We start from the raw sequence: 128,712 nt of genomic DNA, 5'->3' as shown, positions 1-128,712 counted from the left end.
AATAACAAAAGAGTCAGTTTTAGTTATACAAGTTGTTGTTGTTTTTGACTGATGGTACTGAGAGACCTCTGTAGCTCGAACTATCAGCCGCAAAGCCACCCAATTTTGCACGGGGACTATTGACGACATAGGAAAAAAGAATCCGCGAAAGAAAATTTTAGTTCGGAAAGTTGCCGATAGGGAGAATGTGACGCTTTTGATTTAAATTTTAACTGCACGATAAATTTTTAAAAATCTACAGTAAAGAGATAAATGAATAATAAAGAATTAATTTTTCCACAAATGTGCTTTATTCGAAAAAATAACTTTTGTAAATGGTTACAAATAAAATTTTAAAAAAAAGAGGAAATTCTATTCTACTTCCTTTTTATTCTTTGTTCTTTTGTTTCTATTGAGTAGAATCGCTTTCCCAGTGAAGACATCGGCTATTTTCAATATGACATCCATTTTCTTGGACTAAGTATTGCATTCTGTACACCGTACTCTCTGCAGTTGAATGCAACATTTCAGCAGGCATGTTCATAGCAATTCGTGTTATGTTTTCCTTTAAAACTGATAAGTTCGAGACTCCACCAAGATACATCTTCGATTTTAAATAACCCCCAGAAAAAGTCACATGGGGTTAGATCCGGGGAGGAAGGTGGCCATGCAACACGAAAAAGTGACAAATGACTTTTTCTTCTGCAAAGTGATGGCGCAACAGTTACTGTACGGATGTACCAATATGTAGTGGTGTTCCATCCTACATAAAGACAATTTTTCTAAAAATTGCCTTTGCTGAAGTTGTGGGATAACAAAACTACTCAGCATATCATGATATCGTTGAGCGTTTACGGAACAAGTCTGGAGTCCTGCTTGGGCAATAGTCTCAAAAAAGTATGGTCCGATGATAAAATCTGCTGTAAAACCACATCAAACAGTTACTTTTTGAGAATGGAGTGGGATTTCTTGAAATGCGTGGGATTGTTCAGATGCCCAAATTCTAGAATTCTGAGTGTTAACAGTCCCATTCAAATAAAAATTTGCCTCATCACTTCAGAGAACTGTCCAAAGCCAAGCCTCGTCGACCTCCATCCTGGCAAGAAATGTCAAAGCAAAAGTTAACGAAGATCTGTAGGTTTTAATTCATGAAAAGGCTAATTTTATATGGATAAAATTGAAGAATTTTTCTTAAAACTTTCCATACAGTTGAAGCACTAACATCCAGTTGTCGGGCAACTCCACGTGTGCTGCAATTACCAGCAGTACTCGTTTGATTTCTTCCAACGATTGCAGTCGCAACATCTGTGATCGTATCCTCCAATACCGGTTTCCGTCCTCTACCAGGCCGAGTCGCAAGAGAACCTTTTTTCTTTTTTTTTTTTTTTTTTTTCAAATTTTTTTAATCATTGCTTTTACTGCATTCATTGATAGAGGTCCTTTACGTAAATTGTTTCGTCTTCTAAATTCAAGAAGAGCGGCTGCTGCATTAGATTGATTAAAATAAAAGAGCTTCACAAGCAATGCACGCGGTGCTAAAGTGAGACGCATTTTACAAATCAACTGATACTTGAAATGATTTTTAATATCCCATTTCTTTTTTATAACTCAAAATACTGACTCTGGTGTCGACTACGTAATCGGGATTTTTCTTTTTGCAATTTTTCCCCGTGTTTTATACAAAATTTTAGCTGTCTTAATACATAAAGCGCCACATTTTTCCCTAACGGCAATCTTTGAAACTAATTTTTTCCCCGGATTCTTTTTTCCCATGTCGTCAATAGTCCTCGTACAAAATTTTGTGGCTTTGCGGCTGATAGTTCAAGCTACAGGAGGTATCTGAGTGCCATCAGTTAAAAAAAAAAAAAAAAAAAAAAAAACCCTGTACTTTTTCAAATAAAAAGCTTGGCAAATAAACAAGAAAAAAATCAAAAAGATATTAATAAAGAGCAAAACATAATATGTGCACTGAAACAAGAGCTAAAAGAGTAAAATGTGACAATGTTGTGACAAGAAGTCATCCAATTGTTTAATTAAATTAATTAAAATTAATTGAATTTGTATTAATCGTAGATTTAGGATCGCTCTGAAGAGAATATTTTATTGTGATATGTGCAGATCTATACTTTCCAGAATTGAAACTGCAGAAGTGTTCGTTATTTATTTGATTAATTGTAACGAATTAATCAAGTAGCTCATTAGAATAACTAATATTTTAATGAAAAAAAAAACAATATTGTATAACATCATTTTCCAAATTTTGAAACAATTTAAAATATAAAATTTATTATATCTCTTTTTGGAATAAAGATAAATATGCACATTCTTGCGCTAATTTGTCAATCATGCGCTCATTTGTGTGTGTGTGTTGGCACTCTATAAGCCAAATCGTTTGATCTAGAGTTATTAAATTTAGCCCATATATATTGATGGTAAAAACGTGCAATTCAGAGAGATTTAAAAATTTTTTAATTAGAATTTTATTTAATTAAAAAGTAAGCTGGATTTTGATGCTTTTTCGCAATAAGTTCCAAAAGTATTAACACACAAAAAATTTATTTTTATGCCGCTTTAAAGTCCGTGAAATCATCTTTTCCCTGATTTAATTTCTGCAAAAGTTTTACATTAGATTGAATTAACTTTTAAAGATATTTTTAAGTATATTTTACAACAATGTTTTCATTGTTTTAAATGGGGAACCGAAATAGTTGATCGGTTGATTTTTTTTCACAACAATATTTTCATTGTTGTAAATGAAACAGATATTGTTTCCATTGTTTCATCAAATATTTGATTGGGTGATTTTTTAATATATTTCTCAACAATGTTTTCATTGTTTTAAATGGAACCGAAATTGTTTCCATTGTTTCATCAAATAGTTGATAGGTTGAATTTTTTCGCAACAATATTTTCATTGTTGTAAATGAAATCGAAATCGTTTCCATTGTTTCATCAAATATTTGATTGGCTGATATTTTAGTATATTTCGCAACAATATTTTCATTGTTGTAAAATGAAACAGATATCGCTTTCATTGTTTCATCAAATATTTGATCGGCTGATTTTTAAGCATATTTTGCCACAATGTTTTCATTGTTTTAAATAAAATCAAAATCGTTTTCATTGTTTCATCAAATATTTGATCGTCTGATTTTTATCCGTTGTTGAAATTTAAAGAAGGATTCTGTTTAATATCTATGTAGTTTACAATATGAATAAAAAACTGAAGTTACAGTAAACCTAAATTTAGAAAAGGATTGAACTGGACATAATAGCGCTATGATATCATAGAATTGGTCCCATTAGAAAAGTTCATATATATAATAAACAAAACATAAGTAAAACTATTAACATTACAAGTTTTAATGTCTGACAATTTGAGAGAATCATGGATATAAAGTTTTATTAAAACATTTAAAAGAAATATAACCAATATCTCCGGTGAACTATATGGTCTCCAAAGGTGACTAGCTGTTCATTATTGAGCTGCAATATAAATGCCAATATTAAACAACATAGATTTTTTTTTTGATAATTTAAACGTAGTTCTAAATGATATAAATATTCGTAAAATAAGCCTAATTATTTATTACAGCGTGGAAAGAATAATTTTTTTATATATTCGCACAGCATCTCTTTATTATTCTTTAAGAATATGTGTTAGAATATTAAGAATATTGTTACTGCTCATTTATCGTCATGTTCTTCTATCCCATTTTTAGCTAATCATTTGATTGACAATATCTTATACATTCGACTAATTGGATCATAAATAAGGAGGGTAGATAATGGTTAGGACTATCTTTTGTGGATATTTTTCTTTCATGCACTTCCAGAACAAATTTTGAATAGACTTTTAAATAAATTAATTTAACCGGGTATGGCGCTAATAAAAAAATTGGCAGATATTTGATTTTGCCTTCAAGGTCTGAGTGGATGACAAAGTTTATGACCTGCCAAAAAGAATTAATTACTGTTCTTAATATTCTATTTCTGATGAAGCGATTTATTTCTTTACTTGTTCGTTGAACAAATGTGTCTACAAAATTGAAGGTGCTTATATTAGAATGGATAAGATAAGTAGCTTATTAAAGGGTAAAAAATGTTATTATTTGCCTGTTATAAGAAAGAGCATTTTAATTTTTATTCCTTAATTTTTATTTAATTTTTCTTGTTCATTTTCAGAAAATTAGTTTACTATTTATAAGGGAAAATGTTTACTTATCTTCTGTCACCAGCATAATAAATTCTTTTAGAATTCAAGATATTTTTGGCAATATTTTAATAATTTTTTGATGAAATGTCAAATTATTGTCAATTCATTGCAAAAATTTATTGGCATGCCCAACATTTAACAAAAAAATTAATTTCACTACAATTTCTATTCATTTACTGGCGGGGGTTTGGCGTGGTTAAGTAACATGTGCAGATTTTTTTTTTTTATCCCTTCTCGTTCGTCATATTTTGTTTAGAAAACGAAATAAACACTCTATTATTTTGCCAACATGCCATCTTGAAAACCCTAGAATTCTATAATTTTTTTTATGCCCGAATAACCATTCTGCTCTTTACAGACAAAAAATATGATGATAATCTCAATGCAAATAATTAGCTACACATTCTTGGGTTATTTTTTCAGAGTAAATATAGTATTATCATTAATTACGTTTGTTCGTTCTCTTAGATTTTCAGAGCATTTTTAAAAATTTAAATGGCTCCCCACAATTTGCCCTTCTTCCCCGGTTTATATTGCCATCTCTCCGGCCCCTTGAAAAATGTAAAAGATGGGTAAAATTATAGAATATGTGAAACGTTATTTATTACGAATTAACTGATTATTATTTCATTAAAAGAAATGCCTTTTGAAATTTTAAAATATTTCATTTTTGAGCCTTTTTTTTTTTTTTTTTTTGGCCATTGTGTCGATTGCAAGTTATTCAGAAATTTCCTACAAGGATCGATTGATTAAATTTAATGTAGATTTCTGAAAGACAAATATAAAATCTATTTAATTTATTACAATTTTTCAAATAATTTTATGAGATATTTTCATGCTATTCGTAGACAAAACTAAATTAAAAGCATTAAGTTTATAAGAAATTATTTTAATTTTACGTTGGTTTCAAAAGGGGAAAAATATTTCATCGTGAAAAAAACTACTGTGAATTCTTTATTTCGATATGAAAGATAACAAAATTGAAGGAACAATTTCAGTATTCAAATGTTTTAAGGAGTAACTGTATTAAAGATAAGAGAAATTTAGGATTCCTCACCAAAGGTAGACAGCCACAGTGAATATTTCAAAATAGCCATTAAGCAAATACCTAAAGACAGTCATAACAGGTTTATTTGATACAGGAAACGTCTCAAGCGTTTTCTATGATAAATAATAATAAAAGTCCAAGAACATATTGAAAAAAGAAAATATCCTTTCAGCACTAATCCATGTTACCAAAAATCACTCAACATTCAGCATTTTGAAAGTAGGTGGCTTTTTAAATTAACAGTTTAACTGATTTTATTTTTGAAAATAAGATTATTGTAACAAAAAGAGCAAAAATCATAATTCAGAAATAATTCAAGAAAATGGAAAGATTGTGAAATTACCTTCTTCAATTCGTTCACTTGGATGAAGAAACTTCGTACAATTCTTTGATTCTATTTGCCTGCTAACTGAATAATTGAAATAAAACTACTTTTGAAATTCATATTAATTGTAGAAAAATAGGCAGTAAAGGTCTGCAAAGGCATTTCTTAAAAACACTACGAAAAAAAATCCCACAAACCTAGTTATAATATTTATTACATTTTCATCTTTGCAAATATTGTCACTAACACTTTATCCCGATATTAATGCATAGCGGATTACAGCGGTTGTTGTGCCTGTATCTGATCAGATTATGAGGTAATGCGATTAAAAACAGTATAAATATTTTGTAAAAAGAATACTTTATGGACACAGAGGTGGCATAACATACAAATATATGACTTTTGAACATGTAGAGTCATAAGGTTTCGATGACTTTTTTTTTTTCCCTCCAAGTATTAAATAAAAGAGAAAATGAAGCGAGATGTCTCAATCGTTAGCAGCATTGTTTTCAACAATAATGCAGAAGTGCCTGGGGGTAAATAATGGAAATGAATATTAAAAATTTGGAGGAGGAACATATTGGAGGAAGTCGAACTGTCACAAACCCTGATGATACACTATGTATAGGCAAAAAAATATTTCTAAGATACTGACCTTTAATTAAAATTCCATGCAGTTACATCTAGGTAATAAAGAAACCATCTTCACAGGTGCCGAGGAAAAAGTGATTTATCTTCCAAATTAATAGTGGTCACAGACGAATCCCGTTTCTTTCTCGAGGCTAATGATCATCACGCGTTCATAACAATGAGCTCTTACAAAAATCTTTTGTCTTTTGCCAGTTATTTTCCGAGTAGACATAGCGGGTTAATTTCGAGCATTATAATACTCTTATGGCAATATAATTCCCCTCTTAATTATGTTTCAACTAGGAAAACAAAAAAGTACATCAAAATGATACTTATATGCACCTAGATGGTGTTCATGAAAAAGATTTCTTGAAAGTTCTTTTACAATGACAATACCTTATGGTGCTATACCTGAGAGATGCCGAAGCACTGTTGGTCATCGAGTCTATACTTTATTACGCACTTGGCAGAAATAATTAGTTGGCAATTTCGTTCTTATTTCCATCACACAATGGTTATTACTGATCTGATTGAATAAGTCTAACAATTGACACACAGTATTTCAAGTCACATGGATGTAGCTTGAAAAAAAATTTGAATAATGATATGTTTTGTCAGGTAGACTTAAGAAGAGAAGACTTAAGAGATTCTCTCTTTCTCTCTTTAAAGACTTAAGTAGAGAAAATATTTTATTATGAGAACTCATACAGAATAGTTACATACTAAAAATAAAATAAACTAATATTCTCGAGAAAAAAATGTGTTTTTCCAAATAATGTTTATTGCTACCACTATGTATTATTAAATATTTTAAATTTACTTTTCTAGACAATTTAGACTGTTTTGAAATTTAGAATTATAAAGGCTGCCAAACATTTTACATTTGCATTTATTACACTTGCATGGTCTCTTGAAAATTCATATATCCGCCTACCTTGATATCCCGCCTTCCAGAAGCAGATGATTTTATAACACATTCTCTAAATGATATTGTTAGATATGTCTGGAATATCACAGAACAAAATAAATTGTTCTTTGAAGATTGTGAACTGATTTCTGTTATTCAAGTGTGAAAATTTCTCTTGTTTTGTTCCGAACTGATGAAATTCTTCATTTTGGACTTCGAATACTACCGCTTATAAATTTCTTGCCTTATCAACGTCTGATACTCGCGTAAGAAAAAAAGAGTGTGCATTCGACTTCGACAAAGAACGCAAATAATGAATAGTAACGGATTTTTATCACATTCACCATAACGAGTTAAGAATTATATATCCTCGCTGGTTAATTTGATAAATATTCCAGAATTCGTCATATTTACCGAAGTTAGTGATGATTATGAATATTAATCGGCAATTATATGTAATCATCGTATTAATCACATTTACAGCAACATATGCATGCTAATATTTTGTTTTTCCCTAAGTTCCCTATTAGTATAAAATGCCCAACTACATTGTTGGGATATCTTGTGCTAATAGGATAATTCTAAATGTGTAGAAAATTTTAGCAAATTTTGTATTTGTGGGAATATAAGACATTTTTTTCCCAAGAAATAAAATGTATAATTAGCAATCGATTTACATTCAAACTTTTTACACATGATTTCTTTTTTCGTATTTTTTTCCCCCCTTCCTGTGTTTTTTTCTGAAATTAAGGAAATTTCAGAATTTTTCAAATTTAAATATTACCACTTAAATAACGGGTAAAAGTATTATAGGGTGAGGGTACGACTGAAACTAAATGGTATTATAGGATTTTGATACTAAAACGGATCCTGTTTTCTAAATTGGAATGATAATTTCATCCAAAACTTTTGGAACAGTGCATCTGAATTCCACAAGGAAATAATGTACATTTTTTCAGGCAAAATATATACCCAGAAATAAATTCAATAGTTTTGAAAATAATTAAAAAGTACGAAACAGAACGGTCCTGAGATCATTGATCAAACTAAATTTCAGTTATATTTATGTCATGTGCAATGGCTTTAAAAAATACAAGATTTTGTTCTCTATATTGTGAATGCTTATAAATTAAAATTATTCTTTCATTTTTTTTCTCTGATTTTCTGAGAAATAGCATTAATCTTTATGATAAATTCTAAACGGTACAGAAATTGATTGCAATGATTATTAGTATACAGTGGCGCCATCTTTTATTAGAGAAAAATAACAAACATATTTAACAAAACTCATAAAATGGTATTGTTTCTTAAGCAAACCTGTATGATGATCGTTGCTTTGACCGCAATATTATTTCCGTAACATCAATAGCAGATAAATGTATGATTTTTTAAAATGATATACTACTAATTTCCTTCTACTTTTCGAAAAAATATGATTGATGCACAGAGAAACATAAATTCATGAAAATTTTGAAATATTATTTAAAAATATAAATAAAAAAAATTCATTTGAAAAGTAGAATTTCTAACATTTGAACATATAAAATAAAAGTGTTCATATTAAAATGTCAATTTGTATATTCTTTTCGTCTAAATACCAACTCTTCATTTGTTTATCATATCAATAGATTATGTTGCAAAGCCTCAAATTTATTTTTTTGGTCAGTGTAAAAGTTGTTATCTTAATAAGTTAATATATTAACTGAATTTTCGTGAAATAAATACTTTACCCACCCACCCTGCCTTCATTTTAGTGCTATCCATTGCAATATTACTAAAAATTATTTCATATTTGCATTTTGTCTGAGTGGCAACATCATATCTATGCGTTTGTTTACTAGTAGCACATGGTCAGGAAATTTTCGAACAAAGTTTAAAATTATATCTGTGCAATGGAAGTTGGAAAAGTGGTGATGCCTGGCGATGTTCTGCTCGACATTTCAACTTTGCAGGATTCAAATGAAAAGATCATTTTTGGTCCTGGCATGAGAAGAGAAGACAATAAAATTATTGCTATAAAATGTGGTGTTTTGAAAAAGAATTCATCAAAAGTTTATTACATTGATAATCATCAAATGAGGGTATTTGAATTTCAATTTTAGGTGTAAATATTATATAATTTCGTCTACCTTGGTTTTTATTTCTAGTTTACTTTCATAATTTTTCATCTTTGTAATTCTAGTTGTTTCTAATGTTCTCAGAAAAAAATTTTACGAAAAAATAGAAAAAAATACCAAAAAGAAATTGCGGTTTTTTTTTTTTTTCTGATTTCTTTATTTCAAGTTAATTAAATTTAGAATTTTTTTAATAAAATTATTTTACCTGGAAATTTAAATAAGTTATTTTATATTTTGCATAAGAAGTAACTGCTAAACTGTAATTTTTTACAAGCGATAAGGTGCCAAATATCATAACAACTATATCATTTAGTGGATATATGGTACTTACTAGAAAGTTGGATACATGACGACGGATTGTATATTTGGATAGTTGTATAGTTGGATACTTTTTAAGAACGGTAATTCGTCTAATGAACTTTTTTTCTTAACTTAATAAAAAAAATTATTTTTAATAGTTTTGATTAATTTATTTATTAATTATATATTATTAATTATTATTAGTTGTAATATTTTTTGATTAAATTTTTTATTATATTTATTTGGATAAGCTTAACTAGAATATTTTTCATCTTGGCGAGGACCTGGCACAAAATCCTTCTATTCTACCATGCTTTCTATTGTTTAGCAGAGATTGATAAGAAATCTGTGTTATGTTTTTAGCAGTACCATAGTCTGCATATATCTTGTATATTCTGTATTTCAGATGCCCTTCTTTCTTTCTTTCTTTCTTTTTTTTTAGCTTTAAAATTTTATGATTTATTTTGTGTGTATCTTTTAATTAAAGTTACATATTTTATCATTTTAATGTTTTTATTAAATCTTTGTAAATATATCTTCTTTTTTTTTTCCATGCATTCTGCTTGACAAAAGTGATATTTGTCTCATAAATCTCTAATAAAATAATAAGAAATTACAGCATTCATTTCAATCAAACATCCATTATTTTTTTATATTTGCAACAAGATATGAGTTACATTAATTTTCTACAAATTCTTTTATATTCTAACTTTTTTTAACAATTTTAAATGCAAAATTAAAAAATAAGACAAAAGTAGGGAATTAAATATTAATTATTAGTAGGGAAAAAATTTATATAAAAAATCAAGTAATTTTGTAAATCAAGATGATTTTCTATTAGTAATATTATGTTATAAATTAATAATATTAATTAAATTAATAATATAAATGCAACAGAAATATTTATTGTTAATGATTCTGAATAACAAGGAATAGACAGAGAACCACCATAGTTAAAGCAGGTGAAGTTGGGGATTTAATTTAAAAATACTGTTATTGAATGTTTTAATTTCTAGTATATTAATGATAATGAAATATTATATGGTATAAAGATTTCCATATTTCATTCTACTTAGGTAGCCAGTATTCTGTATAGAAATCAAAGTCTATTAAAATTTTTAACTAAATGAAATTCTAGCAGTTTTTTTTAAATTGATGGTGTAAAAGTCTCAGCATTTTCTTGGGGGAAAAAATCTTACTGGAGGAAGTGCTATTAATATTGCTCTTAATTAGTTACTGAAATCTGAAGAATTTAAATTGTAGAAATGGTCATTCAATTATAGATAAATAATACTTGCCTCATGACAAAATAATCAATATATACATTTTCATGATCAAATTTATTGGAAGATGGATGTACATTTATTGCTTTTATGTACTATAATAGAAACTTCTGTTCTTTAATATATGATTCATTTTATGAAAATTGGGTTTTATAAGTTTGATTAATTTAACTACAATTATTGCCAAATTTTTATTTTAGAATTAAAGAGCAATTTTTGTTTGCATGTCAGTTATCAGATATATGCAAAAGTGTCAATTACAGCAAAGTTAGCGATGAATGGTAAATTTTGCATTATTTGGCATATGTTCTAACTCAATCAAGACAATAGAAAATTAATTTGTATTTAAATATGAATTTGTTTTTCAAGCTCATTCATGTAGGAGACTTGAGTTTTTATACAATACTTTTATAAAATTTATTTTAATTAAGTATTTTTATATGGTTAGATAATTATTTTGAGTTTATTCTTTATTTACTTAATCTATTAAAATGTAATCTGTTTCAAATATTCAAAAATTTTGCATTCATTGATTAAATATTTTATATAAAGAAATTATTTTGTTAATTTTCAATATTTTGTTCAATATTTCAGTATGTACCAAATCGGGGAGAAAATGTAATTGGAATTGTCTTAAAGAAAGGGGCCGATGAAGCAGTTGTTGACATTGGAAGCAGTGAACCAGCTATTGTAGACCTCCTCAGCTTTGAAGGTTCCACAAAAAGAAATAAACCAGCACTGAAGGTCTGAAATAGTTTTTTTTTTTCTTTATTTTTTATCTTTATTCTCTAAGATTGTTATTCTTTTTCTTTAATTTTACTGTATTTTTTTTAAAATGTGTTACTGAATTAGAATTTTATAGCATTAATGCATTAGCTCTTCCATTCTTGAAATTTTTTACCTAAAATAAATAATTTTTTTGAAGCTATATTGGCAGAAATAATCCTAATAGTACAAAGAGGTGATTAATATCTATAAATTTATTCATTCCAAAAGCTATAAATTTAATGCTTGATCAAAATAGCTGGTTGCTTGAAGGGTTGATTATTTTGTTGGCATATATTCTTCTATTGTTGTTAAACTTATTTATCATTATATTAGTATCATTTATATGCATACACAATTGTACTTAAATTATTATTTATTATGAAATTTGGATTAATGTATTATTCTTTAAAAATATATACTTAGTGAAATTAGTAAAAAAATAAAGATGAGTTTATTGCATTTATTCACTTAACTCTAGAAGAGACATACTTCAGTAATTTGTCATTACATTATTTCTGAATTTACCAAATAAAATTTAATATTATTATATTTATATCATTTGTTCATAATATTTTTGGCCAATCATGTGTCATATAAAAATATTTAAATAATTGTTCAAATATTTCAGAATCAATTTTCTACTGTGCAAATTAATGTTCATGTTAGTGACAGTATTTGAATATATGATTTGTTTTTGCTTTTTATATCTAGATATGATATTCAGGGAGTCAAAAAAATTTCAATGTCTCAAACTTTTTAAAAATTTATTTCCTTTTTTGTACCAACATATCTACTGAAACATATATTTTATCTTTGCTCAAAATAAATAAATTATGCAGCAGTTTGAATAAAACTATTAATTCTATGCTATCCTATCAACTACAATTTTTATCTTTTGAAATATTCTTATATCTGAACTGTTTAATTCTTCATTCTTTGTATAAATACTCATAAATCTTCCATGGTCATAATCATCCTTGGTTGCTATACCAACTGAGCATTCTAAAATATCACAATTTATTAGCATTATTTTTTGTTTTTAATCTAGTCATTGTAATGTCATTGCTTGCTTATACTTATTATAACTTTCAGGTTAGTTTGTAATCTAATAAATTTTAATATTTTTGTGGAAGTTTTTTGTCTCTTTATAAAAAATTTGGTTGAATTATTTCTAATACTAAAGCATTAATACACAACACAGCTGTTGACATTTTTGTCTATTTGGTATCTGTGCTAATACTGCTTTGTTTTAACTAACAGTTCTAAAATAATGTTAAATATGTATATCCTAATTCATTAAAATTTTTATTGTGCTTCTGCACAATCATACACACAAGTACGTATGATCTTGAAGTGGTGTAGTTTGAACCAAAATATTTGGCTATTGACATAATGAAAGTAAAACTAATTTTCATATAAATATTTTATGTTTTGAATCTATCAGTATACGTTCAAAATACAGATGGTATTGTTTAATATCATAAAATTATTATATTTATAATAAAGATAAATTATTTGTATGTCAAAATTCTATGGACCAGACTATTTGACTTAGGTCAACCAATCATGGTACATATATACTTTGGAGGGTGTAAATGTGCATTTCAGTGCAACTGGAAAAAAAGAAAAAATAGTTACATTTTTAATGAATTAAAAATTAAGCTAAATTTTGCCATTTATCTGCAATAACTTCAAAAAATATTATTGCACAAGAATGAATGTTATGCCATTTCAAAATTTAAAAAATTTTCTTTTTAATGATACTAATAATATAGATATGCAAATTTTTGCTGAATTTTGGCAATTAAAAAAAAAATCCCACTTTCTAACAATAGATCATGATGCTGCTGTGAGATTCAAACTATTTTCAATTTTTCATCAAATATTTAACTGCTGGATTTTCTTTGATTGCTGGAAGTTAAAGAATAAAGATTTTATTTAATATCTGTGTACTTTACAAAAAAAATGAAGTTACAATATTGTAACATTTAGTAGATAAATGAATTCATATAGATAAATAGCATTCAGAAGCAGATATTTACATTTTTAATAGCACTATAATGTTATAGGACAGTCTCCATTTGAGAGGTTCGTGCATACTGTAAATAAAACTTAAGTAAGACATTTAAAATAATATGATGTTAATGTCAGACAATTTGGTAGAGTCATGGGCATGAATTATATCTGAATAATATTTTCTGGTATATGAATATATAGGTTGATTGAGTGTTAATAACTGCTATTACTCTGTACTGAATAAATAACTAAATTAGATAAAGCTCTTAAAAATTTTTAAAAAATTTCTTTTATTTAAGCATTATGATATTTTTGTCTTTTACATTTAAAGTACTTACATTACATTAAGTTAATTGATTATATTCCCCTATACATGTCATTTGATGGGATATGATGCCACTGATCATTAATTTGTACAAGCATCAATTTGTTAAATATCATGTTTATACCAAAGTATCAGAAGCAGTGGTAGACCACTCCACAGATCATAAAATGGAACATCATAGCATAATCCACTCTATAGTACATACAGACATCAGTGTATTATAATACAAATGGGAGGGGTATCTTATTAAAACAAATAATGAAAAAATTTAGAATTATTTGGCATCATTTTAAATAAAGTATAATAATATAAAAGTAGACACAGTTTGTTAAAAAAAATTCTGTGCAATTATGATTCCTTTTAATAAGTGAACATTTGATTCATTTATTCTTAGATAGATTTTATATAAGTAGCAATTTATTTTTGTGTGATTGAATCAAATAGAGACAAATCTTGTTGAATGAGAAGTGAATCATGACAGTTTGTGTACAACATTTAAAAAATATAATGTAAAATTGCTTTTACAGATTGGGGATGTTCTATATGCAAAGATTTTGACCGCCTGTAAAGACATGGAGCCTGAACTTGTCTGTGTCAATAGTTATGGAAAGAGTGTTGGCTTTGGAGTTGTTCCAGAAGGTGGTTATGTATTAAATGTTTCTTTGGAATATTGTAGAAGGTAAGAATTCAATGTATTAGTTTTTTTATCCTGATATAAAATACTTGAATCTATAATTTTGAAATCCTTTAAATTATTTGGCTAATAATGTGGCAAGAAAAAATATAATTAATAATAAATATTATATTTTAGTTTTTTAAAACTCAAACTTTCAGTTATTTTTTGAATTTCTGATATTTTATTTGTTGAAATGCATTTGATGTTTTTGTGCTGCTAATGATAAATCTATAGTTTCACTTTCAAATGTATTGATCTATAAACTTAGAAAAAAATATTAAATTTGTTGTTAGTTTTTATTACCTATAATCTTATTTTACCTGATATTATACCTGATTTTCCTCTCACTCTCTACATTATTGCATCCTTCTGTTAGTACAAGAAAAAAATATTCTTTATCTTATTTTATATCTACACATCAGATACATATTATGAACACACAAACTTTAACCATGAAAAGTCTGTTTCAGAATTTTTATTCCTCCTGGAAAAAATTGTTATAGAACCTTTGATCACTTATATGTCATCAATTTCTAATCACACATTATAAACCTAACAATTAGAAAATTAAGTAAAAGATATGGGGAAAGAAAATCCCCCCCCCCCAAAAAAGGAAAAATTTTAGATGTGAAACATTTTAATGGAAATGCAGATTTCAGCTTTTTCAGAATTGAATTTTATCATTCTTGAGATTGATTAATCTCATTAAATGTGTCTCAATAAAATGTATATATTTTTTGTTTTAATTAATTATGCTTATTTTTTCGTTCCAGTATTTATATTTGGCACAGATCATTATTTTATGAAGTTCGGCTTCTATGATAATTCCTATAAGTTCAGTTGGAAAGAAACAAATATAAATTCTCAAAAAATCGAGAATGCAGAATTCCTATTCTATAATTTATTTATCTTTTAAATGATTTGTCATTTTCACATACAGCAAAAATAATTCTCTTTTAGTAATTTTTCAACTAATTCTGGTTGCTTCACTAATATATAATTAATTAATGTAATCTTTTTTTCCAAAGATTTTATTTTATGGTATATTCTAAAAATAAAGAATTGCTTTGAAAGAATCTCTTAAAATAGTTGGTTCTGTATATCAATCTGTTATAGACTCATTTCTAATAAATGGACAAAAAAAATTATTTGTGAGCTTTTGATGCATTCTATCATGAAACTATGTCATTCATACATGTATAAACAGTATTCTTAAATGAATGTTTAAAAAGCATTCATTTCATAATACTTTGAATAAATTAGGAAAGAATTATTTTTGTAATCAATTTGTGTTTGAAATATCTCTCCCAAATTATTTACTAAAGTAGCCTTTAAGAATTTTTGCATTAAACTTTTAAGATTGGATTGCAAATATAAATAACGAAATTAGCATGTTTTTCAACTTGAACCAGTGATGGCAATGATAAGTTGTTTTATTTTCCTAATTAAAAAAAAGGGAAATTCATTTAAAAGGTATTAATTTTGGTGTCATTTTTCTTGGTATCTCAAAACGTTTTAAGGAAATAGTTTATAATATGCATCCAATTTTCACATGTCAATTAAAGTCAAATTTAATTTTATTTAAGTCTTTTACATCTGAAGCAACTCCCATTTATATATATATATATATATATATATATATATATATATATATATATATATATATATATATATATATATATATATAATATTGGATGCATTATTGGAAATTATAACTAAGTGCATGCAATTTGTCTTTTAATAGACTTATTATAATGCTATTATTAATTGTTTGGAAAAGCAGCATTAGAATTTTTTCATTTCAAGAGTTTTATGGGAAAAATTCTTTTTTAAATTGTTATATTGAAATTGGTTGTGAAATTGATTAGTGGCTAATTGTAAACTTAACATATAGCTTTATTTTGACTTGTCCAAATATAAATATATATATAGAGATTTAGATATGCCTTCATTTGACCGCAGTTCTCAATTACGATGTCCGTCCCAAAATAGCCCTAGTATTGCTTTACAATGGAACGTTAATATAACTAAACTAACTAACTAACTAAGATTTAGATATCTATTCATATTTGTGGATATCTAATGATTAACATATCTAGCCTTATAATAAAGTTAGTCGTTTAACTGCTCTGCCATTAACTATTATATAATTAATAACTGATAAGCTATATTAGATGGACAGTGAATTTATGAATTTTATTTCCCACTGCATGCCAGCTCCACTTTTTGTATTATTGCTTTAAATTTAAATGAATTTCATACAACCTTTTATATGCAAATTTGAATTTACTCTAAAAATTTATCATTCTTGAATATATATTTTTCAACAATTTTTCAACCAAAAATCTGTATCACTTTTCTAAAAGTAAGTGTTCTTTTTCCTCATGCAATCCATCCCTAAAAAGCTCTTTATGGTATTAATCTAACTAAACCAAATTAATTTATATCTGCTATTCAGAACAAAAGATATACCTATCTATTGATAGAATGGAATGAGGATCCAGTAACTATTGAGTCAATAATTAAGTTTGAAATTAATTATTAATTTGTTCCAAATTAAATTATCATGTGTATGTTTCAAAATATTTAATGTTGCATGATGATAACGAATGCCAATATATACTATAATAAATTATTAATCTTGATTTTTAAAAATTAACAGGTTACTTTTGCCTGATTCCCTAATACTAAAAAGACTAGGGAATACCATACCATATGAAATTGCCATTGGTGTAAATGGAAGAATATGGGTTAGATCTACAACAGTTGACAAGACACTACTTGTGGTTCAAGCTTTATCAGTACTGGAATATGCAACTGCTAATGAAATAGATATGATGTGTGATCAGATATCATCTGCTCCTGTTACATAATATTATTTATTTCTGTCCTACTTTGTAAATATAAATAAAACTTTTTTTTTCTTTTAAAAATTTTATTTAATGTTTTCTATGAATCTGTGTTATCATATTAGGTCTGTTTAATATGTAACAATTTAAGCTGCTTATGTTTTAGCAATGACTAGGTATCATCTTATATTTTTGTATCATTATAATATCATATAACATTATAAATCTAAGATGTATTTGAAATTGTTGTTTAGAAAAATATTAAACTATCATCAATTAATCTGTCTTACATAAATTATTAACTTGCATTTTGAATTTGTAAAGAACTCTATTGTCAGTAGTACTCAAGTCAGACAGTATATAGGATACAATTTGGATTTTATGGTGCAAGATCTGTTAAGATGAATATATAGTACCAAACAAAGGTTGTGAAAAATTAAGCAGAATTATGAAATGGTTTTAAAATAGATATAAAAAGGCAATCACTAAATCCAGAACCTCATTTAAATAAAAGAATAAAATTTTAAATAAAGATTATAGTGGTGTGTTGTGGTTTTCTAAGGAACTGCCCGATTTTAAATACACTATTTTTAATCTTCAAAACCACTTATTATTACAGACACACATAGAGAATTAGGTTAAAGAACAGTATGGTGGAGAGATTCCATGATTTCCAGCCGAAAGCATTCGGCGTTAGCGCGAGGGTTGTGCATCTGGCATGGGAAAAAATCGACCTCATGGTGCAGGTATGCCATTCATCTGGTTGTCTTCTGCAAAACGCCACAAGGGGGGAAAAGAGATGCTACAAGATCTAAATATTTGAATTGAGGAATTTTATTAAGTAAATGAAATTAAAATAGTTTTCAATGGATTTTAAGTTTGGATCTTCTGAGCCAAAATCTTATGAGCTAAGCATTTTTTTTTTTTTTTCATTGCAAGTTTAACTACAGTTGAATATGATTAGTGCAAATCTAAATTTAAATAAAAAAAAAAATCAGAGTAAAAATATTTTTTTAAAGATTTTAATTTTATTTTCAATTTCTTCCTATGAAACCAAATAAATTCCAAAATTGTTGATTATTAACTTTAAAGAACAGAGCACTATTTTAACTAATAAGAGAATACCAATTTGATTTATTAAATAATTTTAATTAAAGTACTTGAAATGTCCAATCTTCCGAAAAATGGAATTATATGTAAAACCCTACCTTATCTTAAAAATTCGAATATTCAAAGGATTCTGGCTTTTTTTTTTCATAGATTTATTTGTTTAATCTTTTTTATGATGCAATATATGATTGAATAAACCATCTTCTTGATTAGTAATGCATATGAGCTAAATAATACAATATGAATTAAAAGCAAACAAATAAATTTATGAATTTTTATTGTTGGTAGCATGCAACTAATTAAAACTGACTTTAAAAAAAATTTCCTGGTCCAATGCTGTCAAAAAAAAAAAAAATGAAATGTAAATGCTTTTGCTAAAAATGATGGCCTAAACCATTAGGAAGACTACAAATTTTTGATATTTTTAAACATAAAAGATTTTTTATGTATATCTTACGAAAATTTTTTTATTTATATTATATCTTCATAAAATTTTGCACAATATATTTTGCATTTTCTTAATACAATACAAAGTATAGCATAGTGCAATACTGCACATTTTGAATTCTTTGAAAATGCCATCATATATAGAAAATAATAAAATAATTTCAATCTGATATATTTGATTAAATTCAGATTTTATGAAATTGCCAGTAATGAATTTTTTATTCAGACTTGTACTTCTGAAATTATTCTTCAAGTTAATTAGAAATTAATTATACATCAAGTGAAGCTTTCAAAATAATAACATGTCAACAAAAAACAATGTTTGCTTCGTACAAGACTTACAAACACTCTGTACTACTTTAAATATAAGAAGTAAAAAATACATGTAGGACTCTTAAAATAATTTGGAATTGTTGAATTTTTGGTATATCTTATGGTTTATTTCTCAAAAAAATATATATCGCATATTTGTATTTAATTAAAGGAAAATTTAATTTTCTGTCTTCCCAATGCAACTTTGCAATCCTAAAAAAGAAGGGAAAAAAATCTTTTGAGTATTGTGATACCAGTTGGAAAGTGATGTCTATTCACGTTCGCATGATACACATTATTCATCTGATTTAATTTTCTAATTAATTACCATTTTTATTTCTCTTGTACAAAGTAAAAGTATTATAATTATCAAAAAATTTCAGGCCTAAATTTTGACGATTTCTCTAGATTTCAGATCTCCCTGCTTAAACAAGCAAACCAAAAACATTTTTTGAATGATATTTATTTGTGAATATGATAAATCAAAAACTTTTTGAGTTAGCCAGAGGAAATTTGATATTTGATCCTAAAGCCAAATTTATAGATTTTAATCCAACTGTTAAAGAAATCCATTCACAGGAAATTTCTCTATCTAAATGAATATGATGATTACAAAACGTGAAGACATAAACAGATAAAATTTGGCATCTAAAGTGTAGATCTATATCAAATTTCGAATCAAATGGTTCATAGAACTGACCTGTCTGCCTGTACATTTGGCTCTCTACCTACTTTTGAACCACAAAAACACAATAATTTGGATAGTTAGAATTTGTTAGGTATCTTATCTTGCTAAGATTTTACTGCTGTGCCAATTTTAGTTTCAGTCAATCGACAAAAAGTCATCCCCAAAACACTTGGTTTTCTCCTTTATGCTATGAACCAAAAAAATTCTAAAGTGAAATGAATATTTTGTGCTTTGTAATGTAGTTAAGCACAAATGCATGCATTCATAAAAATAATATATTTGCTATAAGGGTCATTTTTTTTAATGATTGGAATGCCATAGGAATTAAACTGTGAAATACAATCTTATGAGAGTTAAATTGTGAATGCAAAATTTCTCATTTGGCATTTTTTTTTTCTTTCCACTTCACTATTTGTAAGCAAATATGTTAAGGACGTTTTATAAGGTTGCATTATAATTTTCTGAATAGTTAATTATGTGAAAAACTAATTAAATTTTGTTCTTTTTTTATCTCAATTGTTAAAAATTACTCAACTCTAAATTTTCTAATAAAAGTTTAGTCCCAAAATCGTTTTTTTTTTTTTTTTTTTTTTATCATTTATAAAGAATTTGTAAGTTTCAGAAGAGATAGACAACTTATTGAGACTGTAAAAAAAACTTAATCTTTTATCAGTTGATTATTAAGGCTCTGCAGGCGATTTGCTTAGATAATGAGCATAAGATTTTCCTCAAAGGTGGCCCTAAAAGGTACAGGATCACAGAAACTATTTTAGTCGTCAATTTAGGTTTTAGGAATCGAAATTTTTGGAGTTAAGCATACTTGGCCATCTCGATTTACTCGAAAACAAGCGTTAAATTATATGATCGGAACGCCGCGACAACAATGGGCGAGTAACTATGTTTGAATTCTAATATCCATTACGACCATGGGGCTATCTCTTTCAAAGGAGGTACGTTTTATCATTAGAAGAAGATGCTTCGAACCTACAACATTATTATGTCCATTAAGAGGCGGGAACCAACCACCATATTAGAAGCTCCTCATACCCATTTTCGAGATGCCTCCCGAAATATGTATTAAGATTCAAAAAAATGCCCAATCGAAATGTTCTTTCGAATTTCTCGTATGCCAGCTCAGTATGACGCATTTTGTGGGGGGGGGCGAGTATGAATTTTCGTCGCCTTCCTTCCGACTGATTAGTCCAAAATTGAAGCAATAAAAACCACGTATATTTCGTTTTATTTTTATTTTGGCATTTTTCGCATTATATTATTTTATAGCTATGAATAGGCAGATGAATTTTGTATAAATTTTCATATAGATATATAATTTTAATGATAAAGATGATTTTAATCTTTCGAGCATTTTGAATTATTGAGTAATTGTGTCCACATGTGCACAGATGGCAGATAGACCTTATTAATGGAATTCGCGAAGGGATTTTGGTGCAATGACAGCTATTAAATGCTATCCATCTAGTTTGTTAAATTTTTTGAAATGTCACATTCACAGACTCCATAATTTAAAAATATTTCTTTTAAACTCAAGAAGAACTATTTAGATTAATTAAAATTTCTCTCATTCTATATATATATTGTTACGAATCCTTGATGCGGCTTCCCAGCATAGTGGGTTCCATGGGAGGTCCCAGAGCTTGGCGACGACTTTGGCGCCAAAATGGATTGTACCCTAAACATCGAGAATTTTCCCGACCCGTCCAGTAGGAACGGAGATACGCCTCGAACGTTCCTGATCGGTTGAGAGGCTTCTAGCCCCGCCTCCTGAGACCTATAAAAGGAAGGAGCTGCAGCTGCCGGGGGTCGACGGTGAATTGAGTCGTGGACCAGCGGAGTCGAAGAGTAGTCGGAATCGACAGTATAAAAAAACTGGCCTTCCAGAGATAAGCGGAGCAGCGACGGAGTGAAGCTAGTGCTGAACTAAGCTGTGCGCTACTGTCTGTCTGTCTTGTTATATGCTGTTGTTGCTGCACGTCTCGGCTGAAGATAATCGTCTTCTGTGCTGTATATAGTTGTCTTCTTTGTGCTGTCCTGTGTGTCTTCATGTAAATAAACGTCGTTGTTTTATTTCCTACTGCCGCCTGGTGATTGAGCGTTCTCCACACCATATAACCCCCACTATCCAAACGAACCCGGAAATTCCGTAACAATATATATACGTACATTTCATATTCAAGACAGTTTTAAAGAACGAGGTATTTCTCTTTTAAATTCTTAAACTCATTTTAGCACCCTCTGATTGTAGAAGACGAGGCATATGGCCCCTCCCATCTGATACAAACGAACTGAACCGAGAATAGATAGCATTCTAGCGAGGGACAAAATCGGTGCAATCGACGAAAAGCAATCAAACAAGTACTGGCATCCAGGATAGTATTACTACACCAATTTTTCTCTGTCAAGAGTTACATATTCTTCTGCACTGTTACATATGGACGAGATTTGCTAAAAATCAACATAAAATATGAAATTATTGCTTCAAGTATAATCGTTTTTATATGTGGAATTATTGTTTCAAATATTGCCTAATAAAGAGTTTACTGCAAATAAACTTGAATTTTTATTATTTAGTGTGAATGCATGGAAATTTTTTTTCTTCTATGTTTATAGCTGTGTTATAAGATTGTTTGCCTGTTGGTTAGCTCAAAAGTATGTTTCAAAACTTTTTCTCTTTTTCTTAAAAAAGTAAAATTCAAATATCCAAAAATAGTAGCTTTTATCATGTAGAAGATTCTTAATTTCAATGGAAAATATTTTTCATTTCAATTGATTTAAATATGCAACATATGGAACTTAATTTCGTTATTTTAAAAAACGAGGAACAACTATATTTCAACATTTATTCTCTGAGCAAATGAATCTTGCCCTCAAAATAAGAATTTATAAATAAATTAATAATTAAAAATAATGTAAATAGCTCCCCTCAGCCAATTGTTATTGTTTTCCCTAAAATATACTCTGTAGATTTTTTTATGCAAATTGAATGCAAAAATTTTCAGAATTCCGATTCGAAATACATAAAAAGTTTCAAAAGTATGCCTGTACATCTGAACAAAGAATGTGCTCAATCAGATATTATTTCCCTGCGCTTCTCCACGCCCATATTGATAGGCAAAGCAAAAGAAGGTCCTTGGCCTGCCATTGGTCGAAAATTCGAAGGGTAAAAGCTGAAAAGACATCCCACAATTTAGCGGCCAAAGCAAATTAACAATCCTTTATTTTCTCCATTCCGGCGTGGATGTCTAATTAAAAGGTTGGCCGTCATGGGCTGTGTTCTATATTACCTGAATTGGCAGAAAGAGGAAATTTTCGTTTTCATTCGCAATGGAGGGGAAAAAAGAGAACAGTTGTTTGACCTTCGATGCAGTGTCCATTACAGTGGTTACGTCGGCATCGCCCGTCCTATTCGAGAACACCCCTTCCTGTTCAGATCTGATACGAACAATGTCTTTTATGTTTGACGTCGAAGATTTTGAACTATAGGCCATGTAAATGAAATGAGACATATTTGCTTTGTTTGAAAGTTTCTTCAGGTAGGTAGATTACATAGGTGATTTGTCAATACTGAGACGAGCAACGCTGCAAAAGATGATTTTAAAAAAAAGCATCTTATGTTTTATTAAATAAAAACTGTTGTGTTTAGTATCAGGTATAAAAATGTTTTTATTTTGATGTTTCTAAATGAGCAGCGTTGTTATCTGTTTTATCTTTCATTTCAAATTAATGCATGAATGCTAGTCTAAAAATATATACCAAGTTATATATTATTATCTTCTATTTATTTATTATCTTGGAAAATCATGTTAAGTTGAGCAATTAATTAATACAAATAGCGAAAATTTTAAATAACGTATATAGACAATAGGAAGTGTTTTCTTTTAGCGAGCATTACGAGTGATTAAAATACAAAATCATAGTAAACAGTCAGACAAATGGGTTAAATAAAAGAAAAAAGAATCTGAGGCATGAAGAAACTGAAATCGCAACGATTTTCGATATTTTCTATGCTCAGGAAGTGGTTTCTATGCTTTAATTTTTGCCTCAGAGGTTTACAGACCCTACTTTCTCTTCCTTAGAAGCCATTTTGCCACGCACTATGTGTATCTTTAAATGCCAGAGAAATAATATTTCCAAATACTTTTTCGACTTCAATTCAGATTTTATGGTAATACGATTTGATTCCGCAATCAACTCCCTTTTTGCCCGAATGATTGGATCACTGGTATAATAAGCTTTAAAATGGCCTTCGCAAGGGCCGTTGGTCAATCTCTGACTCAAAGACCATTATTAACCAATCGCTGTTTTAGAAGGTCTGTCCCATCATCGAAAATGTTGCCTACACAACGATCTGTACTATACTATCATGAGAAATATAAAACTGAATACTTTATCTACCTACTTCACTCGCACTCGGTAACCCCCGGGGGGCACCTCGAAATGAGGATGAGATGCTTCCGGCATGGTGGTTGGATCTCGCCACCTTGGAGGGTACACTAATAGGTGGGGGATCTGGCTCCTCCCATCGATGACGGGACGTACTTCCTTCGGGGAGGGTTGTATCGTGGCCGGTGACGGCCCTTAGGACTCAACCACAGTTTCCACCAATGTTGCTGTTGCGGCGGTCCTGTCTTTCAGTTTTTATGGTTTAAATCCGTGTGCCTTCGTGGCGGGTCGAAGAGTTAGATGGTTGATACTCGCACTCGGTAGGGCGGGAGATTTTAAATTACATAAGATCATTGCAATTTATATTAGGAACATCCACCAAAATTACAATAATGTTATAAAAATAAAATGCAGCTTTTGTATTTAACTTACTTTAGCTTAGCTTTTAATATTTCAAATTTTTTCGCAATTCAATTTTTTTGTCACTAAACCATCATTTTCAGTTATAAGCAAATGATTAAAGCCCTTCTCCCTGAGTCTGAGTGCTCCCCATGAATCAATCTTTCAAAAGGAAAAATAAATTGTGGAAATAATTAAGTGAGCTCTTCAATTTTGCTACCCCAATGAGCCACTTGTCATTTTAATATACCTGTCAGTTTAAGTTTGTTACGTTTCATCGAGTAATGCCCAGATTATGTTGCAGAAATTACGAGGGGAAAATGGGAACCGTAGATTTCTCGTTGGAAACTTAATATTATTTGATACTAGCTTTTACCCGCGACTTCATACGTGTGGAAATAGATTGGAATTTATAGCATCAATGGCTTTATCTTTTGTTACTCCTGCGCATGCGTAAATTTTCAACGCCAATTGGGCAACAAAATGTCTGAATTTTCTACGCCAGCTGGGGTAACGCAATATAGATTATAAATTTTTAATTTCCTTTATTCTGTTTCATTTAAATTCAAAAGTACTTCAGAATGAATCCGAAAGATCGATTCATTAACAATGTTTAATTTTAAATGCATCGAACACTAAGAAAATAAACAGAATCGTTTGAAATAATAGTCAAAATCATGTTAAGCCTAATCTCATTGGCGTGAGGGAAAAAACCCCTGAAGCTTTACTCATTTAGCGATTTTTGGTGGGAAAGTTAGTTTTTAATTAATAAACAATTAAGTACTCAATTAAACGGAATAAATAGTAGCCTATGTCCTATTCCAGACTATAATCTATCTCTCAGCTAAATTTCATCCAATTCTGTTCAGCCGTTCTGGCGTGATTGACTAACAAACATCCATCCATCCATCCAAACTTTCACATTTATAATAGTTGTATAGATAATGATATCAATTTTATCATCGTGAAAAATTTTCCTGAATTAAAGAAAACAGTATTCGACATTTGAAAGATTAAATAGTCGATTCAAGATAATCACACAAAAAACAGCTAGCAGATATTATTGTATATTTCAATAACAATTAACTTTTTCGTTAAATAGAGAAGAGAATCGAGTAAGCATTTGAAATATCTGATCTAATGGTACCAATTTAATTAATGTAAAATTTTTTATGGATTGTTATTACTTCCCTGCTACAATAAAGACAAGACAGCTTTCAGTTTTTCATTAAATATTTAATCATGTAATTTTCTTCTATAGTTGAAAGCCAATGAAGAAATATTTAGCTTATTATTTTTTGACTTGACCGTTTACATGAGAAATCAGGAAGAGAAATTACATTTTCGCAAAAAGCAGCTCGCAATTTGAAACAGATAAGACTGATACTTAATTTTTTATTGATTTTATGATGTCATGGAACTGGACTCTATCAAGAATGTTCGTGTACACAGTAAGTTGGGCCGGTGAAAATTTATTAGAATAAGAAGTATTTAATGCTTAAAAATATTTCATCGAGTGAATCATGAAATTCAAATTTTGTGTAAGAGATTTAATTAATACCAAACATAACTAGTATTCAAAGTGTACCACCTGGTCACTAAAGGCGACTAGAAATTAAATAATATAATGATTTGATAACAATCTATTAAATAAATACTAGTGTTATTAATTAATTATTATTTTTATATAATGATTCGTTTTCAATTGTACATAAGTTGTATTACCATCTAGAAACTTGTCAAGATAATAGAGAAAACAAAATTGCGATATTCTAAGTAATTAAAAAGAGAATACTTCGGTGATGTGAAACGGTCTGAAATCTCGAACTTTTTTGCTTCTACAATTGTTAACGAAAAATGTGATTGCTTTAGTCTCTTCAACATTATCTTTTTCGGACGCTCAAGAGACTGCTACCAACAATCTTAGAAATCTTGGCTTAGAAAAACTGTAGTATCCAGATTTCATTATGAGCAAATTTAACAGCAATAATATAATAAAAAGATAAATTCATTTCCTTTTTTTTACCATAAATTTGTTTGAAATATTGAATAGTTAAAAATGTAGTAAAAATAAAAAGTCGTCGTAGAAAATTGATTGAATAGAAGTAACAGAACACAAAATATAACCTGCTGGAATACTTTCTCTCAACTTTTTCATAAAATTCTAATAGTTAGAAGATATATTCCTGTATACGAGCTGTTATCGTATTAACAATATCTCAGATTTGGTTGTCATAGGTTAAGTAATTATATACATCAAATGTCAACTTAAATCATTTAGGATCAAGATTAATGAAAGAATGAAAAAAAAATCAGTGGCAGTATTAATAAGCTTTTATATATATGTATCATCAAATTACTGATGTAAAAAATATTTTCCATGCCTTTTCATCAATCAAGATGCATTGATTATTGTTTATTTTCCGTCAATTACCATTTGAAGAAATGCATGATATGGGTTTTCGGCCACGTTAAATAATGAACCTTTTGTAATAAAGCAATTCGAGATTTATTTTTATATATTTTATAATAATTGAAACAAAAAAAAGCTTAGAAATAGAGCGTTCTCCTCATTCGTGATTGTTTTGCAAGTTGCGAAACAGCTGGGCGGAATGTCCGGTAACGAAAATTGTTTTTCATTCATGTACTAAGTAAACAACTCATAAATATGAAATTATCGTTTGGATAAATCAGTATATCTTTCATATTTTATATTTCTCCTTTTCTGAATGGCAGCAGCAAAAATGTTTCTTGACCAATTTAGAATTCTATTAGACGCGCAAGAAATAACGTGCAAATTTTTCTTCTTTTAAAATTAATAAGTTCTAGTTTGAAATGATGAATGAAATTATGATTTTAGGTATATAAATTTGTCTTTTGTTTTTCTTTTCTTCTGTTCTGAACGGTAAAAGAAAAAGTTGTTCTTGTTTTCCTGCAAAAGCTATTTTGAATTCAGTTTGAATAGTGAAAATATGTCGAATTAATTATCTAAATATGATATAATTCAGAAAATATTCTAAAGGATTTAAATTAAAACTAGTTCAATAATTTTCATACTTTTTGAAAGTTGGAATGCGTAATTTATCTTTATCAAGGACAGGTAAATGATTTCAAAGATGCTAATTAAAAGGTAAAATTTGAATTCCGATTTTCAGATTTTTTTAATTTGAAAACTTCATAATGTGACGAAACCATTTTTCAAAACAACCAACTAACGAATTATAACTTATTCGAAAACCTGGTATTTGGGGTATTCGCTACATTAAGTTTAAAATAAATTTATATTCAATTTTCTATTAAAAATCACGATTGTTATTTTATGATACCTTTTCGTGCTATTATAATAATTTTTGTTGTTATTATAACAAAATTTATTACATAATAGTTATAATATCATTGTATTTTGTAATAGAAATGATAGTGCTAATAATTTTTCTCTTTAAAAAATAAATAAAATTTTTTACTTTATTTGCATTTAAATCAAATCCAGCAAGTCAGCGCAGCCTTACTTTACAAAAATTAGAATAATGAAAAGATGAAGTTAGTTATGTGAAAACTGAAAAAGATTAGGGGGGAGGGGACCTTCCATACATCCTGTTACATTATCCGCGTCCATAATTAATTTTAAAAGCGTAAATAAATTTCTAAACAGAAAATGAAAAATAAATTAACAAATTTTGAAATATTTTGAAATAAATCGAAGATTTTATAAATTGTTCTGTAATAACCATAAGTGAGTGATCAGAAATAGTAATCTGTAATAAACAAAATAGTAACTCTGCTCCAAATCATTTCTGAAATATGAAAATAATTTTATCTGAGAATTTTTTTATTGTTTTCAAACCAGGTTGAAAAATATTTTTAGAATTCTCACATCGATTTTATTGAAATTTTTTTCCTTGTCGAAACAAAGTAGGTTCGATTTTTTTTTTTTTCATTTTGTTAATAGACTTGTTGTAATTTCGGGGAATAATTCTCTTTAAAAGATTTCAAATTTACAAGCCTTCATTAAATTCAGATACGAGACTAATAACTTTTCCATTTTATTTTTGACGTAATAGTTTGTAATAAATATTGATCACTATGACCCATTAAAATTATTCTGCTTAGTCTATTATTGCCTGACATTTTTTGTTTTCAAAAATATATATGGTTGCAGATGGGGCCTAATTAACTAGAAAAATATTTAAAAAATATATTCTTCTTTTTTTATTTAATTAAAAAATATAAGCATCCCTAATAAATGCAATCTTAAAATATAAAAAAAATCTATAAAAATGTAAAAATACATAAAATTACAAACATATATAAATTAAAGAATCGTTCAGAGCAGTACACATATCAAATACGAATAAAATCACAGATTAAATTCATAATTTGAAATATTTACTTCCCCACTCTCGATATCCGAACGGAAAAATTCTTGAATAATATATAGACAAAATGGTTGTAAAGCGAATTTTATATCATTTATGGACTGTCATCTGTTGATAACATATTAAAGCAAGAGCATAGAAACAGAATAGTCAGTTTTAATTTGAATGTTTATTTATATAAAATTGAGATTCATTTTTCAAACCGTTTCTAAAAAAGCGATGTTAGGCATTGACAGTTAATGTTAGGAAAATATTGTTAAAATTGTTGTTTCTGGATTCGTTGTTCCATAAGTCCATCTTATCGAATTATTGATTCAACTAGTTGATTTGCAACTAGGAGAGTAGGTAACTGACTAACAAGAGGAGGGCACGAGGTTGAAATCTGAGATCGGGATGAGTTTAGTACAATGATGGTATACATTTAGAAAGTTCATTCATGAAAACAGTAAAACGCAATGGCCAGTCAATTTCGAGAAAATGGTCCTCAAACTTTTGGTAAAGCTTATATACTGATAACTTGACATCCGTCCCGGTTATCCCGATGGCATGGTTGTCTGGGTAACCGACTCGTATGCGAAAGGTCAAGGTTCGAACCTGTCTAGGATTTTTTGTTCTTTTTTAATAACTTTTATTCATTTAAAATTTACAAATATATTTTTAATTTTTTTCATCCAAAATAAATATTTATTATTAAAATACATAATAATAAAATTAAAATTTTAAAAGAAAAAAATTATAAATACAGATGTATTTTATAAACAAAATAAAATTATTTACATTTAATTAACTATTTACAGATAGTTTTAATTAATATTATACTTATTTTTATGCAGGATAAATGTTTATTATTTTAATACTTAAACTATAATTTAGTATTTAAAAAATAGTAATAAAAATAACATAAATGGTGATAATTATTATTTATAAATACTCACATCGTAAAAAAAATTATTCAATATTTCTAAAGAATTATCCTATATACATTTACTTTCGATTATATACAAGAACCAGAAAGGTAACTATAGTAAAAACATTGGAAACAAAATATATTTCGACATCTTGCACAACTGATAAATGATGATTGTCCAAAGAGCAAGGTTTATTTAAGAGGTCTATGGAAAAACTAACTTCATTTGCATTTAAAAATATCTCTCTTTCGTCAGAAAGTTGAGCAGCGTACCATGCATACCTTATCATCTTATAAAAAATTGGTGATGACAATTGATGGTGTACAATTGATGAATTTTTACACTATCTTCGCAAGAATTTATTTCTTTATCATGTTCGATTAAATAAGAATTTTGTATACGCTTGATACGCTTAGAACCACCTGCCTATGCATTCAATAAATTAACACCTGCTCTCTACTATTTCTTTTGATTACTGCAGATGGAAATGTTTGCTTACATATTTAACAAATATCAGCTGCTTCCTTCAATTTTTGATATAAATGCAGCTTCGCTGAGTTATAATTGATAATTTATTATTATTAAAATCGAAGAATTTGAAAAATAATTGTTTGAGAATGATGCAAGCAAGTTAAATTATCTGTATCCATTAATGTTACGTTTTTAATTATTTTTCGTTTAACATTAAATTATAATTTAAGTATTAAAATAATAAACATTTATCCTTGCATAAAAATAAGTAGTATATTAATTAAAATTATCTGTAAATAGTTAATTAAATTTAAATAATTTTATTTTGTTTAAAAATTGCATCTGGGTTTATAATTTTTTCTTTTAAAATTTTAAATTTTTTCTTATGTATTTCAATAATAAATATTTATTTTGGTTGAAAAAATTTAAAAACATATTAATTAAAAGTATTTGTAAATTTTTAACTGGATAAAAGTTATTAAAAAAGAAAAAAAAATCCTAGCCAGGTTGGAACCCTGACCTTCCACATACGAGTCGGTTACCTAGACAACCATGCCAACGGGATCATCGGTACGGGAGTCAGGTTATCAGTATATAAGCTTTACCAAAAGTTTGAGGACCATTTCCTCGAAATTGACTGGCTATTGCGTTTTAATATTTTCATGAATGAACATTCTAAATGTATACTATCATTATACTAAATCTCATCCCGATCTCAGATTTTAACCCCGTTCCCTCCCTTTGTAAGACCGCTAAACTACTGGAAGGCGCAGGCAGATTTATTAATAAACTTGTTATTAGTCTTGCTGTCAAGTAAATAAATTTGTAAAAAATACAAATATAAGGCTCTAAAAATACAAAAGATAAAGTATAAGAATAGTATCAGCACTTTATCAAGTACAATTTGTCAGATACCATTCTGTTTCATTTTGTTCATGTAGTACAGCATTTCACATACAAAATCATGCGGTTAAATAAAACTGGATACAAACGTTATGCCACTTTTTCAAGAATTATAATAAATAAATAAAAACATATATATTTACTGAAATAAAAAAATAATCTAAAATGAATAATAACTGTAGTAATTAAGTTAACCCAATCTGATTCGACATTCTGAAATATGTATTTTTTTTATATTCTTATTAGATAATTATTATTAATGAAGCCGTATATCAAAATTCTTACATTAATTTTTATGAATATTATTAATAATTATTAGAAATAATTATAACAAACATATAACTATATCTTTGAGCTTTCTAAGCACTAAAGAAATCCTTACAGTCACATATGTACACTTTTGCATCTTTTTAACTTTTGGACAGTAAAGCGTGAAGAATAAGTTGAAATATGAAGCTAAATTGTTCAAAAAGAATAGCCTCATAATTTACACTGCCTAGGCCCGTTAAATGTCTAAATCCTTCTCTGATCTTATTTCATTTAGTCCAACATATCTAATAACACCATGAAATCAATTAAGTAAAATAAAGTAGAATTGTGGCTTGAAACTTTACAAAAAATAATTATAAATGCTTTCAGGATTTAAGTTTGGTTTAGTTACATTAACGTCCCGTTTTAAAGCAACACTAGAGCTGGCATCCCCCCCCCTCTCCACACCACACGAGCGAGAGGACGTTTGGTCATGACGGATTTAACGTGCAACAGACCCCCTTACACGACGGTTCTTCAATGGAATCGGGTCACGATCCTGAAAACCTCCGGTTCCGAAGCCTTACCACCAGGCCACCGCGGCCCCTTTCAGGATTTAAGAAAAAAATGATTATGTTTGTTTCATGAAACTCCAAATTACCGTCAATTTTTAGATGATTTTATCCAACAGAAGGGTGATCGTAATGAGTAGAATGAGCGTGTTTTTTGAATAGTTTGTTGAGTCCTGATATTCACTCTGTAATATGCTTTTCATTTCAGCTTTTTTCACCTCGCTTGCCTCTTTGAACCATACTATTTTATTCTAATTCCAAATTTGTGTATTTATTGTTCATAGTTTGTTAAATTTGCTCGTTATCCACGATTGTTAAGCCATCTAATCCCACTTTGGGTTTAGTGTAAGTTAAGAATTATAAACATATCTTTTTAACTATCTTCTATATCACTCTTATATTAGTGAAATCCTTTGCTTCCTACCGCATGTGCAAACGTGCGTAGAGTTTCCATATCTGAGAATAGAGAGCATTTTTAAATCTGTATTTCCATTCCTTCTATCGAATGCATTTGATAAAAAAAACAATAAATGAATTAAAACTAATATTAATCTTGGAAGAGATAAAATTGGGAAGCTTGGAAATTGCAGGTGGCTTGTAGATGGGAGATTTAACTCCATTATATGAGGGTATTTTGCCTTCCTCTAGGATTTTAAGAAAGAACTAATCCTTCTTTGCCTATCTTTTGAAAGGAAACAAGAATTTCAGTAACCAAACATATCATAATCAGCCATTCATTTCTAAAAAGAATATTGGTCTTGCTGGATTATTAGAATTTTTATCATATACCTTTTATGTGCTGAACTGAAGTTATTTGTTCTGAGTCACAACCATTTAATTCGCCAAAAGATTGACATGCTTGCAGTTGGCGGTAATTCATGCTTAGGGTAACTAAATTTCTCAAGCCTGAATTCGGGACAAATAATTTGATTTATTGATTAAAAACCATTCAGATACAGCTTGGCAGTCGACAAGAATTACCAATTGGTTTCATTATTGAAATTTTTACCAATGTATGAGCCAAATTGAGTTAACTCCAATTCGTTGTACAGCAGATTTTATTGATGCTGTATAGATTAAATTTTGGAAAAAAAATGTCATCATTAAAGTTATTCTGCAATGTTTCATGAAAGCAATCACAAGTCAATCTGGTGTCTGTGAAAAACAGCATAAACTATGTCTAATTGTGAAAGAACTTTAAATCTAACAGAGAATTTATTTTATAATTTTGAACCATATTATCATGATGCGAACAATATCTGGGTCAACAGGACTTCTCCGAAAATCCTCACCATTTCAAGTGATTATATGTTTAATTCATTGAATTTAATATATGCCACCTCAATTCTATTTGCAGCGGATATCGGATAATGTATTCTCTGTCTCATGATCGTCCATTTCCGAAGGACTGCTTCATCAGCGTATGTAATGGTTTATTCTACCTGTTGCAACACATTCACGGATGAGTATCATAATTGAAAAATCTTTCTGCAGGATAAATTTGAGATCGAGAAATGAACATTAGTTTTTCTTAGTATTTAAATGACTTATTTTATATAATACACATTTTTTTTATCAAGTGAATAATCAAATCATGCTCCCCCCACCCCCTTATTATCTGTTCTTAAAGATACTAGCTGCGTGCAAACACTTTAAAGCAATGTTTGTGAATTTGTAATATTACTTGAATTAAATTAGGACTACCTAATTTAATTCTAATGAAAAGTAAGAATTCTTAATATTTTCTCTACATCAATTTATGAAATTTCGGGTTATTATCACCATGTCTATACTGCTATTAATTTAACGCTTTTATATTTAAAAGTTTTTATTCTTAAATAGTTGAGTACTTTTTTCCAAGCCGGGAAGAATTTGTTAATTCATTTGAAGTAACTTATTTTTTTCATTTTGAAAACATGTTATACCGAAATGCAATAAACTTGAAAAACTTTGTACTTCTTTGAATATTTTAAACAGAAACAGAATTGTGTCTGTTTAGTCAACATGATAACTGAAAAAGAGGCAAGTGGAATTTGATGTAAGATTTTCGCATTAATGTAAATTTCTATAAAAATTTTGATCGAAATCCGTTGAAAATCTGTATGTCTTTCCTTTCTTTATCATATAAAGATAACTAAAAAATGTAGATTGTTAAATAGATGAAATATGGCATATACTTATAAATACAACTATCTATCTGTTTCAAAATCGGATCAATTCATTGAAACAATTGTCTATCGAACCCTAATTTTGTTCATATGTAAAAGCAATAATTCAAAAGGCGCTGTAAGCGAGGTGAATACATTGTAATATAAAAGCTCTACTCCTTCTGATAAATTTGAATTAAATTTATCAGGCGGTAGGCTTGTTGGCTTTCTCATGTGTATGTCAGCACTATAACTCAAAATACAATAAGCAAAAATGATGATTTTTAGCAGATCAGTATATAAATTTGGATACAATCCATCAAGAAGTACACTTTTCCATCTGCTCATGTATAGGTGAATATTATAAATAACCAATGGAGCTAGACTCTTGGGCACTTTTTCGTATTTTCTGTTATAAATGTATTTGTGCATTATTAACCGCATCCATAGATGAACACTATTTACAAAAGAGCTTATTAAATGCGAGTTTTGGCTATTAATAGCTGGAATGCTGCTAATACAAAATCAATGCAAAACCAAAGGTGTATTTTATATGTCTTTTCCCCAGCCGATCGAAACCAAATTTGGTAAATAATTGCATTCACAAAAACACATCCCAAATTCTACATTTTTGAATTATTGCGTTTACATATTTCTGTTGTTGTTTCTTATGGCACTTAGACAAGCCCGCTGTTACGAAGACAGCGATTTAAGCCGATAAGGGGTGCGTCTCTTGTTTCAGTAGCGCCAACAATGGCCAAAAATACGACTTAACTACTTCATACGTCACATTTGCTTACACAACCCCTTTTTACAGGAGGGCACACTCACACCACTCATAGATGGAACAGAGGAAGAATAACCCTGCCCGAACCGGGACTCGAATCCAGGTTGCCCAGATCAGGGTGAAGGCATGCTACCCCTATGCCAGGACGCCGGCGCATATTTCAGAAAGTATAGACTTATTGGCAGTCACCACCTTAACGAATTTGGTTTCAAATTTGACACATATGTATAGTTTAAATCTATGTACCAATTTTATTCTAGCTCTCTTCGTTTTATAAATATCGTGCTTCATTTGTTCAGACACCGAACTTATATTTTTGTAACCGGGCAAATATATTTACTCTGAATGAAATTTCGTTCAAAATTTGATATAAATTTTAAAATTTGATCTAAAGACCATATTTCAAATTTCATCCCCTTAGCTCAATGCATTATTAAGCTATCGTGTTCGCATACAGACAGACATAATTTCAAAAATGTGTTTTTCGAACTCCGGATCGGTTCTCAAACTGAGAGCCCTCTAAGTCCGAAGACGAGACTTTAGTATCGAGTTACTGCGGCTTTTTCATTTAGTTGGGATATTATTGTATATCAGAATGTGTAATTTTAAAAAGTACGTATAAGGACTTTAATATTCATAACTAACCACAGCAAATTGTTTGGATTATATTTGAACTGGTTCTCTACTCTAAATTTTCACATCACATCAATATAATATAATGAGTTTTATAAATACAGAAAATTGAAAACGACAAGTGAAATATATCTCATTGTGGCCGAATATTATGAACATTTTTGTATTATACTTAATTCATTCGTCAAAATCTTTAGTTAAATTTTTTTTTGACTCTTACAATACTTTTTCTTTGATATATTAGAAAGCAAAAAGCGCACTAAGCTATATAAATTAAATTTGATATTGACTGTAGACTATAGACCGTCATGATATTTTGACTCAAACGACCAAAGAGAAAGCTAAATACAAAAGCCGCCGTATTGTATAAAAATATGAGAAAATCAAGAGGAGAATCTTTTCACTTAAGTTAACTTTACCAATGATTACTGTAGTACTTCAAGAGGACAGATGTCACGGAGGAATAAGGAAAATTATGTAATATGTATTTAGTAAAAAAAACTGAAAAAAGATCAATATAATTTATATGTATTAGTAATTTATATAGCTAGAAGCCCCTATTAATAATATTTTTAGAATCAGGTGTCTTAGCCATAGAGGTGCCGACCTTGAATTTGGTTATCTGTCCCACCATGAGGGCTCTACGATCGCCGGCTTCTGTTAATAGATGCTATTCTTTTTATAATGTTTCCATTTCGCTTTGTCTTTTGTCGCCAATGGTTTAGCAGGTGGAAATATTAAACTATTTGCCATGCTTCTTGGCTAGTTTTTAATTTGCTTTAGTTTCTGTTTGAGATGCAATTGTTTACTTCCTTTTCTGCCTTTGTAGCATTTTGAAATATTTCCAAAAATTACTATTTTCATTCATGATTATTCTTATTATTATTTCTAAGAATATTTCTTTTTCTTCAATTTATAAAATGTTTATTTTCTTAAAAATTTTTGAAATTAATTCAAAAATTATATTAATTTCAACGGATTTAAATTGTCTTTTTATTATGATTACTATTGCTTTTCCTGTTCAGTTTGCTTTGTTCGATGTCTTTTTTTAAAACTAATTTTATCTTACAAGTTAACAGCATAAATTTTTTTTAATTCATTCTTAAAACTGTGAAATAGAATGAGCAACTATTTTTTGTAGTATGCTTTAATGAAATTTTGACCATTTCAGGTTTTTGCTTCAAGTATTCTGAATTATTCTTTATCTAATTCAATTTTTTACTTACATCAATTGCTTGATTTTTTACAATTTTTTTGGCTTTTTTTAAATATCCACACATTAATATTTGTAAATTATAGATAATAATTATGAAAAAGAATAGATTTATCACGTGTGCATCTCCAAGCGATTGCAATTCTCCATTGTTACTACTTTATTGCTATTTTCATAAATTTTGTACTTTTTGGGAATGTTATACGTTTTCTTGCGTAAAGTTTTGTAACATACAAGAATATGTCAAGGCATTAATAATCAAATGGATATTTTAATAGCTCAGTAAAAATAAGAATCAAGATTTTTGGTTTATTGTCATCGTATTCATCGTTTTTCGTGATGATGATTTGTATTTCAACATTTGTCATTTAATCACAGTAAATTGTTATGTTATATGTCAATATTTATTTTATTGACTTGCATCACTATCTTTTCTCAATGACTCTTAAAAATACATTTAATATTTTATTGTAAAACTTCTAAAAATAAAATATGCTTAAAATGAAATTTGAAATATTATAATGTTCGAAATTTCTATTATCGTCTGCAAATTTATTTGTCATTAAAATGAAAATATCAGTGGTGCAAATAATTTTTAATTTTCAAAATTATTCGAAATATTACTGATTGACCAAAGATTTTTAAAACCTGCAAAAGATATATATTCTTTTCATAGGTTATGAATATCTTTTGAGGTATAAATCAATTTTTTTTTAAACATTGCCAATTTCAAGCCGAAAGTAAATAAAATTATATAATGTTGAATCCTATTGAATGTAAATATTTACAGTATTCTCAATCAACAGGAATGATTACATTTCAAATGAAGTAATCTTTTCCAAGTATGGAGACATGATTTTTAATTTATAAAAAAATTAACTAGTCAATTAATTCTTTCTTAATTGATCTTTTTAGTGTTTGTAAACCAAATTTGAGGAAAGTGTATTTGTGTATTCCTCATGCAATATATATATATATATATATATATATATATATATATATATATATATATATATATATATATATATATATATATATATATTAGCCTTTGTATCGTGAATTAATCTCATTTCTTGTTATTACAAAAAAAGTATTGCTAAAGAAATAATAGAATTCCTCTAAACAGCTGAGTTCCAATTACCTTCGATTTTGCAATTTTTCCTCTAAGAACAATAAATACACTCCGTTCCGTCAATGATACTTTTTATCATAATAACACGTCAAAAAAAAATCAAGAAAAGTTATCATTGCGATATTATTAGTAATACTTCCTCGCCATCAGCTTATCTACCACAGCTTATCTCTCCCATCTTGGCGATCAGAAGTAAGCAAACCAGCATCCCTATCCGAAAGTCCCACGCTTGGCTAAGCATGCATTCTGGTCCAATCCGACATTCGCGTGAATTGAGAGGTAGAGAGGAGGGGAGAGGAGAGAGGGGGGATCACAAAGCGATGGTCGGAAAGCCTCGGTTTTGTGTTGGTGTTCTTTTTTTCTTCTTTTTTTTAAATTCATAAAAATCGTCTACCATCGTTCTCCTCGTTGCAGAAGCATGTGGTGCATCCCCGCGCTCGTTGGTCAGTTCCTCGGTGGGGACAGACCACCACTACTGTCCACTTTACTCTACCTCATCATTGGATATTTCACCTGCGCGCAGGTTGGTTTTGTTTACAAATTTTATTTTATATGAATCATATTAGTTTTTTTTTTTTTGAAAAAAAAAACTGTTATTAAAATTTTATAATTGTTACTTTGGGGGGGGGGGAGAAATAGGTTTTAGTTAAAAATGAATATCTTTTTAATTTATTTCATATTACACTTTATATATATAGCATTGGTTATTCTCAAATTTATTATTTTTATTTTTAAAAAAAGTAGTATGTTCTTTTTCAAAACATTAAAATTTTTTATTGTATATTAAAATATTTAATTAAGATTCAATATTTAAGTATATATTTGAAAGTTCAGATTCCCGAATTTTTCAAAAAAATATTTAATCGATTTTGTTTGAAAACTCATTATATTACAAATCATTTAAATAAATCGAATTACTTATTTGACATTTGATTACTGAAACTGGATCAACAATCAATCAATCAAATATTATTCATTAGATTGAACTGCGAAAAAATACTCTGTAATAAGACGTTTTCAATTTCCATTACTACTACTAAAGCTATAATTATATGACAGAAAATTCCTAATAGAAACATAAAATAATATGGTGGAAAATTATTTAGAGCTAAGGATTTTTAAGGTTCTGTATAATTAATTGAATGAAAATAATAAAATGAAAGTAATGTTTCTTAAATACTGCAGTCTTAAATAAATATAAAATTAAAAAAAAAATCTTTTATGTTATTAAAAGAATAGATTTTTATGTTGTTGATAGAATTTTAGGAAAGATTCAAATTCCTTGAAATACCAAACAAAATATTAAAACTCGCTTAGTGGAAGATTTGTAGCTAAGTGATTATATGTTTTAATAGAATTTTATTTCTCCGGAGGAGGAAAAATGTTAAATACTTATCAATATTTGTACAGCCTTATATTTTAATTATTACATCTTTTCATTTTTTGGAAGGAGACTTATGAAATCGAATCTTAATTTTCAATCAAGAATAATTACATATTAAAAAACATAGAAAATTAACATATTATGCAATGTGGATAACCTTATGATGAAGGCTCAAAGGTTGTCTCAGGTTTCTTGAAAAATGCTCTATTATCACAATGTCATGTTATTAATTTGCCAATGTTATTCTGAAATTTTTTTTTAGTCATAAAAAGATTAAAAAAAAGATTTATTATTAATAAAGACTATAATAAAAAGATTATAATAACAATATTGTTTTAGTTAGCTTATCTTCATTTTTAGTTAACAATTAATGTCTTTTAAGAGACAACAAATCTGCTATTTTTTCTCCTCGTGAATTGTTGTTGTTGTCCGTGATGTACAGGGGGGGGGGGAGTACTCTAAAAAGCAGCCTTATATCATTTTAAGAGTTCGCGTTTTTTTTCCCAAGCGATTTAAATATCATTACATTATCGAACATTCCTTCTCCATGTATTATGGTTACTTCAATATTTTTCTATCAAATCGTGAAAAGAAATTTTTAAGGCTTTTTTCTAATAAAAAAAGATATTTCATCAAATGAAAAAAAAAATCCTTTTTATTTTTATAGCTTATGGGTAAAACACTATTTATTTTACTGAAAGGTTTTTCAATAATATTAAATTTTAAGCTGAATTCCAGATATTGAAAAATTAATAATCGCAAAAATACTTTTTGTTACTTCTCAAAATGTAATTTATGATAACAATATAAATTTTTTTCAGTATTAATAGCGTTTTTATTTCTTATGCTTGTACGTCATGTTAATATAAATTCAACATGAGGAAAAACAAAACCATTTTTAAATTATACTGTTGATATTATTATTTTCAACCGTAAAAGGTAAACTTTTTTTTCATCTTTTACCTGTTTAAAATCGTTATGTATAGAATTAAAATTTTTGATGAAAAATAGTCACATTTAATACTTTTGATAATAATTAATACTTTTGATAATAATTAAAATGTAAATTTTCATTTCTCGACATTTTTGTTCGTTTTGAAATATTTCGGCTTTTATTGAAATTGCTTCGATAGGCTAAATAGTATCCTTCTTAATTTAACTGTTCTTAACATTTTAGTATTAAAGCGCCACCTTTCTGCATCAGTTTTTATAACACCGGCTTTTCCAATTAGTTTAAAAATTTTAATGAATTATATCAAAATATCTATCATGTAATTAAAATACTTATCAGATAAAAGTTAGTATGAGCGATATTTATTGCTTGTCGCAGCTGAAAAGTGTGGCTAATTCAGGCGCTTTCCAAAAGGTGAAAAAATTATTATTTTGAGCTTAATAGGAAAATAAAACACATTTTTATTGCAAGACGAATATATCTGGTCTCAAAAATAATTAGAAAATAAGGTGTGAGCTGATGGGTAATAGATAAATAGAATTACTACATTTTAGTGAAAACATTTTATGACTCTTTAATGTGGATTTTCATTTATTTATTTATTTTTGCCTAACTGGTACCAGCAATATATGCTTTCGCACATTTTACTTTTTATATTTTCATTTTTTTGCTCATATTTACTAAATTAATTTTAAACTAACGACTCGAACTAATTTAAAATATCTTGTGACGTCACTACCATTGTAGCACCCATTATCTTGTAGTGAAGTTATATCTTTTCCTCTTGTAAGAAATGTAAAATTAAATTGATATGATTATTTAAAGAAATTACGTGAGCACACAAAGCATATCGTGGAATCACGTAATACCAAAAATAGCCAAAAATAGTCATGCATCAGTTAAAATTAGAATTTAAAAACTATTTAAATAAAATAAATGTCTGCAAATTATTTTTTCTGAAAGATATCTACAGATATCTTAAAACGATACTTGCTATTTAAAACCACTGTGGTTATATACCTTAATTATCATTTTCTCAATGTTACAACTCAACCTGATCGCAATGCATTTGCAAATTCATAAACGAATTCATAAAATGAATTGAAATATGAAATCTCTGACATAAAACATTTACTGATTTTTTAAAGATATCCATTCAATCAGGCGTTAAGTTATGTAATTCCTTCGTTCTTTCAATCAATTTTTTCTGATAATTCGGAATTGACAATTGACTAGACTTAAAATTCCATATTCCCAATGTCGGAGATCTTAATCATTGGTATATTTATACATACTAGCTGCTTCGCATAGTTTTATTATGATAAAATATACTGACCATTTATTTGGAATGTTGTTTATTCAAATTTTAAAAGAATGGTGCTTTTATCTCAGTATTGTTATTGATATGTTTGGGGATCTCTCTGTTACTGTTGGCTTGTTTTTTTGTTTTTTCTTCAAATATTACTCGGAATATCATTCTCAAGAACATCATCCATACAAATTTGATTAACCTTAATTTTGGGTATTCATCCCTACGTTGTTACTTAATCTATGATCGTGATCATGCAAGAGAATTAATAGCAGAAATTTGAGGACATAAATGGATAGCAGTTATTGCTGTTTTAAGTAAAAGTAATTTGATTTTTCAGTAAAAGTAAGCAAAAAAATGGTAATAACCAATTTATAGTAATTTAAAACTTGTAAAAGAAAATGTACGAGACAAATGTTATGAATTGAGTCCTTTTGCATTTATTTTTTTATGAAGTTTGACGAAGAAGACTGGATGAAGTTTTTCCCAAGTTATAATTGACATAAAAGATTAATCTAAAACTTCAGTCTACAAATGGTATTTGTTGCTGAGAACTGAATTTATGAAAAAGACCCAGTATTGCAAGAATTCCCAATAAAATTTTTCTTAAAAAAATTTCTATTCAATAAAGAAATCAAATAGGAAAATCACATGTGCCAACTTTTTTTACTAAAATGACTACTTAAGCGAGTTATAAATAATAAACTGTTTAATAAAATATGAACTTTAAAATATGAACATTTAATTGTAACTTATATAAAAAGCTTTTTATTAAATAAATATTCATCTTATTTTCTTTCAAGACGTATAAATACGCAAATACTATTTCAAAATTGATTTATCTTAGCAGAACTGAGATAAATCTGGTAAATCTTTTTCTTTTATCATTACCAAAATTTAATTCTAAAATTTATAAACGATTCTTTTAAATACATTGTTATATTTAATTATGCATCTTTATTTGTAAATCTTTCATTTGTAGGTTCAATTTTTCATCAATTCCTTAGTTTCGTTCAAACATCCACTAAGAAGTTTTTTATTTGACTTTAAAAACACTTGTAATTAAAATTACCAATTTATTATAGAAGAAAAGACAACATGAGCTATTTGAAGTTTGCCATCTTTCTATTGAATTTATCAAATGTATTTAGATATGCAATTAATCCTGTTCCCTACTTAGAAAAAGTAAAGTTTTGATTATAGCTAAAATTATAAATTGAAGCTAAAAATTTTAATATTCTGGCGTTCAAACGCAAATTATATGCGGGTCAGTTTAAGTGCATTTACTGTTTTCTCACGGCATTCGTGTAAACATCATTGCTAAATCAGGACACTTTGCATTCTTTATTGATTTGGTAGAAATATTCAGTTGAATATATTTATGAAAATCAGTTTGAGTCTATAATAAGTTTCTAATGTTTGAATGACAATAAACATTTCATAATGGAACTTAAATTCTCCAATAGAAAAGAATAGAATTCGTTCAATCTTTTAAAAAAATTTTATGTAATGTCTAAAGTAACTTTCTTTAAACTAAAAAATCATTGGCATCTAATTTTAATTAAACTTGATGAAAGACCAAATTTTTCTCATACATTTTATATCTAAATCTTTGTAAAAATGATTAAATTTATTGATAGCTACAACTTTTTAAAAAAAATGTTTTTACAAATCCGTAAGCTTTGATACGTCGCTTTTTTTCAAAACGATTTTCAAATTTTTTTTCTCATATTATTGATTTAATAGAAGTCATTTTCTAATATTATGAATCATTACAACATAATTGCCTACTAAAGAAATGAAATGAATGAAAATGAAGTGAGTGAATGAAAGGTTCATTTTGTGAGTAGCATTGTATTCAACAAATTAGTATGCAATGCAAGCAAATTGAGACATCTGATTTTAGCTTTGATAAAAGAGTTATCGCAAATTGGATCATAATAATTTCCTTTTTTTGTAGAGTTACAGGAAAGACATTAGTTCACAGAAAAAGAATATATATTTTTATATATATAACTAGTTTTTATAAAGTATTGGCTTCTCTTAATGGGATATTCTTAACTATAATTAAACTGATGATTTCATGAACTTTCATATGTAATTTTATATTAAATTGGTAAAAAATTGCAATAAAATGAGAGATGGTAAATAAAAATAATAACATACAGGAAAGGCTTTTGCTTAATGTTTTTTGCAATATTTCTTGTCTTTTTATTTTCTTTATTTATAAAGTGTTACGATTAAAGATAAAGTAAATTTAGATTTTTTTTTTTTCAGTATCAGTTTTCTCATTTTTTGAAAATCAATCCTTTTTGCTTCTCCATAAATTTCTAAATGAGTCTGTCCAATATGTTCTTGAATATGATGGTTTGAAGTTCTTAAAAAACATGGTTGTAAAAAAATTGTACTTCTTAAAGTGGCTAAATGTTCCGGATTAACTTCTATTAAAATCAATTTAATGAAATTTAATATTTTTTAGTTAGAATAGAAATAAGCGGATTCTATTTCTAAGAATCAAATAAATTATTATTATTTAAAATGATGAGAAGTCGCTAATTATAAGATAAGCTCGGATTAAGATTATTAATCTCTGTACAGTACCTAAGACAATTTAAGCTTTCTCCTCCATTTTCCTTCTTTCAAAGTTCCAAAATCAGTTATTTTTAAATTACTTTTATCTGAATAGTTATGTAAGCAGTATTTAACTTTTAATGTTAGACAAACTAAAATAGCAAACATTTATTATCGAGTCACTTTCAAGACTAATAGTTTCAGCATTTCGTTTATAAAAAAATGAATTTAAATGTTTTTTTACAAAAAATTCCAAGATAAATGAATAAAAAGTTTTCCAATGCATTCTAAATACTCAAAAAAAATGTGTTTCTATAACTGTTGATTGGATCACCCTGATCCGTAAGCAAATTTTAAAAAAAACGAAAGAGGCGGATAAAAAAATCTGAGAATAATGTTCTGAAATTTAAACGATATTTGATTCTAATTTTAATATTTTTCCGAATACATAATCTTTGATATCATATGGACGAACAAATTTAAGTTACTCTGAAAACGTCTCAAAAAGAAATAAAATCCAAAAGGTCCGCTTGGTGTCAACTTTTTTACTTGATGATTCGGCCTCAAGGCATTCCATATTTTCAACTCTTTCCCCAGAATGAAAGTCCTGGCGTAAACTTCAATGTTCCTGACTGACTATTCTTTCTACTTATCATTTGTGGTTTTGTATTGGTCAAGATAAAATTGAATTAAACTTTTTAAAAATTAACTCCCAAAGAATTCTGCTTCGCAACCTACATTAAGCCTTAAAATAAAGTCATCTATTTACTATCAGTGCAAGTAAATTAATTTGAAAGAAAGATAATAAAAATTTTAGTGAAGCATTAATCATAATTTGTTTTTACTTTTATATTGTTGTTATCTTTTGTTGATTGCTTAATATTTTTAATAATAAACTTCTCATTGTTTTCGAAGTATTATTATTATTTTGCCCAGTATTCCTTAGATGCATTCCTAAACTACATTAACCACGTTTTATTAGTTAACTTATTATTAGCAGCTAACTTTTTTTCAGTATAACTACTGGAACGAATTATCTAAACCTTAGATTGCATTGATCGGATTAGCATACTGGTAGGATCAATAGTAATGAGAAAACATGATAATCCGAATATTATAAATATTTTTTAAACAGTATTTCATAAGAATGAAATCAGATTACGAACTTGATGCATAAATCGTACTGTATATATATATATATATATTTAATTTTATGTATATCAGATACAGATACGATTATTGTTTTTAATACTTTATAGGAATTAGTAAACAATATCACCATTTATATCCTCATAAATAATTTCATCTATATTGTTAAACTATATTACCTTCAATTTTAGATTTTAAGTTTTTATCTAAGAATCTTTGAATCTTTAGAATGAATATGAATGTAACGCTCTAAAGACTCTAATCTGTCTTTAGAATATTATATTTGTATTCCTTCATTTGTGCCATTGAATAAATAATTTTTATGTTTTATTTAATTTTTGAGATGTTTTTTCTTTCAAATTTTTGAAATGCATTTTTTGGGTTTCAGACGGTATTCTTTTTTTGTGTCAATATCTAGTGATAATATGGGATTATTCTCTTACACTAAATTAGGTTTACTTTGTATGTTTATTTTATGATTTTTTTATTAAAGCTTGGATATAATTAGAATTTGATTATTTTATCGAATATTATATTTTTCTTCTTCCTTATTGAAAGTTAGTGCTTCATAAAATTCTAATAAATGTTGAGATTTTCGTAAATTTTTGCACAGCATTAGAAACTGTTTATTTATTAACCATATCTAGTTCGCCATGTTAAGTATGTAGCTTTTTATATGATCTACAATAATAAAAAAATTTTTATGATGTCTTAAACATTTTCATTCTAATGTTATTTCCTGTCATTATGAGCTCAAAAGTAATTCAAATATAAATAAAAATTAAGTTGGAATTTTGTCCATCAAGTACGTAAGTGAAAGTTAATCATCCAGAATCATAAGGATGTTCCATGCATGAAAGGGAAGAAATGTTTAGTGCTTTTAGCCAAGCATTTGCTACTAATTTTAAGTAAACATTCCACGAAATTCCTTAAAGCTCCTTCACCTCTTCATTTGACCTTCCTCCCTCATTAAATGCTCCAGAGTGAACCTATGGGCTCTGTTTGAAAAATTGATACTATGTGGTTGATTTGATGGAATTGATTCAATGGAAGTTTTCTATGTTTCAATGTCTTCGCATCTCATTGGGTTCTGTAATTTTCTCGATATAATATCAATTCTGCTTTTGTAAAACACTGCAAAAAATAGATTTGTTTAGTTTTTCATGAGCAATACTGCTAAAAAAAAATTCGCCATTCTTTCTCTACTTATATAAGTTTGACTATAGAAGCAGAGTTGACATTGAAAGGATAATTAAACTCGATTATGCATTTAAGAAACAATTCTGAAATACAAATCTTAGAATATTGTTGTTTTTGAAAAACGTTTTTTTAAAAATGCCGTTGAGTATTATTAAAATTATCTAATACTTGGGGAAGTATGCATCTCACCAAATTTATCAATATTTGTATGAATTTCTGTAGGTTGGCGCAAGTTCTGACATTTTTTTTTTTTTGAAATACAGAAACTTAGATGCTTTAGTTCTTTATTTTGTACAAAATGATGTGTTCTGGTTTTGTCACTTAATTATTAATGAACCAAATTAATTAATGAATCAAATTAAATTTATCTAATAAGCTAAATGAATCCCTTTTCTAATTCTAATTTCAAGCCTAAAAATATTTTAACATAATATGACTAGAATAAAGCGGCCCTTTAAAGGGTTAAAGTAGTCTGTTAAGTGACGGATTGCGTTTGATTCCCTTTTGCATTATAAACTATATATATACTCTGTATAGTTTTAAATACTAAACCCAAATTCCATGAAAGGAAAGTTTGTTTCTGTTTACATAACTGTGGGGAATTTCTGATAAATAATATTACATAAACACTAAAGGAAATGAAAGTTACACAATACGAATTAGTAAATACAAATTTTAAACTTGATCAGCTATTGGAATTTATTATTCTAATTAATTAACACAATAATTATTCATCTTTATGTTTTTAATCTTATCTTTTTTTATAATTAATATTTCAATTTATAATTAATTTTTCAATTAATATTTCAATTATAATTATTATTGTCATAAATTTATGAAATCTTCGTTTGAGAGTAGAGGATTAGTAGGTATTAATTCTTCCTTGTAATATGTAATGAAATCGGTTCACTTCTTTATTTCAATAATAAATCTTTAATATGTGGGAAATTAACATGTTTCTTTTACTTCCATTTTTAGTATGGGTATCCATTTACATCACTGTAAACTAAACTGAAAGCATTATTTATGTACAAACCCATTTTTTTAATGTTTGATAATTTATTAAAAAAATAAGACTTTATTTGAATTTTCTAAAATATTATTATGCTATTTATAAACACGATGTTGTTGCAAACCAATTATTTTTCTATTGTTATAGCAACTGATATTCGAGATAGTTTTAATTTTAAAAGTCACATTTCTTTATTCAATTGCTGCTTTAAACAATATGTTAAATATTTTTTCCTTATCCAGAAAGGTTTTTTTTTCTTTCTTTATTTATTTGAAATAAACCCATGACAATAAGCAATTGTTAAGGAAAGGAACAATAAAAAGCACACAATAAAAGCTGTTTTGATTAAAAATACTAGCCAATCAAATTTATGCATAGAGCTTTAATGATAGCTTTACACCGCAGCTTCCCAGTTTTCTTAGCAAAACATAAATCTCAAAAATTAAAAGAATAAAATCATGTATAAAAGTAAAGAATACTGTAAAAAAATTTTAATGAAAGTACGTAATTGTACAAAAATGTTTTACTTTTGAATACTATCTCCATCATAAAAATACAAAAGATATTTTTTAATGTTTTAATGCGAAACAATTATTAAATTCTTTTTCACCGTATTTCTTAAAGCACCAACATCATTACTAAATCCAATTGGATTTATTCATACATAGTTTTTTTACTTTGTTTTTTGTTTAAATTTTTTTCACATGCATTTTAAAACTATTTTATTTCATAATGATGTTCCTTGTTAGACTCCACTTCCGTAAACACGATCTGCCTGTCAAGCTTTCATCACGCTCATTTACAAATCATCTTACACTTTCAAGGCACTTGACTCCGCCCTAGACATTACACTCTCCGCTGATCTCCGTAACATTCTCTCTTTCAGAATTATGACTTGTAACTAATAATCTTAATATCTGTCCTAAACAAAAGTTTAGATAATTACACGTTTTCGGATGGACATGGTATAATTTGACAGCCTTGGTTTTCTATGCTAACTGAAGACCATAAGATATCTTTCCACCAAGTCATGCATGGTGGAACACGAAGTTCTGCTGAAAGCTTTGAGATTAGTCTTGTTGTTATGTCTTTATCAAAATGACAGTTATGGTGTTATTTTAAGCTGGCGAATTTACCATAACGTTGCATGTGGTTTGTGTGGCAGAGATGCCGTGTTTACACCGGAACTTCTGATCTTCCTTCTAAGGTCGTTTCGCACCAACGGGTTTGGCATTATGATTTATATTTTAATGGACGTTTTAATCAGCGACTTTTGGTATATATATAAACATATTTTAGAAGTTGCGTGGTCGAATAGAAGAAACTTTTGAAATTTCGAAACTTCTATTTATTCCATCTCGGGAGGCATAATTTACGTGGAAAGAATAAGTGGTAAGAAATACTTCAACTTCATCGCAATACAAGAGCAGAAGAGACCGAAAGTTTTTTCCTTTAGTGGTTTTACTTGTGAGATTTTTATAGGGATTTCTTGGAGGCATGTAGATTTAGAATAGGGAATCTTAGGTATTTTTAAAAGAATATTGTAAGTATTAAGGATTTTTATTTCTTCATTCGGAGCGTGAGAACCTGCCGAGACCAACAATTTTATAGAGAAAGTGTAGAATTAATTAAATAAAAAGTGGGAATTGGATCAGGAAATAAGAGAACATTTTGGAATGAAGTTAATATGGGCTAAAATAAGATAAAAGTTAGGAAATTAACTAGGATTTAAATTAGATTAAAATATATCATTACACACACACACACACATATACATACATACATACATACATACATACATACATACATACATATATGTGTGTGTGTGTGTGTGTGTGTGTGTGTGTGTGTGTGTGTGTGTGTGTGTGTGTGTGTGTGTGTGTGTGTGTGTGTGTGTGTGTGAAAATAAACAAGACCTAGAAGTACAGGTACAATATTAGACGAAACAAAATAAGCTGAATATATAGATTATCCACTTTTATTGAGGACAATAGCTAATTTCTAAATATTTAGAGAAAGTCATATAATTGCAATTAGAAACAAGCTTTGAATGACATAAAAAATTATATTTCATGCGTTTCAGCCAATAAATGAGGCAAATTTCGAAATCTAAATTTTATATACCCCCCTTTTATTATAATTACAACAGTAAAATGTTTTTTAACGCACTAATATTTTTAACGAAAAAAAGTACTCTTTTACGATCAAAACGGTTCGATCTATGAAAATTTATATTTTATATTTGACCAATCAATTTCTTCCCCGAAGAAGCAGAGTCTGTTGAATGAATGATCATCCTTAAAAGCAGTAATTTAAATGTTTGAAATAGACTAAATGAGTAATGTATTCATAGCATGCGTGAATAAAAATAACTGAAAGTAGATACAATTTCGTAATATTTTTACTTAATAATTTTAAAACGCGATAAATTTTTTATCATCATCATATTAAAACTCTCAAAAGAACGAGAGGGCACACATATGAGTGTGGTTTAAAACAACTGCATTGTAAATCATTTCATAACGATTTAACATAAATTTTGGTATATTTATATGACGAGTTTAGCATTATTTTGAAGCAGACCTCGTAATTTTGAACGAAGAGCATAGTACGAAGATGATACCTGTGTCGGGATTCATATCTTCAAATTTTCTTACCACAGCAGCTATTGAATTACGTCTGAATGATTGATATTGGCTGACTTTTGGTCTTGGAAATCTGATTTAACATGCGTCAACTCCATACATACAGAGGATGATTATAAAGAGTTTTTAACTTCCCGAAACTTTATTACTAACCCCACAAATTGAATTATTATTACATGCATATATATAGTGTAAGAGTAAGTTGCAAAGTTATAATCATATAATAAAAAAAAATGAAAGATTGATTATTTTTATTCTGTTGTTGTTTCTTATGGCACTTGCCATGGACAAGCCCGCTGTTACAAAGACGGCGATTTTCAGCCGGTGGGGGAGCGTCTCTTGTTCTTTTAGTAGCGCCAACTTGGGCCAAGAGTACGACTTAGCTACTCACGCATCGCTCATTCAACCCTTTTTTACAAGAGGGTACATTCACACATAGAACAATCATGCCAAAACCGGGATTCGAACCCAGGACGCCCAGATCACGGGGAAGACGCGCTACCCCTATGCCAGGACGCCGCCTTATTTAAGTTCTATTTTATCTTCTCGTAATTTTGCGTTTTATTTCTCTATTATAGTTAATTTGATAAACAAACATTCTACATTTTTTTTTTTCATTTTCTGTTTTCAATTGCTTTAACTCATTGGGACTATTTAAGAATTTGCGCTACTGCATTCTGAAATACTAAAACACGCAGAAAAGGTTATAAAGAAAACTCGTCTCCATTTTCATTTTCATTTATTTATTTATTCTCTGATTGTTGTTTGACTTAAAAACGTTGAAATGAAATGAACGTGCCGAATGGATAGAAATTCTTTCGCATTTTTTAAAAGTAAATTTAAACTAAGGAAACCGTATATCTCGAATCTTCTTTGCTTATCCTAGACAGAAAGACTGCTTCCAATTTCAATTAAAACTGCTGCATTTACTATGTTTAAGAAATTAAAGAATATATATTTGCATTAATTTTTAAGATGAAATTTAAAAAGTTAACTTTAAATGAAAATTTGAAAATTTAAATTTGAATTTTTATAATTGTAAAGTGATTAAATGTAATGGATAATCCTATTTTTTTTATTTATCAATAAACAGTCCTTATTAAAAATTAGAATATGTTTCCTTTTTTAAATCCTATGAGATAAAAAAAATAAAAGAGAAATTTTATGACGAAAAATTATTCTTTTCAACTTTACAACCTTATAAATATAATCATCCTCAAGTGACCAATACAGATGAATCAGTTGAAACAAACAAATAAACAAACAAATCCGCTAAAAGTAATATTAAAATATGTTTTTAATAACTTTTTTTTAAATTTTAGTTTATTTATTTATGCACAGTTTTTTTTTTTTTTTTTTTTTTTGAATTTTGCTAATACCTCCATTGAAATTCAGATTAAAGGAAATCTCAAATTAAAAGACTGAAAATTTGGTGCCTTAAGTCAAATCAAAATGCGGTTTGCAAATTTTGTTTAAGTCAAAATTTAATTTACTACATTCAATGTCGAATTGAAGCATTTTGCGGTCCTAGGCATTCTATATCATGAGATCTTTCTTTTAATAAATTAATCATTTTAGTTTCACATTTCAACCACATAATCAATATGATAATTGCTTATTTAAATTAATTCTCTTTATTTTAGTAACTTTTTTGAAAATGTTATTTTTTATGTACTAAGATTCATAACTGCACGGCTACTTTTGTGCACAATTTTATATATAAGGAGATGCACGGTGTTTATAAATGCTGTAATAATTAAGTGAATATAATGAAATAGATTTTTTTAAAAATGAACAATTACATTTGATAAAATATTATTACCTTAATATTTTACAATTCATAGAATTTATATACTTTTTCAAATTCATTTATTTAGTAACTTGATTAATAATAATTTTTAAATGAACGTCTTGCGATCCTTTCTCAACCTTAGGTAGCTGCCTAGCCAGCCATGGATTTCTGCCTGATCAGAAGTCCATCGCTGACTATTTTGACTCTACTTGCCGATAATATCCAACATAGATTTTAAAACATATTAGACGCGAAATTCTTATCTGAGGTTTTAAGGAGTATAGAAAATGCTCCAAAACTATTTTTGGCAAAGAGTTAGAATTTGTGAAGCCCCATCCAGAACTGAATGGCTCTGAATGCATTTAAAAAGAAATGTAAATTAAAATAAAGGAAGTTTTATATTCGTGGAAGCCCACTATACCATTTAACAAAGTAAATTACCTTTACAAGTAAACAAAAAGGTTATCTGAGGTGAATCGCCATATCTAAAGAAATACTGAACTTCCAAAGTATTATATAATGACATTTTTTTTAAATTTTTAACTAAGGGTGTGTCTTTTTTTCTCTTAAGTAACAAAATACAGAAACTTTGGGTTGTGGTTATTAATTATAAAAAGCTAAATATTCTACTAAGATTTTGATATAAAAGAAATTTTCATTTTGTTTTCTTTTGAGTTGAAATTATTACGAGAAAATATATTTCAGAATAAACATTGTTACCGATATGCTTGAGGATATAATGCTGAATGTTTCTACTATTATTATTGTTATGTTTCGACAACAGTTACAAGAAAACTTTTCCTTCTAGACGAGACAGATTTATTTATTTGGTTATAAAAAGGAAATCGTCCCCTCTATAAAAATTAAAAGAGTACGAGGCTCAGATTAAGATATTTCGCCCATCACACGAATATTCCCATGGAAATTACGGAAAGACGCAATAACAAGAACTACCTTTGATAACTAACTATAAATTAATTAAAAATGAAGATAGTTGTACTCTATAGCTATTTCGCCCAAAATCTATTCCAAACGAGACAGACAAAATCTCTCAAAAAGAGCGGAATGTTCGCATAAATATGTCGGCGGAAAAGAGGCACCACTTCCTGATGCAAAATTGGGATTCAGCGCGTATCATTGACTTTTCACCCATATACGTGACTCACAGGAATAGAACAGGTACCCGAAATAAAATACAAACTTAACACAACGTGCCAAACACACAAAAAACGCTTTATTTGGTTATTTATTTCGTAACGCGTTTGTTTCCTATCAGATGCTAAACTATTGATAACCCCATTGTCAAAGTTTAACTCTTGTGAATTTTGATCTGTGATTGTTATTTCCGAAATTTGATTTTTTGAAATTTAAAGAGCAGCAATATATTCATGGTCAATATTAAGACTTTAATTTTTAAAATTTTAGTTTTTTTTACAAGCAAAATAATATAACAGAATGAATATAAAGTATTTTTTAAAAGTAAATCTATATCAGTGGTAAAGCTTTAGAATGATAGGTAAAAGTCACAAACTAGCAGGGACTCGGTAATTGCTGTTGTAGCTGTTAGATTGAAATAGAAATATCTTTATATATTATGAAATTTGCAGATCTGCTACTTATAAAGATAAATATTTTAATCCTTCAACTACCCGGAAGTGTGTACAGTTTAATATTTTTTTCCATTTCTCTTACCATGCTTGTACGTTTTCAGTTTGAAGTCAATAGAATTATATTTGAGATAGTCCATGAGACCGGATATGCTGCATAATCAATCATTACTCTTAATAGAACATCCTTTGTCTTTACCATTCTATTTTGAAGAGCTATTAGATATTTTTAATGAAATCAAAAAAATTTTTTTGGGGGAAAGCAAATTAAAAGCAATTGTAACAAATTTAAATCACAAAAAAATGGAAAAGTTGTTTTACACTTGGAATTTTATATAAATATTGAATTATCTTTTTAGTTCAACTAAAAAGTTAATTAGTTTTAGTTCAACTTAAAACTAATTGTGTTATAAAGAGGGATAGTTAAATTTCTAAAAATGAGCTTGTTTTACAATCATGGACATAGTGATGAGTTTCCCTTCCTAAAAGCCCTCACACTATTCAATCATTCCATTGAAGAACTATATCAAGATATTTTACTTCTGAAATTAGAAGTATTTGTATTTTAAACCAAGTCTCGTTACTATATCGGTCTTGTTAGTAATCTGAACGTTTTGAAGCGGTCTTTTGAAAGACATTTATGTTCCATTTTTAACTGACGGGTCTCGTGATCAGGAACCCTCAGCTGTCACAGATGACATTCGCCTTCTAATTTCACGTGTTCTTCATTAACCTAAAGACATTGAACTCGATTCCCTCCAAAAACGACCTCCGCAAACTTTTTAAAACTCTTCAGACACTGGACGCACGGAATGACTACCAGATGGAAGAAGAAGACAGAACCACGTGGTAAATGGGGTGAAAATTATGTCCCAACCTTGAGTGACATCTCAACACTACTCGAATCAATCCGGTGTTGCACGATATTCAGGAAATGTTCTTGACATCTTTAAGGTTCTCAGAATTTCATGACATATCAGGCCAATATCCTCGAGTTCGTAAAGAATAAAAGCCTTTTTTTTTGTGTGTGTGTGCATATATAGTAAGCAAGACATTCGAACCTTGCTTTTAAACTGAAATCTGTTCACCATCTGGCTTTTTACAAGAACTGGTTGGTTAAACTGCATTTGCGTTCCGTCTTGAAGATACACGGAAGCTGTCTTGGTAGTACATTTTTGGTAAACTTTTATCATAGTCTATACCTGAGGTGTACTCCTGCAACAGGAGTACACCTTGGGAGTTCCGTGGTGGATCAGATAGGAGATCGCTAAAGAGATATTGACAAAGATAGAAGTCAGCAAACATCAATTAAAAAATAAGTTATAGAAATTTATTTCGGACTATTAAGCTAGCTTAAGCCATTAATATTATTAATAAAAATGTCTTTAGAAGAAAATAAGTTTTGGGGGGGAGGCAAGGGGGGAGGCAAAATATGAAAATAGTGCATAAAACAAAAATGAAAAGGTAAACCAAAATAAAATAATCTTCATTAAATCTTTTGTTATTATTATTTTTTTTAACTGAGTCTTTCTTTTTTACTACTATGCATTAGATACATAAAATTCTGCTTATTTTCATTCTTTCCAATGACGGATTGAGATATTTTGGTGTACTAGGTTATGGATATTGTAAAGTCTTTCTTTTAATAATCTTTAAGTTTTAGTTTCGAATTTCAACTCATTTTTGATTTAAAAAACATGTTAAGAATTTATATTAAGTTATTTTGTTATCATGTGAGAACATGATGTTTTTTTCGTTACGGGGTTTTGAATAATTGAAGCTCGAAATCACGTAGGCAATGAATAAAGCATAAATTACAATATTCATCTTCATCTGCTTCACCTGCTTTTACCAGTATTGCATAATTATTATGTATACTTCTTTGAAAGCAGACGCGTTTTTAAAAGGTTGACCTGCTGTTAGAGACATGAAGTTTTCACTATACTAATCCTAAGGGGCTGTAGAAGACTCCCCATGGAGTCATCTACTGCACATGCGCAGAAGGTTTTCATTATATCTCGTAAACTACATATGTTAGAGACATGTGGTTTTCCATATAGTAATCCTACGGAGCTATAGAAGTCCCTCCATGGAGTCATCTACTGCGTACGCGCAGAAGGTTTTCATTATATCTTGTAAACTACATATGTTAGAGACATGGGGTTTTCACCATAGTAATCCTACGGGGCTATAGAAGGCCCTCCATGGAGTCATCTACTGCGCATGCGCCGATGATTTTCGTTATATCTCGTAAACTACATATGTTAGAGACATAGGGTTTTCACTTAGAAGTACCCCCAGGGGTCATCTAAGCTCCCCAAAATTTTGGATCCATTGCGCATGTGCAGTACTGATTTTTCTTAATAGTGGTCAAATCAATGTCGGATCGAAATCATACAGTTCCTATAGGTCTCGGGATGTCGATGGCATCAATTTTCGGTCAGACCGGAAGTTGTTATATCTCGGATTCCATGCAACATAGGACGAGTGCCACCCATATAAACACTTCTCTAAATAGAGTTGAATGACATTTTTACCGGAACTCTGGTCTCGATAGGATGCAGGATCGGGTCTCGAAATTTACAAATTCAAGTTACATTGCATTTGCTCATAATAGTTGGATAGTACTCGCCGAAATGCGTGTAATGATACAAATTTCACGTTGATACTCAGAAAGATTCGTGAATTACGGGCTCTCTAAACCTTCCGGAACAAAACCGGGCCGGGATAAAACCTTTAATCAAACCTTCAGAGACAAAACCTTCAATCAACAAAAACGAATGATGAAAATTTAAAATTAGAAGCTCATCGAATTAAACATGAACGTAAAATAGCTTTACAATGGGAATGAAGAAAGAATAAACGTGTGCAGTGTGTTTGTAGATGTTTGTAGCTTTGCAAATGTTTTTCACAAATTAAACTGTTCAAATGTATATCTTCGGGGAAATGAGCGAACAAGGGAGCTCTCTGATATGAAAAATATATAGTAGTTATTAAGAGTTCTTTATTAAATCCATGATCAGGGAACGAGACCCTCCCATCTCGGCAGAAGTAGGAAGTAGGAAAAGAGACTACATGGGCGCATTCTAGGTTAAGATTTTAGTAGCACATTTTCCGTAAATCTAGAGGAGTAAGTTTTTATTTTAGGTGTGTGTTTTTTACGCGATATCGCAGCTAATATTGAAGAGCTAGGTTACAGAAATTAGACCCTGTGAAAAGTTGGGAAACCGAAAAAACTCACTTAATTCAGAAATTAAAAATGGTTGGAAGTTTGTAATTAACTTTAAGAATGCTGAAAAATCGAATTTATTACTTACATTTGTTTCTCATTGCATAGGAAAAAAATTATCCCCTTTTTCTCAATATAATCCCTTATTTAATTTAGTATTCATTTCTTTGCTTTACTTCTGTAATTAAATCTATAAGAAAAATTTTAATTTAAATTTATTTGTGATGTTAATTATGATACGAAATGGAAAATTAATAATTTATTTTCGCAGTCTTCAAACCTTTGCTTTCACAAGTGATTCTGTTCATCATTAATCATCGTGAAATGAAAAAAAGGGAAACGAAAACAAAGTGGACGGAGATTGACACTGAAATAACTTTTAAGAGAAACATTGTTTTAGATTCACAGCCGGTAACCTTGAAACAGATTTTTTCTTTTCTTTCCTCTACCTCATTATTTCTTTCATCGTGCATAATGTTCTCAATAAATCATATCAAAGTCCATTTTTAATGTCGTGTTTTTTTTATCTAATACGCTTACATCTAAATTTATATATATTAAAATTTTGTATGATAATTAATGATGCATAAAAACCTTCTAGAAAAGAGACATGTTATTTATTAAGAAATAAATTTAAAAATAATTCTTTTATCGATAGGCTGAAGTTATCAGTATTTTCTCCTTGCATGCTCTGAATACGAGAAAGTAAAAATATGCAATAATTTTTATAAAAAAATTCTACCACTATTTTTAACTTAATTTCTTTATTTAGGAATTAACAACAAAAATTAAATAAATTTTCTTTTCTAAACGTTTGTATCTAATATATAAAATGAAATAAAAATTTGTCCTTCTCAATTCATTTTCATTTGATGTGCTACTCAAGTTAAATTTTAACTAATTTTAAGTAAACTATTAAGTTACTAGCTAACTATTTTTAAATATAAATGAAGATTCACATATATGTAATATTATTTGTTGTGAAGCATGATGCAGTTTGAAGACAGTGAAGATACTTTTAATTTCGTGACGTCGTTTTATTTCATTTTGAAGAAGCAGGCATATGTACAAGCGATGCGCACACAGAACGACACAGAAAAGGAATGAGTAAAAAAGCTCTTGGACATTTTATCCCTGGTCTTATATAACCTATGATTTTGATAGGGAAAATATTTCTTTACAGTGCTAATGTATTATGAGATTTCGATAGGGATTTTCGTTACACGCTTGGACAAGGTAGGGGAAACACAGGGAGATTTTAAAAAAGAATTTGCCTGATCAGCGGTATTTTATCTCTTCACGCGCGGTGTAGGAAAGTTAGATTTTAACTGTTTCAACAATTTAACAAAGCTTCTCTTGAATTAATTAAGTATAGACAGTGGAATTGGATCACGAAATAAGAGAATATTTTAGAATGAAATTACTGTGGGCTAAATTAAGATAAAATCTTGAAAATTAATTAAATTGAAATTAGAGTTAAAATATCATTACATTAGAGTTAAAATATCATTATCAAATCCAAACAATAGAATATCGTTTTTTCAAATTTCTGTCACAAGTACTTTGAAGCATAAGGAAGGAGTTAGTGAAGGTTTTGAAACAATTAAAAAAAAGTTATTTAATGTTTAATTCAAAGCTATGTTTCTGTGCTTAGAAAGAAATATTTTATATTTAATATTGTCAATAATACTGAATGAAAATAATGGAGGTATTTTTCAAATTATTACTCGCAATGTTTAATTAAATTCCAATTCATTTTCATAAAACTTATTTATAAACTTCAAGATTTCAATTATTTTTGAAAACTGTTTGATACTATCTATAATTTTTCAAGATATACAAGCTATTAAATATAGTTTACTGCATCCAATATTCATATTTTTATTAAAAATAAAGTTAAAAGCAATAAGAATGTCTTATATATATATATATATATATATATATATATATATATATATATATATATATATATATATATATATATATATATATTGGCGTTTCTCGTGTAGTGCTAATTTAAATTTAAAAAATTCGATCTTCAATGTAGTAAATTTTATTTCTGTTCATCTATTTCTAATGTTTATTAATTTTTCAAACTTTTTGTGTAATGAACTGTTAAAATTAAGTTTGAGAGTTCTAAAACTTCTTAAGAAGTTGAGTATAAGGAAATCTTTAATTAAAATCTATGATAATAAAGTTTCTCATCAATAAAAATTTATTTGAAGATTTAATTTGATATTTTACTTTTTCACTTGCAAATTGATTAATTCTCTGAGTACTAGCACAATTTTATTAGTATAAATGATAATTCCAAAGATAAGTTATATTTTAAAATCCATTAATTGAATGTTTCAGCCACAATAATAATTCATTCCACAATATTTATTTGAATTTATATTTTAAATGGAATATTAAAAAATAAAGCATATTATTTTATAATTTTCTACACTTTTTGTTTTTTGGTAGGCGAGCGGCACATATAGTCGTGCATACTTCCTACGTTACTGTTTCGGTGTTGCATTCAAATTATGCAGAAATAGCCCTTATTGTACAGTGTACATAACTTTACCAATATTCTCTAAAATGCTTTAAAAAAATCCTTAAGTTCTTTTTGATTTGAATGTATTATTTAATAATTTCTTTTTATAACATAATAGATCGTAAAAGCGAAATGAACGCATAATATGCTGAAAGAACATTTTTAGCGTTTTATTAGTCTCGTGAACCCAAATCACAGACTGGGACGAAATTTATTCTCGTTTCAGAACGAGTCGAGGAAAAAGGTTAAATGAGTTCAAAACCCTTCTACAGTTATCCACCAGTACACAAATCACACGCGAGCAAAACCTTACGGATGATCGTGGCGATTTTACACCATTTCTACTTACCTCTCACAAGATTATCTAATTGATTATCAGTTTCACGATTTAGCTAGTAACTTAATTATAATTTTGTTTCGAAGCTTTCCTTTTATCTGTTTTGTTCCGAAGAAAATTTCCTTGATTTGCTTTGCATAAAGTTAAATAAGTTGAAATAGAACCGCAGAAAAAAATAACATCTGTTTATAACAAAGGAAATAATGAACTTCGTTATAAATCAAGATGTATGTAATATTTTTTTGGATCACACTAAACGATCTATGCAAATTAAGTATTGACCCTTAGCTTTAGAATGGTGGGGTTGTGCCACTAGAGTGACGTTGAATTGCAAGCATAATTTCGGCTCCAAATATTTATTCATTGTCACAATGCTATTACTTAGCTTCTATAATTATGCAATTTGATTAGCTTCCATAATTAACAGATGAGATCCCAGTGAAGAGCTCTCTAAATTGATCAAATAAAAAAATTGAATTTTATGAGTTTTAAGTCTCAAGTATGCATGGAACCAAAAATCGCAGTAGCGGAGTGCTAAAGGTTAACTAATAATGATATCTACTGAAATTATAAACTATTAAAATTATATCATGGTGGTTTTCCCATCCTTTTACTTGAAAAGAAGATTATTTATTTCACAATAGATTTGTTTATTTTATTTAAAACTATTATAATATAAACTATATAAGAAACTTTAACTATAAAACTTTAATTAATAACTATATAAAAAAACTTTTTACTGCTCTTTATTATTTTAACAATTTGTTTTTGGTTCTCATTTTCAACCTCTTTCATTAATGTTTTTGGTTTTTAAATGTGAGATATCCTAACGAAACTGACTTCTTGTCTATTTAACTTCATTTACAAAATTTAGGATTAGTATTAGGGATATGTATATTCTTCGTTTGACGTACAATAAACGGATAGAAAAATTAAGAGGTATAGAATTTTTTATTAATTATTTACAATTCATTAAAAAGTTGTTTTTATTTACATGAGAGTAATTGCATTTCATATCCTTGCTCAACAGTTATCTAGCCAACTTAGTGAAATAAAAATAGAAAGCTCTTGTTTTACAAAGAGATGCTATTTCAAAATATCAAAAACAACTAGACAACGATATTTCTTTTGTTTCGATGTATTTGACCTATTGTCTGAGATTTAAAATAGGTAAAGTAACTTTATTTTCATGATTTATTTATGAATAGCTTCATCTCTTCAAGCAATATCCTTTGGGGAATCATAAATTTAATATGCATTATTGATGCTTTTTTTTGTGCCAAAATATTCGAATTTCCAATACAAGGTTATTACACTTGCCACGATAATCCACTCTAGCGTGTAAAAGAAAATTATATATGGACTGTCTCAAGCAACTGTTTGAATGAAATTTGATTTCGCCTTTTTTTGTGACAATAAAAGGGGAGCGGCTTTGAAATATCATATGCGAAAAAGCAAATATCGATGAGAATACTTCTATGATGGGAAGAAACAAAGCTGCACGAAAGTTTATTTCCTGATGTTGCCATTTTTTTATTTCATATTCTATCGTTTGCGAATTGTCTGCCTGCCATTCATTTCCGATGCCACGTGAGTATCAACAATAATTCGTGTTTAAAAGCATTTATAGTAACAAAAACGTAACATCCTTGTTGTTTACATGTCTTTTTAGTATGATGATAGGAATATACATTTTTTATGCCTTTTTATAAATATTTTTATTATTTATTTCCAATGCTGTGTGTAGGTGTGTGCTTCTACTGGTCATTGATTATTTAAACACGAAAGGTCATTCAAATTGTAATATAAAATACTGCGAATGTAATATAAAATTTATTTTATTGTTGGAAGAATTTTTGACCTGTCGATCAAAAATAACTTTGTGCTGTATGTTGCTTTTTTTAAATGTGTTAACCTAAAAATATAACGATAAAAACTTTGAGTTTCATTTCGATTACAATTTATTCGATAGCCGAACGGATTTTTTTAACATCTGATTATGCCTTATCTAAATATTTATTCGATTGGTTCTAACTTTAAAAAATAATTGCACTAAAGATATGTACATATTCTAAATAGATACAAAATCCCCTATTGTTTCAAGTTTTTAATGATTTTATCGATTTTACATATCGTGAGTGAAAAATATGACAGGTGATTTGGTAATTTCAGGCGTTTTTACTTTACAAAGAATACAAAGAGCTTAACACTATAATTAGCAAAGTATTGTACTCATTATAAAATTCCAATTCGAGATTTTGACGAATCCCCACGTTTCAGAAAAACACATTTTTGGAGCTAAGCCTGTCTATCAGTGAACACTATAACTTAAAATCTCTTAGTGATAGTCGAATGAAATTTGGTATATAGCTACTTCAAAATTGTAGATTTCTATCAATTTGGATTTAATTCATACGGAAGATGTTTGGCTGACTGTTTTAATATAAGCTTACATGAAATTACAAAACAAAGGAAATTTAATAGATAAAATTTATTTAAAAATATTTAGCATCTAAAATGTAGATTGTATCAAATTTGGAACCAAATCCATCAAGGGGTTGACCATCCGTTGGCCTGTACTTTCACAAGTGTGTAAACACGATCACTCAAACACGCAATGAGCAAAATGTATGAAATTTGGTATGTAATTATATATTTAGTCCTTTATCAAATTTCAGTTTTAATGGACAGGGAAAAAGATCTAAATACGCATTCAGTTTTCTGATAATTTTTTTTTTGTATTAATCGCATTACCATCATTGATACTTTCATAACTACCGTTCGCCAGTCATAAGTGATTAATGATGCGTCAGTACACTTATTAGAAAGTATGCGAGAAAACTTCAGCGAAAAACAATTCTAGTTATTTCTTACAGTTGCGTATTTCAACTCCTTTGTATACAATGACGTGTCGATTCAAGTCGAGGTTTTAATGTAATTGCCTGTAATTTAATGTAATGTCTGTGATTAAATAAATGTAGCAGTTAATATAAAAAAAACGCGAATTCTTTTGCTTATGTATGTGAAATGTCCTTTGCATTTTTATCTGAATTGCAATCTCAATAAATGTTTCAAACAGAATGTGGTATATAATAAGGAGATTAAATAAATTGGCACATAAAGGAAATTAAAATTAAAATTTGATAAATTCTATCCTTTTTTGTAGTAAAATTACTGTATAATAAATTATGCTTGTTTTCTTTCATAAATATACATTATGACAACAGCAAAGTTTGGCAACTGTTTTATATTAAACTAATTCCAAAAGCCAAAAAGCATCAAAAAAGGAATTCTTGTTTCTTGTGCATGGAAAAAAGTTATATCATACACTAATGTGATAGTTATGTTAGAAAAACCTCGAGAAATCTATATTGAATAAATTTAACATGAAAGGTTTTTTTCAACCCTCTTTAATTAACGTTTAATTAACGTAATTAACATAACTATATTTTTTATTATTTTAATTGATTTCTACTTTTAATATATTTTACAATTACTTCCTGCTTATCAGTTTTTCCCAAATTCATAATCATGGCATTGAAACAAAATTTAATATTATTATTCGATTAACCAATTATTCTGAAAATATTAAAATGGAAAGTATAAGAATTTTAAAAAATGGTAATAGATAATTCAAAAATAATTAAATCGCTAATATTTCTGAAAGTGAATGAAAAATTGCTTTCAAAATGTTATCTTTATAAATTTGAAAATTGTAGTGATAAACAAAAGCAAGTAAAAATAATATGGAATTCAATGAAAAAGGGATATTATACTGACATTGGACGAAGAAGGTTTAAGCCGGTTTTATTGAATGTGCAATAATAATGTTTCATATGTTGTATAGATTGATGAAATTCAGAGTTATTATATTTTTTATACCAGTAAAGGACAAAAATTGCCTTGAATTGGCCAGTACACCAACGTCCTTTTTTTTAGTTTTTAGTCTCTTTGTCTTTCGCCCAGAGACGCAATCGCCAGACATGAAGATTAACCTTAGGGAAACTTGATTTTGATTTTTGTCCTGCAATTGGCCAAATAACACTAACTTCAAAGAATGCAAGACAGAAGTCTTTTAGGTAATCACTGGCAAGGGTCAACAAATTTACAGATACTTCGTGCTCAAGGCACAACCATGTACAACCACCCCGCTGTCGATGCACAAGGTCTTCAACTTTCGTTCCAAGTGCTTGACCACGAACACTTATTTATCCGTTCTTTTTTATTTCTCTTTCATTAAATCATTTCTTTCTTTCACTTTTTGAATGACCGCTCAAGAGTTGCTTCCGTAATAAAGATCATTGTTTAAGTCCGGGGGCGAGGCTGCTGTCGTGGTTACGGGTACAGTTAGCACATTTTATCGAGTTATATCATTATGATAAAGTAGGGAGCGAAAGAACATTTAAAAGTTGAAGTAATGGTTCGTTGAAAAAGTTTCCTATGCATGAACTAATCCATAAAGTGGAAATAAGAAAAGGTTTTTTTTCCTGGCTTCACATTCTTTAAGTTATTATTGTGGTCCATCGGAATGATAGTTTTGTTGGAATTGTATGACGGTTTATAACAGAAAGGGAGGATTTTTTTTTAATAAAGAAAACTTTTCTTTATCCATGTGTTTTCCTAGAGTTTTTTTGTTTACTGATTTAGAGACTTCGAACTCTGCAGTATTTTAATTACAAAAGAATGCACTAAGAAAGTGCAAATTGTTTTATTGATGGTATAACAAAAATCATAAGAATTATATAGAAAATAATCCCTTCATAATTTTTTAAGTTAAAGAATTTTTTTATTTTTAAATTTAAAAATGAAATGAAGGGTCATATAGAAATTACTTCTTAACTATAAGTTTATCTGATTACAAATAAAAATCTTATTTCTCTCAATAATAGTGTATTTTTATCGTAATTGATTTAAAAACAACAGATAAAATTTCACTAAATAATAAGTCGGTCAACTTGTTAACTTGATTATACTTTTTTGAATTGAAATATTATGCTCCCTACTATTTTTATTGCTTGTTTCCAGAAGCGGAAACTCTCTAGCACATGCTCCAACAACTTTGATTTCGCAAATATAATAAAAAATAGAGAATGGAGAAGATGTTCATTTTTATATACTATTTATTTATTACAAGAAACATTACACATTTCGAATAGAGCGATACAATATGAAAATGAATATAAACATCAAAAAATGATGATGGAAAAGAGAGCGTGCGTAACAAAAAACTTTAATAAAGAGATCCTACTGCGTATCTTCCCTCCGTAGAGTAAAATCATTTAATGGTGATAAGCGTCTTTTCTGAAATGAAGAATACGAAGTTAAATAAAAAGTATATCATTTCATTAACCATTTTGCTCCAACTCAATTTTTTTAACAAATATAGATTCATCTATTTACTTAAACATTTAGACGGTATAAATTTAAATTTACTTATTTTATTTCTTTATAAAATATCACAGGATATGAAATCAATCGACTATTTTTTTTTCCTTCTTTTTTTAGGATGATTTTGTATGGTTCATAAATATTATGTTATTTCAAAGGAATGTTTGAGCAAGAATATAAAATTTGAATTTTAACATATCGGAAAGGGAATGAAAAATCGATTACAAATAGGAAATAAACCAATTTAAATAAAAGCATTGAAATAATTTTGGATGAACTGAATTAAAATTTTCTTTAGAGCTTTTTAGAATATATTTATGGTGCCATTATGACGATTAAACACAAAAGTAAAATCATATAGGGAAACGCTTTATAAGAGTTATTTTATGCGGAAACGTTATTAGTTTTCCGGAAATATTATTAAAAAAATATTGTAATCGTCAAAAATTTCAAACTCTATATTTTGACGAATCTCCACATTTCCGCTTTTCCAATATTAAAACATATTGGAATTATGTTCATCTGTCTGTGAACATGAGAATTTAAAAACGCCTTCAACTAGATACATGAAATTTGATTTATAGAGCTTGCACCAAATTTGTCGACTTCCATTAAAATTTGAACAAAATTCGTTCAGAGGAAATGTGTCTGTCAAAGTACAAGAGATAACGATAATTATATAATGTAAAGAGCTAGATAAATAATATTTAATACACAAATTTGACATTCTGATCAAATTTTGAGCTAAATCTGTCAAAGGGTTGACCGTCTGCATCGCTACTTTCGCATGCATGTTGAAGCAATATCTCAGAAACACAATAATATAAATAAATGAAATGTGATATGTGATCTTCAAACTGCGCACCGATAATTCTATATAAAATTTTGTTTTTCATCGGCCGAAAAAAGGTGTTCAAAATACAAATTTTATTATCTTGTACTTGTGTATTAGCCGTATACTGGCGATTAATCGTGGAAAATCATGTAATAAAATGCAATGCAGTGCCTTTTGATCGAAGGTCCACAATTTAATGCTGAGGGTGGGGGACAACATTTTTATTATAACGTACATTGGTATTATAGCTTGTGTAACAAAGAAAACTTTCTTCTTTTCAATGGTTATATTTACTTATCAAAATCGACTTAAAATTTAATGATGTCCTGGGAAGCAAGAAATATGAATTACTGAGACGTTATTTATCATTTGATTTTGACTTGGTCTGTTTGAAAGATAAAAGAACAGAACATTTTACACTCTTTAGAGCTAAAACCCCCTTCCAAGATTTACTATACATATTCATAGTAAGTATAATTAGTATTCAATATTTGATAATTTATTTTTGATATTAAAATCAGAAAATTCTCTTATTCTTGTTTATATTTGAAGTAAAAGCAAGACGGCATATGCATGTCTCTAAAAATGCTTTTCATCATCTAAAAAATGCAAAATTCGCTTACTAATGCAGAGGATATGCAAAATGTATATGCAATATGCAATGTATAGTGCCTATATGTATGCAATGTATACTAAATATGCAAAATGTATAGTGCCAAACAGTGATATCCTTTCAAAATCTAAATCTGTTTTGTTGTTATTATTATTTTTCTAATTTTTTATTTCATTTCAAGGAACTTCACTTGAATTTAAATTGGATTAATGTAACATATATCTCAATTTTTTTCGAAAGTTATTGGCTTTTATATTTTTGAAAAATCTAATAATTTTCATTATTTTAATATCCTTACATGTTTGAAGATTTCTTATCTTCAAATATTAGCGGAAAATAATTATTTCTTAAACAATTCTTGCGTATATTAAACTCTAAAAAAACACAATTTTAATGGATTTTCAAAGATTTTCGATACTATTAATAGTGCCTTTTAGTTTATTCTTGGAGAAAACGTGTGTATTTAATATTTCAATTTATCTCTACATTTCAAATATGTATTAATTTGACAATACCTAAAGTATACTAGGATTTGATGAGATTACTACAAATATTTTCTTCTATAATTACATCTTTTTCGTTACGTAAATTCCCTCAGTAAATCCCTTCATTTTTTACCAACAGACAAAATTTAATATACAGTTTTTGAAACTGTAATAAACTGGGAAATAAAAATGCTACGGATTATGATATTGTTTTATTAAACTTTCTATTTTTTAAATGTTATTTTTTGCCATAATTTGCGTATTTCCGTATATATAAGCAATGTTAAGTTTTCAATGCATTAACAATGATCTAATATCTAAAGTATAAAAGCTCTTTTCATTATATTTAAATAAAAGGTGAATAAATTTCTGCTCATTCTGAGATTGAAAATACAGAATATTTTTAAAGAAAGATTGTATTTCTTTAACGGAAATATGAATTCTAATATACTGAAAATTAATCTGTATTCTTTAAAATAGTGTTTATGGATGTTAAATAATATATTCCTTTTTCTGTTACAGAGCTTAGCCCTTTCATCTCTTCATAATATTTTCACAGAATCAGAAAAACTGGTTCTCTTAGGATCAAATAAATCAGGTGAGTATCTTACATTTTAGTGTCCAAGATAAAATAGCCATTTATAAAGCAGATTACTTTGCCAAATAAAAACATTTTCATTTTTTTTTTTATGTTGCTTCTTGCAGTAATTGTTTCGCATAATTTAGTACTAGTTTAAAATATATATAAAAAATAAACCAACTAAGGAAATGGTTCTCATCTTAATTATTAAATGAAATAAAATTTCAACAACTTGTTGATGAGAGAATTAAGATTTTAATGTATCAAAGAGAATTAAAAGAGATTTATGCATTATTTTACAACAATTAAAAAAACCAAGATTTAAATATATTTACAAACATAAAATTAATTTAATGATTATAATCAGCAAGTAGCTTAAACTGATATAAACTTTCTTCTTTCTTCTGTAGTAATTGAAAAATATTTAATTACTTTTCTTTGAGTAACTCCCAGTAAAAATCACAGAGCAAATTACTCAACAATATGATTATCTATGTACATCAGCTTTCATTAATTTAATTTTTAAATTATTAAACATTTCAGTAGTTTATCTATCAGAATTTTCTTCAAGTTTCATGAGTTCAGAAAATGTTGTTGTCTTTTGTAAAAATTATAAACTTTACAAACAATCGTTATGATTTTTGCTTCCCTTCTTATTAATTTAGAAACATTTTATTTCACTTAATGTGTTTATTTATTTCTGATATAGATTGAATAGCTAAATAACGCAAACATTTACAATTCCTTTGCTGGCGTCCTGGCATAGGGGTAGCGCGTCTTCCCCGTGATCTGGGCGTCCCGGGTTCGAGTCCCGGTTTGGGCATTGTTGTTCTATCTGTGAGATGTGTGAATGTGCCCTCCTGTAAAAAGGGGTTGTGCAAGCGAATGAGTGGTGCGTGAGTGGCAAAGTCGTACTCTTGGCCCTAGTTGGCGCTGCTATAAAAAATAAGAGACGTTCCCCCTCAGGCTTAAATCGCTGTCTTCGTAACAGTGGGCTTGTCAGTGGCAAGTGCCATAAGAAACAAACAAACAACAAACAGTTCCTTTTAAGGACTTTTATAGATTATTATTACGTAATCTTACTTACATCTTTTACCCAAAATGATATTTCTACATTATCGAAGATGGTGTTCAATAGTAGCCCGTTTTCATTGGCGAAGAGAAATTGCATTTGTTAAAGAATTCGAAGCCAAGACTTAAAGAATCTCTACTTTTTTTAAAAATTTTTGCACCATTTTTGGAACTATTTTTCTTTACCTATTAGTGAAAATAAAAATTCTCCATGAAACTAGGATGGGAATAAGATTTATGATATAGAAGAAAATTATCAGACAATTTTTGTTATATTTTCGAAAGTATTACATCACATTGTTAAAGTAAACGAGAGTTCAAACTGCCTGTGACTAAAATTTTATTTATTAAGCATTTTTGTTAAAAATGCCGTAACAAATCAGCGGGAGGGATATCTCCACAATTTTCTCACATATTTTCTCACAAAAGTGTTATACTTCTCTCCCCACATAAAATTGTAGGCTTTGGATAAAATCAGGAATCCCTTACATGATATTAGTGGACAAATTACGGAATATTGGCGCGAATCTTACGGCTCTATTCAATTGTGGGATTTTTGGTGATATTTTTTGGCGATTGATCTTTGACATGCTTTTCGAAAATCGAATATGTATTTTGGATGCTTTTTTCGATCGACTGAAGCAAAAATTTGTCATAGAACTACAACTGTCGTCACAAGATTACATACAGAATTTTATTTATTTAAGTCATTCCGTCTTTCAGCTATCGCATTTACACGCATGAAAAAATAGAGAGAAACAGAGAGTCAATTCTTCGACAAATTTGGTTCAAAATTTGAAGCGGGTCTACATTACACAGTTTTATTTTTTTCCAGTTGTTAATGTTTTGTACTAATCGAGCTCACTTATACTCGGACAGTTGGACAGAATAAGTTCCTTAGAAGGGTTTTCGTTCAAAATTTGATACAAATATACATATATGGTGTTAAGACCACACAAGAAATTTCAGCCATCTAGTTCAAAACATTTTTTAGATATCGTGTTCGTTGGTAGACAGACATAATTTCCAAAAATATATTTGTTTGTTATTTTCGTCAAAACCTCGAGTTAAAATTTTGTGACTATTGCAATATTTTCTCTAAAGTAAAAATTAACCTATGCAGAATTAGGACTGTGATATCTGTAGAAAGTCTCGTGGATAACAGTTTCAATATCTGGTATTTAGAACCCAACATTACATTGCATATATGTTTTCAACCATTCTTCTAAGACTTTTTCATGAAAAAAAAATCAATTTTTCGTCATGTAAATACACATGAAATGCGTACCTCCAGTTAAATTTTAGAACCCATTTTAAATAATGAATTGAAGGAAACGACATGAAAGAACGGCAAAGCTCAACAAAGCATGCGCTCTTGGATGTCTATCACATGACAGCTTCGTTCCATTAATTGTTCAAAATTTCTTTCTGATTTCGAAAATTTAGGAATTTCACACATTAAAAATAACTAGACACAAACAAAGTGATGATCACATAATGCAGATCTGAACAAATAATTTTTTACAACCAATCTTTACTTAACTACTTAATTGTTTTTTAATCTGATTATTGAACTCCTCCCCTTTCGTGAATGTGTTGTCTTATTGCTTCGTTTAAGAATTCGTGCAATTCTTCAGCTGTCTGTGGATTGCGTTTAATTTTCGTATCAAATTATAGCATCTTTGAATGATTTAATTTCGGTTTATAAGTTTGAAAAATGATAATTCCATACTAGTAAGAAGTACGGGAATATATGAAAAAGTTAACCAGACCAAATTCTTCTTTAAACAAGTTTATACGTTATTCACTCTATAAATTTATAATATGTAGAAATTATTTCTACAGATGGAACCGAACAAATGTCAAAAGCGCTAACATTCATTGGTAATGTTATAAATACCACCTTCTACCAAAACTTCTACTTAATGACTTCACTATGCTAGTAAAAAACGTGAGATGAGCTGAAAGCGTGCATTACATGTTCAAAAAGAATCGCCTGCTTTGTCGAGACACCGATGACCTTTATAATACTGACATGCAAACGAGATCGGTTCAGTGTTTTCGTCCAAAACAATCATGCAAATGATGTGAACGATCAGTAGGTCTCCACCCATGTCCATTTTCCCTCAGAAATACCCATCAGTGAAACCATTGCAACAGCCGGTTGGAACACCCATTGCTCTATCCGCCCAAGTTGTATTTTCATGCTCGTGTGCAAAGGGGTGCTGAGTTGTATATTTCCTGCGGATGGCCATTCAAAAGACTGTCCTACTTGAATGCGAATCGACAATGGGAAACCGAAGCTCAACACTTGTAACATATTTTTTTTTCTTTTTGCAAAGGGATGCATTGCAGAAAATTGTCTGTCCCATGGCCGTCCATTTTTGATTAGGGGAGGAGACTGAAAGGACACTTGACATTTACCAATGGAATCGGATGGAACCTGAGGTCAACATATCACGCAAAGTCACGGAAAACTGTCTCTTTCAATCAGCACTTTTTTTCTGTTTGAACATGGGAAATTCATATAATTGCTTAACTTTCGATTTCTATTTTTATTTTGTCTCTTTCTGAAACCATATGTAAAATTGAAGCTGCTCCGATAGCAGGCAATAGAGAAACAAATTACAACATGGAAAAAAGCTCATTAGAGACTTCATTTTATTCTTGATCTTTGCTATTGAGGTGATAATTACTTTTAGAAATATATAAAATGCGGGATATTGAAACAAAGCTCATACATTTCATTTACAATATTATTGTTTCTGATAAATTAATACATATTTTATTTATTCTATTGCCTCCAATTTTAAGACTTCTAGTAGTTAATTTATTGCTGCATGGGGAGAATAATTTTAAATATAAATATATTTTTTCCGTTATCTTTTAAAGCTTCAAAGATTCGATATCGACCTTTAATATATTAAAGGTCGATTTTATTTTCAAAAGTAAATTATCTAAATTCCTCCTCGCTGTATAAGATATGGATATGTGGTCTGTATAAATTATTTAAAATTGCTTTTGCTTTCTCATACAAAAAGAGAAAGTACTACAATAATCAAAGAATTTCATCTTTAATTTTTGATGTATGTTTAAATTTTATTCCTTCTCCCTCAGAGTTAAAAACATTTTAAGAATTATGTCTATCTGTCTGCAAATACACTTTCAGAATACATTTCAGAACTGGAATACATTTTGGTCGGAAGAAATTTTTTGGTGATATATTGCTTTTTATTATCATAATTCTAGTTCTGTATCTTATTTTCAGTCAAATCCATAAACTGGTTGACTGTCTATTGATATTTATGTTCGTCGACACGTAAATGTGATAAGTGAAAAAAAAAAAGTTACATTAATGGAATTTGGTATGTTGCCTTAATATTTGTACTATATCCATTTGGACTTTCGGACTAAGTATGTTTTAAGGGGGTCCGGGACACATTTTGAAAATTTTTTTATTAATTAATTTAAAATTTTGAAATTTTTTGTACTGATCAACCATTTTATTAATAAGCAAAATCACAACACAAAAGTTTTCAAAATTTCTTTTAAACTTAAAATTTAATTTTTTTTTTTTTTTTAAAGTGACGTTGTTTTAAATCGATATAACTCAAACTATTTTTGATCAATTTTCAAAATTTTTTCATTAAATCAAACACAAATATATATTCTTTCATTTTGATTCGGCAATTTAAAAAATATTAGTTAAAAAAAATTTTAAAAATTTGAATGAAAATTTTGAAAAAATCTTGGGTACTTTTTTAAAAAAAATTTATATCTTGAAAAGTAATTTTTTTTAAAATTTGCTGAATAAAAATTAAAGTAAACAGTTTGAAAAGTATGTGTTTCAAATTTCAGACCTCTATCTTTATATGATCTGGACTTATATCAATTTGATCACAACAAATAATGAAAAAACGCAACATGGTTAAAAATGCGTTTAAAGTTTAAAAATAAAATTTATAAGAATTAAAACTATTTAAATACCTTTAAAAGCTTCCAGATGCATAAGAGACACCTCCCTTCCGCACAAGTGTTTGGTTTAATTAAAAATTTATTTCCAAAAAATCAAAAATTACGCTAAAACAATGCCAGGAAATGTCTATTTACATTTAAAGAGATGAAGTTGCCATGGCAACGCCTTTGTGACAGTTGGAATTTCAAAGCAGTGGTCAACAAAAATTATATCTCTCGTTCTAATTAAGATAGAAACATGATTTGCATGTTATTTTAAGCAGAAAAGCATACAGGAGTTTTTCAGCTAAAAAAAAATTCGAAAATTTGACGATTTATGTGTCCCGGACCCCCTTAATGAATATAGACTTTTCGAAATCGATTTCCTTTGCTAAAAAATTACACATAAAATATGACATATTTAATAAAATTGGGAGGAAAGCACTCCAAATGGTTATTTCCAAAATTTGTTCTGTTTCTTTTATCATTATTATTATTAAAATCATCATAAATAAATTTTTAACAAAGCTTACATCATAAATTTCAAAGCATGCAACACAAGTTTAAAACACGTATCACAAATTTATAATCACTGTTCGATACTATCCACCAGATTTCCGTTTGTTCCAGATTTCCACCGTCCTTATAAATAAGCCTCGCCCTGCCGCGCGCCGTTCCAAAATTTATTTGAAACTTTCCGCGTAATCTGGACAGTTGTGAAAACGCTGCGGAATCCCACCCACGCGCGCACAATAGTGCGGCGAGCGTCTAATCCTTGCGTCACAACACAAAGGGGTGATTTCTCTAACAAAGGGACAGTTCCAAATGCGATTAGTGGGTCTCAGATGAAAGGGATCAAAGTTGGTCAATGGACAGCGGCTCGCGGTTTAGAGGGTGAATGCACCGATCGTAATCCGATTTCAGGGAATTAAAAGGCGTGATTTTTACTGTTTTTGAAGAGGCAGTGCGGGAGAGGAATTATGCCGAACAAGGGGCTTTAGTAAAATTAATTTTATTATTAGTGTTTCCGTTACTGTACAGGGACACTCATATTTATCGCTAAATTATTGAAGACCATAAGTAAAAAAGTATTAGAATAAAGTTTGTTACAGATTATAAGATTCTACTTCTATTTCTTATAAAGCATAATAATCGTTAAATATTTCGATCTTGAAATTTTGAAGAATATCCTATTCTAGATATACTCAATTATTGATGATATTTACTATTCGGTTACTTTACATGGCCTACCTTAACCCTTTAAAGGGCCAATTTTTTTCTAGTCATATTATGTTAAAATATTTTTAGGCTTGTAATTAGAATAAGAAAAGGGATTCATTTAGCTTATTAGATAAATTTAATTTGATTGATTAATTAATTTGGTTAATTAATAATTAAGTGACAAACCAAGACACATCATTTTGTGTGAGATAAAGAACTGAAGCATCTAAGTTTCTGACTTACTAAAAAAAATTGTCAGAACTTAGATACTTTAGATGATAAAACTATATGCCAAATTTTATTCGCCCAGCCTTTAACCATTTTCAAATAACATTTTCCCTTGTATTCAGACAGACAGACAAATTTACGATGCATGAATTTCGCCTATAATTTGCCTGAACTTTACGTTTAAGATACGGAAAACATGCATCAATTTGCATTCTATTAGATTAAAACGTTTTTGAATCCTTGTCTTCTCATATCAGTAAACAGACATAATTTTAAAATAATGATTGGTGGACTGAGAAATCTGAAAAGGAGAAATTCTTTAAAATCTCAATTACGGATTTTTTTTTTTTTTTTTTTTTGCTATTGCAATATTTTTGCTTTCTTTACTTCGTATATGGGAACGTAGGAAAGAAAGTAATACTATTTTTTTTATTCTCTTCAGTAATTTAATTTCTCTAAATTAATTTTTGGGAACTAAATGAATGTTTGCACGGAATAACATTATTTCATTTTTTTTTTAAATAAAAGCTTGCTTTAAGAAGTCGTTACAGAGTTTTCAAATGAATTCTATAATAAAAAAAAGAGAAAAGACGAATATTACGAAATCCAGTACCAATTTGAAGACATCAAAAGTAATCTCGCCATTTCTGCTCTGATTCTAGCATTCAACTGGGTTTTTCTATTCCTCCTTCTTAGATATTGCCTTTTTGCCCATTAACTCACAATAGGAGAGAAACGCGCCTATGATCTTCGCATTGAAAAAGTTGTAAGCAATTTCCATCGTTTCTTTGACATTGTTTTCTCTTTTTCTTGTTCCATTTTCTTTACTTCTTTCAATTGCTTTAATCAGAACTAAAGCAATCGTTTCAAAATTTAATGCGGAAGAAGTATACTATCCTTGTATTTGTGTTTCTGTTCTTACGTTTTTGTAAAAAGAATTGGTAAGTTTTAGCATGGAATTGGATTTAGCTCAGTATATATATATATATATATATATATATATATATATTAACTGGTGGAAAATAATAATTCTATGAGTGACAAAATTTTTATTTCTTCACCTAAATTTTGAATACATCACTTATTCTTTACAAATCTAAATATTTTTACATGCAAATGTTTTATAAAATTTCTGAAAGTTCTTTTAATGTTTTTTTCAACGTTTACTTATATCAAAGGCGTTACAAAACACTTTGAGATTTTTTCAAGTTGTTATTTCTTACGGCACTTGCCTTAGGCAATCCCGCTGTTACGAAGACAGCGATTTTAAACCGGTGGGGGAGCGTCTCTTGCTTTTATAGTAGTGCCAACTAGGGCCAAGAGTACGACTTTGCTACTCACGCATCACTCATTCGCTTGCACAATCGCTTTTTACAGGAAGGCACATTCACACATCTCACATATAGAACAACGGAAGAACAATCATACCCAAACCGGGACTCGAACCCAGGACGCCCAGATCACGGGAAAGACGCGCTACCTCTATGCCAGGACACTGGCAGATTTTTTTCATTTATATCATAAACTTTATTTACATTTTGAATAATGCGTACATTTATCATACATTTTATAACCATTTTATTTTTTGATTAATGTCATATATTCATTAATATTATTATATTTTATTTATATTCGAATAACATTTTACTTGAGTCGCACTTGATAAATTATTTTTTAGCTTTGCATGTTTTATAAATTTTTTGAATGTCAAAGGCTTTTTTCCTGTACAACGTGAAGATTTTATGTCACTATTAGTTATTTAGAATTGCCGAAAAAACGATAATTAATATTTTTTATCAAATGGTTGTATAATGATATTTTTTTATGGTCACGTATCATATTAATTGGAAAATTCAAAAAATTGCATTAAACTTCTATGCTCTGTTAATTTTCTTTTCATCTATAAAAAACAATATATTGCATAATTATCTCATATTTTTCATGCTTTTTTCTCTTCCAAGATTAAATTGAATTCATTTTTTAAAGGATTCTATTATTTAAATAAGACTAATTGCTAGCCACACAAGGTCTATATTGTGTCGGGTCTTATAATTTTCAACAATCATAAAATTACATGATAAAAATATTAAATCTTGTAATTTTAACAGCTCTTCTTCATTCACATGTTTGACTCCGACGTTTAATAACACACTTGGCGTAAATGCAGTTTGAATGATTTGATGTAATCAAGTCTCGAAATATAATCTGCTACTGGGTCCAGATGGCTTGATTCCTTACTTTTGAGAAATTTGGAAAATCTACATTGAAAAAAAAAACTCTTTTACAATTGATATAGTGAATTCTAGTTTACAATAAATTGTCCAAAGTTTTAAAAATAGTTTTATATTCCTACAAACATTAAAACTACTAGATTTCTCCCAGTACTGTTATATTACTAGCCTCCTTCGTTAAACAGTTTTTCGCCAAAATATTGATTTTATTTAATTTTAATTGAATATTTTATGTATAATTTGATATTCGTGGTTAATTTTAAAAAGAAATTTTTAAATTTCAAATTGTGATAGACAATTATCCTACGTTTTTTAGTTGTCTGAACTTGTCCAAACTGTTAATTACATAAATTCTCCTGATGAAAAAATAATAAAATTAAGCTGCCGCTGAACATTTTAAGCAAAAATTCAGACGAACGGAATTAAAGTACAAAAGGTTTAAAGATAGGCAACTATAATATTTGAGCTTAATGGCTGTATTTTTTAATATCTTTACTATCATAGAAAACTTGTTTTGCATATTACCTGAAAAAAGATGAAATGCTAAAAGGAAAAATTTTCAAGGATATTTATTTTTCTTCCAACAGTGGAAGAGAAACACACAATGAAATGTTTGTATTAAAAATGGGAACGTTTTGAATTCAATTGCAACAATGAAAAATATTATTGTAAATAATGCATAAAGCATTTTTGAAAATTTATTAAAATTAGATAAAATACTGGACGAAATTTAAATAAATTATTTAAAAGATAATTTTTTGAACTTTAAAGAAATGGGAAAATATTTTTGTTTAAAGTTATTTCAGAAATCATTCAATGTAAAATACCAACATTTTACTTAATTTTTAATTTATTAAAATTCTAATTAAACTACAAGTAATCATTCTCAAGTGCATAACCCCACCTTCCAAATTATACGGCCACTAAATTTAGTAACTTTGAATCCAACGGTTTGAGCTTCTTGAGTGCTAACCGATGTGCATGCGCATATTCGTTTTTATTATTAGTAGAGATACGAATCATAGCCGGTGTCCTGGACTAGGTGTAGCGCTTCTTCTCCGTTATCTAGGTGTCTCGGATTGGAGTCCTGGTTTGGACATGGTTGTTCTTTATCTGTGTTCTATCAGTGAGGTGTGTGAAAGAGCTCTTCTGTAAAAAGAGGTTGTACAAGCGAACGTGTGAGTGACATCTTCATATGAGTTAAAAATCAGATTTCTACCCTCTGCTGAAGTCTCAGGAGCCTTTACTCTCAGAAGCTCCTGCACAAACTCGGCTTAAATCGCTGACTTTATCAGTTGGCTTGTGCAAGTGCCATAAGTGGCAACAACATATGAATTATATATTAGATATGTACAACTAGATTGCCAGCTGCCGACCATGTGAGGATATAGTTCTTGTGCAGGCCGGAGCTGCTATATTGTGGCTTGATATTTTCTTCATAAGGCTTCGACCATTTATATTATTTCAGATATTTACAAAAAGTTTCAATTAACATAAAACTTGTCCCAGCAAACGCTGTTTAAAGCTGTTTTTAAGTAATATACATATCGTGCTGCCAAAGGTAGTTGACTATAAACCATCATTTTTGGAATAGATAAATAAATGAATGCTTAAATCTATATGAATGATAAATGTTTGTTTGGAAATATTTAATGCAAATCTAGAGTTTTGTCAGTTTTAATGAAAATTGGCACACTTTTTCTTCAAAACAAGAAAAAAGCTCTCTGTCAACTGTCCAAAATTAATTAAAAATTAGGCATGTTAATTAAAAATTAGGCAAAGTTAATTAAAAATTAGGCATGTTTTTGCTTACCTCCCAAAAAATTGAATACCTGATAACCTGAATACCTTGAAACTGAATAATTAGCTTTTAAATGATACTAGTTTTATATCCTCAGAAATTCTTCATTCATTTCAACAGTTCTCTAACATTAGAATTGATACATAATTTGTAACATTTTCACTGTCATGATGACATTCCACTGTTCCATCAAATCACTTAATTGCGCCCGTTTGCCCATGTTAAAATCAAGAATAAAATAATCACTTTGGAAGTGAACGGAGAAAGGTGTTTTTTTTATTTCGTAGTAAATACACCTTTTGATTTGCCTGCAGTAATTTGCCGTATATTGATTCCCTTTTATTCATATTTATCAGTCTCATCGAATAACAAAATCAAATGTTAAACTAATTCATTTCATATTAATTGTTTAACAGCCAGGAAAATCGATACTCTATACGAATAAGTTGGTCACCGAATTTGGTTAATTTAGAATGAAATCCAGAAAAGCATGGATTGTATAAATCGGAGAATTCTTCAAAATTATAATGGAAAATGCTTCCCTCTCTTGATTCGAGTAAGTCGCAATAGTTTAGTAGCATTGTTTGTGCTTCGGGAATTCGTCGTAGGCTCGATATCAGCAAAAATTCGAAATTAATGAACGTTAAATCCAATGAAATCGAAAGTGCTTCTTCTTCTAAATGTGTAGTTCTGAAAAGGGGATTCCCTAATCGTCTTCATCACCTAACCGCTGATCAAAACGTAGATCTAATAGACATTAATCCAGCAGGTTTGAATGCTCTTTTACTGCCGTTTGGAACGGAAATTGCTGATCAAGAATCATCTTAATCATCTGATTGCTGTTCAAGCAGCCTCCGTATAGCTTCGAAATTATTCTGTCTAAAAGATAAATTCCTTTTAGAGAACGTTTGATTGTCTTTCCTGATGGAAAATTACGAACAAACAATTTTTGAAAGTATGTGGAAATTCTGCTAGTATTTCCATTGTCTAACCTAGCATAAAATGCTTAACATTTTTACAATATCTTCCTGATATTGTCGTACATTCAAAATATCGAACAAAAACTTGTATATATTAAACAAAATAGTATATTCATAGGGCACAAACATCATTTTGATATGAAATCCAATCCTTTGTTTGATGGGGGGGGGGGGGGAACGACTGGGCATTCATTATGAAACAGTTGCAATAAATCCATATTTATAGAAATCGTTAATTGTAGTTCTGACCCATACCTTATTCCTAACTGTTCGGGACCGATGCTATATAGACATAAAGGACGCTATTTGCATGTGCGAGCACTCACCGGATTTCATGGCCTATTGCGCTGGGAGAAACCACTTGGCGCCCTAGACCCCTGTCCCACTTTCGAACTTTATGGCATCCGTTCTTGTGTCATGCGGGTCAAAACTTCTGTCAGTTCGCACGGTCAAACTGTGACATTCTTTCATAACAGCCGTCACCCCCACCCTTTTTGTGATTCTAATGACACGAACGCCGCCAAATGATATCTTGTTGCTGATTTCCTGTCGGTAAACTTTTTTCGGAGTTTGATGAGTCCAGTCGGTGCAGAACAAAGGATTGGTCGAGTTAATGGCTATATTCTTGATGAGTTGACCGTCTGGCAATCAGCGACAGTTTTCGGCAACAGATATTTCTTTTTAATGTGCAATTGACGATTTTCAACTAAATATAACTATATAAAGGTTCAGATTAAATATTAGACCATGTGAGCTTTTTTTTTGCATTTTTTATTTGAATTTTCAGAAATTAATATAAATACATGTCGAAAATAATTAAATATTGTTATTTAACCATTAATTTTTAATTACAATTAATAAATTTTAAAAATTGCATTTGTTTTATTAAAATTACATTGAAATATGAAAATATAATTAAATGAACTATTTTATTATTTGAATATTAAATTATTTAAAACTAATTAAAAATGCAAAATTATAAATGATGTATACATACATAAGTATTCAATTGACTGAGTTGATCAAATAGGGTAAGCTAATTTATTTTGTAATTTTCAATTGCATCAATGAATTATAAATAATAATCACAAACTTAATTTGTGTTGAAATTTCGCCTTTTTTGTTCGATTTATATTATCTGAGTTAAGGTAATAAAAGGGATTTTTTTTCATTTAAATTTAATGGATATATTTTACTTGAAAGCAGATTTTCTCAGTAGCACTCTTCCAATAGCTCATTTCGAAATATAGGCTTAACGCCGCGATTTAAATAAAAAGGTTAAAATATATGCAAAATAAGTATTTTTTAAATTATTTTATTCAAATAAGATTTTTATTGATAGATTTTATATATTTTAATTTTTTACCACCATTTCAACTTAATGATATTTTGACAATTAGGATTGATTAATAGAAAAGTAATTATCTTGCTTTTTTGACATGCTTTTATGTCATGGATACTTTTTACATGATAATTTTTCTGATCTTAATAATTTTTTTCATTTATTTAGGTATTAAGATATATATTCATAGGCTCCTTGAGTTTTTCACCTAAAAAAAGCATAAATAAATAAGTACTTGTTATTTTGTATAAATAAGTTCAGTAGTTTTTCTAGCATTCTATGAAGAATATAAGTCTTCGATTTGAATAATATTGTATTGAATTTATCTCCCGTCTTCATTTTTGACTTTGATAATTTTGCAACGTTGACATTCTTGGTAATGTGAAGGAACATTTGAAATAAATTTCAATCCTTCAAAATATATTATATCTATTTCCAGATTCCTTAAACAACAATGAATAAGATATTGTTTTTAGTTTTGGTTTGGAGTTTATTGGTACAAGAGCTGTGTGTTGGCTATACTGTGCCAAGCGTATAATTAAATTTAAGAGCATATAATAAAACGAATAAAGTATCAATAAACAAGATAGTATAGTTGTATAGAGTACTTCCATCAATTAAATTGCATTGTTTGCATTAAAATGGGAAATAAGCTGTACCCAGATGGGTATAGTCTCCTGTATTGACTACACCCTATAATACTTAACTGATGTGATCGGAAGTGGAGTTGCGCATGGCTATAGACGCTCTCTAACAGAAATTATTATATATGCGTTCTTTCGTGAAGATTTCTTTTCTTGAACTAATACAAAGCTATAGCAATTGAATATAATATTTTGATGTAATATTATTTGCAATAATATTTTGCCCTGACATCTAACGCAACAAACTTCGCTTTTCGTTTAAATATATCACTTGTGGATGAAAGAGAACGAGAAAGAAAATGTTGAATGTTCAAAAAATTCCTAGAGTATTACTTATTATGAAATTTTGCATGTTCAGCGAATTTTATTTATCGTAATTTTTTGAATTTTAAGATTGAACTAAAATCTTTTTTTTATGCTATAATATTTTCGAAGTTATGGTAGGAAAATTTCAAAATTTGGCTTAATTTTAAACTAATTAACATTTCAAAAATATTCGCTCCGAGCTACATATTTCTACAAAGTATGCATTCACGAAATTTGGTAGTTCTAGATCAAACGATCTAACCTGTAGAGCATCAATATAGCAAACACAGACAAGAGTACATTCATCTTTATTATTAGTATATATTTTATATGTTTTTCTTTTTTGAAATTATTTATGGAAAAAGCGAATTCTTAATATGAATTTTCTATTTTCATAATTAATCAAAATTTATCCAGATAAGATTTAAATTTTTAGCTTAGTTTTATAAAAAAAAAATTAAAAATAAAAGTTTTTTTTTTTTTTTTTTTTTTTTTTGCAGATTTTTCTCATATAGAAATTATAGAATCACCTATATTACACCTCCAAAATTCAAATAAAACAGAAAATTACAAGAATAGGAGGAAACTTCAACTTCACCTTAATTCTCTAGGAGAGAAATTTTATTTAGACTTATGGAGGAACCCATCTCTGAGCACGTCGCTTCTGAAACCGAAGAAATCGGAACAAAAGGATTCTTGTTTCTACCATGGGAAATCCGTTGAACACAAAGACAGCTCCGCGGCTATTGCATTATGTGATGGCGTTGTAAGTAACTTAGATTATTTGTTTTTGACTACTTAAACTTGTTTAATTCGAATTAGTTATTAATTAAATTTTTTTCTGAGGGTAATGCTAAAATATCGTCAATATCAACAAATCTTATTGAATTCGAAGTCAAAATTAAAAATAGTAATAAATTGATTTTGCTTCTGAATTGTTATGTGTCAATATCAGGGATTGTAAGTAAATAATTCTTTAATTTGCATGTTTTTACACCTTTCAGTGCATTCAATTAAAATAGAAAAATGAAAAAATAAATCTTCATTTATTTTCACTTCTTAAAATATAATTGTACTATATGCTTTGGCTGAATTATTCGGATTGTTATTGGATTATACTGTGTGTTTTGGCTAAATTATTCTAATCGTTACTGGATTGTACAATGTGTTTTTAATTGCATTATTCTAATCTTTATTAAATTGTAGTGACGTTTCGAAATTTTTTTGTACAATTTTTGTATTTAAAGTAAAATATGATCTTCATTTATTAAACTTTTTCTAGAAATTTATTGAAACAATTTTTCAAGTTATTACTTTTTTATTTAATTATCTTTGTTTTAACTATTGAGATTATTCATTGCTTGTTTATTGACGATATATTATTTTAAAAAATAGGTTACAAAAAATAATTTTTGACGACATTTTTAATTTTAAAAATGACGTTTTCCCTTATCACATTCATTTTTCTATTCGGTTTTTTATTCATTTAAATTTTCAAATAAATTTAATTGTTATTCAAACTTTTTCAGTTTTGTATTATCCATTTTTGTCTTCTTTTTTTTTCTCTCATAAAAAAATAAAAACTTTCGTGTATCTGATACATTAAACACTTATGATTAAAAAGTTTTATTGCCACTTAAACGTTTATTAACTGATAAGAATAAAACTTTCTTACCCTACTTAGCTTACTTTTGTACTGAAAACAATATTCTTTTATATGCGGAACATTATTAATCTTAATATTTATTATTATTATTATTATTTCTCATTCACAATAAACTGCCAACAATGACGATGAAAATTTTACTATTGCATTACAAAATCTACTTTACGAGTTTTATTTTTAATTAATTAAATCATACCGTATAAAAACATTCGAAGAAAAGAAATTAATTAATGAAATCATCGATTAAAAAAATAAATAAAATAACTATATATTAATATTTTAAATAATTATTTAATTTTTTGTCTGAGCTAATAACAATTTTTAAACTTGAAATTAATTTTTACCGAATTATGTCACTTGTTTGATTAATTTAACTATTCATATAATATCTCTTCGGTTGCAGCTCATGTTAACCTTACGTATAAATTAATTTTTGAAAATTAAACTTCATCTCTATAGCCACTTATATTTCACCATAAAATTATTGGTATATATTTTAATATGTCATTTGAATTGAGCTTTGAACCGATTTTTGTGCATGCGTGACATAATGCCAAGGTTTCGGCTTTGGAACCGAATAATTCTAATTCGAAACCCGGTTTCATTAAAGATACATTCAATTTGTGAACTTTGAGCACATTAAATATGACGTCAAGGATCAAACATTCACCTGCTGGTATGAAGTGGCTGTTCGGAGAGTTGGATGCCAATTCATTGTCATCTTTGTCATGCCTGAGTTATTATGAGTATCTTTCAAAAATAGCCGCCGTGTTAATTCTAGATTGAAGACTAATATAATCGAAACTGAAAATTCAAATATGTCATGACAGCAAATTCATTGTGATGAACTTCTGGTTGATATTTTCAATTGGTTGATTCATATGCAAAACGTATTCTACATTCTAATTGCTTTTTCTTGCAGAGAGGTTACATTCAGACACCTGCCGCATCCTATGTTATTCATCCTTTGCCAGAACATCTGAAACAACGAATGAAAAACAATAAATATGAAAAACCTCATATAGTTGTAAGAAGGGAAATCTCACCAGACACATTCTGTCCTCATGGTAAGTACATGATTTATTGCAATGAGTAGTGATTTTAGGTAAGTAATCCAGTTTTATCGCAGTATATTGTAATGTGCGGTGCAAGAAATTCGACAAACTAGAAAACTGTTAAAGCTCGAAAAACACGAAATGCAGGTAATAAAAACTCAGTCGAGACGTACACAAAGATAAACACTTGTAGATGCCAATAACAAAAGCAGATAACAAGGGCTAAATAGAAAAAAAAAAATTCAGCTGAAACAACTAGTCACCTTTCTCTACGATCAAAATTTGGAGGAGAGAATTCACTTACTGGCTGGTTTTAGCTTTTCGCGTTTATATAGGTTTTCTGAAAGAGCATTGAATGTTTTAGAAGAATCTCAGTATCTTACATGCTAATAGATATATTGGCATAATTCTTGTATTTTCTAGAATCTTCAGAATTGTGGATTATTGACCAAGCATCCATCTGTAAATCTCTAATTTTAGCAATGATAATGCATCCTACATTAAAAAAAACTATTACAAACTCGTAACAATATAAAAAAATGATCAACAGGGAAAAGTGCTTTTATTAATGTGTTCTTCCATTCCTTTCCATGGTATTAATCTGAACATGAAAAAATGATGGTGATGGTTCTAATGTCAATAGGTCTATCATATCTAGCAGAATTCATGAATAAAAAGTTCCTATTAACGAGAATTGGGGAATCATCTTTTCGTACATTCAACACAGAGCAAATGAGATAAAAACTGACATTGATTAAATATGAAAATCTAGATTATCCGCTTAGAGAACCTTCATAGAAACTGATCTATATTTTAGTTTCATTTGGTGGAAAACTTCAACAATCTTTTGAGCCATAGCTAAACACATTGCTAAGTCGCGCGTTGCTTTATTAGTTTAAGTATAAAGCTTAATCAATCTTCAGACATATAAGCGCCTCAGAATACTGAAACATCTGAGCTCTTCTTTTAATGATAAAAAAAAATTCCCAGACCTCTCAAAGACAGCAAGGATAGCTTGTATTCTTTAAAAATTGATAAAAAACAGAAAACTAGACTTATACTATGACTATTGAGAGATGTATTTAAAAAAATATGATAGGTTTTGACCGAACCGCTAATAATACAGAATGAGTTAATCTAACGAACAAAGTACGCAATTCAAGGAAAAATGAATTAAATTTTACAAAGAGGTGGCGGAAATTTTACATAGATTTTCAGGGACAATTGATTCTCCTTAAACTTGAATTTCAGTACTGAAATAATTACAAAATGTTTTGTTCCGATTTGCTGCATATTTTTAACTCATTACTCAAAGTTTCTCCCTCAAAAAAAAAAGGAAAACTATTATTAAAAAAACTGCTTTAAATTGGCGTGCAGTTGTTTCAATATACTTTATAGACGTTTATAACGTTTGTAATAAAATCTTTTGCAGCAGTAAATTTCAGAGTAAATACCTTTGGTAGTTCGAAAAATGTCAAAGCGATATTCTATTTATCACCAAGCATTATCCAACATTTCGGTGATCTCATCATACATGACATCTGTGATTCTAATTCTGAATGCACCAATATCTTCAACTGGCTTTGCAATCACTTTGTCATTATGTGTTCCCAAAATCGTCATTGAATAGTAATAGCCGATTTGGACTCATGAAACCAAAGAACATGTTGAACTCTTCCTTCGTTGACGTCATTTTGATAACATTCAAATCCAAAATCATTATATTTTCAACAGTTGTGATAACTATTGAAGTAAAAAAAAAGACACTATTCCAAAAAAAAAAAAAAAAAAAAAAAAAAAACATTTACAGTATTATATTCATTTTTTTTGTTCTTTTGTAATAGCTTTTTTTATTATCAGAGAAAGATTTTATAACCACCCTATATATACTACATTGTTGCCATGTTTTTAATATGTTTTTTCGTGCATAAATATTTTTTCGTGCATAGAATATACTTTAACTAGATAATTAAAGGGCAGATGAAAAGCAATACTACTAAATTGTCATCCAGTAAAGAAAAAATAAAAAGAAGAATTTTTGAATTCGTTAAAAAAATCATAGTTACATTACTTCAGATTAATTGGGATAATATTTATAAACAATTGGTTTTCATAAAGTGATTATTTTTCCGAAACCAAAACTAAATATAATTAAAGTGAGGATTTCTTAAATATAACTATTCAATAAAAAATTAATAATAAGTATTATTCTTTTTCAACAGCTCTGCGAAAGCACAATCAAATTTCTCTTAAAAACTCGACAATGAAAACAGAGCCAGTACCTGAAGCCCTAAATGAAACTCTCGCCTCCGAAATGAATGAAACCTCGGCTGAAAACAGAACCAGAGAACGAAGATCCACAGCATCTAAATCTCCGACAATAATCGAGACAGCCGTCTTCATCGACCAGGCGCTTTATGATCAGATGAGGAGGACGTTTCCAAGCGACACAGATAGACAGATGACCACTTTTGTTCTGACCATGATGAACGCAGTAAGATTTCTTTTGGGATAGAACTCTTTCTATTGATTCGTCATTCGTGGCTTTATCTTTTTGCATATCTTTTTATTTTTGTTTGTAAATTATAGGGGTGAAGTTATTCATTCTAGAAAGAAAGGAAGAATTAGGATAGAGGGAAAGGAAATTTTTTTAAGATAGGAAGAATTTTTAAGCGCATTGTGACACATATTTTGGAAAAGTTAATGTTGGTGTGCCACCTCTTCTTCGAGTTCATGGCGCTTTCTTTTTAAAAAATTCTTTTATTACGAATTAAAAAATAAATTATATATTATAAATATTTTTTATTTGTTAAAAATCGCATAGAAATATGTTATTCGTGTAAATTTTGAAAGATCTGTTTTTTTCATCTCAAAGAGCACTTTTTCTCGTAATTTTATTTCAGATTTCACGAAATGATGGTTCGATTTTGCATAAAAATTGTTTTAAATCTATAAATTCAACTCATGCATAAATATCATCATAATAGGATTCCAACTCTTAGATTGGAAACGCGGCGCCATCCTTCACAAATAAATGCCAAACGAATCAGAAAATCCTCAGCTTTCTTATTGCGCTGTCCACGAACGATGAATCAATTGTTGACCATGCACTATATATTTAAGATCTATTATTTTCAGCTCAACCAGTAATTTTTCCAACAGTGTGAATCATACATTTAAGGAAACAGAAACCTAATGACTTGTAAACAGAATTTTTCTCAGCAAATGTTTCGAAACTATGCAGATGTTATATAAACATGTCATATTTGGTTATTAGTTCTCGAGCATTACTTAATTAGTAAATATTACTTAAATTAGTAGGCCGATATTTATAAAAGAGGCCCACTCTATATATATCCAATAGATTAATATAGAAATATCCAATATCCAGTAGATTATTTCTAAAGTGATAAGGATAAATATATACTTTCAATAGGAAAAAAGCTGTAACTCCTGCACACAATTATATTTTTGTTTTTTTGATCAATACTGCTGAAAAAAAATACAAAATCTTAATATTTATATAGTTTTCCGGTTCCTACTATTCTTATTTAATAAAATATTCTTGACATGCTAATATTTTAAATAACAAAATATATATACTACGCTTCAAACTGACGGACTTATGAGGTTTTGAATACCATAACTTCAAAAGAGTTTAGATCATTTCAATGGTTGCCTCAAGAGTGATCTTTCAATCAATGTTTTTCGTATCCTCAAGGCAACCATTGGTTAGTCTGAAATAATTAAATTTAAAGCTTCACAACTCGATCAATCATAGCCGAACAGAGGAACTTTATTATTTCAAGTCTCATATTAATGTCCCAAGAATATTTTATTCGATATCTTCAATGAAACAAATATATGTATAAAAATTTAGATTTTTGTCATTTTTTGTCAGCATTATGCATTTATTTATAGAAAAAACATATAATACAATTTTTCGTTTAGAATATTTTTCTGATTAAAATGGCATGCCTATCTCCCACAGTTTATAAATTAGCTATTGTAATAAAGGGAAATAACTTCTTTTGAGATAATAATATTTAATCTTAAAAATTCATCAGAAATGAATAACTTTTGCTAAAATAAAATGAGTCTCTCAAAGCCTTTATTAAATTCAAATCAATCGAGTAATGAGATTCTTTCCTTTGTTCGTTATTAATATTTTAATAATATCTGAAACTTTTCTATCGTAGTTGTCCATTGATCCCTTCGTAATATTCTCTTCTCAGGTACAACGATTGTTCCAACATTCTTCTTTGGGGAAATCACCAGAAATAAGATTAGTACTCATGGAGACATTAAAAGTTCAACCTCAGGTATGATTTTAAAATTATTATGGAAATTTTTATGAAAACTTTCCAATGCACAATGAAAGAAGCTTCTTTTTTATATGCTTTTCTTCTTTCTATATGTAACTGTTTCATCTATTTTTTGTGGGCCGTGGTGGCCTGGTGGTAAGGTCTCGGCTTGTGAGCCGTAGGGTTTCAGATTCGAGACCCGATTCCAACGAAGAACCGTCGTGTAAGGGGGTATGTTGCACTTTAAATCCGTCATGACCAAACGTTCTCTCGCTGGCGTGGTGTGGTGTGGAGAGGGGGGGTGCCAGCTCAGGTGTCGTCCTCCTCATCTGACCGCAGTTCAAAATGACGAGGTCCGTCCCAAAATAGCCCTAGTGTTGCTTTACAACGGGACGTTAATATAACTAAACTAAACTTCATCTATTTTTTGAAGTATGTGAAATCTGTTTTTTTTAAATATGAAATCTGTTTTTCAGGAACTTCGCCCTTCCGATAACATTGATACATACCTCACCAATTTTTGTATATGGCAGCATAACCGCCGACACTACGGCAGAGGGAAATCACCAAGATGGGACCATGCGCTTTTATTATCTGGGTTTGTAAATCCTTTTTTTTTAACTTCTTAATTTTAATAAGCACTGTCTCAACTTTCCATTAATCTATAAATGCGATAATAAGCTTCTGACTTCACGGTGCCATGAGCCAAACAAAAAGAATGTTTCTTTAATTATCCTTTCACGAAACTGTCAAGTGAAATTTAAATTAGTGGTCATCTTGATGTCATTGATGTCATCTTGAATTTTGAGAGAAAATACTTTCGAAAAACTATAAACGAGTTCATTGTCAGGCTACGCATTCAGTTTTATTAGGTCCATCACAAAATAAGGCCGCGGTGGCCTGGTGGTAAGGACTCGGGTTCGAAACCCGATTCCACCGAAGAACCGTTGTGTAAGGGGGTCTGTTGCATGTTAAATCCGTCATGACCAAACGTTCTCCCGCTGGTGAGGTGTGGTATGGAGAGGGGGGTTCCAACTCAGGTGTCGTCCTCGTCCTCTGACCGCGGTTCAAAATTCCGAAGTCCGTCCCAAAATAGCCCTAGTGTTTCTTCAAACGGGACGTTAATGTCACGAAAATAAACAGAATAACTTTCAGGCAGCTTCTGATTGGATCTTTAATCTAACTAAACTTGCCCTGTTAATATACGATATTCTTTTCTGTTGAATAGTTTGAAATTGCGTAATCCAATGCAAAAAGTTATGGGCTAATAGTAAACGATATTCTATCATAATGTATTCAATATTTTGAAAGAAACTATGGTGATTTAGGGAGTCAGTAAAATGACGCATATAGAAATATGATATTGTGGCAGGTTTAGGTGATCAGTATTATTACTTCAACAAGAAACAATCAGTATTATTACTTCATTTGAATAAAATTAATAAAATTTATTACACATGAAATTACATCCATTTTCCAAAAGTGTAATTTTTATTATCACTTTAAGAGATACTTTTGTTTTACGGCGCGAGTTATTGAAGCATCTACCTATGCTGCGTCACATTTTTTTAGATTCTATCAAACATCTGAAATACATCTTGGCATCTTTTTGCAGTGTCAAACATAGGTAGATTCCCAATTAAAACATGCTATTTTCTAAGCGACAAAAATAAATTGTCGATGTATTAGCCTGTATCTGCCAAAACAATTACGATGGATTGCCGCCAAGCATGCCACAATCAGTCTCTCGCGTGTGTGTTATACAAGATATTTTTGCGGTCGTTTATCATCGTGTGTGAAGCTGAGTGTGAAAATGGTGGCCAAGCGTTTAGTCTTGTGTTTGACCAAGGTCAAGCAGAACTGGAAGATTCACCTTTTTCACTTGTTCTACAGAAATTGATGATTCTTTTGAAAAAATCTTCCGCCACTGTCGTCTGTTTGCAATCATAAAAAGAGCCGACCTTTGTTAGATGGCCCATAAAAGGCGGAAGTGTTTCTCTTGGGAGATTTGTCATGAATTAGTACAAATTAAGGTTATAAAATGGTAAACTCATGCTTTGCACGCGAAGGTAGTCCTCTATGAATCATTTCAGCTTGAATAAAAGCGTAAATAATGTTGGACATGTAATTATATAGTTAGAGAATCTCAATTAGTTCTAGTGTTTTTATAAGCCCAGAAAACGCAAAACGAACACTTTTATTCTATTTTTACATTTTTTTTCCTGCATTTTCAAAATTCTATTTCGAAATCTTTTTTAGAAACTGATAGGATAGTTCTCTTCTCGACTTCCAAATATGCGATATGTTTTGTATTAACCTTCATTGCATAGTGCAGGGAAATGTATATGTATTTTTATACCCATTATCTTCTAATTTTGATACAAATCTGCATTTTTATGGGCGAAAAAAACAGATGTCCAATTTTATTCATTTAGATTATCGTGTTTTTCACGATCAGGTGCTTTCGAATAGACAAAGTTATCTGAAAGCATCTGAACCTACCATTTGATTGCCTCGTGACTGTAATCTAAAATTATTTGATTGGCGAATTTAATGTAAAATTTTACACATTTTTAAAAATCCAGTGAAAAAATCGAAATCAAAATGTTTTCGCTATCTCCCAGAATATAAGTATCATGTTCACATGTACACACACGAAGCTAAAACAGATTTCCCACTAACAAATATCTGAGACCAACTCTAAAAAAGAAGGCCATAAGATAAAAAGACCATATTCACTTTCATTCATCATTCCAATTCATTACATTATAAAACAATTGTAATCACAGACAAATAGAAATAAATTCAAAGATTATTTAAATAAATATTTTTTTAATATGCCGCGTTTTTAAAATGGACTAAAAAGTATAAATTTCTTCTAACCACATGGTTTTGAATGTATATGGGGCTGGGATAAATTATTTTATACCTTTTAGTCCGTTTTAAAAACGTGCCGTATATAAAAAGAAATTATTTAAATGTTTTTTTATACTTTTCAATCTGTGTGTCAAATTCTGCAATGAATTTTAAATTAATTTTCCAATGAGTTAATGATTTTATATGGCGCCATCTATCGTACTGAAAGTTTATAAATTGTTGTAAAATTTTTACTGAAAAGACAAACAAACAAATAGACAAGAAAGTGGGTTCATATCACATGTCCATCCATTTATGAAGTTTACAAGTTTCTGGCTCATCGAGCTGATAATTTAGAATCGATGTAAAATTTGCAATCGAATAGTCAAAGCAATAAGCGAACTAATAAAGGCGAGTTAAAAAGAGGTTTTCGAACTCACTGATGTTTAAAACATGACACATGAATATATATATGTATGTATATATATATATGTGTGTGTGTTTTCGAGTTTTACATGCTTTCCTTCTTTCGCTTAAGCACGGCATTCTCTTCTTTCAGGATTAACATGTATGTTGTTGACGAAAGTGGACGAAGAAAAAGGCACGTTGTAGGTAAGTATCAGCAAGATTTTTTAATTTTTAACTGCTTTACATATAACAGTTCTTTTATTAGATATTTTCTAAACGGTAATATTTTTCTCATAAATAAACAAGTTATTGCTTCACCCTATATTGTAAATTCATAACTGCCTTTTAATCTGCAATTTCCATGTTCATATATTCATCTACAATCCTAATTTATTATTAAGTACTTACTCTAAACTTGAGTTGAAAAATTTTCCCCAAAGAAGGGTACCGCCTCAACTTTGAAAATGAGAAACTTACAGTTTAGTGGTTGTTTTCACTTCCTTAGTGAACATCATAACGTATTGAAATCTTCAATAACAATCTATATCTCCTATGAGAAGAGTTGTAGTGTAGCCAACAATGGCCATTAGGGCTCAACCTTAGTTCCAGCCATCGAACTATCACTACGGCGGTCATTCCCTCGGGTTCTTAAAAAAGGAAAGAGTAAATCCAAAGTTTACTTATTTGAAATTTGAAAAAGTTATCTTTTACAATATTTTAAATAATATCGTATTTCCACGAAAGTAGAAAAAAAATTGAAAATCAAATCCTTGCATGATTTTTCAGAATACTCCAACATAAGTCCTATTGCCTGGCCTGGCATCATTGTTGTGGCACGGAAGCTTGAAGAGAGTATATTACTCCTTTAGGCTCACTACAATTCAAAATTATGAATTCCGTCTCAAAATCTATCCTTAATATTGCTTCGAAATGGACGCAAATATATTTCTGTACTTGAACAAAATATATTTTGTATTATATTTTACATTCATTGTATTATATTCAACATTTTGTACTTTTCAAGAAAAGTCTAAGAAAACTGACGAATTAATATAATTTCTTCATAAATTGATTAAGATTAGCTCATAATTAGCTTTAAAGATTTTCTTACGTGACTCATCTTAATATCTTTCTAGGTGGTGGAGGAGTTGCTGTTCCATCAAAAATATTTTTCTTTTTGATGCACGGGCGATATAATTGCTGTGCCATTAAATCATTAAGCTTAATACTTCATCAGCGGACTAATCTGTCATTCTTCTAATTACTCTGTTGATAATTTGTATCTTTTGTTATATTATGCAAAGCTTAGAATTCCTATGAATTAAACAAAAAATGATAAAGATACGATCATTGGTAATAGATATGGACCAGAAACCTCACCTTCTAAGGAGTTATACAAGTTTATCTGCTTGAACTCTAATTTTTCAATTATTAAAGAAAATCATATTTTTTAAATTTATTACTTAAAATGGCTTACTGTTCCGTATATTACTTTCAAGGCTCAAAAATTTTCAATATAAATTATTTGAGTATTACTTGAAGTAGAAAAAAATGCGTTTTGTCAGATTAAATTAGAAGCATGTTAAATTTATAATTATTATATAAATATTTTTTTATCTATTCCTATGAACGTACTGACCTCATTTAACATTAGAGAAAATTTAAAACTATGCATTTTTTATTGATAGCATTCAAAATCTGTTCGGAATTTTAAGTTAAATCGATTGTTTCTCGATTTATTTCTAGGTTTGGCTCCCGTCAGTGGAATGTGCAACCCCCTAAACAGCTGCACGATCAGCGAAGGGACCAGTTTTCAAACAGTGCTTGTCGCAGCTCATGAGATGGGACACAGGTATAACAATATAACCTTATTGTTTTTTCATCGCAATATTTATTTTTATTATTTTTTAAATTCTGTTGTAAATAATGTAATATTAATATTTCTTTTTATAATTTTACCAGTTTGATATATAAATAAAAATGCTCACTGAAAGTAAAATATGTTTGATTATATCTCGAATTTTTATTCTAATAATATTTCATCGTATGACGCTTTTCATTTATGAAAGGAAGGGATGAAACAGCTTCCTTGGATGACAATAATTTAATTTACAGTAAAAAATCACAAATACAAATGGGGGCAAAGATAAGCTTATGTATTACAAAATTCACTTCCAATAGAGCACGAATTATAATTATATATATATATATGATAGCACGAATATACAGAGCTCTTTAGGCTTCTCCGTTATGTACAATTTGGTCAATTCTTTAAGTCTAACTAAACTAAGAATATGGTTGATAGCTTGCCTAGCTTCATGTATATTTATTTTTGATGATGATGTTCTGATGAAGACTTGGCTTTCAAATCTATTGGTGTGAACTATTCATTATCCTTGCGTATGAAACTGAATTTCAAAATTCCTGTCCACCTTTTATAGTCTGGTGAAGTGACGAATCGAAGTTTTGAAAATGTTCAGCATTTTAGGAACCAATCTTCTCCAATACCCGAGACCTCACTTTTCTGGAATAACTTTTCGGTGCCAAATTTAGTATTCAAGTCGTAAAAATGTTGCCAATTCAAAATTATTGTAATAATACTAATTGGTGATACATATTCATCAGCTTGATAAAATTGTAACATTTACATTTAAATTATGCAACATTTCATAAATAATTTTAGAAACTCCGTTCGTTTAATTCTGTGGTTTAATCAACTGGAATGATGATTTGAAACATTTGAATTTTTGCTCAACTATTAAGGTAGAAAGAAAAAAATGGAACAAGTTGTCTTCTGAAAAATAATAACATAAAGAATTTTTAATAAATATTTTTTATTAAATCTATAAGAAATAGAGGCAAATCCAACTCGACATTTTCACTTTCAAATACAGTAATGAATATGAAATTATATTTTGAAATATATCGAAAATTATGTGTTGTATTTAAGTAAGGTATTATGCCAGAGATTTCTGTTGAATTATTTGATCATTGCGTATATTCTTAATAGCCTGGGAATGGAACACGACGGTCACCAGGACGGAAACCACTGCGATTCAGATACGTATGTAATGTCTCCAACCCTTGGTGCAGGGAAGACTACGTGGTCTTCTTGCAGCAAGCAGTACCTGGAAAAATTCCTCAGGTTCGTTTGCTCACTATTAGATATTTCACTTTTAAATGTTTAAGAATCTATCCTTCAATATATTATTTGTATTACAATGGACTACAGTAATGGAAGAACTTCTCTTCGTCAGTCATTGAGGATATACCCTAATTAAGATGTATATACACACTTAAAACTTCGAAAATCGTACAAAATATCAAATATTTTTTTTATTGCTTAATAATGTTCTCTGATCCTTTAGCTTTCAAACGATACCAAGATTTTGTCAATATTCGAAATATTTCTTGAGTTATAATTATTTTTCTTGAGGTTCTTTCATTCAAAACTCTAGTTACGGTTTTTTTTAAACTCATTTTTTGAAGAATGATATTTTTCCACTCTGTTGCTTCATTCAAACAATCATAACTCAACAATAAATGAACCAAATACAATTACTTATATATCAAAATAATCTGTATGAAATAGCGGATGTTTTTTTGCCTCAATCAAAGTTATATTTATAGAAATAAATTTTTAATAGCTATTTAACAGTTAAAATGACAGAAAAAATCTCGCTTTTTCTGTTCATCGTTGATGAAAAGTTTGTTAAAAAAAAAACTATATATTTTTATAACTTGATTGAAGCAGACAACATGAAGACTAATATTAGGCATGATTACCAACTAGAATTGTGTATCTGTATAAATTAGAATTTAAGATATCATATTTAGAAAATATGCTAATTAGCTCATTAAATATTATTTAATTAATTAATAATTAGTGTAATATGATTTTTTTCTCATTGAAATGAGTTTAAACGTATATTAATGACCTACTGTGAAAAAACTGGATTTTTAAAGTTAAAATTTTTAAAAACCTTAATAAAAAAACAGTTCTTAAAAATACGGTTATATGAGTGTACTCATCATAGAATTATTTTTTTTATTTTAATTATTTTCCAATTTTAATCTTCGAGCCATTTTCTAGAGCCTACTTTTGGTATTTAGCAAAAAATGAATTTAATTATTAATTAATAATTTCTGAAAATATTAAAATAGTATATTATTACGAAATTTCCGGGGTTCGTTTGGATAGTGGGAGTTGTATGGTGTAAAGAACGCACAATCAGCAGTAGAAAATGAAACAACGACGTTTATTTACACGAAGACACACAGGACAGCAGAAAGACGACAACTATATACAGCACAGAAGACGATTATCTTCAGCCGAGACGTGCAGCATACAACAGTATACACAGCAGCTCTACTCCGTCGCTGCTCCGCTAGTCCCTGGAAGGCGAGTTCTTCACCGTCGCTTCCGACTACTCTTCGACTCCACTGGTCCACGAATCAATTCACCACTACTCACCACCGCCCGGCAGCTGCGGGTGCTTCCTTTTATAGGTCTCAGGAGGCGGGGCTAGAAGCCTCTCAACCAATCAGGATCGTTCGCGGCTTATCTCCGTTCCTACTGGATGGATCGGGAAAATTCTCGATGTTTCGGGTATAATCTATTTTTGCGCCAAAGTCGCCAAATTCGTCGCCAAGCTCTGGGATCTCCTATGGAACCCACTATGCTGGGAAGCCGCATCAAGGATTCGTAACAATATATTAGAATAAAGTGTATTAAATTTAAAGACTACACAAATTTCCTATCGCTTTTCAGAAATAAGCTAGATAAAACCACACACATACCACTATCCATTATTAGTCATTGCTTTTCTGTAATGGAAGTCTGTCATTATACTCTTGACATTCTTCCGTTCATTGTTATGTCTTCTTTTCTACATTCGCTTAATCGCTATTTCATTTTCTTCCATATATTTGAATATTCTTTCTCATACTTTATGACTTTCAACTTAACTTTCTTCCCTGCATTCATTACCATTTTTTATATTTAATTACTTACCCCAACAGCTTTCTTGAACTTGTTGTCGATAAGACCAAAAATTGAGTTTGCATTACAAAACGCTCTTATGAAAAAATATCATAATTTTTAAAAACTTTTAATTAATTTTAAACGAAATCATTTTAAAATGATTGCTTAAAATTTTTATAGCAATATAAAAATGGACTTAAAGTAATCTGAATTAATTTTGTTGTAAGATGAAAAAGAAAAAAAAAGCATTAAATTCGTTTATTATGAAAACTCAGTTATTTTAGACAAACAAATGAACCATGACAAAAATTGTTAATTAACTATACACTCAGTATTTTGATTGTAATTATAATTGGTAAAATTTATCAGTACTCTTCAGAATTGTAACCTTTTTAAATCAAAGATATTGTGCAAATTCAACAAAACTCGAGTTTTTTTTTAAAAATATGTTCCATTTCTCTCAAAATATATTTGAAAAACATTATAAATAATGTTTCTTCTCATACTTCGTTTCATAAGCGAATAAAATTAACTTTTGTTAAAGCTTAGGCAGGCGATTTTTTTAATGTTTTTTTTATAACATAAATTGATGATTTTACTTCCACTTTCAAACAGATCCCCTCAAGCAAGCTGCCTGCAAGCTCCCACACCCTACACCACGGACCTTCTTGAACCTCCCCCAGAAAAGCTTCCAGGACAAGTGTACGATGCTGACTACCAATGCACACTTCGATACGGTGATGGCAGTAGAAGATCCAATCTACAAACTTCAGAGGTATTTTTTTATCTCATTTGTGAAAGATATCCTTGAATTAAATAATGCTAGAAGTTGTCAAAATGGCAGTCATAGCCATTGGTATAGCTGTAACTTTTGCCACGTTAAATGAATTTCAACTCTATAAGTTACTTGCGTGTACATGAGCCAAAAAAAAATTGAATTTAAGAAATATTAATTTTTAATTTCGAAAAGCAAAATTATAATGTTTTTTACTAACAAAACCACTGATTGCTGAATATATTTCATGAGTTAATTTATATTCAATAAATAATATCATCTGAATCCTAAATCGTAAACTATTTACAGATAGTTTTAGATAAAAAATTTTATCAGTTTTAATTTTCAAAAAATTTCTCTCACAATTTGTGGACACACAAAAATAATTAAACAAATTTTAAAATTACAACTCTATAAAGAGAGAATTTTATAGTTCATAATTTTGGGTGAATGGCAACAGTTCGGCGGGGAGGGTTTTCCTTTATCTCCATTCGAGTGTTATACAGGTAATCAGAAATATAATTTTTGATCATTTTTATATGAAATTTTCTTTCGTTTTCCTCATAATTATATGTAATTGATAGACGCTGATATTGTTGTTCAGTGCACTGAATGGTGTATGAATTGCATATTTCCTTGATTAATTATTGAAATCTTAAATTGATATCTTGAATCATTCCAACGAGAGGAAAAAATCGTTATTTCCTTTTATTTCCTCTTTATACATTACTCCTGCATTCACACAGTTCTTCATCAAACATGACCTTCTTTCTCCTGTATCGAAGTCCCCTGATGATTTCCGAGTCCTCGCGAATTTCTTGTGCGAAATTGATTGTATTATGAACTATTTCATCTCCCTCTATAAAATTCAATAGTTTCTGAGAGACTATAATTTTATATCACATTGTTGTTGTTTTTTTAATTTATTTCCAAGGAACTAATTTACTTAAGCTAACGAAGCAAAGAAAAGAAAAATATTGTAGTGTATTAAATATATCAGCATCAAATCTAGTAAAATTCTTTTATTTTTTAAATGAAAGAGGTGATTGATCTAATATCTCTCTTCTTAGATGTAAATTCTTTTTCTGTACATCTGATTATGCCGACTGGCCTAGAATCGGCCTGCCCGACCGCCTTAGGTTAAATCACTAGATTCATTACAAAAAATGGTCCTCTTGACGTCTGAAAGCGTCATTTGAATGAGACTAATCAGTAACGTTACTTAAAGTGTGTGAAAAAAAAGCAGATAACCTCAACTTTAAATGAGAATGGTAAAATTAACTTCATTAAAAGAAATGACATTGAAATGGATTAGGTAATACCGTAAATACATAAAAAAATGGAAAACAAAAATTCCATATAATTACAAACAGTTACTATGTAGAATATATGTTTAGTATTTATTAGAACTATTCAAATGAACTAAGTACAATTGCAATACGTCTCAAACATCGATCATCAACCTACAATTGCAATATATGCGTTAGAATAGTGATGGAATAAAATAAAAAAATACTCGACATGCCCCACGCGTTTGCAACAAAGACCTGATTCTTCTCAAACAAGACTTTTCGGATGCCCCAACAAAAGACATGGATAGACGCACGGACATAAATCCGTGATTGCTTTTTGATAAATCCGTAAAACTAAAACTACAGTCAGGGTTAACCGTAAGCATCCAGATTAGCAGAATGACCCTTGTCGCGATTGCACGGAGACGGAAATTCTGATTGAGTCCTTAACTATCACCGGCTATGTTTCATTTCCTCCCGAGTCCAACAACACAGGTGTGTTCCATTACAGAAGTGGAGATGACTCGAGCCTACAGCTTTAATGTACCCACAGGATAAGCGAGACACAAGCTTTTCATCAGAAGTTTCTCCTCCTCGACCTCCGGTGGGACTGCGAACAACTTAAAAACGTTTAAAACAGAATATAGTGGATTTCCTGATTACTTCGTTACATATATTGGCATATAAATTTAATTTATTGCAGTATAACAGCTATGATTAGTTAATAAATGTGTCCAAATGTAATTTTCTATACTCTCATTTTATTTCTACAGGATATTATTAATTTTGAAAACGTACTTTTGCTTGTAAACATATTTTATATTATATATGCACTGTAAAAGTAACATTCGTTGCTTTCTTGCAACAGGAAATCTGCAGAATGTTGAGATGTGACACTGGCTATGGCAGCAAGGGAGTGTCGTTTGCCGCGCATCCAGCTTTGGAAGGTACAAGTTGTGGAAGAGACAAGGTGAGAGAGATAGAGTCGTTTTCTGCCATTTCTCGAAGCAGCAACTACTCAAACGCCATCTTCACATTTCTTATATGAAATGAATTATCTAAATTAATATTTTAATACTGAATTCCCAAAATGTTGAATATTCCTTCCACATAAATAAAAATAGAAAATAATATATTATCATAAAATTCTTTTCCAATTAAGGAACAATTTAACCTAACTGGAATGTCAACTATAACAGAATTTAAATTTATGTAATTTAATAGCATTCGTAAATAAAACATTTACATTAGAATAAAATGTAATATACATATATTATAAAATAATACAATTTTTTTGTTGCACTTCCAATGTAAAGCTTGGTAGTATAAACTTACAACTTTTTACCATCTTTCATAAAATGTTAGTTAGAATTTTAAAAAATTTTCTCGATTGTCTTCCCTTTAAAACTTTCAAACCCCCTGTTTTTATCACTATCATTTTAATTATTTGTCAAACATCCATTAAAAATTTCCAAATTGCTTTATTTGAATATTTGAAACCATTTCTATTGAATTGCTTTTTGTAAAGAAGTACGAAAACTATTTTGAGTATAAATCTTTAAAAAGAATAACATCTTGTCTATATGCTGATAAAGAACATAAATAATTATTTTTATTTTATTTAAACTATACACTTAAATAAGATAAAGGCAAAGAAGTATTTTTAAAAGAAGATTTTGCCGCTTTTTTGTTGTTGTTGTTGTTACATTACATACTGCCAATGTTTGAAGTAGCATAATAATCTATTTATTTAATAATTCTTTTAATATTAAGTGCAAGAAGTAGTTTGTTACACACACAAAGTAAAAAAGAGTATAAATTTTTTGTATATATTTATATTTTGTGGTACTTTGAATTAGATTATTTGACAAAAGTATAATTAATTTGCTTCAATTTCTTTTCTCCTTAAATCCGTTTTCTATACAGTGGTGTCAAGGTGGTGTGTGCGCCCACATGCAAAGGTCCGCCGGAACTCTGCGAGGAGGAATAATTGATGGCGGTTGGAGTGCCTGGTCCTCCTACAGCCCTTGTACATCGGACTGCGTCGCCAGAGGTTCTGTCCCAGCCGTGGGCATCATGGTAGCGACAAGGAGATGCGACAACCCGCGGTAAGTGGGGGATTTTTCAATAAACTTTATTTTGAATGGCTATTTTTTGTGATGTGTTTTGCTATTTAATGTAATGCCTGACGCTCTATTAAAATAGCACTCTTGTAGTCACACTCTCTGATCTCAAGTGCAAACAGCATGTAAGAATCAAAAATAGAACGAACATGACCAACGTGCTATGGTAAATAAATGAATGAAAACGACAGTTTGATTTGAAGCGGTTTTTATTTATGATAATAAAGTACATATACAATTTTATATATTATTATATATTTTATAGATTATTTATATGAAATTACATATAGAATTAGATTAGTATCAAATCTTACGACTTATGATTCGAGTATAATATCTGTAATGATTGTTTAAGTCTTTTATTTAGTTTTATTTTTTATTATTATTGTTCTTGGGAAATAAATCGAAATTTTTATTTTACGTTCAGTATTATTTTTCATCTCTCTTCCACAGCTACAAATGTTGTTGTTGTTGTTTCTTATGGCACTTGCCATGGACATGCCCGCTGTTACGAAGACAGCGATTTTAAGCCGTTTGAGGAGCGTCTCTTGTTTTTATAGTAGCGCCATCTAGGGCCAAGAGAACGACTTGGCTACGCACACGTTTACGGGGAGGCCTTCATTCACGCATTTCATTCACTCATCCGTAGATCGTAATTTAGACCTGAATCAGAGAACGATCACCCCTGATCCAGTACCCCCAGTGGTATTACTCTCGACATGGAGGACTTTGTGACCACGACAGATTTATACGCGCGTCAAAAAAGCAATACATGGAAGTTACGAAAGAATTTCATTTAATGCTTTTTTCGTTATATGTATTTCTATATGCATGCAATATTTTAAAATATTCTCACATATTTTTAAGAATTTCTAAAACTTGTGATGGAGGACAGAAGATCTCCACAAAGTTCAAAAACTAGAGAAAGTGGCCTCCCCAAAATGTTAACATAATTTCTAATAAATGAATTTGAATATTATTAACAGCATGACTTTGGCAAACAATAGTTAAGATTTCATTTAATAGTAGTAGCGTACCATCTTTGAAGACTAATCGCTGGAATACGGTTATTCAACAAATAACAGGAAATCGAATACGCATTTTGGTGCTTTTTTTCCAAGCAATTGAAACCAAAATTTTACACCTAACTACAATTGTAGTCACAAGATCACATATGTAATTTCATATATTTAAATCCTTACATTTTTGAGTTATAGTGCTTACATACTTGTAAAAACGTGGGCCATAGACAGTGAACCCTTTAACATATTTTATTTCAAATTCGATACATATCTACTCTTTAAATGTTAAATCCGTCTATCAAATTCTTTTCATCAAATTATCTCAGTTTAGTAGCTATCATTTTAGATTATATTCTGATAGTCGGATAGACAAACTTACTCTGAATGGATTTCATCAAGATTTGTTAGAGACTTATAAAGGCTATATATTAATTTTCGTCTGTCTAACTCAGAGCATTTGTTAATTATCTTATATACGGACTGACTTTCACATTAATTTTTAAGTTTTAACGTTATTCCTTTCTAATTTTAAAAGGTATTATTTACTTTTCTCTTTTCATATGGCAGCCCTCAGAACGGTGGACGCTTTTGTGTAGGAAAAGACAGAAGAGTTCTCACGTGTGACGCAACCAGGGTAAGAATTGAATTTACGTCTGGAAATATATTCAACATGAATGCTTCATTAATTTTAGTTGCTTGCTACAGTCACATTTTGTATCTTTCTCACAAAGCTAAACAACGAAAGGTGATATAATATATCTTACATTTGCTGGATTATAATGTTAAACCATTATCACCTCCTTCGCAATTCTTTTTAATATTGTTCATGGTATTTTCTCTCTCGTAAAAATCTTGTAAATGTATTTTACTCTTTTTCCTAAAATTAAGGAAATTAGTTTAAATAGTGATTCAAAGCAATCATGGGGTGAAAAAAAATATCAGTACAAGAGCATTTAGACAAAAAAAAAATTATTAATTTCTTTTACATAAAAGAAAATATTATTGAAAAATTGTTAGAAATGTAGCAATTATTCGTTTACATGAAATATTAAACTTATTTTAAACAGAAGTATTTCCGAATTGTAGAGTTAAAAAATAGACATGCTAAATAAAAAATATAATATAAATTAGGAAATCAATTTAGATTCGCATTTTAAGACAAAGTAGAAATTTTTTTTTAATGAAAAACAAAGTTAATTTGTTCAATATAAAATATCGGACATATTTATTTTGTTCAAAAGTAAATTATAATTTTTCAATCTAAGCTTTGAAAATGATATCAGTTTGCTTAAACGAAAGCATATGATCATATGATTTTATTTTTCAGAACTATTTTTTTATTCGAATAATCTGACTGAAGAATATTTTAAATTAGTTATTTATTAGCTTTTCCGCTTTATATATATATATATATATATATATATATATAATAAACGAAATTTTTCTTTTCTTAAACATTTCTTACTATGAATAATCGTATGAAGTAAATCTTTGAATCTTCATTTCATTTTTATGCTTTAAAAATATTGCTACGATTTGGATATGTTCGTAAAATTAAAGACTTTAATTAAGAGGTTAAAAAATAGTAATTTGTTTGCATTATCACTTACAAATAGTTAACAGTTGATAAAATCAACTGTTATAATAATTCAGATAGAATTATTATAATTATAATTCTGTTATAACAATTCAGAAGATAATTCAGTTATCAGTACACAAATATAGTCCAAGCTAACTTTCTCACAAAGCATAGGAAAAAAAGTTCAAAAATGCGACACTGCAAATAGATTTAAATTCTTAGCGAAATTCTACAGTTCCGTCTCAATCAAAACACTGATGATCACGTGTCGTACTTATTCAGTGAAAGCACGACAGCAACCAATTGATCGACGATTGCAGCAAGGATTTTATACGGATATTCTCGCAAGACTCCCAAATATTCTCAAGAAAAATAGAAATGTAGCTACACAAGGGTGACAATCAGAAAAACTATGTTCACAAATTTACCACTAAAATTAGTTTGAAAAACCTCGTCAAAGATACAAAGCATATAACATTGGTAACAATATTAATAATAATGAAAAATGTTATTTTTCATGACTGTGCATTTAATTTTTCAGCTGTTTTCATTTGTTGCATTTTTCTATTCATCAGATCTGTTCCTTGTCTACACGGAAATTAATGTTGGATGAATTCATCAGCGACACATGCCGCCAAGCTTCCTCGAGGGACAACACTCTAGAGATTACCGGCACCCAGTTCCCTAGTCAAGAAAGTGAGCTATCTTCGCTCTTTCAAGATTAAATTAAACTTCGATGCCAAATTAATTTTCAGAGCTAAATCATCTAGTGAAGCAAAATGTGATCATGCAGTATATATGTATGTAATAAATAGAAAAAAAATAATAATATAGATTTCTCTTAAAAATGATTGTCTAAAGGTAGAACAAGAGTAGTAGAGCATTTAACTCTGCTGTATAATCTCGATTCTGATGCCTCCTTAGCCAGTCAGTCTGCTTCATTCCCAGTATTATACCGATATGGATTTTGAAAACAATACTAACATACCAACAGCCAACATTTTGATTCGCTGGAACCTTAGAAGTCAGCTCTATATGTTAAAATAGAATTACAAGAATACCTGATCTGACTTTTAATATTTTGTATAATCTTCCAAATATTAAATATTGTATTGTTTTAGATTCTCATTCTTGTTATGTTTGGTGTCACAAGAGAGGAGGAGGTTACATGACCCAAGGTTGGACAATACCAGACGGAACACCCTGCTGGCGGGGTTACAACAATCAAAACATGTACTGCGTGAAAGGGGAATGTCAGGTAAAAAAAAAAAAAATGTTCAGCGTTTGACCAGCACATTTTGATCTTCTATTTTATATCCTAAATTGAAGGAGCAAACTGTGGAGGTTAAAAATCATTTTAGGGTTTTTTTTTAGCTATGTAATCCGTTAGTTAGTACTTTAGTTAGATTGAACTCTTGATGAAATTTTTGGAAATTTATCTTCGAAAATTTCATTGTTTTTTATTTTGTTTCAGCCTTTTGACTGTAACGGTTACAGCACAGACAGCGCAAATGATGTTCGTTGTTCGTCTAGTAAGTTTTGTTGCTACTGTTAATTTTATAACTAAATATTTGTTCATTATACAAACAATTAATATTGCTATTGCTGCTAAATTTTTACTCTATATATATTCTTTTTAGACCATATATACGCTCCATTTCTATTCTTAATGAAAGATGTCATAGTCGAAATTATTTTGTTTGTTTTGTTTGAGCCCTTTACCAGAATAATAATTGGTAAATGGGAATCCAAACTACACTGGTGTAAGAAATTAAGAGAATTTGCATATTTTATCGAATTGCATGAAAAGAACTGAACTGAAGGAAAAACCACTGCTTCTAGATAAAAAAAGCAAATATTGTACGGCTAATACGAAGCGTAAACGTGTGTGTAGGTGGAACCAGCAGAAAAGAGAGGCTTTATAAGCGCGTGGATGGTAAGACGAATTTCGTTCGCTAGCACACATCGGCGAATTTCTTCGTGTTATCTTGCAGCAATCGGTGAAATTCACATCGGAAGAGTAAAAATGAGTAACCACTAACGTTTTGATGATGGAATAAAGTGGCTAATCATGGGCAGGTTAGAGGCAGGCCAATCGCAAAACCAGATATGCAGAGAGTTTCATTTAACGCCCAGCGTCGTGTGTAACCTATGGAAACAGTTCCAGAATACTGGATCCATCGAGAAAAAGCCTGGTCAAGGTCGTCAAAGAGCCACGACGGCCAGAGAAGATCGCCATTTCTCCATTTTAGCGAGGCGTAACAGAGGGGCTACAGCTTCTCAGGTGTCTCGAGACCTTTATACAGCTACAGGAACCCGTGTATCAAGGGTGACTTGTTCTAAGAGACTGAATGAGAGAGTATTGTTTGCCAGAAGACCGGCTGTTTGGATCCCGCTCACGTCCACGAACAGAAGAGTTCTATTAGCATGGTACAGGCAACATAGTGATTGGAGTATGAAGCAATGGACAACCGTTCTGTTCACCGACGAGTCCCGTTTTAGGCTAAACACCAATTCTCGCCGTACTTTCAAATGAAGAGAGCAAGGGACCCGCTACCTACCCTCCAATGTCCGTGAAATCGACAGTTATGGATGTGGCGGTGTAATGGTCTAGACAGGCATCATGCTAGATGGCCGAACACTTCACCACGTCTTTGACAGAGGCTCTGTGACTGGTGTGAAGTATAGGGATAAGGTATGCCCTATGTTCGCCTTTTGCGGGGTGCAGTGGGCCCCGAGTGCATCTTAATGGACGATAACGCGAGGCCACATAGAGCTCTTCTGGTCGACGAATTTCTCGAGAGTGAGGATATTCGCCGAATAGATTGGCCAGCCAGGTCTCCAGACCTCAACCCTATAGAGCATGTCTGGGACGCTCTGGGGAGGGCAATTGCAACTCGCAACCCCTTTCCGAGAACCATCCAGGAACTGAAAACAGCGTTGGTGAATGAGTGGGACCAATTGCCACATGCACTGATAAACTGCCTTATTTCCAGTATGACATCACGCTGCAAGGCATGTATAGCTGCAAGAGGGGACCATACCCCCTATTAACCCATTTCTTTTGTGTATCTGCAACCGCTGTTTCAGACCTTCAGACTTCCATGAGTGTTACGCACAAACATGAGTGTATTTTATAAATGTTGAATGTTTATTTTGTTTGCATTAGATCAACCTAAATTCATACCAAATTTTATTAAAATCTGTCCAGTAGTTCTCGAGATCGTAGATCAAATATGAAAATTCTCTTCATTTCTTACACCAGTGTAGTTACGAATCTTACAACTGAAAATTTTAACTTTGTGACAAAAACAAATGTGTTCAAGGGAGAAAAAAAAACTAATTAATTGTAATAACGGACTAACCGCCTTCAGCAACAAACACCCAGCAGCCATATTAATAGCATTAATCTAATAATATTTAAATACTTCATTTTATTTCAAGAAAAGAAAGTACTGTTTCAAATCAAATAAGAATATTAAGCATAGAGCATTCAAATTGGTTAGCAATACCAGCAATTAGGGAAATTAAGCGGCAAAGTCGGTTTATTTGTTGAGACTGAAGGCTGCTCTATTGGAGCTTTATTTTGTGATATTTGTCAAAATTGAAAAATAAAGCGAAATTTTTGAATTTGTTGGAAGGAAGACAATCATTGGTTATGTATTTAGGGATAATGATACATTTATGGAGTAATCTTACATATGAAATAAAAATCGGGGAAATCATTATGTTGATTAAGGCTAAAGAACTCTGTCAAGACTTTTCTCCTTAGAGAAAGTATAGGGAAGTAGCGTTGTGTAACTTTTTCCTAAAACGTAGAATTATGGAGGGCAAGCAACCAATAATGACGTATCTAAGAGTCATGAGCATTCATATGAAACAAATATTTTCGAAATCGGCGCAGTGGGGTAGGCTTGTGAATTCTTTTGTGGGTTTTTTCCCCATAAAGGATATATTGGTTTCGGTTTAGTCATTTTAACGTCCCGTTTTAAAGCAACACTAGGGTTATTTTGGAACGGACCTCGTCATTTTGAACCGCGATCAGATAAAGAGGATGACACCTGAGCTGGCAACACCCTCTCCAAACTTCCACACCACACCAGCGGGACAACTCTTGGACCTCAACGAATTTAATGTGCACCAGACATGACGGTTCTTCGGTGGAATCGAGTCCCAAACCTAAAACCCTCCGGTTTCGAAGCCGATCGATTTTATTTATTTATTTATTGAAGAAAATGTACTATCGTGTGAAAAAAAAGTCTAAAAAGCATTGCTGTGATATATATTATTTATTAATTTAAATACAAAATATATGCTGAAGCAATTTTCATTTTTTTTATCCTTGACAGCTTTATCTGGAGCTTCTGCCTTGTCTCCTGCACCTCAATCTCCTATTTCCGAAAATAGCTGGGGACCGTGGCACAAGGTCAGTCAGTGCCGGCCATCTTGCATGGTCAAAGGAAAAGGATTCCAGTTGGTGTCCCGTGAATGCAATTCTGTGTAAGAATAATCTTGAGTAATTATGCGTAATACATATGTGTGAAAATTTAACTCCGATATCGTAGAAAAAGCAGCAGTTGAGTAATACTTTTATTCAGATTATTCGTAAATATTCGTAAGGATGCTATAATAATACGTTTATCATGATATAATTCATAGAGTTAGCATTAGTGGAAAATATATTGAGCAATTAGCTTGCTAGTAAAAAATTTATGATTCAAAACATTTTAGTTTCTAAACAAGCTGATCTAGTAACCATTTTTGTAGATATAGATTTGACCAATATTTTAAAACTAAGCAAACTGATAATAATACCATATAGAGCCCTTTAAGTTAAAAAAAAAAGAAACTGCAATATTTTGTCATAATACCATCGCATGTAATATTTCAAAATAATCATGCACACAATTAAAACTGAGCATTTTTAACAGGCACATTTTGTTCTTTTTTAACCCTTTAAAGGGCCATTTTTTTCTAGTCATATTATGTTAAAATATTTTTAGGCTTGAAATTAGAATAAGAAAAGGCATTCATTTAGCTTATTAGATAAATTTAATTTGATTCATTAATTAATTTGGTTAATTAATAATTAAGTAACAAATCAAGGCACATCATTTTGTCTGAGATAAAGAACTGAAGCATCTAAGTTTCTGACATACTAAAAAAATGTATCAGAACTGATGCCAACCTACATAATTTCATACAAAGATTGATACATTTGGTGGGAAGCATACTTCCCACGGATCTAGAAAGGGTTAAAAAGCAAGTTTCATGTCGTAGAAATTATTAAATAATCTTTTAATTATTACAAATATTTGCTGACAATTTATTTTAAAATAATGTTTATGTACTGTGAAATATATGAAAATTAAAAATGCATATTCTTTGTGAAATAGTTCTGGATGTCTTGGACAAAGAGATACTTTCCAGCTCTGTGACGCTCCTACATCAGCAAATGTAAGCAAATGTTTTAAGTTCAGTATTTCCCTGATGCATATTCATTTCCAAAAATTAAATGTTATTTCTGTTATTGTATAGACCTGTGGTTCCATTAAATCTGTGGATCAATATGCAAATGATGTTTGTCAACGGTATAGAGTGAAATATCCCACAGTTTTAAGTGGTAAGGGAAGACAGTTGCCACCTCAACCAGGTAAATGTTTATAATATTAGTACTCAAAAGTAAAAGAAAAGTATAATCGTATCAGGCAGAGTGATAAAAAAAGTGTTAAAAATTAACTAATCTCTCATAAATTAATATATTCTTTTAAGTTCCAATGCGGAAAACTAAAAATATCAACAAAATTCTGTGAATTAAATTGTTCTATAGTGTTAAAAAAGGTTGTTCAATCGAAGTACTAATTGTTTCAAAGGAAATAAATATATGTTTAAAATAAGCTGTAAAAGCTCAGCGATAAAAACAAGCTATAAAAATTACTGTTTTTTATGTTTTTAAGATTATTTTTTCTTTACTTTATTGCATTTAATTGAATTGACTTCTTTCAGATTTGTATAAATGTAATTTACAAGACAAATTAGACAATTTAACATTTCTAATTTATAATTATTCAACATTTTGAAACATTTTAAGATATTTTTCATAGCGACGGTGTTTTAATACATCACTTTTTTATATGTAGAAAACTCAAAAAGATTTTAAGAAGGACTAAAATGTATAATCAGTAAAAACATCCATAAACTCTTGGTTAAAATTATATCTCTTTTGAATCTAAATTTAGGTGAAAAATCTCCATTTATTAAGAGGAAGAACAGCATAGTATTACACAGTCTATTTACTTGAAAAATAAATAAAATATGTTGATCCAGGCACTTTTATATATTAGTATCGATTTAATTTCCAAAAAAAATGAGCAATAAGCTATGGTTTGAATGATCTGCAATATTTTTCTTTCAGAAGGGAATAAAACAAAAAAAAATTGTGAAGATGAAGTGATGCTGTATATGAAGGAAGCAAATCACATCTCAAAGCAATGATATATTTCAATATGAATAAAATTAAGAACTTTCTGTGCATAAGTAATTGCGTAGATACAAAATATGAAAAACAAACAACTAACAGCAACATTTGCTTTATTTTAAAAAATTACCAAATTTTTCAAACATTTAAAGAGTTTAAAAAATAAGTACTTTTGCTTCTGAAAGTGCAGATAAATCAGATTAATTTTTATTTTATTTACTTATTGAGTTCAGAAAAATTTCAGACTCCATAAAATAACATTTATGAATCAAAAACAATTAAAGGGCATTGTTATTCTTTTTTTCATAGGTAACCCGCATTCCGCCTGCATCGTCGCCTGCCAGGACCGCGTCTGGCAAGACACGCACTACCAGATGGACGTGTACGAAGATGGCAAATTTCCATTCGGGACAGACTGCAGCCCGGATCACCGCACAAAAGCATACTGCCTCAACGGCAGGTGCCTGGTAAGAATCCTTGTTTATGACGTCATAAGCATCATTACTTGACGTAATAGAAATAAGCTATGATTCAATGTGCAATTATTAATCTCATCTGTAAGTTCTTTAATATGCTTAGAAGAGTGCCCTACTTAATGGACACTTAAATGTTACGAAGTAATTTTCATTTAATTATCTGTATGTAAAATTTTAACAGAAAATATTACAAATTAAATCAAGATAATTTAACCCTTTAAAGGGCCATTTTTTTTCTAGTCATATTATGTTAAAATGTTTTTAGGCTTGAAATTAGAATAATAAAAGGGATTCATTTAGCTTATTAGATAAATTTGATTTGATTAATTAATTAATTTGGTTAATTAATAATTAAGTAACAAATCAAGACACATCATTTTGTCTGAGATAAAGAACTGAAGCATCTAAGTTTCTGACTTACTAAAAAAATGTGTCAGAACTTATGCCAGCCTACATAATTTCATATAAAGATTGATAAATTTGGTGGGAAGCCTACTTCCCACGACCCTAGAAAGGGTTAAATCCAGTATTCAGGGCCAAAATAAGACGTCGTGTGTGGGTAAGGAGGGGGATTATTAAACAATGGAAGTTTCAATCCCCCACCATTTCCACTCACCCAACTTCCAAAATCAGATATCATTTTTATTGATTTTATTAATTTCTATAAAAGTGCTTCTAAATAGCAAATTTTGACAAAATGGAATACTAAAACATTTAATTGCAGATCACTCTGAAAAGGTTTGATTTTAGTATAACGCATATAAAAAAAATGCAATTAAAATTTAAAAGTAAAATTTTTATGCAAAATAATGAAAAAAAAAAGCTAAATTTCTTAATATAAATTTTGTTTAGTTATAAGATTTTTTTAATTATAAATCAGCATTTTTAGAATTACAATGTTATGTAATATAAAATTTACAAAACCTGAAATGTGACCCTTATCTCAAAAGCAATTTTTTTTTCTTTTGTTTTTTAGCAATTTACAGATGAAGGCATTCCTCTTAATACTGGTAAGTAAAACGTTTCTCAATCGAGCTTTTTTTGTGAGCAGTAGAGGTACTAAATAGCAAAACTGTTACCTTCGTTTGCTGGTTGATATAAGTATCATTTTTGCAGGCGTCCTGGCATAGGGGTAGCGCGTCTTCCCCGTGGCCTGGGCGTCCTGTGCTCGAGTCCCGGTTCAGGCATGGTTGTTCTTCCTCTGTTCTATCTGTGAATGTGTCCCCCTGTAAAAAGGGGTTGCACAAGCAAATGTGATGCGTGAGTAGCTAAGACATAGTCTTGGCCCTAGTTGGCGGCGCTACTAAAAACAAGAGACGCTCCCTTGGTTTAAAATCACTGACTTCGTCAGTGAGCTTGTCCATGGCAAGTGCCATTATAAACAGCTACAACAATATCATTTCTAATTGCTTTGTTATATTGCTGAATTTGAAATTTCCGTATAAAAAGGTAGGTCGCTCTCCTTGAAGTAGTTGATTGATAGATATAATCCATTTGGAAAACAATCACAAAAATCTCCAGTCCCTTTGCTAAAGCAATACTGATCCACCAGTTTTTGATCATAATTAAGAGGTCAAAGAATTGACCAATAGCGTCTTTCCACCAACAAACGTCAACGAGTCTTCAGGAACGTCAATCATGCCTGGCCATCAATGGCGAATTTAGGTATTTTGTGATCATAGGCACGGAACAATATGTGACCACTCTTTTAATAAAATTTTTATTTTGTTTCACATTTTAAAATAATTTTAACTAAACTAACATCTTATAAATTTATTTTATATGCTATGTTATTTCAATTTTTGCGTATGATATTTATTTTTTGATGATTCATAATTGCTCGGAATCCATTTCTATTTAGACAGAATCTCGGTGTTTATAAATGTTGCAAAAATGAAATAAATATAATAAAATAGATATTAGTGAGATCAATCATATTTGAATAATTATTTTATAAAATTAATATATTATTTATATTATTCTTGCATTTTATGTCATTTATATAATTTATTTAATAAATAAAAATAGAATTTATATAATTTATGAATGTGAATATTTTAAAACAAGTTAATAAATTATAAAAACATCAATTTGTCTGCAGCCACACTCAATCTGTGAGGTATCTGAGAAGTGAATGTTTTTGACAAGATGGAAATTCATCCCTGGAGATTATATTTAAATCCATTTGCAGTGAACCTCATTTCTTGTTACTGATCTAAAATTGTATTTTAAAAAAACTTTTTAGTTATCAATAAAACATCGTAAGATTTAAGCTCATTAGCAAATCATTTTAACCTAACATAATTTTTCTCTGATTTTCAAATAAAAATTAAATAAAAAATTTACGAGAAAAATATGATGTATTTCTATTTCATCTAACTGTTTTTTTTTATTTTATTTTATTATCCACAGAAACCACACAAATGTACGATATCCGCAGGTACTTGAGTCGAATCAGAAAGCGCGATACATCTGGCATCAATCATGTGATGAACAATGTAGGCAAGGGCCAGCTTGTTGCCTACAAGAAGTGGTACACGGCATACGGAATGCATAACGCAAATAAAGTGTACAGCAGCAAGAAGCAGTGGAAAAACAATGTGGCCCGTCTGGTGTATGGTTGGGTGGTGGAGATGTCCGAATGCAGCGCTCCTTGTGGTGGTGGTGAGTGAATTTCCTGGTTCAAGCTTTTCTCATGATTAATTGACAAGGAACCAACCAGTCTTCCGAAAACTTTCTCACATATTTCTTAAAAGGCGTCAACCCCTTCTCCTTTTCCAACATAAAAATGTCACAGTCAAACCATGATCTCTACGAGAGCTCATATTATTGTTTTCATATAAGGGCTGTATGCTTCGTTGTATAGTAAAAAAAAAAAGAATATATAATTTAAAAAAATTCCTTTTCTTTTCCAACCAAGTAAAAGCATACAGAGCTGTAATTTTTATTGCAAGATCACACAACAAATTTCATTTAGATAAGTTATTGCATTTTCGAGCACATTCATACAATTACTTAGACTGTCAACCTCAGGATGGATTTCGTTCTAAATCTGATACGGATCTAGGTTTTAAATGTTAAAACTACTGATGAAGAATCTATACTTCAGATGTTCTGTCTTTGTGCCAGTTTTATTTATTTAGCTTTTCTCTTTTGAAGTTACCGCATTCATTTGCATTCGAACAGACACAAACAGATCGATGAACTTCCTAAGGCTGATTTCATTTAAAATTTAGTAGGAATTTTCAAAATTTATACAAAGACCGCAAACCAAATTTGATCCCTCTTGCTTAAAATGTATTTGAGTTGTTGTGCTCGAACAGACGTTTAAGTTCAAAAATGTGTTTTTCGGATTTGTGATTCCAAGTGGTCCAAAACTTGGAGATACGTCAAATGGATTCAATTTTTTTTAAATTACAGTAGGTACCTTCTCTTCGTATACATTAAAATAAAAATTAAATTTTGAAACTCAATCTTATCCGCATTCCAGTTTCTGCTCACGAAGATGAAGGCATCATAATTTCTCCAACTAAAAATATACCACAAACTGGCTACTCCGCCCCCCCGGAAGGCACACGGAAAAATCTGAATGACCGGACCGTCACAACAACAACACTGGCGAGAACTGTGGTTGAGCCATCACCGGCCACGGTACAACCCTTCCCTTGGGAAGTACGTCCCGTCATCGATGGGAGGAGCCAGATCATCCACCTTTTTGTGTACCCACAAGGATGGCGAGAATCAACTATCCTGCCGGAAGCTTCTCATCCTCAATTACGAGATGCCCCCCCATCCCCCGTAGGTCCAACCAAAAGTATAAATGCACGCAAAATGTGTTTATTAGTTAAATATCTGTTATTTATTACAATAAAGCTTTTGAGGCAACAGTTTCTTTCTTTTGAGATGCAATTTGCAAACTAATAATAAACGACCACCCTAGACTCTGATGGTATTAAATTAATAAGAAAATGTCCAATTCATTATTGCAAATTGATTTTTGTATTTTCTTTTGTCTAAAGTTCTCTCATTCTGTAAATATTGTCTTTAGAGAGTTTTAAAAAGTTCCATTTCGTTACCTAATACATTTAAAGAATTAATAATACATAAACTAAAATTTCATACCTCATATTTATTTATAAAAAAATATAGAATTTTGACTTGTACCTGAAGTGTTTTTGTATTGTTCTTCTTATGGATAAAACCAACTGATGAAAATGAAACGATGTTAAACAATCTAAATCACGTACGGAGTTGTAAGTGGGCTTGAGCTATAAATTATATGCTGCATTTATTGCCAGTAAAACTATAATTGCGCTATTAAAGCTGGTGTACCATTGTCAAAAAAGTATTATCAATAGCTATAGTTGCATTTATGATAATTGATTAGATCATTATGTATGGAGAATCATTGTGTTAATTATTCAACTTCATGACAGTGATTTATTCAAAATGTCAGGTATTAAAGCCACTTTAATTTAATTGTCTTATATATGTTTTGTTCATTCTGCACATGGGCTTTTCCAGTGGTGATCGGTCCCACGACATTATAGTTTTAATAAAAATGTAAATGTGTGGTTCCTCTACCTTCTAAATTTTACGGTATTGTAACTCCACTTTTTTAGTCGTCTTGTAAAATATACACAGATTTAAAAAAAAGAGTCGTTCCTCTATAACTTTCTACAATGGAAGAAAATCGCATGATGAAATTTTTTAGGGGAAAACTAAAAACGGTTTGATTTTCAGGAAATGATGTAATCTGTAGTTGGATATTGACAAAAGAAATTAAAAATTAATCTTTATTAACACTTATCAATCCGAGAAGTAATGAGATACATTATAATATATACAACAAAGAGAATGTGAAAACGATACATCCTGCGCAATAATTGTCAGACTGGACACACGTCTGATAAGTATTAAATTAGTATCACTGAAAATCAATTTTTAGAATTTTGAAACAGTGTGAAGTTTATTTTTGAGCAATAATATCTTACAGTCACAGCCTAAACAACCATGCAGTCAGAAATTAAATGCGTTATCAGTTAACTTGATTAATTTTTTTTATCATAATTAAGATGTCTACAATGAAAATTTTTTGAAAGCTAATCATTAAATTTTGTCTCCTTTTCAGGATTTAAGAATATTACTGTAGTGTGCCAAACCGGCAATACAGTGGTGGATGATGGATTTTGCGCTACCATCAACAAACCAGGCGAAACAGGAATATGGCCCTGTAATACTCAACCATGTTCAGGAAAGTGAGTATGTTTTTAAAATTTATAACGTGATTTCATTTCTGAATTTATTATAATATTAATTATATATAATTATTCATCGCCATTTGTATTGCTGCGCAGAGTTTGAAAATATCTCCGCTCTTTTTATCTACGCCATTAATGGACGCACAAATATCAACATCTATTTTGACTTCAAGCAATTTAGTGAGTTTTTGTTTTTAATGTTTAAAATGACTGGTTTATCGGTGTGCAAACAAACCTAATCATGAATAAATAATATTTATTCTTATTTATCTTATTCTACTTTCGCGCACCAAACTGAAGATCATTGCTAATACTTTCTTATAATTTTTTTTAATTTCAACTCATATTGCATTTATTTTTGTTAATGTATGACTATTTGATTTAATCCGATTTTAGTGATTAGTTTTGATTTGAGTTTCCGTGAACGTTGTGGATGGAGAGGAACTTATTGCAAGGAAACAAAACTTCTAATGTTATTAATATTTAAATCCAAAGCTTGCAGCAAAAAATTATTTTTTTTATATATTTTAAGCATTTTACTAATGAATATAAGATATTTTAGTTAATCTCTAACAATCATTATTGAGATATTGTTAAAAGGATCACAAACCATCTTGGCGGGCTGACGCCATTTTCGAGGCACAATAAATATTTTTATGACATACTTTTGCACTTTTTATCACTTTAACAGATTAAATTAAAGTAAAAAAAGGTTACTTGTAAGTCTGTATTAATTTTAACCAATGAATGTTTTTTTAATTGTAATCAGTGTATAATTATTCAATTGGTATGTATGGTCATTGAAGTTTATATAATCTGCCATTCTTACCTATGGGGAAGTTCTGGGGGATTGAAAATAAATAAATATTGCATGATATTTTTCTGATCAGGCACGTAAATGCCAAAAGGAAGGGAATAGTATTTAGGGTTATGATAATAAAATCAATTCCATGTAGAAAATTTTGTTGCCGCCTTAGTAATGATGAGGAGGAAAAACTGAATTCCAACTGAATTCTGTCAGACGGCTCCAAGTACGGAAATGAAAAGAAGAGAAAGCTTAACTGCATCTGACATATAAAAGGGTCATCAAAACAAATAATACAGCAACGGAGATGCGTTTTAAGTTTAAATATAAATTATCATATTATTTAAATTTAAAATAAGTTATATGTTCTCAAACTAAAAAAAAATATCACCCCGTGTAAAAATATCAGGTGTATCATTCTACCAAACAATATCAGAAAATGGGTTAAGATACCTAATCGTATCCAATTGGTTTTATTAAAATTATTATTTCTTTTAAACTAACTTTTACAACGACTTAAAGATTTAAATACTAAAAATTGTGTAATTTGATGCGTACATCAGATATGTTATTATAAGAAAACAGATCAAACGATACGATTTCTAAATAATTCTAATTTTATAATAAGCAACATTAAAAATGCATTGAATGTATCAACTGCCTACTCTCCACCGCCAGCTATTTTCTCACAATTTAAGAGTTTTAATTTAATCATGTCAACCAATTTTGATGAGCTACATCTTATGATCTCAAATAAAAGTGATATTTTAACTTATACTCCCGTAATAAACACAGAGCATTTTAATTGGTTTGCCTCCAAAGTAGCTTAACTAATTGGCGGAATCAGTCCAGATGTTAAGGCTGAATATGTATCAAGGTTTCATTTTGAGATGTCTCTAAAAAATGGGATTACCATTTATGGCCAACTTAGGAGTCAAGAACTTTCTTATGAAATGAAAGTGGCGAAATCAGACCAATGATTAGCGCTGGAGGGCTAGTTATTTGATTTTCCTAATTACTTTAACAATATAAATTCTAAAATTCTTGTACAATGGTGAAAATGCAACAACTTGTATGATATATGGTCATCTCAGAGTGAAAAGAATTCAATGTATGCCGTTCTACTACTACTACTAATGCATGCATTCACTGATGAAGTATAAAAACAACTATCTTCCTTATAACATTTGTTTGAAAAAATTGTTAATTGTTTGCTTAATGTAAAGTCTTGTTAATTACATTTAGCAAAATAACATTAAATGCTGCATGTTCCTCTTTTTTTATTGCATAGATGGCAAGAAGGCTTATGGGAACCCTGTTCTGTAACTTGCGGGCAAGGATTCCAGAACAGAGATGTCGTCTGTGTGCAGCACGTTTCACAGAATATTTATTCAATGGTACAGAGCCAGTACTGCTCTAGTCCACCTCCACCTATGACCAGAAAGTGCTCGGGTCCTCCTTGCGAAAGTTACGGGTAAGTTATTTTCTCCGTTGAGAAAAATAATGTCTTTTAAACTATTGAGAATGCCCTTTTCCCGGTTTTTTCATATACTAATCTCCGATACTAATAAAAAATTAAAATATTCTTTATCTATCTTTTGGCTGTAATTGATCATAAAACCTATAGCTAATGTGACAGTAATATATATTTGAGGATGAGAAAGTACACCCCGACGCCTTTTTTAAATTTTTATTCAAATGTTAATTATTTAAAATTTGTCAAATTCCGGCATTTTCGGTTACTCTTTTACCAATAATTATATGTATTGCCGCTCTGCAAGCCAAACTGTTTGACCAAAACTATGAAAATCATTCCGCAGTGTACATGAGATTTCAATGTCGAACGATTCTATTTTCTCTATTCACATTTAAAAAAAAAAAAATGCTTGATTTCTGCAGAAAATGCTTAAGTTTCAGCAAAAATAAATAAATAAGTAAAGTTTAATCACTTTCGCTTTAATTTAAAGTTCAAATTTATGGAAGCTGACAGAAAATTAGAAAAATGCATCGTACAATGATTAAGGCTTCTAACTATACTTACTATAAAAATTTGAAGCTGAAAAATATTCTGCTGAAGAAGCTATTAAGAAACCAAGTTGCATAAAATATTTAATTGGAAATTTTAGTAAATATGCCTTAACAAGAAAATTGAATTCACAAAGAATTTGAAAGTTGATTGCATTCAAAACAAAAGCTGCAAAAAATTAAAATATAATCTTTTAAGATAAAACTTTGGTATTTTATTTATTTATCTTTTCTACTTTATTAAACACAATTTTCCTTGATTTTCTAACATATATTTTAAATTACAAAATTCTAACAAAATATTTTTCGTGAAATTTTTTTTTATTATTAATTTTATTTATTTATATTTATGCTTATGCATTTTATGTTTAATATACGCCGTTGTCCTGGCATAGGGGTAGCGCGTCTTCCCCGTGATATGGTCGTCCTGGGTTCGAGTCCTGGTGTAGGCATGGTTGTTCTTCCTCTGTTCTGTCTGTGAGATGTGTGAATGTGCCCTCCTGTAAAAAGGAGTTGTGCAAGTGAATGAGTGATGCGTGAGTAGCTAAGTCGTACTCTTGGCCCTAGTTGGCGCTACTAAAAAACAAGAGACGCTCCCCCACCGGCTTAAAATTGCTGTCTTCGTAACAGCGGGCTTGTCCATGGCAAGTACCGTCAGAAGCAACAACAACATGTTTAGTATACGTTATTTATTTGTTTATTTACTGTCATTGAAGATGAATTTTATAACTCAGCATCTCTGAAAACATTTCCCTGTTTTAAATTTTATTGACTATGTTTTTTTCTTCTTTTAGCAACCACGTTTGACGAATACCCAGCTTAGTTGAGAGACTGTAACGAATTTCTGTAATCAAATGACTTCCAACGACTGAGGGCGGATGAGATCGAAATTGTGATATTTTTCAAAGCATTATTTAGATGACTGGAGGGGAACGGGGTACAGACAACTGTGGTTGGAGAACTAATAAGATCAAAATGCAACAAACTAACAGCAACGCGCGCTTTCGAACACTAGTGAATGAAAGCTATCAGTGACCGCAAACTACTCAGTTAGCATTATTATTACTTTTCACTTATTTATTTGAAATCGCACCTTTCGCCTCATGGATAAAATACTAAAACCCTATGGAACTTGTCAAAATGGGGTTCATTCGTGTGAGTCACAGTCACGTGGTAATTGCGCTGGCATTTTCCACTCAGATGCTAATTGTCTTACATTTTTCTCATAGCAATAAGCTCAGTAGGTTTTAAAATGTGTGTATGATGTGCGTAAGCATGAATTGACGCCATTGCAAGACTTGTTCTATCGGATTTTAGGACATTCTCTGAGATATATTTTTCAGCGTGGTAATTTTATGCATCATAATTTTTATACATAAAGATCAGAAGTATGAATTCGGAGTTGAAGATAAAATCATTCGAATTCTCAAATAAAAGGATAGTTAGAATGAAGAAAAATAAGTACTTTTTTAATCTGAAAATTTGAGTTTAAATCCCCTAGAAGGTTGTCCCTGCTCATTTTGCTCGTTTGATAAAGACACCACTATCGTTGAAATCATTTTTAATTAAAATAAATAATAATAAATTAGGAATAATTCCTATTAGGAACTATTTAATAAAATAAATTTTTAATTTCCTTCTTTTTATTTCAAATTTTCTTATCAGGGTAAAATATCTTAAGTAAAGCTTTTTTTTAAAAATAACTATTCATTTTTTGAAAAAAAAATACACTTTTTTACAATATTTTTTAAATTTAGTGTATATCTAAAATATCTATCATTTGACTATAATTAGAAAAAACAGTAGTTCATTTTTGTGAAGTACATAAATTCTTAATTGGATCTAACAATGCAAATCGGAATTCACTCTTAAAACATTTTGAGATACGCTTGTTTCGCGAAACATTGATTCTGATACTGTATTTCTTCCAAAATGAGCAATTCCATTCTCAGTAATCTTTTATACAGTGGTTAAATTTTTTCAGGCAAACTGTATACATTCAGTTTCATAAAGTTTTCATATTATAAACGGAATCAATAAAATAATAGCTGATCCTTAATTGCATGAGTATGTGCAGTTATATAAAGTAGAGAACAAATTTAATCCACAATTCTGATCAATCATTTTCAATAAGTATACTTGTTGTGTGTACCGTTTTTAGAAATAAATTTTTTTACATAAATATAGATTGTTTGTTTCTTTGTGTATTTTCAAAAGATACAATGGAAGCTGACAAATCTAATGAGCTGTTCACATTCTGGGCCACATTCATTTTGCAGCAATTCAATATTCAAACTTTCAGACCAAAAATTGGTGAAAAATGTTTTTATTGACATTTTGTTACCACTAAAAGAGATGTTTGAATATTTATATTTAAACATACTTAATGGAAAGATTAACATACCGTTTGTTGGAGTGTGCAATGAAAGAAGTCCTGCAAGCTGTATGATAGAAAACGATGCTTTATTTCATGAATATTCGAAAAAACATTGAACTCTGGTAGCAAAACCCTAGAGAAGATGTACACAAAGAATAGCACTTGCACATATTAACAACAGAACGGACACCAAATAACTAAATAAAAAACAAAAATTGCGAATAGAAGTTTGAAATCTAAATTTAGTGCAACAGGAATGCTTGACTTTTACAAAGATTTGTCAACCAGGTTAGGAAGCATTCGCAAATTGCCATATGAAATTATTTCCATTTTTGCAAATGCTTATTTACACTTAAGAATTGTTTCCTTCCAAATTCAGAATTACAGATATTCACCTTTTAAAAGTAATGAAGACGAATAAGAATGGTAGTAGAGGATGAAAGGTATTCAAGAAAACATTACAGTATAAATTTATGCTAATGGACATTCATGATTATAGAGAAAAATAATGCAAAAATAACACAATTTTCAAATGTCAGAATCAAAGTCCGCCTTTTCTCAACAGAAGGGCTTGAAAATGTATTAATTTTGGAAGCCTCTGAGAATTACAGATGGCTCAAACTTTGTTCTTGATCCAACTAATTCTTCGCTAACTACACTTTGATTGTATACACACACTAAATCGAGCTCGATCTGCCAGACTTTTATAGCTTCCAGAGCCGGGCACAGAAGGTTTTCGAAGAATCAGCCTATTCGCTTCTTGTTGGTTCTATCGCCAAAATTCTTGAAGATTCTAGTATCATCCATTTTGTCGACAAGTGGCTAAATGTTCAGCAATCCCAGTTTTCATTAAACCGGCAACCGAACATCCAATAGAGCTGTCCGTAAAACTGTCTTTCTTTTGATGGAACTAACTGTGCTGGGGAGAAACGTTATAAATTCGTAATAATATAATAAGAAGTGCTGATACATCATTTTAATTTTATATATAAAAAAAATCTTCGCTTATTACAGAAACAATCTAGTAATTCACTAAAATGAAGCTTTAAATGTATATATTAAATTGTAACGAAATACTATCTATAAGCATGAGGCTTGAATTAGTAATTTTTTACTTTCTCGTATATAAAGTATAACGAAATCGTCAAAAAATTCGTTTTCGAGATTTTGAAGGATTTTCATTTTTTATGCCGACCTAAATTTTAAAAAACACATTTTTTTCTGCCTGTCCATGTATACGAACACGATGACTGAAAACTTCTTTGAATCAGATGGGAGAAATTTGGTGTATGGACTTTAGGCCAAATTTGTACCAATTTTTGAGCGAAATCCATTCAGAGGAGAGTATGTCATTTCCCTATTCGAGTACAAAAGAACTCGATAATTGCAAAACGTAGAGTTAGACAGATAAAACTAAGCACACATGTTTAGAATTTAAAGTGTAGATTTTTTAAAATCAAATCTGTCAGAAAGGTTGACTGTCCATCGAACTATAATTTCGCATGCATGCACACGTAATAAATCATAAATGCTATTATTTAAATCAATGATTTTTCGATATGTGATCTTCTGACTGCAACTGTAGTTCCATGTAAAATTTTGGTTTCAATCAGTTAGAAAAAGAAAAGAAAAAGGCTTTCAAAGTATATACTCACACGAGAGATATAGTAAAAACACTAGATTTATGCCAAAGATTGATGTTTCGTACCTATCATACGAGACATGCACAGTTTTGCTCAAGAGGGATAAACCTTCAAATGGAGAATATGCGACGGAGTTTCGAAGAGATCGCTCCAGCTACTGTTATAACCACATTCCAGCGATTAATCAACCAAGATGGCACGCTATTACTTTCGTAACTATAGTTCCCCAATGGCATGTAGTTAATAATACACAAGTGCATTCATTAGAGTAAACAAGAAAGTTTGGGAGAGGCCTTGCCACTAGTCGAATTTTATTTAAAAAAATGAGAAACTACATCACAAAAAAAAAAAAAAAATCTCATCGTTCCAAATATTTTACCATTTATGATAATGAAAAAAATATCTCTTAGAAAATAAATCAGAAAGACTTCAAATAAAGATCTTTTTTAAGATAAATTAAATTTTTAAAAACTCTATTTTTCACGAGAGAAAATTAAAACGGGATATTTCAAATAGGCTTTAAGTTTAATAAAAGGACTCTGGAAAATTCCAATACTCTGATTCCAAAATTTCAATTGATCAACATGAAGAGGATCAAAATGGATATTCCACTGTCTTAATTTTCTTAGAAGACTAAACACAAAACATATAGTATGTAAGTTAATTTTGTCATTAAGACTATACTAAATTTCACTTATCTTACTTGATGTGTATTTGTTATTGTGATCACAAATATGGGAGAAGTAAAAAGACAATTCATATTTTAAAGGATTCAGGCATATATCTACTATTAGAGAATGGCCATATTCTAAAATTCATTCATCTAGCATATTATATTTTTAAATTATCCTATTCCTATATGCAAAAACTGCTAACTGTATATTACATGAATCTTATGAATTAGTCTTATGAATTTCATACTGATTTCAAGTTAAGAATGTACAAAGAGAGAGCTACTTCGTATTAACAGTGTTCAAATGTTTTATTTTTAACTGGTTTATAAATTACTAGAATTTTCCACTTATGCAATAATTCTAATTCTAAAATATTTCATCATTATGCAGCTTGTAAGTGTTTTGAGGAAGTAACACATAAGGTTTAGGCAATTAGCTTAAATGTCTTATTAAAAGTAAAACTGTGTGAAGTAAAATAAAGTCTTTTGCTTCACAATTATTTATTACACCTATACAAACTATTTACAATCAATAAATATATACAAAAGTTACAAGAAATAAAATTTTAACAGTTTATAAAATAAATAAAAATTAAATAGGCAGTATTCGTTTATCCACAATTCATAACAATAGTGTAAATAAAAGCTGTTAGTAGTATGCAATTTTCTGCTCCAACGATAACAAGATTTAAAATATGGGCAACACAATAGTGGCAGACATTACTTTTTTAATTATAACATTCCTCTAGCAGCACACACATATTGTACAACATTAAACAATATTTGCAATATTGTATAATACTGAATAACACAATATCACACAATATTGGATATTATCATGCTACCAGGGTTATGAATCACAGAACACATGCTTTTTAAGGAATGAGATATGATAACTCTTGAGATGTAAAATCTCAATTAAACCAAATTATAAAAATGTATATTAAGAAACTACAGGGAAAGAAATATCTAACTTCTTAACAAAATTTTATAACTGTAGTTTAATACATTTTTCAATGAATTTGGAAAAGGCATTAATCCAAGAATATTATGGAAGTAATAAAACTAAGTTATAGATAGCACCATTGTAATCAATAAGATTTACAAAACCAGCATTAACCTTATTCCTATTCAGAAATTATCTTAAAAGTTGTAAATCCAATACACCTATAACACCTTCAAAGTTTTAATCTATATAAAATGATTAAAGTAATACAAAATGAGAGAAAAATTAATCAGAGAAAGAAATCATAACAAAGAGAAAAAAATATGAATAATGTTCTGCTACGCAGAAATATGAAGGATTAGCCTAACAAATATTAATTATTTTAACAATAATAAATAAAAGGTAATGTATAAAATAACTTAAAGTGAAACAAAAATGTGCTAAATTATTTTAATGGAAATTAAAGCATCAGAATATATTCAAATAAGAAAAACATATTTCTAAATAGTAAATCTTTTATCAGAACTATAAATAATATTCAGTAAAACATATCAATTAATGTTGATTTGGTTATAGTTTGAATGACATTATTAAAGCAAATTAATTGAATAAAAATAAATAATTAAAATTTATACTTTATTCATAAAATATAACTATCAAACAATTTTTACATTTTTTGTAATCAACTTGTATAATGAACTTAACATACACAGGGATGATTGTAATCCAAATGGAGGTTCCCCAAATCAAAATTTGGAGGATTTTTGTCTTATTTGGAGTCGTTAGCAGATGAAAGTTTGGAGTGATTAGCTAAAATTTTTATATAAATAACAGTTGTTATATCACCCTTTAAATATTAGATTATGAATATCAATTAGTGTAAAAAATGAAGAACTGACAGTAGAAAGATAATGATTCATGAAATACAAAAAAAAATTCGCTAAGCTCCCAGCTATTGAACAAATTATTTCTTGAGACATTACTATAGTTAAAATTCCTCTCAAAAGATTCTGAAAGGGATTTTCTGATCTAAAAGCTTCACAAGTTTTTGTCTATTTAACAAGAATAAATATTTTGTAATTTCTATAATATTTAAGTTATCAATATTAAAGGATATTTCATATTCTTTTCAATATAATATCAATTAATCTTTGATGGATATATTTGTTCTAAAATAAAATTTGCGAATGATAATAAATACATTTCAGAAGTACGGAAATTACAGATTTGAGAAAATAACATTAAAAAAAATCTGAAATTCTGAATACATCCAGATCACAATCATCCTTGGATACATTTAACAGAATTGCCACACTTTTCAAGAGTTTCGTTCTACAAAATACAATTCATTCTGCACCATGAACTAGTAACTAATTAGTAATGTGATATATGTAACCTTCTAATTTTTTTCTAATATTCAAACTTTCCAACGGGCAGTGTATAAGTTTAAGTATCTGTGCAACACTTCATTTTAATCTAAGGATAATAAAAATTTTACATTATTTCATTGTAAAACTGGCTCTATAGATGCCAAGTGTGAATCTGAAGTCAATAATCAAGTTTCCCTTCTTAAAAAATCTGCTCATTTTACAAAAAAAGAGGGATTCCTAGTTCCTTATTAATACTGATTTGCATGATTAAAAATTCTAAACAGTAAAAAATTATGGCTAGACTACATTCACCTTAGAAGAGCTAAAATCACTAAGATTTAAAATTTTCTAAAATCAATGGAATAAAATGGGCTTAGTTATTATAAAAATCAAGCTACAAATTAAACATAGATACTGTTATTTATTTCTAGTAGGCATACATCTGAAGATACCAGATCAATTAAAGCACAATATGACTCGTCATATGAACAGTATTAATACTGTAAAAGTACTTTGAAATGTTCTTTCACTACTAGAATCTAATTAAATTCATTCTCATATTTGTAAACATATAAAAGGCTTTAATCTTTTTTTTAATTTAAACAATGACACTAAAAATATTGTATAATTTTTAAAAAAATGATGATTCTTATATTTCTAACTATTGAAAAATTTTAAATTCTTATTCAAAAAAATTTTTCTACAATGGTCTATTAAAATATTGATATTATTTAAAAATATTGTTCAAAACTTAATTTCACAAGTAACTACCTAAATTCATAATTATGTAATAAAAACATTAATAACATCCAGTACCAGAAAACTTAACAGAAATAATAAAACTGTGCTCTAAAATAAAATTGGAGAAATCTTAAAAAGATATAATTCAACTTCATCTATGTCATAAAAACTTTTTATTTGAGTATTAAATAATCATGCAATAATGAAAATGGAGAACTAATTATTATTGATAATAATAATTCTTATATTTCTAACTATTGAAAATAAATTTTAAATTCATATTCAAAAATTTTTTTTTTTTCCAAGGCCAATCAATTTTTTTAAAAAAATTTAATAGTATTAATCACTAAGTATAATTGACACGAATCTCTAAAGTTTATTATTGGCCATTTGCAACTAAAGTAGTTCTGTATGACAAAATAACATTCTAATATGTAACTTTTTTCATATATAATAAATCATTTTCAAAACTGTATATAAAAATATTTTTAAAAAATTTGAAAAAAAAATTAAAAAGAACATTAGATTATTAATTAAACGTTCTATTTAACAATACTACAGATAATATGCTAAGTTTCAAAATATCAAATCACTGGCAACACTTTTTTCATGCATATTATTATAAATACTGATAGATTTTAACAGCCAATGGAAAATTGGTTTACAGAGAATTAAATGCATTTGGCTAATATGTTTACTGGGCATAATATTCAAACATAAAAAGGAGGTAGTTTTAACCTATGAGACAATTTTCAAAAATCGTGAAATATAAAGAAACTCAATTTAAAGCAAAACTTTAATATTGCATTGTATACTAAGTCCACTATTACTACTTATAGCAATGAAAAGGCTAATATTAAGGATATGGATGTAAAAAATGTAGCACTGTCAGACATTCAATCACATTACTTTTGTACAAAACAATGAAACTTACTCCTAAAGATATCATTCTCAGTTAACTGAAAGAAATTATTTTAAATCTCTCAGGAAGAAGATAATTTTCTAGTATTAACGAGGGTATAGCATGAACAAATCAAAATAAATCTCCTAAAACTTAATAAAATATTATTTTAAAATATTGTTCAAAACTTCACTTCACAAGTAACTACCTAAATTCATAATTATGTAATAAAAACATTGATAATATCCAGTACCATTACACATAAGGTAAATTATAAACATAGAGAACTATTACTTCTCACATACGTAACATAACAGTTAGAAAGGAGGGAGTAAAGATGTCCTAAGTGCCAGTCTTGGAGATAAAAGAATTTTTAAAAAATATTATTGCATAAATAGTAAAAGCTCAATATGATAAGGAGTGTCATAACTTGGATAACTGGTGTGTAAAATCAGTTTTTCATTCACAATCATCCCTAGACCACTATTAGTGGTTCAGCAAAGATAAATGGCATCCCTTCAGGATATTACATTTTAAAAGGTGATATAAACACATTAACATCTTGCCTCAATAGTGTCTTCTAAGACTGACATTCAGAGTGTAAACATTCCCTTACTCCCATCAATACACCACTGATGATCAGTAATAATGAAAAAATATATACCACTCATTATCATTACATCATCCAAGATAGATAAACACTGAATCAAGTTCACTGAAAATTATTTCATGAATAACTTTCATGCAAATCTTCAACACTATTTTGTGAGAATTCATTAAAATTGGGAGAAACTAACTAAGAATTTTTATTACAATAAAAATAAAATAAATATAAAGAACTTAAATTAAGAAAATCACAGGTTAAAAAGTCGATAAAAGTATATTCAATTTTTTTTTGTTTGTTTGTTCAAAATGTTTTAGAAGGATTAAAACTGAAAACTTACAAAGCAAAATTAAAGTTATCATTTAGCAAAGAGAATGATCACTAGATCAAGAATCTTAACTAACAGCTTACAAAAATCTTAAAATACAATAGTTTATATTAAATAGCAATTATAAAAGTAATAATCTTATTTTCCTCTGAAATACTCTTTTCAATCAAATAAACTAATTCCCATCTTTTAAGAATAACTATAAATGAAAAGAAATTGCAATTACATATAATTCCTTTCACTGCAGTAAAAACTTTCTTCCCATTCCCCCCCCCCCTTCAAGTTTGTGTTTTTATTAACATAATGACAATTCTTACTAATAAAAAAAATAATTTAGAAAATATTTCAATTCTCAAAAAGTAGTAGCTTTTAAACCTCTATTATATTTTATTCTCATAAAGGAACTTAATATCTATTACAAACCTCCT

At 29.2% G+C, this 128,712-nt stretch overlaps 2 protein-coding genes across 2 annotated transcripts; both read left to right on the top strand.

Annotated features, from left to right (window-relative positions):
* The first annotated feature begins 8,918 nt into the window (after window positions 1-8,918).
* Window positions 8,919-17,523, top strand: LOC129976028 (exosome complex component RRP40-like). The gene is made up of 4 exons (XM_056089365.1): window positions 8,919-9,186; window positions 11,400-11,549; window positions 14,442-14,593; window positions 17,253-17,523. The coding sequence occupies exons 1-4, from the start codon at window positions 8,998-9,000 to the stop codon at window positions 17,461-17,463; spliced, it is 702 nt and encodes a 233-aa protein (XP_055945340.1). The 5' UTR covers window positions 8,919-8,997; the 3' UTR covers window positions 17,464-17,523.
* Window positions 17,524-38,605: 21,082 nt separating this feature from the next.
* LOC129975508 (A disintegrin and metalloproteinase with thrombospondin motifs 18-like) lies at window positions 38,606-120,359 on the top strand. The gene is made up of 26 exons (XM_056088570.1): window positions 38,606-38,710; window positions 67,757-67,832; window positions 82,093-82,358; window positions 84,181-84,325; window positions 86,536-86,807; window positions 88,549-88,635; window positions 89,094-89,215; window positions 92,033-92,085; window positions 93,628-93,733; window positions 94,892-95,026; window positions 97,481-97,640; window positions 99,801-99,902; window positions 100,859-101,040; window positions 102,645-102,711; window positions 104,232-104,352; window positions 104,778-104,914; window positions 105,131-105,188; window positions 108,006-108,156; window positions 109,053-109,113; window positions 109,195-109,309; window positions 110,444-110,601; window positions 111,587-111,620; window positions 113,023-113,274; window positions 115,742-115,868; window positions 117,968-118,150; window positions 119,496-120,359. The coding sequence occupies exons 1-26, from the start codon at window positions 38,606-38,608 to the stop codon at window positions 119,506-119,508; spliced, it is 3,288 nt and encodes a 1,095-aa protein (XP_055944545.1). The 3' UTR covers window positions 119,509-120,359.
* Window positions 120,360-128,712: the final 8,353 nt, after the last annotated feature.

This window comes from Argiope bruennichi, chromosome 7 (assembly GCF_947563725.1).
Source record: "Argiope bruennichi chromosome 7, qqArgBrue1.1, whole genome shotgun sequence".
Classification (NCBI taxonomy): Eukaryota; Metazoa; Arthropoda; class Arachnida; order Araneae; family Araneidae; genus Argiope; species Argiope bruennichi.
Note: the sequence above shows the minus strand (reverse complement) of the source record. Positions and strands in the feature narration are given on the sequence as shown.

What these genes read in the sequence shown, in the direction of transcription:
- LOC129975508 (XM_056088570.1), top strand. Translation starts at nt 38,606, where the DNA reads ATGTGGTGCATCCCCGCGCTCGTTGGTCAGTTCCTCGGTGGGGACAGA. An exon ending in TACCTGGAAAAATTCCTCAG is followed by an intron (nt 95,027 to 97,480) that starts GTTCGTTTGCTC and finishes ACTTTCAAACAG; the next exon opens with ATCCCCTCAAGCAAGCTGCC. An exon ending in GCCTCAACGGCAGGTGCCTG is followed by an intron (nt 110,602 to 111,586) that starts GTAAGAATCCTT and finishes TTTGTTTTTTAG; the next exon opens with CAATTTACAGATGAAGGCAT.
- LOC129976028 (XM_056089365.1), top strand. Translation starts at nt 8,998, where the DNA reads ATGGAAGTTGGAAAAGTGGTGATGCCTGGCGATGTTCTGCTCGACATT. An exon ending in TTGATAATCATCAAATGAGG is followed by an intron (nt 9,187 to 11,399) that starts GTATTTGAATTT and finishes TCAATATTTCAG; the next exon opens with TATGTACCAAATCGGGGAGA. An exon ending in GAAATAAACCAGCACTGAAG is followed by an intron (nt 11,550 to 14,441) that starts GTCTGAAATAGT and finishes TTGCTTTTACAG; the next exon opens with ATTGGGGATGTTCTATATGC.